Raw genomic sequence first — 144,179 nt, forward strand, 5'->3', positions numbered from 1 at the left:
GGCTAAGTCACTTTTAGCCTTGATCTTCACAAGAAGAATGCTCCTTTTGATTTGACACCTTAACCCAACAATAATTAAATTAGAATAATAAGTGTTTTCATTGGGTTCAAAGCCCACTCACTTTGGGTCCAAAACTCCAAACTTGGATGCAAATCCCATTAACCAAACCAAAAAGCCTCAAGGGCTTTTCCAACCAAAAATACCTTCCGAACTACCAATATTTCAACACTCCCTCTTAGTGAGGAAGGCATTTCCCCCTGCTTCTGAATCTAATCTGAAACCACGTCTTCCTTGAATGTGCCATGACTTTTCCTTGCATGATCATGACTTTCCTTGCATGGTCCATGACTTACTTGCATGTACCATGACTTTTCCTTGTGTGCACCATGCCTTTCTTGCATGGTCAACGACTTTCCTTACATGCACCATGAATTTCCTTGTGTGGCCTAGAAGACTCCACTCTCTCACTTTAACCTGTAAGGTTAGACTTCCACTAGGTTGCAAACTCTCCCCCTGAGCTCGCGGTCTCCTTGCTTTAGTCACACAACTCCCTCTCAGATCTAACACATGTGCTCATCTCACATCCAACTGCTCTTTGAAGTAGCTCTAACACCATGTTAGAAATCCATGAACCCTAGGTATAATCTATGCCTTAGATAGGAAACATAAACACACTCGTAGTTCCTAACTTTAAACAATTTTGCAGAGCGGAATATACCAGTAATTAGATCAATGATAGTACACAATATTTTATGCCCAAAACTTGTTTCTTACAATTCCATTAAGAGGAAAACTCATGGAGCTCTCATACTAGAGATAATGACCCTTTATATCCCACTACAATGCCAAATACAATGTCAAGTCCTTTTGACCAATACCCTAGGGTTGAGACTTTGTCCTCTAAGCCCATCTTGCCCTCATAAAGACACCTATAACACTCTAAATACTTAGTTGTAGCAAACTAGGGCTTTTACCAACCCACATTAGATTACTCAAACACAAATCAGCTTACCTGAGCATGATCCTTTAGCCCATGGTCCTCTTGTTGTAGCTTTTTTGGGCCCTCTGTCAGCTCCTTTAAGCCTTCGACCCCTTTACTAGCCCTATTGTTTGCTCCTTTACCATTCAACCAACCCTGCTTGTTGCTACAGCAACCTTAATCAGCTCTTGTCCACATATCTATCTTTCAACTCATAGTTTTAAAACTTGGACTCAGACTCAAAACCTGTCGAGGGTCAACTTCGACTCAAAGTAGTTGATTCCAATGACTCAGTGTTTGTAAAAATTACATTAAATATTTAATTTTAATGAAAATTCATATTTTTAAAGATTTCATTCATGTTTCCAAACTCAAAGCATTAGAATAATATAGAGAAGACAACACTTGATCAAAGTGCTCATGAATATAGCTATTATATCAAAACGGCACCGAGTGCATTGTCCAATACATGTAATATATAGAGATCAGAACAAAAACACATAACCAATGTTGCTCCAAAGATCGCCCAAGAACCTCCTTAATGTTGCTCCAAAAACCAACTCCAACTACTCACAAATGCTCACATAAATGCAATGAGATAGTTGTGAGGAAATATGAGGGAGATGGGCCACCTTTATAGGTGTGGGAGAAGGGTAGAGGGGCTAGGAAATAGTTTGAACAAAAAGAATGATTTCAAATCCACCTAGCCCACCTTTTTTCCCATCGTCGAGACTGACCGGTTTAAGTCGGGCTCAATCGATCTGGCCGATCCATCACCAAACCGGCTGAATCGGTGACCAACTCAACCGATTTGGTAACAGACCAGCCACCGAACCATCTAATTGACCTAGTCGGTCTCGGCAAGGGTATGGCTCGGTCAACTAGGTCGATTCTGAGTCAGTCCGACCTAGTTTTGAAACTATGCTTCAATTGTAGCTCCTTTTTCACTTTTAGCCTTGATCCTCACAAGAGGAATGCTCATTTTGTCTCCTTGCCTTTTATATTTATACTTTTCCAAGGGGTGTGTCTCTTAGCCTCACTGGCTGACATGAGCCGACTTGACACCTTAAGCTGACAATAATTAAATTAGAATTATAAATGCTTTCCTTGGGTCAAAGCCCACCCACTTTAGGTCCAAAACCCCAAACTTGGGTAAAAAGCCCATTAACCAATCCAGAAAGCCTCAAGGGATTTTACAACTGGAAATACCTTCCAAACTACCAATATTTCAACATGGCTAAAGACCAACCTAGTCAAAATTCATGATTGTATTTCTTGGTTTGGTTAAGGCTGATTTGAACAGCCCACTCTTGGGTAAAACACCATAATCTTGAGTTTTGTATATATGCATAGCTCTCATTTGTGATTTCACAAATCTTGTGATCATTCTTTATAAAAGTGATTTGACCAATGGGCACCATAAAATGTTGCACTCTCCTGTGATTAGGTTATTTCTCTTTCTAACATGTTGCTCTTGGGTTAGTTTTCTCTCTAGTTGGTGTTGCTTTTCTTTCTCTTTACTGTAGATTTAGCATTTACTGCTTGGTTCCATTCAATCCTTTCTCACTCCTATGAATTAACCAATGGGACACCACAATCATAGATTGAATTTAAAATAGATATGAATGGAACTTAACTACATTCACTTGCAGTCTGTTTCTAACCACAATAATGTATGGTCAATTTTTAACTGAAATTAACTGTGATCAAGAGCAGTGATGTATACAAGTACATATATCCATACCATTTTCAAATTTCTTGGTAACAAGGTGTGTATATATATATATATATACACACACACTTTAGTATGCACACAGGCATACATATAGGAATATGTGCCTATACAAACACATAATACTGAGGAAAGGAAACCACCAAATTACAAAAAAGATTGAAACTGTTCTGCTTATAAATTGCAGAACATTCTCAAATTTTAGATTGCATTTTCAAACAGGAAGGACTCGAATAAGTAGTCAATCTCCAGAAATTGGACAAGAGTTCTGCTTGGATGCATTGTTCTTGGGATTCATTCTACTCGTAAGTCTGGTTTCAGTGAGAAAAGACTTATTCTCGTGCAGATCCCTAAATTTATTTTCACCTAGATTCTATTTTTCAGGATCTTTTTGTCGTTCTAAGAGTTGTACCATCCGGATTGAATGGTTCGATGTTGCACAAGCCATGTCACAACTTGCCAGAATAAGCTGGGTTATACATTTAGGAATCCACGCGAATAAACCCTTAGTTGTCAAAGTGTCTTTAAGATCTCACTTATTCATTTAAACTAAGTTAATAACTTAACTATTATTATTATCACTATGAACAAAATTTATATAATTAAAGCTTACAAGGTCTTGCTTCAATCAGCGCCTAATATGAGCTGCACATGCTTTAAGAAGAAACAGCATTGCCCTCAGGTTGTCCATCTTCCAAAACCCATTTATTAGTTCACATCATTTATATGAAACAGTTATCTAAATTCCTATGATCAAGAGTAAGATCATTTATATTCTCAAGCGGCAAACAATTGAACTCTGAATAATCCTGTTATCAGCCTCCCTAAGTATCCTTTCATGCAGTATACTTTCAGGAACTTAAAGAGTTAGTTACATTCCACTCTTTTTCAGCAGGTCTCTAATGATTTTGACAGGGATAGGTGAGGTCGATGCCGTCAAGGAAGATTTGCAAGTTCAAGAAGAGAGGAAGGCAGAAATTCATGCCCAAAAGTGCATGCATGTTCCTCACGAGAAACATTTAAAAACGTGAGGAAAAGGAGGCCAACCCTTGTCAGCATGAGCATTCCCACTAAGATAACAAAGGCCATCTTCTTCCTGTATCATTACCTACTCCTTGTAATATATCTTCTACAAATGCATTCTAGAGAGTTCAGACTTCAGATACAGATCTTGTTGAGTCTGAAAAATAATTACCATGGCATAAGAGAGCCGATTTATCAACCTGGATGCCAAAATAATGTGTTAGATTTAATTTATGTGTGTGAAATTTAACTGCAGTTCATTATGATATTTTTCTAACAAAGGTTATATACAACTTTTAACGGCGATCAATTTCAATCAATCATGATCAACTTTGAACTATAGTTAAAGTCAACATGGTCAATATATTTAACGGCAGTTCATTATGATCCGTCTCTAAAAAAGGTTAAATACAACTTTTAACAGCAGTCAGTTACAATCAATCATGATCGTATTTCAACTATAGTTAATTTCAACATGGTCAATATATAACCATAGTTGATTGACATCAAGGTCAACAAAAGTAGAAGTGCATGTGTATGGATGCCTTTCTTTATGGCATGGTGTATATTCGATATATCTTTACGCATTTATACAAAGATATCTACACACACATACATATATGCCTACATGCGCAACAAATAAAATACATCAATATTTTACACTTAGTACTTATGTATTTACATAGAGTTGCCCAGGTTCATGGGCGCATCAAAACACAAACATGCACATCAAAGTTGCAACCCAGGGCACCAGAAATGTCTAGTACCCCAGGTTCATGGGTGCATCAAAACACACACAGGCACATCAAAGTCGCATGGAGTCTCTTGTATGGTAACATTTATAGTACCCGGGTACTAGACATTTCTAAAGATGGGGTACCCGGTACAAACCTCCAAAATAGACTATGCCAAGTGCAGGTATGTACATCAATATTTTACACTTGGGAGTACTAATGTATTACACTGAGTTGACCAAGCTCATGGATGCATCAAAACAAACACACACAAACACATCAAACTTGCAATGAATCTCAGGTATGGAGGTCATCTTTAGTACAGGAACTACCAAGTACAAACCGTGAAAAATAGAGCATACCAAGTGCAGGTGTTTTGTGTGCGTGTGTGCACATGTTAGTTTGTTTCAATTGATTTGACAACATCAGCCAAAGATGCATCCTGATATGAGATCACAGGAGCCATTCCCATCAAGTCCTTTGAGGTTACCATCCACTCATTTGAGCTGCTGGTTAATACCAACATCCATCTAGGACTCTGGGGAAGTGGGTGAAATTCTGCAAGCTTGAAATGAATGCCAACGACAAGACTTACATAAAATTATTGTCGGTTGCGAGAAGATGGTAGCTACAACAGAAAACTGCCCACAACTAAAATTTGAATCTCATGGCAGCAAAATGGTGCCCACATAGCAAAATGCAGATACCTACTGCATACAATCAATGTCCACAGCAAGAAGATGATGCCTGCATGGCTAAAAAGGGATGGGCACGGAAAGAAAATGTTGCTCACTGCTTACTGTCCAGAGCAACAAGGAGCCAAAACCGTAAAAGCCAAAAAAAAATAAAAACTTGCAACAACAAATAAGCACCCCAAGCTCCAAATTGGGGCCCAAACTACTCACCAAATGACAAACAATGCTGCTGCATTTTTCATCTCCATGGTTGGAAAAAATGATTGATGGGCTCTATTTTCAAATTATACATGTTCCAAACAAGGTTGAGAGTTAAGAAAATAAAGCATAGACCTTTTTTAACTCAGATCTGTTTACAGCCAGTCACGAGCAGCCTTAGTGGTTGGGATTCATGGTGCTAATGCCACCCACTTGGACTCTAGGGAAGTGGGTGAAATTCTGCAAGCTTGAAATGAATGCCAACAACAAGACAATGGTGTACGTTACATAAAATTATTGTCGGTTGCGAGAAGATGGTACCTACAACAGAAAACTGCCCACAACTAAAATTTGAATCCCATGGCAGCAAAATGGTGCCCACATAGCAAAATGCAGATACCTACTGCATACAATCAATGTCCACAGCAAGAAGATGATGCCTGCATGGCTAAAAAGGGATGGGCATGGAAAGAAAATGTTGCTCACTGCTTACTGTCCAGAGCAACAAGGAGCCAAAACAGTAAAAACCAAAAAAAAACTTGCAACAGCGAATAAGCACCCCAAGCTCCAAATTGGGGCCCAAACTACTCACCAAATGACAAACAATGCTGCTGCATTTTTCATCTCCATGGTTGGAAAAAATGAGTGTTGGGCTCTATTTTCAAATTATACATGTTCCAAACAAGGTTGGGAGTTAAGAAAATAAAGCATAGACCTTTTTTAACTCTGATCTGTTTACAGCCCGTCACGAGCAGCCTTAGTGGTTGGGATTCATGGGGATAATGCCACCCACTTGGACTCTGGGGAAGTGGGTGAAATTCTGAAAGCTTGAAATGAATGCCAACAACAAGACAATGGTGTACGTTACATAAAATTATTGTCGGTTGCGAGAAGATGGTAGCTACAACAGAAAACTGCCCACAACTAAAATTTGAATCCCATGGCAGCAAAATTCAGATACCTACTGCATACAATCAATGTCCACAGCAAGAAGATGATGCCTGCATGGCTAAAAAGGGATGGGCACGGAAAGAAAATGTTGCTCACTGCTTACTGTCCAGAGCAACAAGGAGCCAAAACAGTAAAAACCGAAAAAAAAAAAAAACAAAACAAAACAAAAAAACTTGCAACAGCAAATAAGCACCCCAAGCTCCAAATTGGGGCCCAAACTACTCACCAAATGACAAACAATGCTGCTGCATTTTTCATCTCCATGGTTGGAAAAAATAATTGTTGGGCTCTATTTTCAAATTATACATGTTCCAAACAAGGTTGAGAGTTAAGAAAATAAAGCATAGACCTTTTTTAACTCAGATCTGTTTACAGCCAGTCACGAGCAGCCTTAGTGGTTGGGATTCATGGTGCTAATGCCACCCACCTCAGTTAGAATCATAGGTAACCTTGCTCACTATGGTTTGTGTGCTATCATTAAAGGCCAGGGGGGCTTTCTAGGCAGCAGCGCTATGTGATTCTCGGTGGCAGCAATGGTTTTATGTTCTATTTACCGATTTCCCACTTGATAAATTAAATAAAAATAATAATTTAAAAAAATTAGATATGTATGCATTTGTTGGTTTCCTATTGGGTACGTGCCCAATGAAGGCTTTATTTTCAAGTTATGTATGCCCCAAAGAGTGTAAAGGGTTGAGCAAATAAACCATTGACTTTTTTGCCTTAGATTTTTTATGTAAGTTTTACTCTACAATTGAGGACACACATCGAGCGCTATAGTCCACAAGATATTATTTTAACTGGATATTAGAGAAATAATGCAGTTTTTTTCAAGTCTGTCCAACAAAATACAGCAGGATGTTAGCAGTTGTTGTGAAGACAACATTCTTTTCTTCCAAGGATGAGCACTGGGAATGTGACAGTCTACAGAAGTCAGAAAACCAATCATACCACAATTTTAATGGAATAAAATAGGAACATCCCTTGATTTGGGTTGGGGTCATTGGTTGCATCCCCGGGGAGCTTAGGAGATCCCTGTATTTTTCCCAGGTGAAGGATGGGTGTCTCTCGAGCAACACCGGGGACAAGGGGCACATCCCCTTTCCAAGTTCATGTAGCCTATTGCAAGGGATGTAAACCCCGCCTATTGAGGTATCATTTACTCATTTCCTTCTTACTTAATAAGGAACTGTCCCCAATTCTGTTAAAGATCAGTAAATCTTTGTTCAAACCTAAACTGGGAAATCCATTTAGCCTGATATGGTAGAGTCATTTTTTGACCAGCTAACTAAATTGTTGTGCTTGCTTCCTATGGTTCTAGTTCAGGTATCAGAAAAGGCATCTTCTCAAACTGAACAACAGAACTCTAGAATGGTACCTTTCCTTGTGAGACACGTGCACCTCATTGTCCAAGTGTGATGGCTCATTAAGTTTCATAATATTGATGCTAATATCATGAATACCAAGGTGCGCTTGGAGATCAACATAAAAATCCTTTGGGCCTTGTTAACCCTCAGATTTGAGCCAGCTCACATTGGGCTGGCATTCAGAGTAGACTTTCAGAGTTTGCTGCTTCCACACAGGTCAAAGCCAGCTTTCGTAGAGATCAGATGGAGTTTCCAATGATTTTCAGCCATTTTCGTAGTCAAAGATATTTGACAGCCACTTTCATCAGTTCTGGAAGACACTACTATTTTTAGCAGCTAGAGTTCAAAGGCTTTAATGTCAAAGGTACGAGCTCATGATTCTGATGAGCTATTTTGGTGCAACATGCGAGACATTGATATTTTTAGTAGTTGAGGTTCTAAGGCTCACATGGAGATTCTAAGTGTTAGAAAATCAGAAAGACAGAAAGATTTTCTTATATAGACAATTACTTGTGATTCTTTTATCTTTATGTTCTTCTTTTATCTTTTAGTTCATCAAGCAATTACCAAAACAATAACACAAGGACAACAGATGTAGGCGGACAGCCAGGGCAAAACCCCTATCTAGGGGAAAACCCAGTCAACAATTCTTCCTTCAATAGTTTCTCAAGATAATCCAAGACTCTTGACCTAGACAAAGACTTCCTCCACACCAAGTCAGCCCTCAATCCTTCTTGCAGATGATAACCCTTCAAAATCAGCTTCGACCCAGTAGCAGCTTCGACCCAATAGCAGCAGCAGCTTCGACCCAGTAGCAGTAGCAGCAGCAGCAGCTTCGACTAGACAAAGAAACCTTTGATCTCCCTAGATACTCCTTAGAAGTGAGAGAGAGATGGCCCAAAATTTCGATCTTGGTGTCTTCTATCTTCCTTCAAAATCTCGCACTCCTCTCCATACTCCTTCCATCTCTTTTCCAACTTCGCACTTCCCAGCTTCCAGCTTCAGGATATTGAACTATGCAAGAGAGAGTGAATCACTCCAAATGAATTCAAACTGCCTTGTATATATAGCCTTCCAGTGAGGTCGAATTACCCTTCTTGAGGCCGACTTGGTGTGGAGGAGACTAAATTCATTTTTTCCTCAAAAATAAATAAATGAATTAAATATAACCAAAAATAAAACATGATTCAAAAGCCCAAGAAGGGTCTTTTTTAATGGACAATGACTCTAATGACTCAGAATATATCCTAGAAGTCCTCAATGGGGACTTTGACCCAAGCATGAAAACCATGCTTCAATAAGTCATTATAATAATAATAAAAATATTTTCTTCATTCTTTTGATAAGTACATTTCATTGTGACTCAAATACATTTATGAAGACCAAACCTAGTTACATATTTCAACACTAAGCACATATCCAAATCATGGTATTCAAAACCGGCTAGTTTGAAGGTTGATTTGTGGGCTAACATTTCCCATTAACCAGCCATAAACCAGCCGGTTTATGACAAACCCAGCTGGTTTTCCCATAAACCAGCCAGTTCATTACCAGCTCGAGCGTGAACCCCACGTGAGTTGTTTTTTGGATTTTCTAAGCAGTTTTGAGGGAAGCTAGGGGCTATTTCCCTCCAAAATAGCCCCTCCAAGCCTTTAAAATGATGTCTCCCCTCTCATTTGCCTCTTACATCTCAACCCTAGCAATGTTGGCAATCAATAATAATGTTAAATTCTTAAAGAAAAGTGACATTTCATCATTTTAACTAACTTTTTAACATTACCATGAAATGACCCGGGATGTTTGAGAGTGGTTTCAACCTAACTGGATTTCATATGGAGAAACTAGATTTTTAGATATCACTCAAAATCTAGCAGACTTAATGGTTTTCAAGATTTCAAAATTTAGGGGATTGCAATGTTTCCAATTGAATCTGTCATGCGTGAGGGTATGAGATTGGCATTTGATCAAGAGCATGAAGCCCTTTAAGTACCTTGATGTTGGTGGCATTGATTGTTGAACTTCGTTGATGTTGGTGGTATTGCTTGTTGAACTCCTCTACCATGGCCTTAAGAAAAATGTACCCTTCAACCACAGGAAAATCATTGGTTAGGCATGCTAAGCTTTTTCCACCATATTATAAGGTTGAGAAGATGAACCCTTCACTCAAACCAAAATCATTGGTTAGGCATGTTAAACTTTTTCAAGTTCTACCATATTATAAGGTTGAGGCTTTGAGCAATCCAAGTTTGAAGACTTTGAGCTAAATGATGTTTATGCACCTCTTGTTGATGATCATATTTCTAGTAGTGTTGAATCAATGATGAGTTTCATGAGTTATCATATTCCATGGCCACAGATGATAGTTTCAACTTTCAGCCTTGTGAAGACTTCTCATGTTGAGATATACCAGTCTTGCAACTTGATTGTCCTTTACAAAGCCACCTATCACAACACATTATGATCTTCACACTTTAGTGTCAATCTATATTTCAGTGCAACTACTCAGGAGTTCTAACATGCTAAACAGGAGGAGAAATCTTGTGATCCCATCATCATCCTAGGATTTTTTGAACAAACCCTAGTTCAAATTCTGATGCTAACTAGGGTTCACAAACCCTAGATTCTTCAAATAGGAAATCCTTCATTCAAAATAACATTCAAATATTGAACCTTTTGAAATCAAAGGTCGTTGCTATTACAATTCATATGACTTTAAGAGCTTATGTCACAGACTTCATTCTTCATATATCTCAGATTTTCATATTTCAATCTTTACTTCAACAGAACAACTTTCACAGGAGCTCATAATTTAAATAATACACGCCAGTTAGACAGGTCAGCTCTGGCTTGTTGTAACTGTTCTTACACTTATATACATAATATGCATACTCCCTCTCCTCCTAGTCATGTTTTCCGTCCTCTTTGGTTTTTGTTTCCCTTATTTATTTATGTCATTGTCATTATTTTTATCGCCTTTCCTATGTTTATTTAGGGCCTCGGTATAACTTATTTCCTTTCTTCTTATATTGTTTTTCTTTAACATGCAATTTTTTTATTATTTAGCTGTATACATTACTCTATACACCTAAGTCTTTCTTATTTAGTTATTATTTTTTATTATTATTATTATTATTATTATTATTATTAATTTATTTAGTTATTTATTTTATTGTTATTTCATTCAATTATGTTTTATCCCCCCTTTTAGTTATTCATTTTTATTTCATTTTTTATCTTTCGTGTTTTGTTATTATAGTTATTATTTTTATTCACTTTTAACAATTATTATTATCATTATCAATTTTTAATTTTTAATTATTTTATTTATTATTATTATTACTATTAGTATTAATATTATTATTATTATTAATTTTTATTAATTTAGTTTAATTTATTTATTTTATTTTATTTTATTTATTATTTTATTCATTTATTTATTTTTACTATTATTTTTATTTTTATTCATTCAGTTAGATTTTATTCCTCTTTTAATTATTATAAGTCTTTCTTATTTAGTTATTTTATTTTTTATTATTATTATTATTATTATTAATTTATTTAGTTATTTATTTTATTGTTATTTCATTCAATTATGTTTTATCCCCCTTTTAGTTATTCATTTTTATTTCATTTTTTATCTTTCGTGTTTTGTTATTATAGTTATTATTTTTATTCACTTTTAACAATTATTATTATCATTATCAATTTTTAATTTTTAATTATTTTATTTATTATTATTATTACTATTAGTATTAATATTATTATTATTATTAATTTTTATTAATTTAGTTTAATTTATTTATTTTATTTTATTTTATTTATTATTTTATTCATTTATTTATTTTTACTATTATTTTTTTTTTTATTCATTCAGTTAGATTTTATTCCTCTTTTAATTATTCAATTTTATTTACTTATTATTTAATTATTTTATTTCATTTTCATTTTTATTAATTTTCGTGCTTTATTATTGTTTTATCTTTATTATTATTATTATTCATTTTTAATTTTTAGTAATTAATTAATTTATTTATTTATTATTACTTTCTTTTTTTTATTATTTTATTTTTACTATTGTTATTCTTTTTATTTTATTTATTTATTTTTAATTTTATTTATTCATGTTTTAACTCTTATTCCTCTTTTAATTATTCAATTTTATTTACTTATTATTTAATTATTTTATTTCATTTTCATTTTTATTAATTTTCGTGCTTTATTATTGTTTTATCTTTATTATTATTATTATTCATTTTTTATTTTTAGTAATTAATTAATTTATTTATTTATTATTACTTTCTTTTTTTTATTATTTTATTTTTACTATTGTTATTCTTTTTATTTTATTTATTTATTTTTAATTTTATTTATTCACGTTTTAACTCTTATTCATATCGAGTTATTTATTTTATTATTTTAATTATTATTATCTGATTTCATTTTTATTTTATTTTATTTGTTTGTGTATTTATTTCAGGGTTCTTTATATCTATTTATTTATTTATTTAATTTGTGATTTTTATTAAGCGGTCCGTTGCAACTAATTTTTCTTTTAATAATAATTGACCTTTATTTTTTGGTTATTTACTGATAAACTATTATTTTGATCCTGGTCCTTTGGTCAATATTAGCGGTTGGTCAAACTAGCCGTTGGAGGCTCTGCTCGGTCTATATAACATGCTAAGCTGGATCTGTTTCTTCAACTTGTCCTGACGATGAACCACAATGGTTGGTTCGAAACACGTTGACAAATGACATTCCATGTGATTTTCGCCGAAATCTTTCTCTAACTTAATATACATACTATTCAGGGCTTCCACTGGACCTTGTCAGGAATATGCCTTTGGTATTTACATTTCTCACCAATCCACTGTAATGGCTTAGACAAACTATTCCACAACAAACTCGAATCATATGAAGAGAAAAGGGAATCCAGAATAGGTTGCATGATCACTGAAACTCGACCTAATTAGGCTCATAATCTCAATTTTAAGGATTCAGGTTCCGTGTTTTGACCAAAAGATCAAACAAAGAAATTGAATTGGGTTTAGAATCAATATCACATACCTCGAATCATAACCACAAAGCTTCAGATCATTGCCACAGAACTCGGATAGGACTCGAATCAATGCCACAAAGTTCAAATCAGATCTCGGATCAGTGCCTTAGTGTTCGGATCAATGAAACAGGCCTCAGATACATATACGACAGACTTCATCCAACCACAGATGATCAGATTTCCCTTTAGATCTCAGTGCAAGGATTTTCATATCAAGGGGCAGTGAGAAATTTGGCCTATCATCCTAGAGAGATTCAGCCTTATCATGGGCTTCAACTACTCTTCAATGCCCCCCCTTCCCCTCCCAGCTTTGATACCATGTTGGCTTTTACAAGGGAAATGCTAGAACATTTTCTTATACAGATAATAGCTTCAAATAATCATAACAACATTAGATTTCATGTAACATTTTTACTTCATCAAGCAATATAAGAAAAATTCATTCATTAAGCATGATAGAACAATAGAGAAATAACCAAGAAACCATGAGACAAGAGATAGAAATTAGGCCTGAGGCCAGGGCAAAACCCACAAGGGGAAAACCCAGAAATTCTTCCTTGTGAGGGAGAGAGTTCAAGATTTAATAATACATCTAACGCCATCAAGATAATAACCAAAGTAATACCAAAGAAGAAGTTGAAATGCCAAGCCTTCTTCCTGAAATTTCGGCCCCCTTCTTTCCCCTTTTCTTTGTTGGAACAGAGATCATGTAAAGATAGATCGATGATATGTACAAATGAGGGGAGGTCTCCTGTATATAGACTTTTGAGAAGGTCAAATGGGTGCTTTTTGGGGCCTAGCCGACCTGAAATAGAATGAGGCCAACTTTGAAATATTTTGGAGGGAAATTATAAATTCAAATTATTAAATTCTTCACATGATGACAAAACCGACCATGGCTACAATTTTCAACATCAAATTCCCTTAGATCCGAGTGCAGTAGTTACATAAGGGTCAAGGCTGAGTACAGTGACCACAGGCTGAGATAGAAGGGTCCAAGTTGGACTTAGAAGACCACAGGAGTCTGTTTCAAGGGAAAGATGCCTCAGGAAGGAAGTAGCACAATACTGAAATTCCTCAAGCCTAAGCAGAGGTCAAGAAAGGGGTAATTGGCTATCGTTTTGCTATAGATGGTTGCAAAGAAGTTATGTTGAAGTTTTTCCATCAAGGAGGAGTGGACAGTGTTGGTTTGAGAGCTAATATATAATCAACTTGATGAGCTACATGACTGTGAGAAGTTGAGCTGATTAGGGTTGATATATGTAGTGTTTCTTGAACGACAAAGAGCATTTTGAGCAATTGATACGCAGAGGTTTTGGTGAAGCAAATTCTCTGAGTAAAGGAGGCAAAGGACCTACCAGGTGTCAAGGCAAAGTGGACTAAAAGGATTGTTGTACAAGGGCATCTTCAACAAGTTAAGTTTTATTCTTGGTCTTTTGGGCAGATTGGCAGTCAAAGGTTGTTGACTTCAAGCCCTAGTGTACACTGTGTATACTAGTGTCCTATATCAGGGCTTTGTAAAGGCCATGGGGCCATGATCCCTGGTATGGGATCCCTCCATTTGTTTTATTAAAGGAGTAATAAAAACAAGTTTTGGGTCTATAAAATTCTTGTGTACTTTGTTGATTCACTATTGTTAGATTTTTTTTGTGCAAAGTGCTTGAAGTTGTGTATTTCAATGTGTTTATGATCATGATTAGACATAAACCTGATCTGAAGTACTAGGAAAATCCAACACTCCATGTCCTACTATATTATTCAACTTATATAAGTTGATTAATTTGTTAATTATATAAAAATTAAAATATATTGAACATTATATTTATTTCATAAAACAATATTTAAATTTATATATAATACATAAATTGTATAATAGATATTCATATTATATACCATATATATTTAATTACTTAACCACTTCAATGATCATGTGGCTAAAAATTAATGTATTTTAAATTAATAATTTAAAGAAAGTGCATAATGAAACATTAAACTTGTCTATCATTCCGCAGGAGACCATACACCTCTAGACACTACTACTTGATATATGCAAACAAATAGTAGTCATGGACATGGGTGGATTATTCAATGACCCGATATATGCAAACAAACAATAGTCACAGACGTGGTTGGATTATTCAACAACAATATATGCAAACAGATGGCACCACATCAACCATACTACCCCTTACACATGTTCTACAATGTTTTATTAGATAGCCACTAAAACACAGACTGAAAGTCAATTATTAAATAGCAGTTAGGTCACTCCATGAATTTACCTGTTTAAAAGTTATGTGGCTCCTCTCTGAATGCGCGGTGTAGCTACTTAGAATACACAAACCTGAACGCACCTAATCGAATTTGAACACTTTTTTATGTTTGCCGAATTTCAAATCTTAAAGTTCAAATTCGGCGAACATTGTGACATAGTGTACATCTTCATTTTTTGCTTCATGTCAGTTCATTTTGGTTGAGCGTGATTTTGGTTGTGGATTCTCTTATATCATCATTGTGGTGCACAAGATGTTACACATTGGTTGAGTGCCTTTGTCTTCATACCTAGTTCTCTCTTCACGGTTATACTTGATACCCATATGAGTAGTTGTGACATACTCCTTTGATGTTATGATATTGGTGGATGGCCCATACTCTTATTTTCATATTGCATACCTTGCCTTGATGGATCAAGGCGTCTAATGATGGTACTTGCTTCACATAAGCTATCTTGGCATCATGGTATTGTTCCTTGCAGACTTGTATGGAGATCTAGTCACTAATATAATATGACGACATATGGAGCATCCTAGTACTTGAAGTGTTTATTATGTTCCTATAACAATATTTGATGCAATAGACAATTACTCCTATAGAGCACTCACCCTTTTTCCATGCAAATTGCATGCACACTACATGATGTTTGTAATGGAGCACCCTAAGGTTTTGAGGTTGATTTGGCAAGATTTTGGCACTTGATCATATGATCATTGGGGAGTCCTTCACTCCTCCCACAATGATTACATGACACATACATTGATGTTTTTTAGAAGCTATATCCTAGGGGATTGTGTCACCTGCTTTAGGAGTTGCAACAGGTGCCTTGGGCATTGTCACATGCACTGGGAACTATGAATCTACCTAGAGTGTTGTAGGAAAGTTGCCGCAAATTTCTTGCACAATGATCTCTCCTCATTCAGTATATACGTCCCAATTTTATTGGATATCAACATTTTGGCACATGGTTTAGGTGATTTTCATCTTATCGATGAGGATTGATTACATAGCACCTCTTGATGAGAGCTGCCCTAGCCTAGGGGGTTTGAGGTGTCTATAATAACCTTATGGTGACATTTGATGAGATAGATAGTGATTTTCATGGATCACTCCACCCTTTCATGATTTTTCAAGTTTCTATGCTATGATCGAAAGGGTCAACCAACTCCATGTTATACAATGAGATTTTATTGCTAGAGCGCTTGGCTTCCTTGTTATATTTTGATGATAAATATTGCACTTTACAATGGACATATACTTCATTCTCATAGAGCTATCCCTACACACACATATGGAGGCATTTCTTATGGATCGAGGTTACTTTATTAATGGAGAGAGGTCATTCAATGTATGTGAGGTTTGTGCTGATTTACGCCTTGGTTCATGGCATTATTCTATGGTAGTCAACCCCCTTCTTTGAGATCCCCCTGATTTATGGATGATCTTTACACTTAAGATCCACAAATGGCATTGAAGGGTTTTATTGTGCATCATTTGAGGTTGGTTACACCTTCGAGCTTAAGTTTGGCACACTTATCTTAAGCACTCCATCATTTGAGCCCTCTCTACACTTTTTTTCATGAAGATGAGGAGAACATCCACTTGAGGAGGTTGTTTGTACATGTATCCATGCTACTTTATTGAGGGAACCCTACTCTCTTGATACTATATTCACACGTCGAACACATCTCTTAAAGGGTGCGCATGTGGAGAGACACTCGTTTATTATTTTTGGACGCCACTCCCTCATCTAAAGGACACACCCTTCTCTCTAGCTCTATCCTTGAAGATGGTTGTACCTAAGTCCATTATTTTGCTATTGTTTGACTTGTTATTGGAGTTAGTTACTTTAGAGTCATATTGTATTGTTTTCCTTGGATATTTTATTTTAACATCTTGCAGGAAATTGTGAATCTCAACAACTCATTGCTACTTTTAGTAAGCAAGTTGATTGAGAGGATTAGTTCACTATTATTCCTTGGGGGACTAGTGGATCTAGGAAAGCAAATACTTGTTTCTTGGAAAAAGAGAGAGTTGAAACCTATGGGTTTACTCTCTCCATTTGTAAGGTATGAATGGAAAAGGTCCCAAGCTTTGGAATAAGACTAATTCATCTTTTGTCTAAGCTAATGTGGAATGGATGTACAACTTTGTTTGTGCGGCAAATATGCTTGGTGCATATTAGTAGCTTGTATTGCAGGTTTGGAATGTCAAAGACGATTTGGGAGCCACGGAGGAGTAGTCTTGTTACATTGGAAGAGGTATTCATATACTATCTTTATCATCTTATCTAAAAGAGAAGAAACTCATTCCTTCGAACATCCTTTGTGAGTGAATGTATAATTTTTATGTTTAGATAAGGAGATTCATGGTTCAATTTGGTTGTGGAGCTCATCATAGAGTCCCTTCCATTCCATCAACTTCTAATATCTTGTTTGCCAAATCGAGGGTTGCTAGAAGCTTGTAGTTTATAGCCAACCAACCCCTTGATCTCTTAAACAATTGCCCTTTAAAGTTGCACGCATGACCCCATAGCCCAAACAAAATGAGGCACCAATCTTCCCTTTCTTCCACCACATTTTAAATTTCTATTTTTGTTTCCTTAACACTTTTGCTTCCACTTCATAATACAACATCACGAGTTTGGTTAACCATTAGGATTCCCACCCGAGCTAGAGTTAATCTAGTCTTAAGAGAGAAAGGAAGGCTATTGTTTATTTTAGGCAACAATGGTATGTTCTATGCTTTAGATCAATTTTACTTCAATTTCTTTATTAGCCCAGTATCAATATTTAGTTTAACAATCACATCAACATGATAGTAAAATGCAGATAGAACATAAACATAAATAGTAGAAGACAAGCTAAGACAAGAGGATACAAAATGTGGCACCAGCCAGTGACAAAACCCAATGTGGGGAAACCCTTGATCAATTATTCTTATAGTCTTCAATAGTTCAGCAGAGAGAGATAGTACAATTTACAAATCTGATAATTTATAACAGCAGCAAAAGAGCCCTAACCAGAAAAGTCAACGGTGGTCAATAGGACAGATTTGACCCTCAGCAAATCGGTCAACTTTAGTCAATTTCGGCCTCCAAACAACAAGATAAAACAACCCTCAAACAATCAAATTCAGTCCAGTCAAAGTCTGGTCAAACAGCCCACCTGCGGTTAGCCCTAGCTGCAGTCAATGTTTAGCCTGGATGCATGTGCCTAGAAATGCAGCCTACCCAATCAAAGATAACCCTCATAAAAACACAGTCAAAGGAGGTCAATGCATGCTAGTCAACTCTTGGTCAAACTATCAAGAAATTCGATCTCCTGAAATTTCGACCTCCTAAAATTTCAGCCTCCTAAAATTTCGCACTCCTAAAATTTCGGACGTGTGGATAGAGAAAGGCCCAAAAATCCGTACCCAATCAATGAGAAGAGAGAGAGAAGTGTGAAGATGAGTGTGTCCACATGAGGCTAAGTCACCTTCTATTTATATGCAACATTGAGGATGAATAGACGTGACTGTTGGGCTTCTGAGCCTACATAAGTTTGTTGGCCGACCTTAACAATTTGACCATAATCAAAATAAATTCATAACTTCATTTGTACATGTCAAAATCGGATGATCTTTAGATCAATCCTAGACCTCTCGGAGAGAGGAATCCTAGAAAAATATCAGTTGTCATAAATAAGATGACCCCTGTGGAGTTTGGCCCTAAATGCCAATTTTAACAGTACCTCTCAACTAGGTAGAACTCCATCTGCTAATCCATCTGCCAATCTGTACTATCTTTGCCATCAATGCACTGCGCTGCACTGCTCTACTATGCTCTGCTAAACTATGAAGAATAAGAAGTGATAGAGAATGTATCATACCATTCTTTACTGACCCGAAGTCAGACCCAATCAAAGGAGAGTGTGTCATACCACTGTTACTGACCCAAAGTCAGTTCCAATCAAAAGAGATTGTCTCGTACCACTCTTACTGGCTCGAAATCAGTGCCAATTTATCCCAGATCAATATCGGTCATCCTAGCATAGGGAGTACGGTAGTACACGATGCGTCCATCGGTAGTCCTATGGTCCCTATCCTCATTTCCCTACTCATTGGCCAGATGAGAGGTACTTCCCATGAGTCCCAAACTGCATGGGTAGGATGTCTCAACAGGAGAAGGATGAACCACTCATCCTACCTACATGTCGCCAAGGGGTATTGCAGGGGAAGGCTGAACCACTCACCCTGTACACAGCAAACCACTAAGGGAAGGTTGAACCACTCACCCTATGGTTGCTCATCGCTCCAACAAGTACCCCAAGCCCCTCGGAGCTCCCATAGCTCAATGTCCATCTCATACAAGACCCTCATAAAAGGGTCTCTCCCCGACTCCAAGTCGTTCTCAGAAGGCCAAGAACTTGACCTTCCCCAAGGGGTTCATCAGAATATCAGCGACCTGCTCATCAGTCCCAATGTGATGGAGCCTTATTGCTCCTCATTATACCATATCCCAGATAAAGTGGTACCTGATATATATATGCTTGGAGCGATCATGAAACACAGGATTCTTTGATAATCAAATCCCACTCTGGTTGGTGCAGAGGATCACGGTGGTATCCAGCACATGTCCAAACAGCTCACTAAAGAGCTTCTTCAACTAGACAGCTTCACAAGAGGCCACACTAGCGATTATGTATTCGGCCTCGACGATGCTCAAGGCAACCGATTTCTGCTTCCTGCTCATCCAGGATATCAAAGCAAAACCCAAAGAAAAAAAAGCATCCAGAAGTGCTCTACGATCCACCACTCTGCCAACCCAATCAGCGTTAGAATAACCATGCAAACTCACATCTCCGGCAATGTATCTCAGTCCATGAGTGATTGTGCCCCGAAGATATCTCAGAAGATTCTTGGCACCAATCCAATGTATATGATGAGGCTCAACCATATATTGGCTCAATGTGTTAACTGCAAAACATATGTCCGGACGAGAGTTCACCAAGAACATCAGTGCTCCTATGAGTTGACAATACTTAGAAGCATTTCCCAATTCAAGTCCAGCAGCACTACCACATAACTTCTTAAAGTTAAGTTCCATCGGAGTAGTCACAGGCTTGCAATCCACCATCCCAAATCTTTCCAATATCTTCACAACATATTTTCCTTGAGAGAGGAAAATTTCACCTGGCTTTTGCCTAACCTCCAACCCTAGGAAATAATGCATCGGTCCTAGGTCCTTCGTCTCAAATTTAGAGCCAACTCCCTCTTGCATTTGTGAATGAGAGGGTCTGCACTTCCATCAGCTCCATGCTTGATTTTGTAGAGCCGCTTAGAGGTGACAACCGATTTGTCCTGGGGTCTAGGGACCACATCCCAAACATCATTCTTCATAATTGACTCGTATTCTTCATTCATAGCATCCTTCCATACTTGATGCTTCACGGCTTCTTCGAATAATGAAGGCTCATTTTGAATGATAATGCTCATGACAATCAAGTATCCTTGATGCCTATTCGACTTCATGTTTTCACAAAAAATCCCCATTGGTGCAATATGTCTCTCAGCATCTTTGGGAGTCTCCCTAAGCCATGAGGGTCTCCTTTTGGAGGAGGAGGGCTCATGAGGAGAAGGATCAATAAGATCCATAGGTTCATCAACATCAGGCATCGTTTCGTCTTCTTTTGCATCCTGATTTCCGGTGTCAGCTTCTTTGTCCTTCCTTAGGATAGGAAGGTTGTTGATCTTCCTTAAGGCCATATCTTCGTCAAAGGTGACATCATGACTTATCTCAACTTCCTTTTGACCACCCACATAAATTCTATATCCCTTAGAATTTTCACTATAGCCCACAAAGATTCCTTTCTTCCCAGATGCACCCAATTTGCTTCTTTTCTCTTTTGGCACATGAAAATATACGAGACTTCCAAAAATTCTAAAATGAGAAATATCGGGTTTCTTACCAGTGAACATTTCTTCGAGAGTCTTGGAGTCCAATGCTTGATGAAAGCATCGGTTTTGAACATACACGGCATTATTTGTAGCTTCAACCCATAAGAACTTCGAAAGGCCTTGATCATGAAGCATGGCACGAACAACTTCTACAACAGAGTGATTCTTCCTCTCAGCCACACCATTCTGCTCGAGGGTGTATGGTGCTGTAGTCTCTCTCTTAATGCCAACTTCTATGCAATAATCTTGGAATTCATTAGATTCGTACTCAATCCCATTATCAATCCTCAATATCTTGATTTTCTTCTCGAATTGGTTTTCGATCAAGGCTTTGAAATGTTAGAACCAGGTGAACACTTCATCCTTCTTCTTCAAGAAGTAGATCCAGGTCTTGCGAGAATAATCATCCATAAAGGTGAGATAATATAAGTATCCTCCCAAAGAGTTTACAGGCATCATACCAGATATTTCAGAGTGAATCAATTGCAATATGTTTGTGGTCTTGCTATTACTTGAGGGGAATGGTCCCCTTGCAAGTTTTCCTAAGGCACATCTCGAACATACACCTTCATGCTCTACATTGAACTCGGGCATACCTGTCACCATTTTTCTCACATCAGGTAGGGCCTTATAATGAAGTTGGGCAAAAATAGTTCAAATTGTAGAGATGTGTCGCAAGACATGGCTCCCAATGGACTTCCTCCAACTTGACATAAAGTGTCAACCCTAAACCCAAGAGTAAAAGCATCTTTAAAATTTCTTTTCCAAACACATACCTTTCCATCGATAAAAGCCACCTTGAATCCTTTATCTTCCATTGTCGAAATGGACACCAAGTCCTTCTTGAGATCGGGTACATATAGTACTTCTTGCAAATGAATAGTTTTACCTTGATTCAATTGAAGGGTAACATTCCCTACTCCCTTTACGGGATAGGTGGCATTGTCTCCAAGGATGATCTCCAAGCTTGTCTCCTTTTCTATCAAATTAGAAAGGGCTTCCTTGTATTAGGTGAAGTGCCTTGAAGCACCACTATCAATCAGCGAATTTCCCAAAGTGTCCGAAGGAGAGGCAGTGGAGACGGCCGATATAATATAGTACTCTTTGTGCTTATTGTTAACAACATTTGGTTCTTCATACCTGGAGTTCCTTGATTTCTTAGAGGGTCAACCATTTCCTTGATGTCCCGCATTCCTTTTTCCTTTACCGTTGGACTTGCCATTCCTTTGATCATTGTTGTTGAAGCTTCCCCTGGAATGATTGTGATCATCATCATGTGATGTGTCCCTTCTATTTGGACACTCCCTTGCATATTGACCAAACTTATTGCAAACAAAGCACCTGCCCTTCCTTCCTCCCTTAGATCTAGGCTTTCCATGGAAATGACCTAAAACCCTGCATTATTTCTCCTTTTGGCATGAGCAGAGAATGCAATGGGGTTGCTTCTATTAGAAGGCATTTCTTGCTCCACCATTCTTGTTTCTTCTTGAATGCATCTCGATATCAATTCTTCAAACCATGGAATTCAATCATTGTTGAGGAAGGTGGTTCTAAATACATACCACTCAGGTGGGGGTCCTCCAAGGGTGGTGAGAGTAAGTTCCCTGTCAGGAATGACTTCTCCGATCGAGAATAGATCATTCTTGATCTCAATAATCCTCAGGAAATAGGATTGAATATCCTCATCCTTGCCCTTCTTAATATCCTTCAACTTATTCTTGAGAAATAGAATTTGATTAGCATTACTAACCTTGGACATGTCGACCAACCTGTCATAGATCTCCTTGGAGGTCTTCAATTCGGAGATGTAGGCCACCAGATGCTTGTCAATGGAATCCCTAATAATCTTCTTTGCTTTGACTTCAGCCTTATTGTACTTGATCTTTGCAGTAGCCGGTGCATTTGAAGGAGGTTCAGGGATTTTACCCTGCACATAGTCTGTCACTTCTTTTTCTTCCAAGGTCAAATCAAGAGACATCTTCCATCCATGATAGTCAGATTTATCATGGAGCTTGTCTTCCACTGTGAAGTAGGATGAGGAACCCATTGAATCTTTTGTCCTTGTCCAACTATCTTTGGTGATTGTTCTTTCACTCTTGCTTGGGCTTTGTCTTCACCTCAGCTCTGATACCATGTTAATTTTAGGGAACAATGGTATGTTTTATGCTTTAGAGCAATTTTACTTCAATTTCTTTATTAGCCCAGTATCAATATTCAGATTGGCAGTCACATCAACATGATAGTAAAATGCAGATAGAACATAAACATAAATAGTAGAAGACAAGCCAAGACAAGAGGACACAAGATGTGGCACCAGCCAAGGACAAACCCCAATGTGGGGAAACCGTTGATCAATTATTCTTATGGTCTTCAATAGTTCAACGGAGAGAGATAGTACAATTTACAAATCTGATAATTTATAACAGCAACAAAAGAGCCCTAACCAGAAAAGTCAACATTGGTCAACAGGGCAGATTTGACCCTCAGCAAATCAGTCAACTTTAGTCAACTTCGGCCTCCAAAAAGCAAGATAAAATAGCACTCAAAATAGTCAAATTCAGCCCAGTCAAAGTCTAGTCAAACAACCCACCTACAGTCAGCCCTAGTTGCAACCAGTTTTGGTCAACAATCATCATTTAGCCTCGATTTATGTGCCCAGAAATGCGGCCTACCCAAACAGAGATAGCCCTCACAAAAATGCAATCAAAAGACGTCAATGCATGCTGGTCAACGCTTGGTCAAACTGTCCAGAAATTCGGTCTCCTGAAATTTCAGTCTCTTGAAATTTCGCTCTCCTGAAATTTCGAACGTGTGGAGAGAGAGAGGCCCAAAAATCCATACCCAATCAATGAGGAGAGAGAGAGAGAAGTGTGAAGATGAGCGTGTCCAAATGAGGCTAAGTCACCTTCTATTTATATGCAACATTGAGGATGAATAGACGTGACTGTTGGGCTTCTGAGCCTACATAAGTTTGTTGGCCGACCTTAACAATTTGACCATAATCAAAATAAATTCATAACTTCATTTGTACATGTCAGAATCGGATGATATTTAGATCAATCCTACACCTCTCGGAGAGAGTAATCCTAGAAAAATATCAGTTGTCATAAATAAGATGACCCATGTGGAGTTTGGCCCTAGTTGCCAATTTTAACAGCTATTGATGCAAAAGTGGGTGGCTCGTTTAACTTGCCCTTTGGGTTTCACAACTTGTGCACGAGGACTTTTGCACCAAGTGAGGACCTAGGAGGTAACAACTAGCACACAGAGAGGGAGGATGGGAAACAATGATTACTTAGGTTAGATAGATTTCAATAGATTCTCCAAATAGCACCATTTGATTCTACCAGTGTTTTAAAAACCGGTCGGTTTGAACCGTTAACTAGTCAAACCGGTCGGTTCACTAGCCGACAGGGTCAAATTTGCAGAAAAACCCGGCCAGGGTAGCTATAAACCCCACAGAATGCATTTTTGTGAGTTTTGAAGTTGTTTTGAGGGAAATTTGGGGTTTTTTTCCTCCAAAAATAGTCCCTCCAAGAAAAACATGCCTACCCTCTGATTTTCCTGACATATCTCAACCTTAGTAATGTTGGAAATTAATGGTAATGTTAAATTCTTAAATTTTTAACATTACCATGAAATGACTCGGGATGTTTGAAAGTGGTTTTAACCTCATTAGATTTCATATGGAGAAACTAGAATTTTAGATTTCACTCAAAAATTAAGTAGACTTAATGGTTTTCAGGATTTCATGGTTTGGGGGTTTGCAATGTTTCCATTTGATTCTATCATGCGTGAGGGCATGAGATTGGCATTTGATCAAGAGAATGAAGCCCTTTAAGAACCTTGATGTTGGTGGCATTGATTGTTGAACTTTGTTGATGTTGGTGGTATTGATTGTTGAACTCCTCTACCATGGCCTCAACAAGAATGCACCCTTCACTCAAAGGAAAACAATTGGTTAGGCATGCTAATCTTTTTCTACCACATTATAAGGTTGAGGAGATGAACCCTTCACTCAAACCAAAATCATTGGTTAGGCATGTTAAACCTTTTCAATTTCTATCATGTTACAAGGTTGAGCAATCCTGTTAAACACACATGGACAGCAAAGACAATATGAAAGATAAAACATGCAATACATTTTTATTAACATGAGATATACATTTATAGTACAATATGTGACTCTTGGGTTTCAGATCCCAAGGTCTCTTGGACTGCTTTGGTCTATTCGGCTTCCACACTAACCCATTTAGGATTAGGTGTCCAACATTCCCCCCCTTAATCTGAAGGGTTATGTATGAGTCCAAGAAGAGAGTTGTAATACAAAATATGCAAAAAATGCATGGCAGCACTAGGCTAAATGTGCTCTCTGAAATGTTGGTATAAAGGGCGATGGTTTAAGGATGACCACCAACACTGGAACGCTTAGTGCAGTTCCGGGAACTCTTCCAAAACTGGCAAGAAACTGAAGTTTTCTGCTAGAGGAAGTGATCCTATTGTTTTAAAGAGGGAAACCTTCAACCATAAAAGGGAGGTCTCACCCCGCATAAAAGGTAAAACTTCAACCTAAAAAGGGAAGTCTCAACCTGTGATGGTTTAAGGATGACCAACAACTCTGGAATGCTTAATGCAATTCCTGGAACTCTTCCAAAACTGGCAAGAAGCTGGAGTCTTCTGCTAGAGGAAGTGTTCTCAATTGTGTTCCTGGAATGCTTCCGAAACTGGCAAGAAGTTGAAGTCTTCTGCTAGAGGAAGTGTCCCAGATTGCCAACTGAAGGCATGTTCACGGGCATCTTTGTCTCTGGCTACAACTCTGAAATTGGTGTGGCAGGTTGTGGCTCAGGCTCGCTTGATGTGACTTTGAAGCTTGTAGATGACCATCATTTCCCCCCTGTCAGATACAAAGTGAGATGATGGAGGAAACTCGACTGCAACACTGTTCAATATTCTGGAACAAGTTCTGACATGTGTTTGGAATATCTTCTTGGTTGTTGATGCCCATTGCCAAGAAGCGATCCATCCAAGATGAATCTTTGTTCTTGCAGGACATTTGTTTTTGAAGCATCTGTGTGAAGAATGGCTGGTTTTATGACAGTGCTTACATGGATGAAGATCAAAACAGTGATCTTTCAAATGGCCAACTCGGTCACAGTGTTGGCATTTTACAATCTGTGGTTGTTGTTGTTGCTGTGGAAGAGGAGTAGAATTTGGAACAGCTGAAGCTGAACTGTCATGAGGAGCAGGTGGACTGTCATGAATGAATCCAGCACTCTGAAACTAAATGGGCTTTGAATAGTCTGGAATATGAAAGGACAAGTCCTTGTCATATCCAAGACCAGTTCTATGCTTGTTGTGGACAAGCTGTTCCCAAGGTCTGATGATGGGCTTGGGAAGTGCAGACTGAGTTTCTGCATCTGCATGTACACTTGCTGCTTTATTGGGTACTGGATCTGAATGAACTTGAACAATATTGACTTGCTGTTTATGGGAGTCTGCTTCATTGTTCTGAACAGAAACAGGTTCAGAATGACTCCTTCGTTTTAATTCTTCTTGCTGCAATTGTGATTCAAGCTGCAAAAACTCTATCTTTTCTTGTGCATATTGTAGACATGTTTGAATGTCTGAAAGAGAGGCTTTGTTAATTTTGACTGTGCTGTCAGCAGTGGACTTGATTAGAGTTTTTAGTAACTCTAATAAGCCATAACAATCTATATGGCAAACCATCATTGTTGCAAGCAAAATAGCAAAACAATTATAGCAGAGGTAGATTTCCAAACATTTGCATAACAATCTATTTCTGGTAGGAAAGGAACAATCCCAATTTATTTGGCAAAATACAGGGTTTACATAGAAACATTGATTACAGAAACCTGATACTAGATCCGCAAAGTTTGTCCTCGGGGTTATTGTAGAAATCGTTTCTCCAACTGCACTTGGCCCTATCCTGGTCCGACCCACTTTATCAACCTCAACAATTCGGCCTTGTATTATTCTCTACTATAGGTGTATCTGATACTCATTCGCTGCTACAGTTATCACTTCTAATTCGGTCTTGTATCTAATTTCAACCCTGCATACATATCAACTCCTCATCAAATGACCCTCAGCCCTAGTCGACTCAATGTTTCACTGATCCCTGTCAGCCTTTGCGAATGCGCCCAGATTTGCTCTCAGCTTAGCAGAGTCTGGACAAGAATGCTCGACCTGTCCTTTAGAAAAGAAATCCCAAATGCGAACCTGAGTATCTCGGCCCTCTGCATCACGGCCTCATGCCCTCATGAAACAATTCTTCGGCCATCTTAGATTTCTTTGCGATTTCCAGATAAGCGACTCTCTGTATGGGCTCGATCTTCTGCTACTCACGAATCTGTCTCTCGGCTTAAAAAATTATTCAATCTTGCACATAAACACAACTATTCTAGAGGGATTCGACCCAGCATATATTCGGCTCAAGCTCCATTTCCCCTTGATTGACCCGGCCACCAGCAATTAAACCGTTAGCACTAGGGTTTTATGAGATAAACTCGACCTACCAGGAATAATTCCACACTAGGTTTTCGATTTCTAAAATGAACTCGGCCTCTGGTGAATATTCTCTGGCCCCCACTTCATCAATCAGCGCCGCCCTGTAGAATGTATAATTCAACCCCTGTGGTACTCAGCCTCAACGAGAGTCTTGATGATAAACCTCTTCAATAACTCAGCCCAAGCGCGACCAATTTGACTTCCTTATCTAAGCTCCCCTCAGCTGTGGCTGCAATTATCCTTATTATACTACCTGTCACAACGGATGCTGCCACATATCTACAAATCCTTTAGTAAAACCGCTAAATGAAATGCATCAATTAAGGTTTTACAAACTACTTTTGTATCCATCCAAATCAGCGTTTGTCACAAATACAATTGAATCATCATAACTAAAAAGTCTCTCTCTGCCATCGGGTGTAACCAGCTTCTGAGATATGGCCAGTGACACAGGGCAATTAAATGTCCTTGATTAGCCAACCCTTACAATTCGTCCCAATTAGAAAGATACACCTGCTCCGCGGCTATAGTTCAATGCGTTAAGGGACTGTTTCTCCATTCTTTTCAGATGCTGGTATCATCCTATTGTTACAAGATTTCATAATTCTAGTCACAGAATAATCAGTTCGAGTGCCAAAAAACAGCGCTTCATTTCTACTAGGCATACGAAAGATCAACCAATTCTTGCTTCCCAACTCTATACAACAAGTCAAACTTAAATATCGGCTTTCGAATGCTCTAATGTTTCGAACGCTCCAATGTTTCAAGCGGGCTCCGAAGAGGAAATAGAATCATGGATCATTACCAGCGTTATATGAAACACTGCGTTTTGGAGAAATCCTTTATATACCAGCGTTATATATATGCCAAAGAAAACAATGGCGTTATATAAATAACAAAACAGTGTTATATATGAAACATTGTGGCACCACCATGTTTAACGCAAATACCTTTTCTTTGACTGTGTAGACTCAAGTATTTATGGTGCAAGGCCGTGAGCCTTCAGTATTCGCAAGACTTCATTGCCAGTGACACTCTTCACCTGTGCAATTCCTTGGGAGTCACGGAGAATCACACCAATTTGTGATGGCGTCAAACCTCTCTGGTTCGTATGCCCTCTGAGCCACGATCAATTCCACTTCTGCTATGCATCATCAAATTTTCCGCATATATAACCAAGCTCTCAAAATATCTTGTATAGAACTACTGAACGTCTTAAGAAATATTTTCCAATGCTAAAACTACCGTAGCAAAATTTCAAAAAAATCTCTGTAAATCTTTAAAATCTTTGAAGATCAGATATACGCATCGTAAAAAGAAATGAAAAAGATCTTAGAAAATGCTTCAGTAAACAGGGCCGATTAAAGGCTGGCCGATTTGCGCTTTCTTCTTTTTTCGATCTTCACCACAAAATTTTGAGTCTCCTCCATACTTCAAGAAGCGATCTCCCTGCTCCTTTGTGTCTGGATCGCTACTTACTATAAAACAGGTAGGTTATTTAATGTGAAAACATTAATCAATGCTTCCAACGCACAACCAGCAACGACACTATCAGAACCTTCAACAATCAATTCTTCAAAATCAAACTCAAAAGGCCATCATCCATGGCTGGCTATCCACTGCAAGTAACCACCATTCGGCAAGTCGGACCAGCGATATTCACTGAGCATAATGGTTGGAGGGCGGACTATTCAGAGAATAAAACGTATACTGACACCATCTGCATGGAGCAGGCTTCAGGCAACAACAACGTATTATATGGGAAATGAGCAGCGTATTATATGTGTACCAGCAGCGTACCAGCAGTGTATATATGTCAAAGAAGATACCACAGTGTACCAGCAACGTATTATATGTCAGAGCAGAGCAGAGGAGCAACGCTTTTATATGCAGGTGAATAATAGACAGAGAGCAGTGCTTTGTATGCAAGACAGAATATAGGTAGAATGGGGAGTTACAAAGCAGAGGGAAGCCAAAAATGGCACTGGAGAAATGATTAGAGTTTGCAGCTAGAATTTCGCTGAGAAAATATTCATAAAATGTATAACTGATGGCAGAAATGGCGTGCACAGAAAGGCCATAAAACTAATGGCTCACATAAGATTTTAGCAGGTCAGGAAGGTACCTGCTCTGATACCATGTTAAACACACATGGGCAGCAAAGACAATGTGAAAGATAAAACATGCAATACATTTTTATTAACATGAGATATACATTTATAGTACAATATGTGACTCTTGGGTTTCAGATCCCAAGGTCTCTTGGACTGCTTTGGTCTATTCGGCTTCCACACTAACCCATTTAGGATTAGGTGTCCAACAAATCCAAGTCTGAAGACTTTGAGCTAGACGATGTTTATGTGTTTCTTATTGATCATGTTTATGTATTTCTAGTAGCGTTGAATCAAAGTTGAGTTTCATGAGTGACCATGTTGATCAATGGTTTGTAGTTTTGATGTCTATTTTTGCTACTACTACTAAAGTTGTAGAGGAGTTTTAGGAGTCCTCAAACTCTAAGCCATATTATTTATGTAGCTCATGTTGATGATCTCTTGTCTAGTAGTGGTGATGAGTTTGATCATGATGAGGAGTGATCATGCTGTTGATCACTGATATGTAGATTTGTAGTAGGTCAGTGACCCCATAGCTTAGAGCATTGTTTTTAGACTCTAAAGGCCATTTAGATCCTCATTGATTATGTATTTTGCTGCGGATATGCATTACACTCGATGCCATTTTGATATATTCACCTTTACATGGTATATAGATGAGCAAACCTTGCATATTTTGTCTTTATTGGTGTGGAATCATGGTTTTAAATCTTAAAAATAGCTTTTTTTAATTAAAAACTAATTATTTCGTGTATTTTTATAAAGACCAGTTCATTTAGACCTGACCAGTCCCAGTTTGACCGGTTCTGGTTAGAAACCCGGTTTATTAGGTGGACCGGTCCGGTCACCGGTTCTGGTTTTTAAAACTATGGATTCTACACAAATTTCCCAGAAGAACAATGGAATCCTAGGTCTGATTTGGTTGATTTTTTCAAAGATCTATGCCCAAAAATACTTCCACTTACAAACTAACTTAGGTTAAATATATTCTTCACATACAAAATCTAGATAAAGTAGTAATTCAAGTTTCAATATATGAGTTTTTGCAAAAACCTTTGCTTTCTTTTGCCTTGGGTTTCATCTTTATTTCCACCAACATGCTAAAAGACTTGGACATTTCTTAGGCATATGGAGAACTTGTTGAAATATGTGGGAAGGTCAAATTTACTCTATGTCCAAAACTTTAATCTAGAGGGATTTCCCATCTGCACTGTAACCCCAAGGTTGTTATTGAAATGATAGAGTAGAAAAACCCAAATTTTGAAAACAAGCTCTTTTAACAAAACTCATAGCTGATGTAGCAAGGAATCCAACACCACATCTTTCCTTAGGAGTTGGGAGAAAAATGACCTCTAATACATCTACAAGTGACATTTCTTCTTTTAGTGCTACATCAACTTTCTTTGTTGCATGAATTAAACGTAGGGAAAATCCTTCCATTTGTTGAAATATGTAACTAGGTTCAATCTTCATAATGACATGTGTAATCATGATTTTATGTATTTAATGAGAAAAAAAAATTATTATTATTGAACTGGAGCCATGGATTTCATACTCAAGAAAAAAATATTTTTAGGTCAAGCTCCCATTGTGAGCTCTTAGGATTGGTCATTGAGTCATAAAGTCAATTGAGTCATTGTCATGTATTGAAGACCCATTTGGGCATGTTACATACTGTAAAAGTGAATTTATTTGAGTCATTGTAAGAGTCAAAAGACCCTCCAAGACCAAGTCCAAGTGCGACTAGTAAGTTGGCCTCCAAATGAAGCAATCAACCTACACCAAGGTCAAGTCGTCCTAGATTAAATGGTAAGTCGGCCTCAAATCATGGACAAGAAGCCTATATAAGGAGGCACTTGGCCTCTCTCAAAGACACACATCACACACTTGATACTCGATCACAAGAAAGAAAAAGAAGCGAAGAAGAGGACGGAGGAAGAAAATAAAGAACGAATTTTTGAATTGGTTTTGGCTTAGTTTCTCTCCACATGTGTGAGGAAGCTAGGGCACATTATACTGCAGCAAATCAGAGGCACAAGGAGGACAAAATAAGTGGAAGAGGAGTATCTTGCAGACCAAAATTACTAGAAGACTGGCACAAGCCAAGCGAAGGAGGAAAGGGTTAACATTACCCTATTTCGGTCACACGTGGGAAAATTGCAGTCATCTACAAGAGGCCGAGAATTGCAGGAAGAGAGGCCGAGAATCTTAGACTTGGGTTGCATGGCCAAGGGCTATGAATGAAGGGGGAATTGCAGCATTAGCAAGAAGAAGTTTTTGACTTGAGGCAAAAATCGACTTGGTCTTGGAGAAGTTTTGGTCAAGGGTCTAGGTCTTGGAATTCGTCAAATCAAAGATTCTATAAGAAGAATAATTTTGTGGGTTTTCCTCTCAATATTGGAGAGGTTTTGGCCCTGGTTGATCGCATATATCTTGTGTCCTTTGCCTCATTGTTCTTTATGTTTTTGTTAGTTGTTTGATGAAGAGAACACATAATAATAATCAAGAAAAGAAGATGTGAATAAAGTAAAATAAAACATATCACAAACAATTATCAAGCAAGAGAAATCATCTTATCTCACTGCCCTAGATTTCTCACCATGGAATCAAAGCTAAGGTGACAAGCCAAGGAAGGGCAACTCATCAAAGGACAATCAAGGACCAAAGTACTGATAAGATCATCAAAGGCATCAAGAAGATCTTGATGGATGTCATAATAGTAACCCTATACATATTAGTGACATTATTGTGATATGGCAGGAACCTTGTTGACAGTATGATGACAGCAACCTTGCTCTTATATGACAGCAGTGACTTTGCTCCTATATGATGACAGTGACCATGCTTATAGTACATGATGACAATAACCCTTGATGGCACTATATTTTTGATGATGACAATTGACAATGATGACACCTACTCTTATGACTCTTAATAGAGATGATTCTTGAAAACACTTGACGACATTTGACAGTATTGATCCGTGACAATGATCATGTCCCTTGTCAGTGTTGATCTCTGATGATGACAACACTTATTCCAATGACACGGATGTTACTTCTTGTGACAATGACATGGCAGCAGCTCTATAGAGATCAGATCGTTAAGTTCACAAACGTATTTGTGAACTGACTTAGGTTGGCCCTAGGAGGCTCGATGTGATTTATGTATCTCATTCATATTATAATTTATATCTCAGCTGAACATTTGATGAATATCTAACAGAACAAGAATTTGGTTGGGTTTTCCAGCCTTGAGGGGTTTTGCCCTGGTCTCTAACCTAAATCATGGTGTCTATTTGTCCATGCTTTTCTTCTATTGTTCTTTACCGTTCCGTTGCATTGTTGATGTTATTGTTCTCTCTACATAATTGCTAATGATGATATAACGTAATGGGGTGAATGTAATGTGTAAACGATGAAAAGTTTTGAAAATGCAATTATCTACAGCATAGAACAATCAAGCCCTAAAAATTAGCATGGTATCAGAGTTGGGCTAAAGAAAAGTCATTGAGATCACCCCCGTGAAGACTCCTATGACGAAGTTCATGATCAAAGCAAAGTGAACAGGATGAAGATGGTAGAGACCTAAAAAAATGCTAGGGTTTGAAGGAAATCCTAGGAAGCCTCTAGAAGCTAGGGTTTGAGAGAAAACCTAAGAATGACCTTGATATGGAAAGCCCTGGTATGATTCAGAATTGTTCATGATATGATCTGTAAGAACCCATTCAATTATTCAAGTACTTGTAACAAACTCAGAGAAACCCTAGGTGAGGGTATGATGCAAGATCCAGTGGTCATCGATCATTGAACTTGGTTGTTGATGAAGGAAATTAAGGATACAGGTGGTGTTCAAGATGGCACATTTGGTCTAAACACAACATTGTCATATGGTTGACGGACCATGATGAATCATAGAGACAGGATCAAGAGGAAGTTGATAGGTTCCTACAATCCTCATGAGAGATAAGTACTTCCAAGACTTTTGTTATTTTCTGCACTTGTTTAGATTTATCATTTTAGACTATTGTTTATTCTTCCTGCATACTTAAATGATTCTTTTACTAACTTTTTGGATGAGGATGTGTTCAAGGAACGTAGATCCTTCTCAAGGTTCATCATGATGTAAAGCATTGTAGGAAGAGTTAGCTCTCAGAGGGAGTTGGTCCAGGTAGAGTAAACTCCAATGGGAAGCTGGTGTAGGATAATGAAGAAGCCACCCTCCTATCTAGAAAAAGGATAACAGTCATGCCTCATCATCATGTACACTTTCATTATGTTTATTTATTTTGCTATTATTGTTCTTGCTCTTGTTTTGGGATTAATAGGTACATCAAAAGGATGGAAGGACCTAGTCCACGATACCGAAATTGAGGAGGATGCAAAAACATCCCTTGATTAGAGTAGGCACTTGGAAGTTGGATAAGAGCTAAGACCTTGAAGGAAGGATTGCAGTCTCCCAATTTGATATATATGACTATGACTGAAGCGGCTTCCTATTCAAAGGGAGTAGACTGTTAGAATGAATGCAATAGTTTGAAGAGATGGTGAGAGCTTTATGTCCTTCACACAAGGACCATTTTAGATGACAAGATGCGGTAGTGTTAGATGCTTTTGTGATATCAAGCTCAACAGTGATACGATACTCTCAGAGGGAGAAGACTGTGATAAGATCCTAGCACCTGTTGCCAGATGCACTATTATCAAATGTATGTGAAGCTGGCTTCCTTAAGGAAGAAGCGGACTTGAAGCTACGTCAAAACTTTGAGGCACATAAGAAGAGTTTCATGATTACAGATTGAAGTCCGTCCCATATGAACTCAAGCAAGTCCCCTGGACTTGGCATGCTTGGATTAATGGACACCTGATACAAACCCCGACTTCTCTTCAAGGTTGAAGGTATGTCCTTAATGTATGGTTTTATATATGCTAACAGTTTATTCCTGAAAAGATCGGATCATCTTAGAAATCAGTAGAGGGAGATGGCCTCAAAGCCTAGATGATCAACATCTTGAGATTAAAAAGTGTAACAAAGAGATGATGAGGACTTCCTTGTTAAAAAGTATGTTGTCGGAGACTTGACATGATGGATTGCACTAAAGCAGTTGAGAGAGACTCCTCTTCAGATTCAGATTTGATGGATCCTTGTCTTATAGCGTGATCCTTGAACTAGATAGAGACTAGAGATGTATATTGGGTTGTTGAGACAACTATTAATCATTAGGTTGAAATACACTACTGGACTTGATGGATACATCGATGTTGGTGGACTAGAAATGTTGTTGACAAGAAAAAGCACATCTAGGTGTTGCTATAGCTTGGGGTCTACCATGATTTCTTGGATGAGCCGAAAACAGAAGTCTGTTGATTTAACTATGACTAAGGTAGAGCAAATTGTTGCTAGCATGGCTAATTGCGAGGCAGTGTGATTGAGAAAGCTCCATGGAGAGTTATTTGAGAATGTGTTGGACATGACTATGACATACTTCGATAATATGAGTGGGATCTAACTCTTAGAGTATCTCATGTTTTATGACCGATCCAAGCATTTTGAGATTAGATATCATTATATCTGGCATATGGTGCAGAGGGAGCAGTGAGGCTCCAACAATGAATTGTTGTGAACTTAAAGCAATGAGACTTCAACAGATGAGCAGATTGTTCTTACCAAGCCTTTGTCAAAAGAGAAGTTCTTAGTCTTCAGAGAACAACTTGGACTAATGGATGTGACCCTCCTAGGAATGGGTCATGGCTAGTTGAGAACATCGAGCTATTCTCTTCCACCCTGTTTGAGCTCCTAGGGAGAGGAATTGAGTCGAAGAGCTCAAGGGGTTGAGGGAACTCTAGACAATAGGATAGGGTGCGATCCTTACCCCTACGATAAGTGTATCTCTCCTATTGTCATTGTAGGGTGTGTGTGTGATCCTTGTCACTTATGACACGGGTATCTCCCCCTGCCATCAAGTCTGGGTCGTGACAAAGTATACCCCAGTATGCATCCTACCCACAAGTTGGGCTTCTTGGGATTACCACCCATCTAGGCAATGGGTGAGGAGACTTGAGATAGGGTGTGATCCTTACCATTTATGGTAAGTGGTATCTCACTCAAGTGATGGGATGCAAGTGTTCTACCACTGGCTCTTGAGGGTCAAGAAGGGAAGATCAGCGGAAAATAGGATAGGTTGTGATCCTTACCTCTCATGGTAAGTCATATCCTACCTATTGTCGGACAATAGGATAGATTGTGATCCTTACCTCTAATGGAAAGTGGTATCCTTCTCATTGTCGATCGGATATATAGGGTGGAAGATTAATCTCCCCTATTGTCCGTGGATATAGGGTGGAAGTCGAAGCTCCCCTATGATGATTATTCTTCTTTACGTTGAGACATCATTGTTCAGTTGATGATAAAAGGAAACAAGTTGAGATGAGATGTGATAAAATGGATTTCTTGTTGATGCAATAGAGGTGAAGGTCGTGGAACTTGAATTGGAGACCAGTAGGATTTGGAGGATAAATCAATCTCCCCTACCATCAATTGTGGATTATTCTTCTATGAGACTAGATGAGATGAGATGAGACGAGCTAAGATAATGACATCTGAGTTGAGACTTATGATGCTAATGGAAATTCCTCCCTAGCTGAGAGGGAGTATTGAAATTTGGGTAGCTTCAGGACGAATTTCCCATGAGAAACCCAACTACCCCAAAGGAAAGCCCATTGTGCCCTAAAGAGGATTTATATTGGTCAAAAGGAAAAAAAACAATTGGATTAAAAGAGAAATATTATTATTATATCTATTTGGGCAAAGCAATTATTTGTTAATATATTTAAAAGCAAATTTTAAGTTTTGTGTTTTCTCCTAGTTACAAGGTTGGCCTCATATGTTTTCTCCACTATTGGAGGATTCATTTTTTGCCAAACGAATGTCAATATAATGAGATCATTGTTTGACTTATTCAACTCATGCTTTGTGGCTTACGTATCTATTTTTTGTGGCTCAAATTCTTCTCAGAGGCTCACTCTGGCATGTGTTGTATTTCCTAAGGCTCGTATGGCATTTATGTGTATCAGTTCTCTTCTTATATGGCTTGCATGGCATTTATGTTTACCAGTTCTCTTCTTATATGGCTCACGTGGCATTTCTGTGTATCAGTTCTTTTCTTATATGGCTCACATTCTTTGAAGGCACAACACAATGGCTTGCATTCTATTTATCTGACTCACATATTTGTGGCTCATATTATATTTGTAGCTCAGTCATTAAATCGCTATTCTTTGGAGTTCAAACTGCAGCTCACTTTCTGTGGATTGTATTTTCACCTATGGTTTGTATAACCAGTAGCAGTGGCATCGCTCCACCTGTGATAATGTATTAATTGTGACATCGCTCTAACTTGTAACTCGTATATTTTGTATTAACTATGGTTTTCTCTTACGTTATGTGGCTCGCACTCTATATTTTATGGTTCATTATATTGGCTCGCTATCACTGTGCTCGATATAAACGGCGGCTTGATATCTTGGCACACGCATTCTCTGAGGCTCGTTTTCTAAAGTGCCTCGCTTATGTTGTGACTTGCTTCTATTAAGATTCGCTTCCACTATGGCTCGCTTATTTATTACAGTAGTTTGAATTACTCTTATCTATGGCTCATGTTATGGTTCATATTAATTCTATGTGGGTTCACATTTATATTACATTTTTCTAGTGGCTCACATTTGGTATAAGTTTGCATTCACTATATGGTTCATATAAGTTACCTATCTATCTCTATGGCTCAGTAGTCTACATAACTATCTCAGAGGATCGTAAAAACATGATATAGCAGTGACCTTGTTATATGGCAAAGTATAACAGTAACCTTCGAATAACAGTGACCTTAGTGCACACACGTTGATACTCTCGATGAATGACATGTCAGTGACCTTCATGGATGTATAGCAGTAACCCTATACATATTAGTGACATTGTTGTGATATGACAGTAACCTTGTTGACAGTATGATGATAGCGACCTTGCTCTTATATGATGGCAGTGACTTTGCTCCTATATAATGACAATATGATGACAATGACCATGTTTTTAGTACATGAAGACAGTAACCCTTGATGACAATATATCTTTGATGATGACACTTGATAGTGATGGCACCTACTCTTATGACTCTTGACAGAGATGATTCTTGATAACATTTGAGGACATTTGATAGTATTGATTCATGACAATGATGATCTCTGATGGTGATGACACTTATTCCTATGACAAGAATGTTACTTCTTGTGGCAATGATGGCAACGTCTCTATAGAGATTAGATCGTTAAGTTCACAAGCGTAGTTGTGAACTAACTTGGGTTGGCCCTAGGAGGAAAACGTAGTTGTGAACTGACTTAGGTTGGCCCTAGGAGGCAAACGTAGTTGTGAACTGACTTAAGTTGGTCCTAGGAGGCCCGATGTGATTGATTTATCTCATTCGTACTATAGTTTGTATCTCAGTTGAACATTTGATGAATATCTAATAGAAGAAGAATATGGTTAGGCTTTCCCCACTTTTGGGGTTTTGCCCTGATCTCTGACCTAAATCATGGTGTATCTATTTGTGCATGTTTTTCTTCTGTTGTTCTTTATTGTTTCACTACATTATTGATGTTATTGTTCTCTCTACATAATTGCTAATAATGATATGATGTAATGGCTGAATGTAAAGTGAAAATGATGAAAAGTTTTGAAAGTGCAATTATCTAAGTAGAGAACAATCAAGTCATAAAAATTAACAAGAACTTAGCCTTATGAGGACATTCACAAATAATCAAAAGTTATGCCCTATAAGCTCCCATTTAGCTACTAGCTTCATTTCTCTTCAACCCATTATCAATTCTCAATTGGAGATGACAGGAATATTTATAGGAAATAATGTCCAAATCCATTCAACAAAAAATAGGTAGGATCAACTATTGCTCTATTTGTTATAGCAAATCCTTTTAGGATTCAATAAATGCAATTTGTGTCATGAGGGAACCTTGGTGAAAGTTCTTAGGTTTGTCGATGGCAACAAGCCCACCATGGCAGTATGTCGTGGGATCCGTGAGAGCAGTTTGTCGATGTGCTAGTGTTGCTGCAAATTTAGAGTTTCAAGTTTTTTATTGTTGAGCTTGTTTGGTTGATTTGCTTTGTGCCATTTTTTAGATCTAGTGGTGTTTGTTACGCAGATCCTAATTAAAACAAGCACATTGTTGAGTTCAATGTTGGTACAATGGGCAATCTTCCCAACCCCGGCATGGATGGTCATGGTTCTCTTCTCTATGGTAGATTTGCAAAAAGGGTGGATACAATTCATTCTCTTGGTTTGGGATTTGTCGCCTTTGCAAAGACAAAAGTTAATTCCCTGAAGGAAAGAGGATTGATTGGTAAAATCACCAAATTTTGACCCAATTATAGCTTTGTTTTAGAACGAGGGAGCCTATTAGTACTTTATATTGTGGAAACAATTATTTTTTCTTTTGTTTTGAAAGCAAGGAGCACATGGATCTAATTTACAAATTTGGGCCCTAATCATGGGCTCCACAGGAATGTTTCTAGTTCACTGGACTTTGGATTTTAATCCTTCCAGGGAAATCTCTTATGCACCTATCTGGAATAGATTGTCGTATCTTCCCTCATTTTGAAACAACAATGGTATTTTCAAAGCCATCGGTGACAAATTGGGCCACTACATTTCTAGTTCTAAGGGCAAGGACAAAACTTCTCTTGTGTCAAAATTTGTGTTGAAATGGATTTTGCAAAAGAACTCCTGAGGCAATTTAGTTTGACTTGGGGGGCTAGTCCCACGTTCAAGCTCTAGATTGTGAGCAAGTTCCTTTTAAATGCATTTTTCGCCATGAGTATGGGCACTTTGCAAAACATTGTCCAAAAGCTATAGCACCTTAGTCTCCTTCTATACCTCCAACTTCTCAAACCAGTTTCAAGGAAGCAAAAGAATCATTCATTTAAGAGGCCTCATTCCAGCAAGTATGAATCTAATCAACATCCTCCCTCCAATAATAGATATGAAGCTTAGAAGTCCTCAAATGCAAAATCACAAATGAAGAAGATCAACCAAATCAAGATCAAATGGCTTGGCTTCAGAGAACATTTGTTCTCATGTTGAGGAAGTGCCTAGTTCTAAGGCTATTGAAATAGCTCACCTTCAAATAAAATGGAAGAAGAGGCCAGTTCAAAGGAAGAGAATGAGGTCAATCTCTCATGTTCTTCTCCTTCATATTCAAAAGTTTTACAAAGCAATCAACAACCAACCCCTCCATTAACAAGAAATAGAAAGATCAAAGCAAGAAATCTCGAAAATCTAGTTCCCATCATTCTTTAGCCTCCTGTGATTCTAGTGGGGGGGTGAGTTTTGATTAAATATTAGAAATGTTTTATTTGTGTACCACTTGTGCAAACAATTTGTAAGAATCTACTCTTGTTCTCGAGAAGCAATAGGCTCAAGTTTAATAAAGTCTAGTTTTGGATCACCCAACTTCTTCTTTTGTCGAGAGGGATCGTTTTTTTGCCGACCTCCCCCCTCTTTCTAGAATAATGGAAAAGTTTATCCTTGAAGTATTCATCTCATTGTACTTTAGCTACGTGTTCTAGCTACAGATTTTACCTTAGTACAAATTTATTGTTCTAGTTAAAAAAGGTGAGGAGGGAAAGGCCAAGCACGTCATTATACGAGATTTGATTGATGATATATTGTTAATTTTAGGCAACAATGGTATGTTCTATGCTTTAGAGCAATTTTACTTCAATTTCTTTATTAGCCCAGTATCAATAGTCAGAGTAGCAATCGCATCAACATGATAGTAAAATGTAGATAAAACATAAACATAAACAGTAGAAGACAAGCCAAGACAAGAGGACACAAGATGTGGCACCAGCCAGGGACAAACCCCAATGTGGGGAAACCCTTGATCAAATCTTCTTTTAGTCTTCAATAGTTCAGCAAAAAGAGATAGTACAATTTACAAATCTGATAATTTATAACAACAGCAAAAGAGCCCTAACCAGAAAAGTCAACGCTGGTCAAAAGGGCAGATTTGACCCTCAGCAAATCGGTCAACTTCAATCAACTTCGGCGTCCAAACATCGAGATAAAACAACCCTCAAAATAGTCAAATTCAGCCCAATCAAAGTTTGGTCAAACAACCCACCTGCGGTTAGCCTTAGATGCAGTCAACGTTGGTCAACAGTCAACATTTAGCCTTGATTTTTGTGCCTAGAAATGTGGCTTGCCCAAACAAAGATAGCCCTCGCAAAAACACAATCAAAGGAGGTCAATGAATGCTGGTCAATGCTTGGTCAAACTGTCTAGAAATTCGGTCTCCTGAAAATTCGGCCTCCTAAAAGTTCGGCGTCCTGAAATTTCGCCTCCTAAAAGTTCAGACGTGTGGTGAGAGAGAGGCCCAGAAATTTGTACCCAATCAATGAGGAGAGAGAGAAGTGTGAAGATAGTGTATCCAAATGAGGCTAAGGCATCATGTATTTATACCAAACGTTGAGGATGAATAGACGTGATTGTTGGGCTTCTGAGCCTACATAAGTTTACTGGTCGACCTTGACAATTTGTCCACAATCAAAATAAATTCGTAACTTCATTTGTACATGTCAGAATCAGATGATCTTTAGATCAATCCTACACCTCTCGGAGAGAGGAATCCAAGAAAAATATCAGTTGTCATAAATAAGGTGACCCACATGGAGTTTGGCCCTAATTGCCAATTTTAACACTCCCTCTCAACTAGGGAGAACTCCATCTGCTAATACATCTGTTTTAATTTTAGGTATGTTCTATGCTTAGAGCAATTTATTTCAATTTTCACAGTTAGCTCAATATCTTTTCCAGATTAGCAATCACATCAGCATTAAAGTAAATTGCAAATAGAACATAAACATAGATCGAAGACGACAAGCCAAGAAAAGAGGACACAAGATGTGGCACTAGCCAGGGACAAACCCCAATGTGGGGAAACCCTTGATCAATTCTTCTTATATGTTCTTCAATAGTTCAGCGGAGAAAGAGAGAGATAGTACAATTACAACTGAAGTCAACACTTTGACTTATCTAAATAAGAGCATAGATCATCTCTAGTAAGATGATACATGTGATCATTGAACTCAGTTGAAGACATGTTGCTTCAACTGATTCTCCAAGGTGACTCCTTCACCTATCATTGTGTTGCACCTTGTCATCATGTTGCACCTCACCGTGTTGCACTTCGTCATCATGTTGCACCTCACCGTGCTGCACCATGTTGCACCCATCATCATTATGTTGGACCTCATGACCATGTTGCACACATCATACTGTTGCACCTTATGTTGCCACTATTGTCCCATGTGTCATTGTTGCACCATGCTGCCACAGCTGTCCCATGTGCCATAGTTGCACCATGCTAGCCACTGTTGTCCCATGTGGCATACAGCTGTCCCACTGTTAGTGACATTGCCATTCCATGTTTGGCATACTGTTGTACCTTGTTGTCACACATGTTGTCCCAATGTTCACACATGTTGTCCCAATGTTTAGCATTGTTGTACCTTGTTGTCACACATGTTGTCCCAATGTTTACACATGTTGCCCCAATGTTTAGCACTGTTGTACCTTGCTGTCACACATGATGTCCCAATGTTCACATGTTGTCCCAATGTTTAGCACTATTGTACCTTCTTGTCACACATGTTGTCCCAATGTTCACACATGCTATCCCAATGTTTAGCATGTTGTACCTATGATTTCTTGTTGTCCCATTAACCTACAACAACCCAACAATCATGCCTAAAACATACTTTGAACATGGCTACCTTTCTAGGAAGGGAGGAGACCCTACACTGCAATTTCTAGGCAGTCTAGCCCTCACCAACAACTTCGGCCTTCCTCCTTTTGCTGCGGCCAAACAGTCCCTGAATTCTTCATTGGTCTTGCCTCTCTTGCTGCGGCCCAAAACAAACTTCTTCTCCTTTCCAGCGAGCTGCTCTCCAAGGTATGTGTTGCACTTGATTGGATTGCGTCTAGGGCATCCTTAGGCCTGCAGCTAGGGCTTCCTTAGGTCAGCATTAGGGCAGCGTGGAGTTTCCTTCCATGGCTTCGTTGGGTTGTCTTCTTTGTTGTGGCTAGGGCAGCCTCCTTTCCTCCAACGTCTTAGGGCTACTTCCTCCTAGATTTCTCTCACACTAAAACCCAAGACAAGTGGAGAGAAATCAAGAGAGAAGTGTGTGTCAAATGACTCTCAAGTCATCTCCTTTTTTACTAAAACGTTGAGCACATGTGGGGTTTATTTGGTTGTTGGCCGACCTTGAAAAATTGTCTTACAACACAAATAAATTCGTAACTCCATGAATACTTATCGGAATCGGATGATCTTTAGATCAATCGTACATCACTCGATGAGAGGGATCCAAGAAAAATATCAACTGCCATAAATAAGATGACCCACATGGAGTTTGGCCCTAGTTGCCAATTTTAACAATCTGTCAATTTGTACTATCTTTGCCATCAGTGCACTGCTTTGCTGAACTATGAAGAAGAAGAAGTGAACGAGAATGTATCATACTAAGTTGCAGGAAATGTTGCCCAGGGGTCCGTTTCCGGCCGGAAACGAAACGGAAACGAGGAAACTCGTACCGTATGGCATGGAAACTCATTTTCGATCGTACTGGCCCATTTCACGCTTGGGAAATGTGGCTAGTACGACCGGAAACGAGTTTCTAGGCCATATGGTGGAGTTTCCAGTTAACACTTAACGTTTTCTTTTATTTTATTTTTTATTTTTTCGCTTCTAATTTTTTATTGGGTGACTAAAATATCTTCTGGATGCTTCTAGACGCCTCTCTCAAGTTATAAAAAAAAAGATGTTTTTTTGAGTGGGGTAGCCTAATGTTCAGGCCTATGGCCCTAGTGTTGATATGCAGTTCATGGTAATGTTAAATTCTTAAAGTAAAAGTGACATTCTCCTTTATCTTTAATTTTCATCCTTTTGCTTAAATTTTTAACATTACTTAATTTTTTTATTGGGTGACTAAAATATCTTTTGGATGCTTCTAGACGTCTCTCTCAAGTTATAAAAAAGATGTTTTTTTGAGTGGGGTAGCCTAATGTTCAAGCCTATGGCCCTAGTGTTGATATGCAGTTCATGGTACTGTTAAATTCTTAAAGTAAAAGTGACATTCTCCCTTATCTTTTATTTTCATCCTTTTACTTAAATTTTTAACATTATCATGAAATGACTCAGGATGTTTGAGAGTAGTTTCACCCTCATTGGATTTCATATGGAGAAAATAGAATTTTAGATCTCACTCAAAATACAGCAGACTTATCTGTTTTTCAGGGTTTCAAGATTGGGGGGATTGCAATGTTTCCATTGGATTTTGCAATGTACTAGGGTATGGAACTTGTATTTAATTAAGAGAACCAAGCCCTCTATGCAGGGGACACTCCCCAATAATTAAGAGCACCTAGGGTACTAGGGTCTGGAACTTGTATTTAATCAAGAGCACTAAGGTCGTTCAACTATGTAGGAGGAGAATCCCAATCAAGCACGAGACAAGAAATTAGAAATTTCTCATGGTTGATTTTGGATATTGCTATTTTCATTATGTGATCATTCATGAGTAAATGTGATGTAAAATTAGAGACTTGTAGTTTATGCATTGACAATTGACAATTTAATCATAATGTAATAAATTAGAATGTATCATGTATGCTTTATGATTACACATATTTCTTAAATGTCCTAATATTAGAATGTATCATGTATGCTTTATGATTGCACATATTCCTTAAATGTCATTATATATATATATATATTGCGTTTCCTCGTTTCCAAAATTTAGGGGGGCACGTTTGGTACCCGTTCCCGTTTCAGAAACTCGTACTTGTTTCCCCATATCGTGCAACTTAGGTATCATACCATTCTCTACTAACCCGAAGTCAGTCCCAAATAAAAGAGTGTGTCTCATACCACTCTTACTGACTCAAAATCAGTTCCAATCAAAAGAGTGTCTCATACCACTCTTATTGACCCGAAGTCAGTGCCCATTGATCCCAAGATCAATATTTGTCATCCTAGCATAAGGAGTATGGTAGTACATGATGCGTCCATTGGTAGTACTATGGTCCCTATCCTCATTTCCCTACTCATTGGCCAAATGAGAGGTACTTCCCATGAGTCCCTGACTACATGGGTAGGATGTCTCAGCAGGAGAAGGATGAACCACTCATCCTGCCTACATGTCGCCAAGGGGTATCACAGGGGAACGCTGAACCACTCACCCTGTACACAGCAAACCACTGGGGGAAGGCTGAACCACTCACCCTATGGTTGCTCATCGCTCCAAGAAGTACCCCAAGCCCCCCAGAGCTCCCAGAGCTCAATGTCCATCTCATACGGGACCCTCAACAGAGGGTCTCTCCACGACTCCAAGTCATTCTCGGAAGGCCAAGAACATGACCTTCTCCAAGGGCTTCATCAGAATATCGGCAACTTGCTCATCAGTCCTAATGTGATGGAGCCTTATTGCTCCTCGTTATACCATATCCCGGATAAAGTGGTACCTAATGTCTATATGCTTAGAGAAATCATGAAACGCAGGATTCTCTGATAATCGAATCCCACTCTGGTTGTCGCAAAGGATCACAGTGCTATCCAACACATGTCTTTGATATTCGGCCTCGGCGGTGCTCAAGGCAACCGATTTCTACTCACTGCTCATCCAGGATATCGAAGTAGAACCCAAAGAAAAACAACATCCATAAGTGCTCTTGCGATCCACCACACTGCCAGCCCAATCAACATCAGAATAACCATGCAGACTCACATCTCTGGCAGTGTATCTCAGTCCATGAGTGATTGTGCCCCGAAGATATCTCAGAAGATTCTTGGCACCAATCCAACGTATATGATGAGGCTCAACCATCTATTGGCTCAATGTGTTAAATGCAAAACACATGTCCAGGCGAGAGTTCACCAAGAACATCAATGCTCCTATGAGTTGACAATACTCAAAAGCATTTCCCAATTCAAGTCCAACAGCACTACCACATAACTTCTTAGAGTTAAGTTCCATCGAAGTAGTCACAAGGTTGCAGTTCACCATCCCAAATCTTTCCAATATCTTCACAACATATTTTCCTTGAGAGAGGAAAATTTCACTTGGCTTTTGCTAGACCTCCAACCCTAGGAAATAGTGCATCAATCCTAGGTCCTTCATCTCAAATTCAGAAGCCAACTCCCTCTTACATTTGTGAATGAGAGGGTCTGCACTTCCATCAGCTCCATGCTTGATTTTATAGATCCACTTAGAGGTGACAACCAATTTGTCCTGGGGTCTAGGGACCACATCCCAAACATCGTTCTTCATAATTGACTCGTATTCTTCATTCATAAAATTCTTCCATACTTGTTGCTTCACGGCTTCCTCGAATGATGAAGGCTCATTTTCAATGATAGTGCTCATGATGGTCAAGTATCCTTGATACCTGTTCGGCTTCTTGCTTTGACGGAAAGTCCCCCTTGGTGCAATATGTCTCTCCGCATCTTCGAGAGTCTCCCTAAGCCATGAGGGTCTCCTCTTGGAGGAAGAAGGCTCATGAGGAGGAGGATCTATAGGATCCATAGGTTCATCAACATCAGTCATTGTTTCGTCCTCTTTTTTACCCTGATTTCCGGTGTCATCGTCTTCGTCCTTAGGATAGGAAGGTTGTTGATCTTCCTGAGGGCCATATCTTCGTCGAAGGTGACATCATGACTTATCTCAACTTCCTTTTGACCAGCCACATAAATTCTATATCCCTTATAATTTTCACTATATCCCACAAAGATTCCTTTCTTTCGAGATGCACCCAATTTTCTTCTTTTCTCTTTTGGCACATGAAAGTATATGTGACTTCCAAAAATTCTAAAATGATAGGCATCGGGTTTCTTGCCATTGAACATTTCTTTGGGAGTCTTGGAATCCAATGCTTGATGAGGGCATCGGTTTTGAACATACATGGCGGTATTTGCAGCTTGAACCCATAGGAACTTCGGAAGGCCTTGATCATGAAGCATGGCACGAATTGCTTCTACAATAAAGCGATTCTTCCTTTCAGCCATACCATTCTGCTAAGGAGTGTATGGCATTGTAGTCCCCCTCTTAATGCCAGCTTCTTTGCAATAATCTTGGAATTCATTGCATTCGCACTTGATCCCATTATCAGTCCTCAATATCTTGATTTTCTTCTCGGATTAGTTTTTGATCAAGCCTTTGAAGTGTAGGAACCAGGGGAACACTTCATCCTCCTTCTTCAAGAAGTAGATCCAAGTCTTGCTAGAATAATCATCTGTAAAGGTGAGATAATACAAGGATCCTCCCAAAGAGTTTACGGGCATCATACCAGATATGTTGGAGTGAATCAATTGCAATATATTTGTGGTCTTGCATCAGGTAGGGCCTTATAATGAAGATGGACAAACCTCCAGTGCCATAGTTCAGATTGTAGAGATGTGTCGCAAGACATGACTCCCAATAGACTTCCTCCAACTTGATATAAAGTGTCAACCCTAAACCCAAGAGTAAAAGCATCTTTAAAATTTCTTTTTCAAACACGTACCTTTCCATCAATGAATGCCACCTTGAATCCTTTGTCCTCCATGGCTGAAATGGACACCAGGTTCTTCTTGAGAAGAAGTACATATAGTACTTCTTGCAAATGAATAGTTTTACCTTAATTCAATTGAAGGGTAACATTCCCTACTCCCTTCACGGGATAGGTGACATTGTCTCCAAGGATGATCTCCAAGTTTGTCTCCTTTTCTATCAGATTAGAGAGGGCTTCCTTGTATCCGATGAAGTGCCTTGAGGCACCACTATCAATCAACCAATTTCCCAAAGTGTCTGAAGGAGAGGTAGTGGAGAGGGCCGATATAATATAGTACTCTTTTTGCTTATTGTTAACAACATTTGATTCTTCATACCTGGAGTTCCTTGATTTCTTGGAGGGTCGAACATTTCCTTGATGTCCCACATTCCTTTTTCCTTTGCCATTGGACCTGCCATTCCTTTGATCGTTGTTGTTGAAGTTGCCCCTGGAATGATTGTGATCATCATCATGCGATGTGTCTCTTCTATTTGGACACTCCCTTGCATAGTGGCCAAACTTATTGCAAACAAAGCACCTGGCCTTCCTTCCTTCCTTAGATCCAGGCTTTCCATGGAAATGACCTTTAGACCCTGCATTATTTCTCCTTTTGGCATGAGCGGAGAATGCAGTGGGGTGGCTTCTATTAGAAGGCATTTCTTGCTCCACCATTCTTGTTTCTTCTTGAATGCATCTCGACATTACTTCTTCAAACCCTGGAATTCATTCATTGTTCAGTATAGAGGTTCTAAATACATACCACTCAGGTGGTAGTCCTCCAAGGGTGGTGAGAGCAAGTTCCCTATCAGGAATGACTTCTCCAATCGAGAGTAGATCATTCTTGATCTCAGTAATCCTCAAGAAATAGGATTGAATCCCTCGTCCTTCCGTTCTTAATATCCTTCGACTTATTCTTGAGAAATAGAATTTGATTAGCATTACTAACCTTGAACATACCAACCAACCTATCGTAGATCTCCTTGGAGGTCTTCAATTTGGAGATGTAGGCCACCAGATGCTTGTTAATGGAATCCCTGATAATCTTCTTTGTTTTGAATTCAGCCCTATTGTACTTGGTCTTCACCAGTGTTTTAAAAAACGGTAGGCTCGAAACCGACTCGGCCGAGTTGGTCCGAGCCAGGCCTCAAAATATCAACCCGGCCCGCTTGGCCAAGTCCGTATTAACCCAGTCGGGTACGCACATAAAAAACAAAGTTTTTTTAAATTTTTTTAATTAATTGCTTGAGTGCCGCAAGGAAAAGGAGGCCAAAACAGGCAACAGCAGGCCTTTCTCCCTCTGTCCAGCCTAATGCAATTCCTATTTATTCAAAAACTCTAATTTAATTCAAAAGAAAATAAGAATTCTGGGACTGTTTGACATATTTGGTATTTGGATATCTTAATGTTGTAATTTCAAATCTGAAAATTCATCAGTAGCATAATTTTCTCTTCATCTGCATTTCAAATTAATTTGGGCTTGTTTTAGGCATTTGGCATAGAGATAGCTCACTGTTGGCATTTTGGAATTAACTAGCTCACTTGGCATCTTAAGTAGTCTCTGTTGTCCTAATTATCATTCATAGTTAGCTTATTGCTGTTCTAAAGTTACTCATTTGTGTCATTTAAAAAACTGAATACATTGCTAGCTTTAAGTGCTCTCATTTGCTCATAAGGTTGTTGGCATTGGATAATAAATATCTTGTTGAATATTTGATACAATAAGCCTTGGTATAACTCTCTTGTCTCATTGCTAATACATCTTGTTGAAAGGTAACCTTACATGGGCACTTAGGCTCTAAGGGACTTGCTATTTGGGCATTGATTAAAAATCTCAATCGTTGGTAGTTTGTATTGAAGTAGACTAAGAGCATTTACAAATCTCACTGCTTCTTTGGATACTTGGCTTTAGCATCTCATACTGAAACATTGGCAAATTGTATTTTGTTGTTATCTCTAGTTGGCACTTTGTTGCTATTAGCTTATAGTGTTGCTATCTTGAGCATATTGATGAATCATTTTTGTTGTTGGGCATATCTTGATATCATATTAGCATTTGTTTTATGGTTAAGATTATCTCTTGAATATTATTGTCGAGTACTTGTTTTCTTAATTAAAAATTTGATCATAATTTAAAGTACTAAATCATTAAGAGAATCTTAGCCTAAAAATCACTCTCCATCCTTGCATCGCATTCTAAGTTAACTTGCATTAATAACTTACCTCCAAGCATAAGCTTGGTTGATACTAGATAGACCTCTAAGGCCGCCCTTTTCATCTAGCTTGAGGGGCTTAGTAACTCTTAGGTGGTTAACAGTGTGGCTCTGACTCTGATGATGATCAAGAGATTGATCCACATGATCTTGGCTCCTCTGGCAGTAGCTACTAGCCAGTAGTACTGGTCACAGTTTACTTTTGTTGTAGAGGCCATTTCTAGCCTCCTTGGTTATGTGTTTTTGTTTTGATCTCTATATCATGATTCATGATCATGTATGTATTGGATAGTGCACTGGGTGCCATTTTTTATATAGTGGATATATTCATGAGCCTACTTTGATCATATGTGGTCTTCCATCTATATTCTAATGTTGTGTTTGGAAACATGAATGAAAATCTTTAAAATTATGTTTTTTATTAAAAAAAATTAATGTATTTTTTACAACGACCGAGTCATTGAAATCGAGCCGGCCGAGTCGATACCGAGTCGGAGTCGGAGTCAGAGTCGACCCTCGGCTGAGTCGGTGTCAGAGTTTTAAAACATTGGTCTTCACAGCAGCGGGTGCATTTGAAGGAGGTTTAGGGATTTTACCCTGCACATAGTCCATCACTTCTTTTTCTTCCAAGGTCAAATCAAGAGACATCTTCCGTTCATGATAGTTAGATTTATCATGGAGCTTGTCTTCAGCAGGGAAGTAGGAGGAGGAACCCACTGAGCCTTTTGTCCTTGTCCAACTGTCTTTGGTGATTGCTATTTCACTCTTGCTTGGGCTTTGTCTTCACCTCAGCTCTGATACCATGTTAATTTAGGCAACAATGGTATGTTCTATGCTTTAGAGCAATTTTACTTTAATTTCTTTATTAGCCCAGTATCAATATTCAAATTAGCAATCACATCAACATGATAGTAAAATGCAAATAGAACATAAACATAAACATAAACAGTATAAGACAAGCCAAGACAAGAGGACACAAGATGTAGCACCAGCCAGGGACAAACCCCAATGTGGGGAAACCCTTGATCAAATCTTCTTTTAGTCTTCAATAGTTCAGCAGAGAGAGATAGTACAATTTCAAATCTGATAATTTATAACAACAGCAAAAGAGCCCTAACCAAAAGTCAACGTTGGTCAACAGGGCAGATTTGACCCTCAGCAAGTCGGTCAACTTCAGTCAACTTCGGCCCCTAAACAACAATAAAAAAACCCTCAAAACAGTGAAATTCAGCCCAGCCAAACTCTAGTCAAACAACCCACCTGCGGTCAGCCCTAGCTGCAGTCAACGTTGGTCAACAGTCAATGTTTAGCCTGGATTTTTGTGCCCAGAAATGCGGCCTGCCCAAACAAGGATAGCCCTCACAAAAACGCAATCAAAGGAGGTCAACGCTTGGTCTTACTGTCCAAAAATTCGGTCTCCTCACTCTTGAAATTTCGCTCTCTTGAAATTTCGAACGTGTGGAGAGAGAGAAGCTCAAAAATCCGTACCCAATCAATGAGGAGAGAGAGAAGTGTGAAGATGAGTGTATCCAAATGTGGCTAAGGCATCATGTATTTATAGCAAACATTGTGGATGAATAAACTTGATTGTTGGGCTTCTGAGCCTACATAAGTTTGTTGGCCAACCTTGACAATTTGTCCATGATCAAAATAAATTCATAACTTCATTTTTACATGTCGGAATCGGATGATCTTTAGATCAATCCTACACCTCTCGAAGAGAGGAATCCAAGAAAAATATCAACTGTCATAAATAAGATGACCCATGTGGAGTTTGGCCCTAGTTGCCAATTTTAACATATATGATACAACATGTAGCATTTCACACTTCACAGAGCAAGAAGTTCACATTGTTTTTCTCTAGTGAATTTCACTACAAGTTTCACCAATAACATAATTCACCAGGTTCTTTAGTTGTTTGTAGAAAATGGTACTAGACTTTTAGGCGCATGCAACCATATGATTTGAGTTAAAGAATTACAAGATAGCTCTAGTATTATTTAGCTATGATATAGAAATGCGAGTAAGAACATTTGCATGGCTAGATAAGCAATTTCACTTCTACTGTATGGTTGATTGTTTAGCTTTAAAGTTCACATTTTAAATTTTATTAATAACATTATATTGTTTGGAAATTTAATTTACTTGTTCTCTTTTTTGCAAAATCCATTTCAACACAAAACTTCTCGTGTCAAAATTTGTGTTGAAATGGATTTTGCAAAGGACTCCCTGAGGAGATTCAACATGACTTGGAGGGTTAGTCCTAGGTTCAGGCTCTAGATTATGAGCAAGTTCCTTTTAAATGCAATTTTTTCCATGAGTATGGGCACTTTGCAAGACATTGCCCAAAAGTTATAGCACCTCAGTGTCCTTCTATCCCTCCATCTTCTCAAAGTAATAATGAGCAAGAAGCATTCAAACCAATTTCAAGGAAGCACAAGAATCATTCATTTAAGAGGCCTAATTCCAACAATTATGAATCAAATCAGCATCCTACCTCCAATAATAGATATGAAGCTTTGAAGTCCTCAAATGCAGAAGTCACAGTTCAAGAAGATCAAGATCAAATGGCTTCAGAGAACATCAGTTGTCACATTGAGGAAGAGACTAGTTCTAAGGATATTGAAATGCCTCTCCTTCAAATAAAAAAGAAGAAGAGGCCAGTTCGAAGGAAGAGAATGAGGTCAATCTCTCTTGTTCTTCTCCTTGATATTCAGAAGTTTTAGAAAGCAATCAACGATCATCCCCTTCATTAACAAGAAATAGAAAGAATGAAGCAAGAAATCTCCAAAATATAGTGCCCACCATTCTTTAGCCTCACGCGATTCTAATGGGGTGTCAGTTTTGATTAAATATTAGAAATGTTTTATTTTTGTACCATTTTGTGCAAGCAATTTGTAAGAAACTACTCTTGTTCTCAAAAAGCAATAGGCTCAAGTCTTAGAAGGTCTAGTTTTGGATCTCCCCCCTTTCTTCTTTTGTCAAGAAGATGATGGTTTTTTGCCCCCCTCTTTCTAGAGTCATGGAAAAGTTTTTCCTTGTACCATTCATGTCGATGTACTTCAACTGCATGTTTCAGTCGCAGATTTTTGCTTAATACAAATTTCTTGTTCTAGTTTAAAAAGGTGACGGGGGAAAGGCCAAGCACATCATTATATGGGATTTGATTGATGATATATGGAACAACATGTAGCATTTTCCAGTTCACAGAGCAAGAAGTTCACATTGTTTTACTCTAGTGAATTTCACTACAAGTTTCACCACTAACATTATTGGCCAAGTTCTTTAGTGTGTGTAGAAAATGGTGCTAGACCTATAGGTGCATGCAGCAATATAGTCTGAGTTAAAGAATTACAAGAGAGCTCTAGGATTATTTGGCTATGATATAGAAATGTGGGTAAGAACATTTTTGTGGCTAGATAAGCAATTTCACTTCAACTTTCAAATTGTATGATTGATTGTTCAGCTTTAAGGTTCACATTTAGACTTTATTAATAAGAGTATATTGTTTGGAAATTTAATTTACTTGTTCTCTCTTTTCCTATTTTTTAAGATGTGTGGTGGGATAACTATGGTGGACAAACATCAAATCTTCAAAAAATTGTAATCAGTGTACTAAGTCAATTTTCTAGTGCTTTGGATTGCCAACACAATTGGAGTTTCTTTGAAAAAACACTCACAAAAGCATAATAAGATGGAGTATCAACACCTCAATGATATGATGTATGTTTACGACATCCTTTGATTATGGGTGGGGTAGTTGAAGAACCCACTTGATGTACAAGCCATTTACTTGGATGTGATTCATCCCACTTCTAACTCAATGTTGAGGAGGGTGAGAGACCTATTATGGAGGATTCATTTCCCTAGTTAGATAGGGAGGATGATCGAGCGCAAGACCAACTAGAGCAAGATTGGCCAACTCACGACCAACCAATGCACAACCAACAAAATCAAGTGTAGGAACCACCAATTTGTAGCTCCATTAGACATGCAATTCCAAGACTCTCCACCAATAGGCCCTAGAAAAGAGGAAAAGGTCATTAACGCATCCATATTATAGTTTAATTTTTTATTTTATTTTAAACTCTTGAATTTTAACTCAACCCTGTCAACTATTGATGGTTAATATATGATGTATGTGATTGGACAACCTATATATGATAATTGAATACCTTCTTTTAATATTTATGTCACAATGTAACTATCTAATGATTTAAGTTCATGTTTTCATTTAGTTGAAAAATATTACTTTATGAATCTTTTATTGGTCGACAATTTTTTGTTGAATTTTCCCAATTTTCATTTTTCAAACCCCTACCAAAGTTGATTATGAGTGAGATTTCTATAACAATACTCACAATCTTTAGGCACAAGTTGCAATCCATTGACTCCTAAATCCATTTCAAGAAAAAATTCACCACACAAACCTATCAGCTTTCAAGTGATTCCAAAAATCTTTACACCATGTTTAGGGGTGCTTAATGAGATTTGGGATGCATGGTGTATGTTTAGCCCTTGGTTGGTTCGAGGTGGATTTGCACATTGGATATTGCTTAATTAGTGATTGATCGACCTTAGTTATAGGTGATTGTCTGACATTCTTCCTTATGGATTTGGAGTTCCCTTAATAGCTTAAGTCACATCCTTCATGATGGCCACATGATGATGTTGCTCGCTTGGAGAAAGTTGTCCTTAAGAGAAGGAGCATATTACATCTTTGAGGATGGCATCAAGCGCTAGACAGCATGAGGTAGCTTGAATTCCTATATGGAAGCTTGAAGTTGGCTTGGGGAAACTTGGTTGTGATGATGTTCATGCAAGGAGAGTGGACCTAGTGGAGTATGATACGCCTTTGTTTGTGGCATAAGGGACCTACCTCCAAGCAACAATTTGATTGTGCTAAAGTTTACGGAGGTGCACATACTCTATCCCCCCTCTAGATTTGAACATGTGAACTCTTAGGATGAGACACATGTTTTTAACCATTAGACCCACTCAATATATATTATATATACATATATATATATAGACATGCACACACACACACATATATGCATGTGTGTGTGTGTAGTCTCATTTTATATATAGCACATTATATTGAAACTTGAAAAGAAAGCATTATGAATAAACAAGCAAGAACATTTAAATGACAAACATAAATGACAAGCAATGTTCCACCATTTCTTATATTGGGATCCTAATCAGTATCATCACCCTTTGCATCTATCTCAATCCTTGAAGCACATTAGTCAACAACATGCAGTTTTGATGAAACTACTTAATCCAGGCTTTAAAATATGGTAGAAAAAGTTTAACATACCTAATCAATGACTTTGGCTTGAGTGAAGAGTGCACTTTTGCTAAGGCCACAACAGGAGTCAAAAGATCAATATCACCAACATCAAGGTACATTAGGTCTTGGTGCTCTTAAATAAATGTCAATCCCATACCCTTATACATGATGGAATCTAATGAAAATGTTGCAATCCTACCAATCCTAAAATCTTGAAAGCTGTTAAGTCTATTGAATTTTCAATGAGATATGAAATTCTACTTTCTCCATATGAAGTCTGATGAGGTTTAAACCACTCTCAACTTTAAAGAGTTTAACATTACCATTAATTGGTAGTATTTTTGGTGCAAATTGAGAGTGAAACCATCTTTTAAAGAAAATTTGCTAGTCTTAGATGCTTCTAAATGTCTCATCAATTCATAATTAACCTTTAATGAAGCATTAAAACAAAAAATGTGGATCCCAACAATCAAATTGTGGTAAAGTCATGACAATCTTTTTTTGGATACCTATTTCAATATGCACGAAACACATTTCCACACATGAAATGCATTTGATATGGATTGAAAAATGTTTCAAACACACTTTAGTCATGTTTCAACGTTTCAATACAAAAACCTGACTAGTACGAGAGGGTGTGTTTCCTACAACTTAGGTTAGAGATGTGACTAAGATGAGCACACTACTCATTCTCTCTCTATTATATCTTCATTTATATCTGCTTTCTCTCTCTCATGGAGTTGCTAGGGTTTATTGATCATCTCACAACATCTTGAAGTCTATAATTAGGGTTTGATCCCTTGGAGTATTGAAATTAGAGTTTTGAGATTAAACCCTAGCGGTATATTTGGTGAAGAAGAAGAGGAAAAGATGTCTTGCCTTGGAGGATTTGTTTGAGTGCTTAATGGATATTGGAGCTCCTTGGTTGAGCTAAAGTTTTTTTTTGTTTCCCCAGCTAGGGTTTTAGAGAGCGATAAACCTATGGTATGTACCTATACAACTACTGTTTAATGAAGTTCTCAGTTATTCAATAGTTGTGTAAATCGCAAATTTGATTTTCTACCATCTATGTTCTTTATGGTTTGTAATTTCGAGCTATATAGACTTCTCGATTTGACGTAAGGGCAATTACCTTAAGTGATTTAACATCAATGTTATCCGAACTGAATCATTCACTGAACCAGCAGAGCCCAAAAATGTGAACTAGACCAAAACCTAAAAAAATCGAACCAAAAAACCAATCGACCATAAAATTCATAAATATACAAATTTTGAAAAAAATTACATATTCATGTGAATCCAAACAGTTATAAACAACTATGCAAACTCTCATATATATAGCTAGTAAGGGTGCATATAACCAAAATAGCACAAAGTGCAATCCATCTCTAAACCAAAAATACATCAACAAACTGGTTCTAGATGGCCTCTAGAGTCCAAAAAAAAAATCATGCTACAACAAATACTTACATATCATCAAAATAATTGCCTTTATTGGGATCCTCATTGTCGCTATCATCCTCTAAGCATTAAAATAAGATAAAAGAATCTTAACATGTCAAATCGAGATTTTGCTTGAGTGATGGGTACATTTTTACTAGGATCGTGACAAAGGAGTTCAACAATCAATGCCACCAAAATCGAGGTACATAGAGAGTTTGGTGCTCTTGATTAAATGTCGGTTCCATACCCTCATACATGACAAACTCCAATGGAAACGTTGCAATCTCCCCAATCATGATATCCTAAAAACTATTAAGTTTGTTGGATTTTGAGTGGGACCTAAAATTCTACTTTCTCCATACAAAATATAATGAGGTTGGAACTACTCTCAAACATTCTGAAATAATTAATGTTAATGTTAAAAATTTAAGTTAAAGTGATAGATTTAACATTACCATTAATTGCATTGCATTAGTAAGGCCCTAAAGGTCGAATATGTTGAAATATAACGTATCTATGGTTGACATTTCTCATTGCATACTCGAAGAAGAAATCAATTTTTGGTCACTTTCAAGTGAGCTCAATTAAGCCCTTCAACTCAGCTCCTTTAAGATCATCATGTTGACCCCATTAGGACTAACTAGCCCTCACATGACACCTACAAGTTCATTGGCATTCATTTCAATCATCATCCATCACAACAATTCAGTCTACAATTACAAAGATATCCACAAGTGCGAAGAGGATAAAGAGGGTTCTTTTGACTGCGGTTTGGATCTCCTTCAAAGGCTCGTTGACTACAATGACTTGGGTCTGGTTGGGATCATCTATACTTCTATTTTGTTGACTCTTTTCTGGCCAAAGATTGCAGAGAAACTCGCTCCTTTTGAGGTGACATAATTCTGAAGTTGATCTAGGGTTTTGGACAGCTCGTTAGCAACTTTTGTGGTTATTTCAATGGGACTTCGAACTCCTATCACAATGACTTCAAGCATATTTTTTGACCTCCTTGCGCAAACATTACTCATTAACAAAAGTGGAATTTCTCTCCTTCTATGAGCAAACTTTGATTGGGTATTTCATTGTTGACTATTTTGGATTTGTTGGAACATTTTGATGTACTATTGATGGATTGAATCTCTCTCTCATAAGGAAAGAATTTTTGGGTTTTGCCTTGTGGTTTTGCCCTAGCTATGAACCTAATCTTGGTGTCCTTTGGCTCTTGCTTATTGTCTTTTGTTCATTGTTTACTATGATCTCTATTTACTCCTCTTGTTGAAGAATTAATGGTTGAAGATTTTCATGTATAGCTACTTGTTGAATAAAGTATAAAGAAGAAACAATTTATATCAACAGTCGTTATCAACTATGAAAAACTACTCTAACCATTGCAACACTAGAATTTCAACAAAATATTAGGTTGCCCCACTCATAAATTATTGTTTTCTTTTAAAAAAATTGTGTTCCAAGGGTCCTTAGTCACATCGTACAAAACTAGCCAGCTCATTGGAAAAAGGTCAATTAGGTACTGAACTGGTCTTTTCCAACCCCTCGCAGTAGTTCAAACCAGTTTTTGCTCAAAACAATGAGACCAGCTAGTTCAGTCAAGCCTAAATCGGAGAAGATAAGCATTTTAATGCTTGAAATAAGAGTTTTCAGTTTTGGTTTATGTATGATAAAATTTTCCTAGAGGGTTGAAACTTATCAAGAACACTTCAGTATATTTTTCTCTTGGATTGCCTAGAAAATTGGGGCATTAAGAATTGAAATATTGTCCACTGCCACTGCTATTTTATTTTGTATTTCATAACAACCTTGAGGCAAAGAAATAACTGTGCAACTTCAGTCGAGTTTGGGAAATGAGAATGCAAGCTTCTAATGGGAGGAATTAAGCATTCAAGATAGGATCCATGATGAAATTGTCCCAATAAATTGAATCCACCAAAAATACATTTTCTATATTGACTCTCAAGATGTGTCTTGGGGATATGAGAGATTTTGTTCACTTCAATGTCAAGCATTGCGAATTTATGTGAACCAATTGAAAAATATTGGCGGACTAGTGCAGAACCTTTTGTTGATTTATTTTCTTGGATTTTAGAACAGATTTAAGTTTACATTTTTGTGAGACTGGGTTATATATTTTCTTTTAGATGAATGTTACAAGTGCAAATAGTCCAAAAAAACACAACTCATTTAACAGCTTGGAACCTCAAGGTTGAGAAGTTGAGTTTCTATTTTGGTGTTTGATATCATGAATGTTTTCTTTAATATAAATGCATAATGTTGTCCGCGTGTTCCCAAATACCATAAATCACCCATATTCTTAAAGGATTAGAACTGGTATTCTCTAGTTGTTGTTTTCAAATATTTCTGCTCTTATTGTCTTTCTTCTTTCAGAAATTCCCTAAGCCAAAACAAATGCAGCTTAGTGCTGATTTTTTGGTAGCTTGGGAGGTACTCCAAGCCCTAGAGTTCGGGGTTTAGACATTGGAGCACCACAAAAGTGCTTTGTGGGCTTGGAACCTAAGGTGTGGCTTTTGCACCCAAGCTTGTGGGTGTGAAACCATGAGGAGATTTTGACATGTGATTATTTGAGATGATAGAGGACCTCGAGAGGAGAAAGAGGCAACAATAATCACTCAAATCCGAGGTGTCTATGATGAGATATTCATTTTTCTTTGTAGCTGGTGGGTTTTGTGGATGACAAGTCATGTATGCTTGTGTTGTATGACAGTTGTACAAGCCCTCCATGATGGTTTAATGAAGCCCTTATATTAGATATAAATATAAGGTGATTGTGAGGTCATTTCCTCACATCCAATTGCATCACTTCATAGATAATACATCTCTAGAGAAGAAGGCTAGACGTGAAAGATGAGGCCTATTTTGTGTCTCTTGAGGTATCTTTCAAGGTTGAGAAGCTATAGGTAGGCAGTTGCAGTCCTTGAGGGAGTTTTGCATGGTGTCTTAGCCTTGTTTTGAATGGGAACTCTCTTCTACAAGTGGGTCGCAGCTCTGGAAGGCTAATTCAAGTAGGCCACAGACCTAGAACAGCTTGAACAGGGGGCCGAAAGGTTGAGGAGGTGACATAATTCTGAAGTTGATCTAGGGTTTTGGACAGCTCGTTGGCAACTTTTGTGGTTATTTCAATGGGACTTCGAACTCCTATCACAATGACTTCAGGCATTTTTTTGACCTCCTTGCGCAAACATTACTCATTAACAGAAGTGGAATTTCTTTCCTTCTATGAGCAAACTTTGATTGGGTATTTCATTGTTGACTATTTTGGATTTGTTGGAACATTTTGATGTACTATTGATGGATTGAATCTCTCTCTCATAAGGAAAGAATTTTCGGGTTTTCCCTTGTGGTTTTGCCCTGGCTATGAGCCTAATCTTGGTGTCCTTTGGCTCTTGCTTATTGTCATTTGTTCATTGTTTACTATGATCTCTATTTACTCCTCTTGTTGAAGAATTAATGGTTGAAGATTTTCATGTATAGCTACTTGTTGAATAAAGTCTAAAGAAGAAACAATTTATATCAACAATCGTTATCAACTATGAAAAACTACTCTGACCATTGCAACACTAGAATTTCAACAAAATATTAGGTTGCCCTACTCATAAATTATTGTTTTCTTTTAAAAAAATTGTGTTCCAAGGGTCCTTAGTCACATCGTACAAAACTAGCCAGCTCGTTGGAAAAAGGTCGATTAGGTACTGAACTGGTCTTTTCCAGCCCCTCGCAGTAGTTCAGACCAGTTTTTGCTCAAAAACAATCAAACCAGCTAGTTCAGTCAAGCCTAAATCGGAGAAGATAAGCGTTATTTGAAATAAGAGTTTTCAGTTTTGGTTTATGTACGATAAAATTTTCCTAGAGGGCTTTAACTTATCAAGAACACTTCAGTATATTTTTCTCTTGGATTGCCTAGAAAATTGGGGCATTAAGAACTGAAATATTGTCCACTGCCACTGCTATTTTATTTTGTATTTCATAACAACCTTGAGACAAAGAAATAACTGTGCAACTTCAGTCGAGTTTGGGAAATGAGAATGCAAGCTTCTAATGAGAGGAATTAAGCATTCAAGATAGGATCCATGATGAAATTGTCCCAATAAATTGAATCCACCAAAAATAAATTTTCTATATTGACTCTCAAGATGTGTCTTGGGGATATGAGAGATTTTGTTCACTTCAATGTCAAGCATTGTGAATTTATGTGAACCAATTGAAAAAGATTGGCGAACTAGTGCAGAATCTTTTGTTGATTTATTTTCTTGGATTTTAGAATAGATTTAAGTTTACATTTTTGTGAGACTGGGTTATATATTTTCTTTTAGATGAATGTTACAAGTGCAAATAGTCCAAAAAAACACAACTCATTTAACAGCTTGGAACCTCAAGGTTGAGAAGTTGAGTTTCTATTTTGGTGTTTGATATCATGAATGTTTTCTTTACTATAAATGCATAATGTTGTCCGCGTGTTTCCAAATACCATAAATCACCCATATTCTTAAAGGATTAGAACTGGTATTCTCTAGTTGTTGTTTTCAAATATTTCTGCTCTTATTGTCTTTCTTCTTTCAGAAATTCCCTAAGCCAAAACAAATGCAGCTTAGTGCTAATTTTTTGGTAGCTTAGGAGGTACTACAAGCCCTAGAGTTCGGTGTTTAGGCATTGGAGCACCACAAAAGTGCTTTGTGGGCTTGGAACCTAAGGTGTGGCTTTTGCACCCAAGCTTGTGGGTGTGAAACCATGAGGAGATTTTGACATGTGATTATTTGAGATGATAGAGGACCTCGAGAGGAGAAAGAGGCAACAAAAATCACTCAAATCCGAGGTGTCTATGATGAGATATTCATTTTTCTTTGTAGCTGGTGGGTTTTGTGGATGACAAGTCATGTATGCTTGTGTTGTATGACAGTTGTACAAGCCCTCCATGATGGTTTAATGAAGCCCTTATATTAGATATAAATATAAGGTGATTGTGAGGTCATTTCCTCACATCCAAGTGCATCACTCCATAGATAATACATCTCTTATGCAATCAAGCTAGAGAAGAAGGCTAGACGTGAAAGATGAGGCCTATTTTGTGTCTCTTGAGGTATCTTTCAAGGTTGAGAAGCTACAGGTAGGAAGTTGCAGTCCTTGAGGGAGTTTTGCATGGTGTCTTAGCCTTGTTTTGCATGGGAACTCTCTTCTACAAGTGGGTCACAGCTCTAGAAGGCTAATTCAAGTAGGCCATAGACCTAGAACAGCTTGGACAGGGCGCCGAAAGGTTGAGGAACAATCCAAGTATGCCACAGGCCTTGTCTTTTGGGAGCAAGTGGGTCGTGAGGCAGGTTTGAGGGCTGGAATTAGCCCAAATCAGCTAAGGAGAGTGCAAAGAACTATTTGAAAGGAGGTCGCAGCCTTTGGAGGAGGTAAGGAGGTAGAAAAGAGAGTTGTAGCAGCTTGCCAACAACCCTAACTAGGTGAACCAAACCTACAATTGTACTACACTAACCCTTGAGGAGTAAAGAGGTATATTATTGATGTACTTATGTTGAATTGATGCTAGGGATGAGGTCCTAGATTGGACATTGGTATTGGGAATTTGAGGTATGTTGGAGAGTAGTGTGAAAGTGCCCAAGTCTGAGTCCTAAGTGCAGCGCCTTGATGGACAAAGGTGGTTACTAGGAGTGGCAGTTTGGAGGAGCTCAAGGTTTGGCTAACCAGGAGCAAATTGGATAGCACGTGTTCATTGTTGGAGAAGCGACATTCGATGATGATATGTGGTAGCCCTCCTGCCCTATGTTAGTCTTCATTGAAACAACGCAAAAAGACTATAATGGGAAGAAAAGTCACAAAAGAGTTGAGGAGAAACTGTGGGTAGAAGTCTCAAAGTGTTATTGCCTTGAAGGACAAAGGAGCAGCTAGTGAGCATAAAGACCCTATGTGTTGGTTGTAGATGGACTTATGATCAGCTAGAGAGCAGATTGGATAGCTAAGGTTCAATGGCCTAAAGGACTTGCATTGATAGAGGCAAGTGTTGCAGAACATAAGCAAAGGACCCACAGTGTACAAGATACAACAAGTTGTGATTGTGCACTACATCAGCTAGATCGTCAGTGTATTTTGTATATTGTATTCTTGTACTAGTGGATGAGGGCCATTATCCCTGGTACAGGAGCCCTAGACTGTTGTATTATCAAATTGATTAAAATATCAAAGTTGGATTATTGTAAAATTGTGTAAAAAGTTGTGTATATTTTGTGCACTAGTATATTTATTGTTGTATAATATTTCGTTGTGCAAAGTAGACTTGTTGTGATACTTGGTTTGGTAGCGTCGGTGATTTAAGATTCTATCCTAGACACCAATATCATGGAAAAACAACATTTAGGACGTAATTGTTGAGATGTCAGTGTTGTCATTGATGGCCATATGGATCGAATATAGCATAAGCATTGAATATATATATATATACACAGACAGAATCCCAAGAAGCGTTGGACCCAAAGAGCAAGAGGAGCAGTACCAAAGAGCAAGAGGAGCAGTTCAAAGAGAAGCCATCGGGAGCCAAACGAAAGTCATTGGAAGCCAAGAGCAAGAGCCAAGACAATCCAAGGAGGAGCAGATCCAAGAGAAGACCGCATATGCCCAAGAGAAAGAGCCAAAAGGAAAAGCAGTGTTATGAGAGTAATAGAGTTTGGAAACCTTAATAATCCATTATTGGAACATATCACAATGCATATAATAAAACCAAACCAAGGAAATATCATATCGGCATTTTTATTGTGTCACCACTCAAAACTCCGATCTTCAACCTCTGATATGCGATGTGGACCTCCGATCTCCGATATGCGATATGGACCTCCGATCTCCGATGTGCAATATGGACCTCCGATGCGATATGGACCCTCGATCTCCGATATGGACCTCCGATCTCCGACTTCCGATATGCGGACCCGACATGATTTAAGTTAACGATTTAATTATCTAATCGCATCTGCCTTTATCGGAACTTTTGAATAGCACCTCCAATAAGATCCTTCGATTGTCGATCGTTGATATGGTTGCGAACCCTATTGGCTTTATCATAATGTGTCTAATATATTATCATGTCCGCCTCATCGAAACTTTTCTATTTCGTAAGTCTTACAAGCATGTCATGTTAAAGCTTTCAATACAAACCTTTGATATCCTTGTGGTGCCAACGTACGAAGACTAAAGTGATGATGTGGCATGTAGGACTTCACGGCATCCATTATAATATGGTTTCGCGTTATTCGCTATGACCCCTCCTATCTTGCTATTATAATATCGTTTCCGTAACAATAAAACTATGTTATATTTCGTCGATTATTAACAAAGACCCCTTCTGACAGTTATTTAATATATTTTCAATGTGCCACCTCATGCACAAGTTGGCCTCTCCTCTAATGAACGTGTCTTTTCATTTATTGGCGAAACTCGTATAAACACAAGTCAAATACTTCATTTCAAGTATCGATTCAGTGAAGATCTACTACAGAGATACATTACAATCACAACTCATGAACGAGGAACACCGAGAAGGAATTGAAGGATTAAATTGTTTGTGGATATCTGCTCTAGAGCTCGAAAATTGGATCTGTAGAAGACTTGTGGCTCGGATCGAGGAACATTTCAATTTCGGTGAAGCCCATATCTGTGGGACATTGCAGTTTCGGTGGAGCACAGAATCATGGGTAGTACAATCCTGGTGGAGTCCAGATCTTAATATAAAAGTGTGAAGTAATATTCAGACTATCAGTGGAGGGGAAATAGCTTAAAGGCTTGGAGTTATAGTTACCTGTGGAGCTCGAACTACGCATCGGATACGTGATTACTTTAAGGACAATCACCTATGTTTGTTGGGAGCTTGACCTACACTACAACGAATAGAGAGCTCAGACTTGTGCAAACCCCGAACCAGTAAACAGCTCAACCTACGCTATAGCAAATCGAGAGCTCAGACTTGTGCAAACCCTGAACCAGTAAACAGCTCAACCTACACTATAGCGAATCGAGAGCTCAAACTTGTGCAAACTCCAAACCAGTAAACAGTTTGAGAGACTCAAACTAACAGTGTCATTTGTGGAGAGCTCGAATGGACATCCTTTGGAGTTAACTCAAGACAGTCATCTTGAAAGAAGGCTCGTGAAGAAACTCATATTACAGTAGCAGCATTAAGAAATATTTTATTGTTGAAGCATTGTGAAGACTCTCTTGAAGAGTTCTTGAAGAAGCCCTTGAAGAGGCTTAGAGCGGGTGCAGAACTTGGGTTGCCTATAGAAGACACCTTGAAGGTCTTGGAGATATTATTGGAGACTATGAGGTGTTGAAGCAATCATGAGGTGACAAAAGGAGAGATTGTTTGGGTAACATGAAGAGTTGTGGTAACATATTCTAAGAAAACAAGGTTTTCATTGATAAAGTGATTTGGAGGAGGCATTGCTGAAGATAGATAGGGCTTGTTGCAGAAGATATTGGGAGCCATAAAGAATCATCAATCTTATCTTGACGAATTGCAGCTAAGGGTTGGAGCCCTAGAGGTAGGAGCCTCATAGAGACAAGGTTGGTGCCTTGGGAAAGATAGGGTTGGAGCCCTAGAGGTTGGAGCCTCGTGAAGTCCAAGTTGGTGCTTGGCAAAGTACAGATTGAAGCAGTGGATTGGAGCCCTAGAGGATAGGAGTCCTCAAGAAGACAAGGTTGGAGCCCTAGAGGTTGGTGCCTCAAAGTGACAAGGTTGGAGCCTTGGGAAGTCCAAGTCGATGCTTGGCAAACTACAAGTTGGAGCCTGTGAGATTGAGGATTGGTGTCTTCATCTGGGGTTGGAGCCCTACACATTATTGTACTTAATTTATTGTAAAGAAGAGGATTGGAGTCCTCATTATTTCTGATTAATAAAATTATTTATTCTATCATTGTTCTTTTTGTGTTCAAGTTATAAGTGATCTAACTAGTAAAAAATAACAATTGAAAAGAAATATCGATTCACCCCCTCTCAGTATTTCTAACAGTAACATGCTTCAACAAACTCAGAATTGATTTCATTTCTGCTTTGGGAAAGAGAGGCACGTGAGAGAATTTTGGTGCAGCAAAAACAACCATACAACCATACCTTTCTCATCACACATCTCAATTACTCTTCTTTTTCTTTGATTGATAAATGACCCCTTGATAACAAAGTGGCCTACCTTTGGCTTAGGTGTCACAACAAATGGGTATCTATTATGCCAAAGTCACCTAGGACTTGCACAACATCCGTGAGCCATCAAGGTCACTGAGACCTCCAACCGGTCACAGATGCAATAGTTACCTCTGCTGGCAGCATGAAAGTGGCAACATTTATAACCCCAATGTCTAAGCACTGAAAGTGCTTGAATTGACCAATATATGGCTGATGATTATTTTGTTTATGCTGATTGTGATGAAAAAATAGCATATGGCTAAGCTCTCTTCAAGAAGCTGAGCTCATAAATCAATTGGGTTTCCTTGAACTAAATGCCTCTTCTGAAGATAACATGCTTTTGGTTATCTAGACAACAACGATATTTGAATGCTAAATAATATGGTAATAAAAATGAAGTAGACAGATAGGAAAAAAGTATATTCCACGTGTTCCAGCTACTCAAATAAGATATTATGGAGTCTGTGTTGTGCATGAGTCTCAAAAGGATAAATTCAGGAACGTTATCATTTTCAATTTCCTTTATCACTGGTTAACAATATCAAATTTACATCAACAAATGACGTTTTGCAAGCACCTTGTTTATCAAATATAAAAATATTTGTCGTTATGTACACCTAATTTTTCAATTTTCAACAAAAGCCAAACAGGATAACCAATTACAAAAATAATTCATCAAAACAAAATAAAAGAACTCAGAAGATGTCCAGAGCATTGCCCACTTTAGAATATAATAAAAACTCAAATCGCCTCTAGGGCAATTTTATTACCTTGCGGTATGTTTAGGGCCAATGAGCTTTACGTTCAATCTTGCTTAAAATGAACCAAATTTGGTATACGTCGTGGCCTAAACTTACGGTTTAGGGTTATTGACAACCATGATGGCCCAAAATTATGGTTCTGGGTTATGACAACCATCATGCCCTAAAATTAGGGCTTTGGGTATATAGGCATAAATAAAGACCTGAGGTTAGGCTAAGGCTTAGGCTTAAATACTTCATGCAGAATCGTATTTAAGCCGGAACCCTGATCTGCCCCTCGGAACCCGCCATACCAATACAACTTTCTCTCTGAGAAACCCCAAATCCAAAACCCTGAAAACCCTAGACTAGCTGCAGTTTACAGCAAATCAAATGCAATCACCCAGAAAATATAAAACAAAAATCATCTGACCTCGATAACCAATAAACCTACAGTGGCGGTCTTCAAGAGCTCAAAATGCTTGTTGCCTCTGCGGAGAAAATACTCGATGTAGATGAAATCCTTTTTATCTACGGACTATGCATTTTTCTGAACTCTGCCTATACAATTTGCTATATTCTGCATCGCTCGGGGAACTCTTTGGTTCGGGCTGCTCGTAAGAATCCTCTGTATAAACTCAAAACCTACCTTCGCATTCCCGAGAGCATTTACGCAGGCGCCATCAATGACATATTCTATAGATTGTGGTGGCGTAGGCTAGAAGGTCTGTAAAACCAGCGAAGTACCAAGATTTCATTAAAACTGAGGGAGGCATTGAATACTACCCAGTTGAATACCTGCCCAGTTTTCATTAAATCTCATCGAGGCATTGAGATGAATGCAAGGTCATTTCTGAGGTTAATGGTTAAATACTCATAATGTCGGTTCCTATTTTGTAACGTACTTTTTAAATTATTTTTTAAGCTCATATATTAGTGAAAAAAATATTTATTAAAAAAATATCATTATATTTATTACTTAATAAAGGATAATTTTTTCCAATTTTTATATATTAATTAAATTTTTGATTTGAGTGTAGTTCCTCTCAACTCAGAGCTTATGGCCCATCAAGTTGTGGTACCTATGTCCACCTAATGACAATAATGGCTTGCCTAAGAAGAATGTTAAAAGCTTGGGCAACAGAAAGCAAGACGTTGGTTGTAAACAACTAAAGGCAATATATAACAAAGGGGTTAGTTACAGCGTCCTTTCATAGTCATTATGGTGAGGGAGTGTGGCAAACCTCACTGGGGAAGGCGAGGCAGAGGCAGACCATCTCTCCCTTCTCGACAAAGCCAAGACATTGAACAATATGATGAAAGCATCCCTCATCACTATCGGCACCTAGTTACATAACAATTTTATGATAGCATCCCTCATCACTACGGATGCAGACCGAGAGGCCTAGGAGATGGGCATCACTAGTGATAATGTGTGGTCTCTTTGCAATATGTTGGGTCGCTGCCTCATAGACCAGGAAGATGTTATTATTGTGTTGGAGGGATGTGTTTGGGACCTAGACTTCACATTTGTCGCGCCTGAGTTGTGTTGCGAGCCATCGATGGTGCTTTGGGGCTTCAATTCCAGCATATTTCCTCATCTACAAAGAGCTTCTCTTCACAAAACCCTATGGATTCTACCTCGCAAGATACCAAACCTTATAGGTAGCATACACGTCGCACTAAGGGCCAATCCTCATCCAGGCCTCTACAACTACACAGTACAATGGAGAACATTCTTATGGATCTTGGAACATCTAGCAGTAAGGAAACTCATACTAGTGGCCCAAATGGTGTCACCTCCGCATGTAATGCACCAACCACCAATTGGGCACTCTCTGCCAATAATGAACCATCTGCCAGCAATGCACCCTTCACCAATTGAGCACCCTCACATGAGGACTATTGTAATGACCCTGATTATCTTGCTAAGTAGGTTAACATTGTGCTAATGGTCCCAGTTTCAGTACATGCATGTATATAGTGTGAATGAGGTCTTGTTCGCTTTGCATTTGTATGGATATTATCAATACCTTTATTATCATATGGCTATTGTGAACACCTTATTAAGTTATCTTGGTATACATGACCTTGAAAAATATTCTTAACAACTAAACTAACCCAATTCAAAGACACCAATTATAAAAAAGGAACAATGGTAGAATGTGGCACTATTTATCAATAAACAATTCTTTGTATGAGGTGTGCATTAAGGTTACAAGCCTAATTTTGTTATTAGGATTGGATAGAGTACATATGATTCAACATAAACTTGATCTAGTGGATATAATTCAACAAGCGAGGGCGAACAAACGGGGATAGGCTCATAGGCATGAGGTTCATGGTGCAGTGAAGGAATCTCCAACCACTGGCATATATTATAGGATTCTTAGCACATGGTGGATGATATTTGCCAACACATTTTTCCGAACCGAGAACGAGCCTAGAGGAAAGGGCCAAATTACAGAAAAAATTACTACCCTGTAAACCCGTCAATAGTGACAGGGTTAAGCGGGGACAAGGGGACACCTCTAGCTGGTCCAATGGGGTTGGGCCATAACTACCATAAGTATGAGTTGAATAGTATAAAATGAGGGAGTCGTGAGAAGGGGGAGTGGGGGGGGGGAATGAAGAGTCAGAAGTAAAGGTGGGCAGTGAGAGAGATAAAAGGCAGTAATGAAGAAAGAGAAGGGACTCGCAGTAGGGGGAAATGTGCTACACCAGAAGGCATGCGATGGAGTGTACAGTTACAGCAAAAGGTTACACCCACTCATTTCACCTTTCTGTCCTATAGTTGCAGTCATGGTTGTACTTTAGATGGCACTCTGTCCTTACTCCAACCACAACATGCTCTCGATTCCTAGATTGTGGTTGCCTTGCTCCATCGTACTAATTATTTGTCCTCTTATTGAAATGATAAAAAGGGTATGATTTGTTTCTCTTAACTTGTTGTTTTTCATGATTAATGTGGAATGTTCAGTTCCTTCTACTAACAAGATAAGGATTTCTTCAAATGGTAGCTCGTAGGACTATAACATCTAAACATGTCAACACCTGGATTTATTATAACCATTTGGAATGCTTATGCCCTAATTGATATGATGTTCTGTGTACTTATTACAAACATATAAAATGGTTGAAGCCTTAAGATTATTCTAGAACGATTATGAAAGTTGCAAGAGACTTCAAACCAGGGATGAGACTTAAACCCCATGGAATATTTGGTCTCTGAACATAATAGGATGGATGCATCATTGTAAGAGCATTACTTAAACGACATTCGAAAGCAGAAGTTGGTCATTATTGCATAAAGTGGGTGGAGGCTTTTTCTCTTGAGATATCTTAATGACTAGTGGGTGGAGAGTGTAGACCTCTGGCTACCCTGGACTAGTCTCCTCGATGGGTACTCAAACTGCAGTAGACTTTGGATTCCCTACATTGGGTGGAGCTATTAAAAATGCAACCATAGAGTGGAGGTAAGCCTCTAGAATCCCATAACTGAGTGAGGGTGGAGGTTCTCACCTTTAGAGCCCCTCACTGGCTGGTGGGTGGAGGTGGATTACTTTTGGAGTCCCTGAACTGAGTGAGGGTGGAGATTCTCATCTCTGGAACCCCTCACAAACTGGTGGGTGGAGGTGGTTGCCTCTGGAGTCCCTGGACGATCTTGAAATGGAGTACCATTTTCCATAAGGGAGGAGGTCAAATTAGACCTCTGAAATTCTTGAAGGTCTAGACATGGGGACATGTTTCATATGCTAGGAATGATAGCTGCATTACAGGCATATTGTCAATGGTTGGGAGGAGAGTTATGAGTCTAGCACCATGCCCATTCCAGGTCACACATTGTTGAGTGTATTAATCACTAAGGTTGTTCAACACATATAAATGGTTCCAACTTACCTATTTGTACTAAGTTACATAACATCATGGTTGACAAGCAGAAGTGGCTTGCTTGTTATGTTGATATCTCAATCTGACAACACATAGTTTTCCTGACATATGAACCATGAAAGTCTTCCAAGACCAATTTACTTGTTGAGTGCTCAGATTTAGCACACTTTGGACTCCCAACATTAGGTGGAGTTGCTAAATAATTGCAGGGTGGAGATTAATCTTTGGAATCCTTGAAGCAATAAAGGGTGGAGACAAATCTCTAGAATCCTTAGCCTAGTCACTGGGACATAATCATATGCTAGATAGTTGCAGTTGTGGCAATCTGCCAATGGTTGGTAGAAGAACTATTGGCCTTATACCAGTGACCATATAGCAGACCCATTACCTTGATATCCCATTCATGACTGGACCATTCACTTGACTGTGCATGGTTACCAGATTGCAGCACTAGGTATGTTCTTCCTGTATGCCACATGCTTGAGTTGTTTAAGTGTTGTGTATAGTTATTAAATATGCAGGGTGTGGAATAGTGAGCATGATGCTAAAAACATGCAAGAGGATTCAAAACATAATATTGAACATTAAACATTGAGGTTAAACAACTACATGCCATGAGTCACATGCCTAGTACAAATCTCCTTGTCATTATGCCAACACATGCCTCTTTAAGTTTGGAGTAGCATTCTAATGGATTAGTTTCATGATGGAAGTTCCTTGTTGGTTGTGGTAACTAGTTCTAAGTATTATTTTGTTCATGGAATGTCATAGTGATCCCATCACTTTGTTAAATAATCCCATACAATTTTAAGTTCCAGCCTTACAATAGTTATATTTTTCTCTTGGGAAAAAAGCATTTAAATGGCTAGATACAACATTGAAATCTGAACAATGTACCTAAAATAGTTCTATGTTGATGCACTTGTGCACTGTGTAAAAAGGGCCCTTCAAATGTTCAAGGCTAGTGTCAATTTCCTTGATATTGTTGAATATAAATTAATGAAGTTTGTGGGTCTGCTCTTTCGCTCATTTGCATGAAGGTTGATAACCTTCAGAGTGCTCTTCTAAAACCATAGATAGTAGATTACAATAAGTTAACACCTTTAGATGCCAAATTATGAGCTTAATTTTGGAAACAATCTTGTTGCATTTTTAGGAAGGATTTGTGCTTTTTCTCTCATAATTACATAAGTTAATCACCAAAAATATCGAGGGTTGTTACTTTTTCTCACATGCACATAGTGAAAATATGTAGTTGACTTTGACTTATTGTACAGTAGAAATCCCTAGAATTTTCATGCTATTACGTAGAACCTTAAAGGTGTGCAATAGTTAATTGCCTTGATTGTCACTAGTATTCATTTTTCTTCCCTAAGGATGTGATCCTCTTAAGGAGTGTGCATCTACCGGAGGGTAGAAAATCTCATAATCATTTCACATGGATAGCCAAAAAACCTCAAAGACTATGTGTAAGTTTGGTAGCTATAAATTGCACTGCCATCTTGTACAATAATAGAATATTGACATAAACCATGTAGGAATTAACAAAATTAGAGTTACGTGTTGTCCACCATGATGTCTTGGGGTAAATACTTTACTGCAGGTAGTATGTAAAACAGAATTAGAGTTACGGGTTGTCCACCATGATATTTTGGGTAACTATTTAATGAGTTATTGTTGATGGCATGTAAAAACAATATGTTGTCATCTTACATTTACATTGGGTATGTTGTTATGTGAGCAATGGTTGTAGAAATCAGGCAAAGTATAATTTTAGGATTAACCATAACACTGGACTTAATAATTTGTCGCAAAAGAATTAACAAGAGAATTAATTGTGATTGGTGTTGTATGAAAAATCCACCCTCATTGGTTTCCTCACCCACAATTCTAATTGCACAATTTGACTACACTATTACAGAAAGTGATGAATACCTATCACGGGTTTCCATGGGAAATTGAAGAGTCATTACGAGTTAGGTAGTTAAGCATGGATTTCTTTGGTCACTTATAGATACACTCATTACTTATACATATAATGTCGTCTATCTACTCAACCCATGCGGTAGAGGATGATCATATGTGTATGAGGATGAAGGATTATAAGAGGAGGTGTCAAGAAGTTTTATATGCATAAATGAATTTTGGGCATGCTTAAAGTCCATAGATCAAGACCACACTTGCAAAATATGTTGGTACTCATAAAATGTTATTTAGAAGTGCTTTTGATCCTCACAAGTTAACTTGATGTATATCTGATTGATGATGATGCCTTGATACTTCTTGCTGATATATGCATAATTAGATCTGACAGTGATCAGATGGAACAGGTTCAGGGGGAGCATATGCTTCGAATAATGCATTGTTGGCATTATGGTTAGAATTCCTTGGTGATGATGCTTATGTGGCTAAATGATACATCTTGCTACTGATTGTTGGTTGGTCAAGAGAATGGTATTGCAGGTTACAGGTTTGGATGTTGTTGACAAATGCTGCTGATGATAGTTGTTGATGACTATCATGGTCTTGTTTAATACATTTGGTCTCTGTTATATATGTCATGTATATCTTTTAATGTAGCGGCCATGAAATGACCTAATTTGTAACCCAACTATGCATGGGATGAATGAGGTAATTGACTTGTATAAACAATTGATATATCCCCACTTGGTTGGGTGGATGAGTCAAATTTGGTATATCCCCACTTGGTTGGGAGATGGATGCATGTATGAATCATTGGTGATAGGAAGGTCATTTGTGATGTATGTATAGAGTCATGTTCTTCTTTTAGAACATCTTTTTGCAGACCTTGCTTATGCTCAGGGGGAGCATGGACTCGCTCATGGGAGCTCAATCAACACTTCAGCTTATCAGAGAATTCAGCATGCACTTAGGGGGAGAATGACCCTTTGCCCTTGATGTTAAAGGGGGAGAGTGACTTGGTGTGGTTCTTGTGGTTGTTGCCATCAAGTCCAAAGGGGGAGATTGTTGGCATTATGATGTATGTGTTGTACTTGATGGCAACCCACTTGTAGCAGAACAACTCTCTTATATATGGTAACTAGATGAATCTATAGAAGAGATATCAGATGTAACAAAATGCATGACAAGAGTATTTACAAGTGTGATGAAACGCAGGGTAGCTTCAAGGAATCAATTCAGAAAGCAACTCACTCAGATGACAGATCACAAGTTCTACAGGTTAACAGCACAGAGCTACAGATTAGACTACACATAATGAAGAAAGAAAGGTATACGCAGGTTCACCATTGACCAAGACACATATACACGCGGGTTCACTGTATACAAGTCACGTATACGTACACACACACTTTCACAAAAGGAAAAGCACGTATACCTTGGAAAACTAAAAGTTTTGGTTCAAAGTATTTGGTCCATGGTATTTTGATCCATGGTATTGGTCCATGGTATTTGATCCGAGGTATTGACCCTAGGTATTTGATCCAAGGTATTGGTCCTAAGTGGTTTTGGTCCATGGTATTGAGAAAGGCCTAAAACTATAAAAGGAGGAAAAGATCATTAGGCCAAGGTACTCAAGCATTGAATATCTTATGAAGAGTAAGATCTAGTATGCAGGTTATTGGGTTATGGGTGCATTGTTGGATCTGAACCAAGGAGGAACCTTAGCAGTTGATGGAGAATAAGATCTAACGATGAATCAGGTTCTTAAGGCGTAAAGTGACCTATCATTATGTGTTTTTGCTCATGAATATTCTAGATCTGAATATTGACGCATATATTATTCTGTAAATGATATGATCTGGGTATAATTGAAGTCTAGTATAGATGCAAAATTATGAATTAATATTTACAGATGTATACGCTAGTTGGATTTGAGGAAAGCGCATATACACGCAGGTTCAACACAAGAAAGTAGCGTATACCTTATAATCTATGTTTTAGTTGCTGTTGTTTGTTGTTGCAGTATTCTGGGTTTTGGCTTAGGTTCTGGTTACTGTATTCTGGTGACAACATTTTGAATGATCAGAGTGATTGATTGTTTCGCTTGTGGTTGGTTCAAAAGGAGAGTGTAGATATATTTGATGATTGAATGATGTTGTTGATGGATTCAGTCTGAAAATTTATGAAACGTGGCCCTTGGAAGAAAAGAGAAGGTTGTAGCCTTCTGCAGGTAGAAGCCTGTGTACTGGTATAAGACTACACCAGTACAAAAATTGTAAGCAGAATTATCTTATTATTAAAAAGAAGATAGAGACAATTGCCGCAGGTGTTTTTCACCCACATTGGGTTTCCACCTTATATTTTGGTGTTCATGTGTGTTTCTTGTGTGTGATGATCTGTTATGTTTTTACTGCACCTGGTTACTATTTATATGGTTTTGATGCACTGATTAAAAATCAATATATGATGAATTAACTGAATCATAAGTTTGTTGGATATACGCTAGTTTCTCTAAACACAGTTGCGTGTACACGCGAGTTCCCTTAACTAAAGTAGCGTATATGAATCTGATTATGGAAATGAAAAAGTTATTAATTTGTTAACACTGATTCACCCCCCCTCTCAATATTATTTCCAGCAATCTCCACCCCCAACCCTTGGGAATTCTCCTAAGACCACCTCACCTGGTTCTAAAACATTCCAACAATTCAGAGCTCAACCAAGAACAAACCCCCATCACACCATAGCTATCCAGGAAATGGTAAGGCAAAGTTGAAACCACTGTCAAACCTGGAAGAACACATGCCAATGACAAAAGATGAACCAAATAAGAAAATGCATGTACTATGCATTCACACTCAACTAGGAAATCATATACGCAACCTATTACCTGCGAAATATTCTTGTTGAACTTCTTGCTTTAACCTTCACCTCGCTTTCCTTGCTTGTACTTTGCTTTCCTTTTTCCTTCCTTTGCTTGCTTGTCCAAGTGCTTGTTCTCTTTCCTTTGATACACCTACTCCAAGGATGGGAAAAAGATGTGAATTGATTCTTAGGTGCCTTTTTATCATTGATGTCTCCTTTTTTCTTCATTTTCCTCCTTTTTCCTCTAATTTTCTTAGCATGCGAATTTGTTTCTCTTCACTTTCCTTTATTTCTCATAAATAATACCAATTAATGTCTATTTTCCTTCGCCGATGTCTTTGCCAATTTCCATAGCCATAAGTAAACCAAAAGTGACCCCCAATGTGATATTTTCCCCACCATTTAGCTTGGAATACATGTCCCATGACCTTGGTCTTATTTTTGTTTACATGGAAACTTAACCCAAGGCTATTACATTGAGTTGGTAGTCAACTACTACCAAAATATATCTTCAGTTATGGCTGCTACAATGGTGATCTTCTTGTCTCTGCCTTGTAAGAGTGTCTCCTCTTCACCTTAGCTTTGATACCATGTTAGAAAATCAAAGGCAATGTAGATGATGATTGATTTTCTTACTTGGTAATTACTTGTGAGAGTTAATCTTCTATCTTTTGTTATTTATTGTTCCTTCTTCATCAAGCAATTACACAATACTAGTCTTCCAAGATCACAAAGAAGAAAGAGACAAAAATTTAGGCTTTCAAGCCAGGGAAAAACCCCACAAGGGGGAAAACCCAACAATCCTCTTCTTATTGAATCAAGTCAAAATGAGATATCCAACCCAAGACCAAAGACTCCCTCAAAGGTTCCAAGTCATTCCTTCTCTCAAGTCAAAAACTAACGTATTAAACCTCCTGTCTACTCAAGATATATTGAAGCCTTCACAAACTTCGGTCAACCTGCAAAGGTCTCAGCGATGTTAGCAACTTCAGGAAAAACTCATATTCTCGACCTTGTTATAGATTGCAAGATGCTTCAGATATTTTGGCCTTGTCATAGACTATAGGATACTTCAGATTTTTCATCCCTGTCACATAATTTCAGAGAACTCGCACATGTGAAAGGTATGGAAGAGAATTTAGTTTCTTGACTTCTTCTTGTTGTTGAAATTTTGTCATATATGTCTTTAGATTATTCCAGAGATTGAAATTCTTCTTTCTCACTTATTTGTCCTCCAAAAGAGCTCGACTAGGTGTCTTTAAATAGTTATCCAAGAGGTGTCCAATAGCCATACAGGACGACTTGACTAAGAGACGGTTGATCTGAACCTTTTGACTGATTTTTATTGACCAAAATAAAAATCCTTTTTCTATCTTTTCAAATGTCAAATGACATGACTCAAATACATATTATTTTGACTCTTTTTGACTCCTAAAGCATGAAGAACATGCTTGACCAAGAATAGAATAAAAAATAAAGATATTCAATAATAATTTTTCTTTCATTATGAAGACCAACACTAGTTACATTTTCCAACACTACTTCCATTATCGGGACTTGATATAGTTGTTCCACAATGTAAAGACTTGGAGTATTCAGGTTCTGATCAGGTTTGACTGAAGCAACAATCTTCCCTTTGAGGGCATCTTTGAATCAAGTAGATCCATTGGATTTCTTTGGAATATTAGAAGACTCTCCCCTCATTCTCAGCGAGAAATTGTCGAGTCTTTTCCTACTCCATACTGTTCGAAATGGTACTAATTTTGAAGCACCTTTCCTTCGTATTCCAACATCTAACAATTTGCAGGTATACCCGTCAGGATTTGAATGGTATTCTTCGGATCTTCCAAGAAGTCTCATTCATTGATCCAAGAAACTAAGGATTTCCCGTTTAGGTTTTTAAAATAAAAGCCTGAAATGTTTCATTTCTCTATTGTATCACCAAGGGATCTACCAGATCTAAGGTATTTTTGAGTGGATCTATAATTGATTGATTCAAATCTGGGCTTGAATAGTTCCTCTTTACATGCTTAACCTTAGGATTTAGACCCACTTTGTAGACAAATAATCGATCAATAATGGAAACTTAAGATTTTTCAAAAACCTCCCGTTGCATCACTAGATATGGTTGAGATTTTTCAAAAACCTCCCGTTGCATCACTAGATATGGTTGAGCTCGGTCAAGCCACAAATCTAGCTGGGGAAAAATGGCCAATCTCCAGTAGAACCCGGTACATGAAACAAGTTTCCATGAGGGGGTGACCAATCATTGACCTCGTCATTGAGATCCAACTACTTCACTAAACCTTTGTGCCTTCCGAGAATTGCAAAGATTAATCCATATCTGCTACAGAAGGACAACCACTTTGTCATAGCCAAAACATGATTCAAACAGTTGTCGACTCTCATGTGGGATCTACAGGCTCTCATTCCATATCGTGGTGGCTCCTCGTAGCTGAATCTATGCCCTAGGCCCGCGGTGCAAAGAGGCCGAGAGCTATAATTCATGCCAAACCTCGACTCCATCAAGCTAAACCTCAATATTTGGAATTTTTTTATAATTATATTTATTTATTTAATTATATTACATAATATAAAATATAAACAAAAAAGTTACATGAAAAAAGTTGAAGGTTTTAGATTGATCGGTCATTGAGGAAACTCAACCATACTAAAAAATGTACTTTTGAACAGAGACAGAACACAAAAACTTACCCAGGAGTTCAAAATATGTCATACATATGCTAATATACAACCTTTAAGGCCATGAAAACAAACCAAGTAAACAAGAAACTGAGAAACCAAACACATAATGAGAGTAAAGAGACTAGGAAAAGGGCTCTGAATTTGTTTTTGCGTCTAGGATCAACTCCTTGTTGTTGCCCGTTGAGAAACCAATAGTGGGAGGAATTTTAAGGTGTTTCTCTATGCATTGTAGGTGTTGATCCATGTCCGTTATGTGCCAGTGTAGATGCTCCATGGAGAGGAGGTAATACAGGTCCATTGTGTGCATATGGTTGAAGTGCCCATATTTGTGTCTTGTATTGGGCACCCAATCAACCAACTCAGCCAATAGCTCAATATCTGAGAAGGTGCCTCTGAGTGTTTTCTTCTCGCTAAACACGAATGAGTTTAAATATAAATATTTATCTCCATACATTTTATTTTTATTTTTTAAATGAAAACAATAATATGATTAACAAAATAATACAAATAACAATATTACAAAAAAATTATATGATTTTTTAATTTAAATTAAAAAATATTGTATTATATAAAATAAAATATTTAAAATAAAATTAAAATATAAACATATCTTTCATATTTCAAATTTGTTTAAATATAAATACGTATCTCCATATATTATTATTTTTATTGTTAGATAAAAATATTAATATGATTAATAAAATAATACAAAAACCAATATTAAGATTATTATACGATTTTTTTTTTAAATTAACCACATCTTATTTATATAAAAATAAAATATGTGAAGTAAAATTAAAATATAAGCTTATGCTTATTTAAGAGCTCGTATTCCTCAGACATAAGGAAACAGGTTAACGACCCAAGACCCAAAGGCATCCGGCAGGAGTGAAACCCTGCCCCCTTACAGACCACTAGTGGGTTATTCAGGTGGCGTGGTTTTCCATTAATAACGGTGATGAGTCAGCCGGCATTCGCGAATAGCAGCCAGAGATGGTTGTCCTCATTCTTGGTTTGACAACTGAATTATGTTAGGTTTTCCAACCTTTGAAAAAAAGTTAAAATATAAGCATATCTTTCATATTTCAAATATTTTCTAATAAAAATCCCGATAAATAAAATCAAATAAATGTAAATACTAATAATAAAAAAAGTCCTAACAAATAAAACAAAACAAATGTAAATAAAAAAATAATTTGAAAATAAATTTTCCTTATTTAAAATCATTAATAAAATAAGAATACTTTATTTTAAATTAATCATATTATTAGTGGATTATGCGCAGGCTTGCTTCCCTTATCGTCTATTGGAAATTGAGGAGGGTTTAAAATATTTAGGATTTAGACTCAAGCCAAATGATTACACAATAGTAGACTGGATGTGGCTCTTGGTAAAAATTGAGAGTTAGATAAATGTATGATATTATCGATGGTTCTCACGGGTGTGAAGATTGGTACTTTTCTAATTTATCTTGAAGGCCATCCCTGTTTACTGGATGTCCTTATCTTGGACCTCAAAGGGCATCGTTATCAAAATATAATAAATATGCTACAGGTTACTTTAGCGAGGTAAGAAGGAAGGCAAATTTTTTACATGGGTAAAATGGGATTGAATTGCTCTCCCAAAGAAATGGGGAGGACAGAGGATGAAAAATCTATTTTGTTTTTGACAAACTCTAGCCACTAAATTAGGATGGCAATTGATAACCTCGAATAGCCTTTGGACTAAAGTAGTGAAAAGGAAGTATATGACCCTCTCTCTTTAGAGGAATGGATTAGGCTACCAAACAGGAACAAATCAATTGTCTTGACGATTTGGAGGGTGGTTCATAATTCATTTGGCTTTATTGGGACTGGCCCGGTGTGTGTGATCTAGAGTGAAGGTACAAACTGGAACTGATTCATGGGCTAGAACTGGCACTACTCATCTTCCTCCTCCAAAATTGATACAAATCGTAGTATAAATGGGGAAAAAGACATTAGACCAAGTTGTTGATAGGGAAAATTCTACCATTTTTGGGAAAAAATGGGTATCGACACAAGAGCTTCATCTTCCAGCTCATTGGCATCAGGTATAGATTCATTACACAAATGCTCTATCTGCATCTCATATTAGAATGCTTGATTGTTTTTAGTAAACCACTTATTTTTACACTGTTTCTTTCTTTGCACAAATATGAAACTTATTATATCAGTCAATGGCAATACGTATAATATGGAAGGGAGACTCTCTTAGTGAAGCTTGGAAAACAAGGTGGGACACGACTCAACCTCCAAAACTTAGAATTCTTCCTCTGTTGGTCTGCTGGGACATCTGGTTAGGTAGGAATTAGAAAAATTTCCAAGAATCATTTCAGCATTGGGATCTTATCAGTGCCCAAATAAATGTTATTTATAATTTGATTCTTAACGAGGACCAACATCAAAATACATGTAATGTAATTGCTGCAACTATTGATCATTCTTTTCCTTGGGCATATTTCAATGGATCATCCCGGCAAGGTCAATGTGGCGGTGGTGCAATACTTTACTTAAATGAAAACCATTATTTCAAAATGAAATTGGGACTAGGTAGGGGAACGAATAATTATGCAGAACTAAATAGTCTCAAAATTCTCCTCTTTGCCGTCGAAAAAGGGTGTTGGCATCTACAAATATTTGGTGATTCTAAAATTACCATAAAGTAGTTCAATCATCAGTCAGTATGTCACGTGCATGCACTCATAAATCTGTTGGATGAAGTTACATTATTAAAAACTCATTTTGACTATGTTTACTGTCATCACATTTATAGGAAAGGAACTAACTTTCTGACAGTTTATCCAAGGAAGCAACACAATAGGTATTTGGTACTTGGATGATCATAAAACAGAACGGTCTGAATCACTATCGGTATTATCCTAGACCTTTTTTTGAGAACCAAACATAGGATGCAACTCCCACATGATATCTCACATGCAAATTCATGTCAGTTACTTTTTTTGATATATCGACGTAATTCAGGTTACACTGATAACATATGTGCCTTTTTTATGATTTTCTCATGAACTTGGTACTTGTTTTATCCTATCATATTGGATATATTTTCTAGCAGCGTGATCAACCATGATCACCTTTTTTGAGATATGCTCACTGAAGCATCTACAACATGTAATTTTCAATATTTTATATAATGAAAGCTATGAATTTTCCTTGGGGAAAAATATATTATTAAATAACAAAAAAATTGCACATATACAATTCACTTTTATTTTATGGCCAGAACCATTTACATATACTAGTACAAAACTTGTTTTTGTGATATCAACAACTTCAGCATTCCAGTAAATCCAAAGTAGAGATTTTTTTGCCTCTGCGGACCCTCTGAACTAAAATCCTACATTGATACCTTCCATAAACCCTACAAGACTGACCCAAAAACAAAACATATTTGTAGTACATTCACAATTTAAACTTTTAAATAGGATTTGAAGGCCCAACCTCATCGATTCCTAGCCAAAGCACCTCTTTCCCTTGGCTCATTCCATCGCTTGATGAAGCACTGCCATCTTTTTCTTGCCACACCTTTGCATCAGCTTCTGCCTTACCTAACATAAAATCTTGAGCACCTGCAAAGAGATCAAAACTTGAGACCCCCACCTTGTTTGATAGTAGCTTAGCCTCCGAGCTTTTGAATTTCCTCTCAATTCTTGCTTGTAACCACTTGAACTTCTTATGTGCCAAATTGGATCTCATCTCCTGCTCGTTTTTTATGAGATCCAACCTTCTGGAGATAAGCTCCACCCTTCCTATCAACAACTTGAATAGAATATCCATATATTTCTTCCAGTGAACCAATTCAGGTTTCGCAACTTGACCCTCATCTGACACCATTACTAAACACTCTAGTTTTAAACAGAGACAATGAATACACCAAGAGACGAGAGAAGAACATGGCCATATACAAAGAGATCTCTGTATAAATAACCTATTTTCAACACCACTCCCGAGTCTGGACAATGATGGATCCATTAAAACAAGAACTCCACAAATCCAAGTAACTGATACAAACTTGAGATTTTCAATGCACATGACCAGCATGTCTCCTTGTGAATTTAAGAATGACATAATAAGGAAATATGATTGGATCTACAATATATTGAACGCATATGAACTCCATTAAAACTAAATTTCGAAGTCGTCCATCTGTCCAACCGCCTGGGATTGATGTGTTTGGAAGGAAGCGAAAGGTACATTAGACCAATTCTCATGATAGAATCCAGGTGGATAAAACTTGATAATCAAATCAATTCCAATGTTCATAAGAAGTTGGACTGATGCAGACTCACTATTTAAGAGATGACCAATAATAATGATTCTTTTTTTCATATTTATGGAGTTTTGTGTAAATCCTTCTCATCATTTATTTCAAGGATTTCTGGCTCTAGCTCCACCCCATGATTTGCCATTTTGTCAGTGTCTCCATTAAGCTACCAAAGAATGTGAAAAAATGAGATTTCTTCAAAATATTTCAACTGCAATACAATTCTTCTTACCAGAGATTGGAAAGAAGAGGCACAAAATGTTATCACCTTAGAAATCATTCTTAGTACAATAATAAAATCCCCTAGGATTTTAACTCTTATTATTCCTTTGTTTTTAGCGACCTCTAGGCCTTTCCATAATGCTAGAAATTCAACTTGATTGTTTGATGTTGTGCCTAAACCCCAAGCAAATATAGACTCTTCATGTTCTTTGGGGCAATAGACCACCCCTCTTTTTCCTTCCTCCCCTCTATAATATATTACTTTTTAAAATGCATATTGATTTTATTTATAGAATTATAATTATTTGTGATATATTTTTAAAATAGTATGATCGTGTTATATTTATTTATATTTTTAAAGTATAAATAGAAAGAAATTAAAATACAAATAATCAGTTATAATTGTACATTTTAAAAATAAATACAACACTAAACTTGCATAAACTAAAATACGTAAACTATCACCAAAATAGATCACTATCACCATAGGAAATTCAAGAAAGCCACTGAAAAATGAAAACACCCTAATAACCTCAATTGAAATGAAGGTTGGAAAATTAGTAAGAATTGGATCCCTACTTTCACCACCAACTCAATATCTAACTAGCCCCTTCCCTTTCCTCCTTTAAATTAACTCTTGATTAATTACTTTTAATATTTATAATAACATTATTACTTTACATTTAACCTTCTCTTATATCCCTTAAGGTTACCATTCTTTATATTAATAATTATTTTCCACCTATCATTAACAGTATATATTTATATTTTTTGTTGGATCAGACTTTCCCATATTTCATGCATGAAGAGCCACATATGATGGTTCAACATGCCGAATAAAACAAAACCCTATGTGATGGATCTGGAAACAATTTATCAACATAAATGTTTCCCACACTAAAAAAACCATATTTTTTATTAATGAAAATAAAAATTACATTCTGTAGACGCATGATGTGCATATGAAAATTTGTGCCAAGAAATGTGTGATACATATATCATTTAAAAGAGCATGCAAGCCCACTGAAAAAAAGAACCCCATGAAAAAGAACCCCAATAAGCCCATATTAGGTAGCCATTACATACAAAAATTTATCAATAAAACCAAACAAAATAGAGGCCCGATGAAAAACCCAACTGAAACCCCAAAGGTGGAAAGACATCAAGAAAAAATGACAACTTCCAAGGAGTATCGATGAACCCCGTCGCTGACATCAGAAGGAATATGTCTAAAAGAAACAAAAAAAATTCAAAAGAGTCACACAACTCGAGGGATGGCCATGGCAATTGGATTATAGCCCGCTAGGACAAAAGAGTGCAACCAAGAAGAGGAAACAATAACTCAAGCCCAACAAAACACCCCTGGTGGCAGAAAAAAAAGGCCACGAGGCCTCAAAAAGAGGAGTCATCTCCCCACTTCGATCACAACATCGAGAGTCAAGTGCAATGATGAAATTAAGAAGGTTGTGAGAAGAACCCACGTCCATCTGAACCATCTTCCACATCACTTGATGAATATCCTACAAAAAAAACACACCCATTGGAGAAAACCCAAAAAACTATCTCCAAATTTTTTGTGAAGAATGGAACAGGGGACAAGGCAGCTAAGGTTTCAACCTCCCCGCCCCCCATTCCATGCAAAAAAGCCACTGTGGAAATGGGAAAAGAAAATTGATGTCCTAATAACAAAGAAGGAGGAAGGAAAGCTTAAAGAAAACCAACAATAGAGGCGATGGACTACAAATTGGGGGTAGGGTTTCTTTGGACCTCTATCACCTCACCAGTCAACAAAGGAAATAACAATATTTATACTTGAAGTATCAATTTATCAACATAAATTATGTTGTAGAAGTCTCAAATTTGAAAACATTCAACCTTTTTTTTCTTATATATGATGTTATGTATATGTAAAATCACTATACATATGCAAATACACACAAACATGATAAAATCACAAGAAATAAACACAATAAAAGATAGAAATATAGATACTTAAAATTCTATCATCATAAAATATCAAATTGTAATTACTAATTTCTAAAATATATATTTATTTCAATTTTTGGTAAGGGTTTTGTAATAAATTTTTAAATATATTGAATAGCTATTTGTATTTTCGAAATATATATTGATTAAAAGTAATTATGAAAACTTGTGATTTTCAAATTTACATTGAGTAATGGCGCTTCCAAAAATTTTAGTCATTTATGATGTTATGGTCATTTATATTCTTGAAAGATATATTAATTCTATGTATTCATGAAAAAAATTATTTTATATAATTCTTTTTTTTAATAACTTATAAACTCCAACAATTCCATACCATAAAATATCATTTTTTCCGCAGTAAAAAAACACTGTAATTTTCATTCTTTCCATAAAAAAATCAAAATTACATTTTGTAAATGCACCCCTAATGCATTCTAAGAAGTGTGACTGAAAGTTGTCAGAATAATGGTCGATACATGTTCCAATTAATTCGTGCGATGTTCAAATATACATTTTTCTTTTTACATCGAAAATCAATGAGAAATAATTTTTTCACCCTTCATTAAAAAAGAAGAAGCTATCATATGGTTTGAAGGAAATAACATATTATTTTGTGTGAAGTATACAACAAAAAAGACAGAGATTAAATCCTATTTGCTTGCTCATCTTTCTCTATGAATGGTTGATGATAGAACTCATATGAAGAACCTTCACGTTGCTCATGTATGTGCTAGAGACCTTGTTCCATTGTCAAACCTATTTCGGAAAGCCTGTCTTCCAACCCATTCCGCTCCCTGTATATATGAGAACATTCAAATAAATTGAAGGAGACTTTGATTCATCATAAATATTATAGAATAGGGATTAAAAGTAAGTTTTTGCATGCTTGAGATCCATTTAGCTAGTTTATAACAAGCATTGAGTCTCTATAAACTTGAAGTTGGGTACATCCTTTTTCTTTTTCATAAACCAATAAATTCTTACATGCCAAAAATTCTTCCTGATTATGTTCCTGGACCAAATCCCATTTTTGCATGACAAGAATGTGTAGCAGACAGAAAGAGTACAAAACCGCCTCCACTCCTATTTGTTGTTTCACTAGATCCACCATCAAAATAAGCCCATGGCTTTCTAGGATATGGATTTCCATCTACTATCATTATGGGAGGACTGGTACCTTTATCTTGAGGAAAATGAGTATGAACTGCAATAGCTTCTGCTACAATATGATCAGGGATTGATCATTTGTCCTGAAAATTGGCTTTGGTGTGTGCCAGCTAGACACCCCAGCATATGATTAGTGGAAAATTTCTATATGTTGGAAATGTGTTCACTACTTGGCGGGGGGTGAATCAATAGTGACAAGGTCTATATGTATACCTTTAAAAAAAAATCGATTTACTAATCCACAATCACTCATTATTCCGTTAGTATATTAGCTCATATAATGCATTAACCAACAGAGTAAATAAAAAATACCATGATCATCACATGGAATCCATAATACAATCAAAACAATCACATGCACAATGGACACAAGGATCTCTGGTGGAAAACCCCCTTCGGGTCAAAGACCACCCTTTGTTGTTGTTGCTTCTTTGCTTCAAATTGTATTAATCAATAAATAATTTTACATCATCTAGCTAGCTATGTCCAACAAGGAAGTTTCTCATATGAAATCGACTTTATGAACACCCATCCATAGAAGGCATGTACCCCCAACAAGCCTCTCCCAACACCCACTGCATTATGAGAATGTTACATCCTCTACTGAAGCTACCGACCACCATTGATAAGGAACACCCATCCCTTCTTCACCAAGCTATCTCGATTTGATGATCATCTAGGGCCTCAGTTTAGAATATTTCAAATTGAATCCCTGCACAAAATAACAACAACTTTCTTCTAATGAACTCTCAATACATCAACATCATCTCAATAAGACAACCTCAATACATTAGCATATCCACTCTCAACGACATACAAAAATATGGCTATCTCACTCATCTACACAAATATATATATATATATATATATATATATAACAACACAATCAAGTAGATCTCAACAACAACCAACAACAATCAATCATCTCAACACACAAGTCCTCTCTCATGCAAATTTGTTCATAGTGTAATTGGAAGCACATACAAATCCTCCCACAACATCATCAACATCCACTCCAATACAACTCACACAGTAGCACAAAAAATCTGAAATCAAAACTCAAACATGTAGTACATAGATGAAATGCTACAACCATGCACATGAAAATATGCCTCTGCAATCACAAATATCAGTCACATATGAACCTCAGTAATACACCATTGATCCCTGCAATCATAACCATGTTAGCTAATACATAGAGGAGGCTACTACTTCTAACTATAGACTGAAAAATTTGTTGCATCAACACAATCAAATGCAGAATTTCCCTCTGAGTATCCTCTGTTGCAAGCTTATGTAAACTCCATCACAAATGGAAAAACAAATTCGGCTTCTCTGAAATCGTGGATGACCTCTCCATCAGTCTCCTCACTCTATGATCTTAGAATATTATATCTGTGTGTGCTCCTTTTAGAAATTCGACCTCTGTATCATTATCTTTTGTAGGAGGCCGCCCTTTGTTCTCTACACAAAGTTCTACTAACTTACAAATCACAATGGTCGATATGCTCCTCTTTTTAAATGATTTGTGCCACTCTCTCCACTACTTACTCCATTAAGGAATTCACACTTCAATATTAATTATAATATGTTGATTTAGTCAATTAGAATATTTTATGAAAATTCCCGAACAAGAAATATCATAAAAACAATTAAATCATCCGAGCAATGTGAGGAATGCAAGAAATACTGACTTACAGACACAGTCGCTGGAACAACACTATCAAAATTTCACTGTAAGGCTCTCAGTCACATGCATAGGCCTCTCTACCAACCACTGGAGAGTTTCAATCACTCCCATGACCCATCATCCATGTGACTGAGGCATACGATGGTAAAAACCCATGAATTTCAACTCAAAACTTCCTCCAACTCCTTGATCAACATATCTAGCATCTGTAAAGTTTTTCCAAGACATGACAAGCCTCAAAACCATATTTGCAACCTCCTGTTGATCTCATACATGATGTAGTTATCATAAGTGCAGAAGCTAACACATGAGTGAAGAAAATTGTATCATTGGCATCAATTATGAAGCTAAGTTATAGAAGGGAACTTGATACATCATAACAACCTCTACAACACCTTTAGACATCATCAGTAGCATCAAGGACATCTCAAGAGAAAAACCACAAGCTAACAACCTCTACAACACCTTTAGACATCATCGTGAACATCAAGGACATCTCAAGAGAAACACCACAAGCATCATATACATGGAGACCTAGTTGGCCAACCAACTATCAAAGCCATCAAAGGATCTGCAACATAGACATTTTCCATAGCAACCATAGAAACAAATACCATCAAGCAATCAAACATATGCATAACATTTTAACACAATCCGAGGTTGACATCAATGCCAACCATCAATCACTGCAACACTACACTACCATGTTGACATCAATGCCAACTATCACCTTATCACAACATTAATGCCAACAATCTCCCCCTTTGGCATTGACGGAAATCGCAGTTGAACCATCCAAACAATCCTCATGTAGAACTAAACTCCTGATTTTCTTCCCTTCGACATCAATGGAAAAGGGACAAACTCAATAAAGGAAACATGTGAAGGAAGGCAACATATCAATGAAGGAAGCACTTCCCTTGTCAATCTCAACATCATGTCAATACAAAGTTGATGCAAGCTAATAAAATGTTATTAAGCTGAACAATCTCCCTCTGAACATATAAAGGGGCTACAAAAATAGCTCTTGGACTGTTGAACATGCTACCTCTATTGTTTCTAGTGCCTCTTTGTCATATGCAAAAATGTTGCTCCTCATATATCAATGCTTTGACCAACTTATCCCAATGATGAACAATAAGATATAGGGCATAATACATGGTTGAATGAATGATAATAGAAGTCTTTACAAAGCTTCTAAATTGCTGAACTGTGACTCCTGTCTCAGGTATGAAGGATACACACATGACCCAACCATGACTCATAAGAAAGATGTGATAATACATGGCTACTCAAGGACTCCAAGAGCTCATAGAAGAATGAAATACATGACACCAAGTAGCCTAAACATGGCTATAACACTTCTCACCTCTTGTCACATGCACCTAAAAACACTTTTGACATGACACATGACTCTCCCTTTTGACTCTTGTTCCTAAGTCAAATATAACTTCATATGAATAGCAATAATTACATGGCTTTATAGGAACAATGCATGGCATTAGTTATTATGAGACATTGTGAACATAGACAACTCTCATCAACGCCTTCTAGGCACCAAGACCACATTGTACAATGTGAGACACGAGGTTCCAATTTCACATATATGGATGTTCATTTCAACCTTTCACCAAAACTTCTAATGGGGAGAAATCAAACCATACACATGTCATGAATAAATTAATGTCATCAATAAGCATGAAATTCTTCAACATTTCAGCCAAATCCCAAAGAATCAAAAACAAATGGGTAATATACCATGGAAGTTCTTTCTCCGTTTGTAAGAACTCTTGGCAGCAACAACAATATGTGAACTCATATGTAGATAAGATAATAATCAACAATATAAATTCACTTTAGCAACAATAATGATAATAATAGAAGCATATGCAACTCATGATATCTTTGACCAAAACATCAATAACAACTAGAAATAACAGTGACATAACATCATAGAGAAACAACATAACAACCACCATCGTTGAACTTATATCTAGCATCAGGAAGTACATGTCTCCATAATGCAATAAGAGATCAATCTCTAAAACCAACATAATATGGCTTCTATATGCTTAATCATCACCAAAATATAGATGGATGACTACAACAACAATCTCTTCAACAAAACTGAATTCCCAAGTCAATGCAATGATATATGGATCAATATGTTCTCAACAACAATTTTCAACTATCATGCATCATGGAAGAGCCAATAGAAAGTTGATGTAAACACTAGATAGCAGCAACATAATCTCTTGCAAACACATCAACAACTATTAATGAATGAAGGCAAGCATAAAGCAATAGTATAATATAGTTCCATATAGATCGTGTAAAGAAAATAGGTCATGCAAACATAATCTTGTGAAAATATTCTAATGCGCATCCTATTTTCTAACTGTCACCAAGACAATATTCATTGCATAATTGTGACATGTACCTTCTCATCATCACAATATTTTCATTAGTGAAAAATATGCAAGATAATACCATCTTGTATAAAATCTATCTCTTGAGCATGCATCTAGGCTTCCATGTCTTCATTAAGGTTTCAACAAAATGCTGCAATCAATCACATTCTACTAATTCAAACAATACCAAAAATAAGCAAATAAAATTCCAAACCTCAATGTACTCTTCTCTAGCTATGGCTGCATTATCAACGATCTCTTTCAAATTAAGAATGTTGCCATATCCTTTTTATTCTATATTTTTGATGGTTTGATCCTTGACATGCACTCCATTGTTTGATCTCTTGTCTGATCTTCTTTGAGTAGTCTTTGCCTTTTGAGTGAATCCCCTGTAACATGTAGGAAATTTGCAGTCTTTGGCCTTATGGCCAATGTTGTCACACAAGTAACACCTTATATGTCCAAGAAACAAAGGATAAGATTTGAAACTCCTCTTCTTCACATAATTCCTACAATCAAAATCCTTATGCCCAAAATTATTACACAAGAAACAATAGCCATAAAATGAATTGTTATACCTGGCCATGGATGAGATTTCTTGATATGTTATTTTGTTCAACTGCTTCTTCTATTGCATGTTTCTACAATTTGTAGCAATATTCCCATGCTTTTGACAGCTAAAGCATCTTACTGATCTTGAGGAAGTGGATGATCTATTTAGTACAACTTTTTCCTTCTTTGACTGTTGGTTTTGCTGATGTGCTTCTTCCTTGTTATTCTTACTGCTAGAATCATTTTTTGCTACTGGTTGTTTAAATTTTGTTGCTGAACTCATTTTTTCTTTGTGTAGGCTAGAATCTAGAGTCGTTTGTTTGGTCTCCAGCTGAATGGATTTCTCTTTTTAATTACTTCTCAATGCAACCACTTCTGCTTCCAGAATTTGACATTGATCTTCCTTTTCAGCATATTTCTTTCTCATTTCTACTTCAATTTTCCTTGCTTCATCCAATTGAGTTTTTAATTTAATGATTTCTTCTTTTTAAATGCACTCCTTCTCATCAAGTATTTGCAATTATTTCTGTTGGTTTTTATTTTCAGCCTTGAGCTTTCTAATTTCCACTTCTAGGGTTACAATAGTATGAGGCTCTTCATCTTCTAAATGTTATAAAATTATATATCACATAGCAATGGAACACATAAAATATTCCAGAAACACAAACAGATAAAACAAGAGAGACACAGATATACATGGTTCACCCAATTTGGGCTACGCCCACGGAGTAACAACCAGTCCTTCCTTTATATTATCCAACAAAATTAAGAGATACAACCTACAACAGATCCGTTGTAATTTCCTCTTCGTTCTCACACAGTCTCCTCTCTCTTTCTCGCTCAGAATACACATATACACAACCACAATACAATTCCCTCATATAAATCGAGGGGTTTCCTTCTAGGGCAAAAAACCCTAAATTAAACATAAATTCTAGCGTCAGATCATCCGCCTAATGAATGACTCTAATTGACTTCGAAATTACTATATTTTACAAGGCAAATTTTCATCTATTTTTAGCTTCGGGGGCGCTGCCCCCGAACCCTCGTCAGTGGGGGGCTCATAAAATCATCGCCACCCCCCCGACTACGATTAAACATGTGGCATTTTTGCTCCGTTTTGAACTGGGGCCCAACACCGCGATACCTATGAATAAAGAAGATAATCAGGCTCCACACCCAAAACCAAATCTGAATTATTTGTAAAAGGGTTATTACCACTTCTCTCCAAAACATCAAACTGAATTGAATGATCATTATCTTATAAACCATCAAGCTCAATTAAATCATCATCACTACAAGAAAATTCACTTCCAGATACAAAATGATCACAACATTTACCTTCATTATTTTTTACTAGCAAGAAGAGGGGCTACTTCTTCTTATTCTTCACCATGGCCCACGATCTGCTCTCAAGCGATCAAGATTCACCGAGAGAACCCCGCTTTGATACCAATTGTTAGAAATGTGTTCACTACTAAGAGGGGGGGTTGAATTAGTACTGACAAGGTCTATATGTATACCTTTAAAATTCTTTTTCGATTTACTGATTCACAATCACACATTATGCCATTAGTAGATTAGATCATGTAATGCATTAACCAACAGAGTAAATAAAAATACCATGATTATCACATATAAACAATAATACAATCAAAACAATCACATGCATAATGGACTCAAGGATCTTTGGTCGAAAACCCCCTACGAGTAAAAAACCACCTTTTGTTGTTGTTGCTTCTCTACTTCAGATTCCATTAATCAACAAATCATTTTACATCATCATAGCTTGCTATGTCCAGCAAGGAAGTTTCTCATATTAAATCGACTTTGTGAACACCCATCCACTGAAGGCCTCTATCCCCAACAAGCCTCGCCCAACACCCATTGGACTATGAGAATGTTACTTCTTCTTACCGAACACCACCGACAAGGAACACCCATCCCTTCTTCACCAAGCTATCTCGATCTCATGATCATCTAGGGCCTCCTTTTAGAATATTTCAAACTAGACCCCTACACAAAACAACAACAACTTTATTCTAATGAACTCTTAATACATCAACATCATCTCAAATAGACAAACCTCAATACATTAGCATATCCACTCTCAACAAAATACAAAAACTACGACTCTCTCACTCAACTATACAAAGATATATATCAATAACAACATGCTCAAATAGCTCTCAACAACAACCAACAACAGTCAATCATCTCAACGCACCAGTCCTCTCTCATGCAACTCTGTTCATAATGTAATGGAAGCACATAGAAATCCTCCTACAACATCATCGACATCCACTCTCAATACAAATCCAACAGTACCACAATAAATTTGAAATCAAAACTCAAACCTGTAGTGCATTGATGAAAATCTACAACCATGCACATGAAAATCTACCTCTACAATCATAAATATCAGTCGCATATGAACCTCTGCAATCATAAATATCAATCACATATGAACCTCAATAATACACCATTGATATGTGTAATTATAAGCATGTTAGCTACTACAGAGAGGAGGCTATCACTTCTAACTATAGACTGAAAATTTTGCTACATCAACACAATCAAATGAAGAATTTCCCTCTGAGTATCCTCTGTTGCAAGCTTCTGCAAACTCCATCACAATCAGAAAAACAAATTCAACTTCTCTGAAATCATGGCTAACCTCTCCATCAATCTCTTCACTATTTGATCTTAGAATATTATATCTGTGTGTTCTCCTTTTTAGAAATTTGGTCTCTGTATCATTATCTTCTATAGGAGGTCACCCTCTGTTCTCTACACAAAGTTCTACTAACTTACAAATCACAATGGTTGATCTGATCCTCTTTTGATCCAGGTGGATATTGGCGGCCACCCGCCAATTCCACTTGGACCACCCACCATTGTTTCTTTCTGTTTTTCAGTTTCCTTAATTATAGCACAATTTACTATTTTTAGCAGTTTTTCGGGTCTTAAACTTCCGGAGTCGTTTTGAGGCCCTAAACGACATTTTTTTGGCAATCTACCGCCAATGATTTTCTATTTGAAATTGTGTTTTCTGTCGCAGTCCTCGAAGAGATCTTTCCAAAAGGTTATCATGGCGTCAAACAGAGATAATATGACCAAGTCGCGACCCCGGGAAGTTGGTTGTCCAACTCACCCCAATGGGGCCCATAAACTCTTGGTGTTACATCTCCTCGAGTTAGGGTTTTGGTTGTTTAGGGTTTTCTCCTATTGTTTAATAATAAAAAGGCCCTTGAGCCTCATTGTAACGCAGTTTAGAGGCATGTAGCTGTCACATCTCTTCTCAGAGATAAGCTACCATTGCCCAAGCTAGTCTTATTTCCATTCTGTTTGTAAGCATATTTCAGTATTTGATATTAATGAAATTAAGTGTTATTTCTACTGCATCTTTGTATTTATGGTTATATCTGTAATGTGTTGCATTCCTGTTTAAACCTAGATCAGTGGTATCAGAGTCGTCTTCTCTTTCTTTATTTTTCTTTGCATGTCCCTAACGAGGTCGGGATATAAGGAGTTAGGGCTTGAACTGGTCGAACTTTTGCAAGACTAGCCTCGCAAATCCCAACGGCCTCCCATGGCAGATGAAAATAAAGACGAAGGGGCAGGAGATCCTATCAAAATCTTGCTCGAGGAAGCCCTTGAGTGACAAAGGAACACGATGATGGACAACTTTTCCCAGATCCTTCAGCGGCTAACCAGGGGCAACACATCTACTTCCGATAACTACTCTAGAAGCGCCACACCCTTTAAGGTACAAGTTAACTTTGAAATTTCCATATTTGGGGTCAAATAGATGCAGACGTTGTAGATAAATGGTTAAATCTGCTAGAAGGATATTTTTCCGTTCATGATTTTTCCAGCCGGGAAAAGATCACCTTTGCACTTCTCAAAGCAACCCCCCACATCAAGGACTGGTGGGAAACCTACTGTGAGCAGAAGGATGAAAGTACGAACTCATTGTTTTCAGCCGCACCCACTTGGAACTCATTCCGGGATGCCATCAAGGAGCAGTACTACCCTGTCGGGAGTTATGAGGATAAATACATAAAGTGGAAAACGCTGCGACAAGGAAGGGACCAAGATGTGTCGGAGTTTACCAATGTTTTTCATACCCTTCGCACGAAGTTGGGTATCAAGGATTCTGAGAAGCATTTGGTTCTCAAGTACCTCGGCTGCTTGCATAGGTACATCCAGGATGAGATGGAATTCCTGGACATCTCCTTGCTCGGCACGACATACCGATATGTGGTCAAGATCGAGAAAAAGTTTAAACAGAAGAAGTGAGACTTTGGATCTGCGAATTCGAAGCAAGGGAAAGGTGCCCCCAAACCGCAGAACAAAGGACAAAGCCAAGGCGGGGCAGCCCAGGACAACCTGCCAAAGCCACAAGAAAAGAACAACGCTGTGAAGCCGAAGAAGGACATAGGAAAGTGGTGTGAGTTCCATAAGAGCTCCACCCACAACACAAGTGAGTGTTGGGCCAAGCAGTCACTAGTGGCCGAGCTAAAGGCTTAGGAATCAAATGCATGTTACGACTCTGAGTCAAAGCCCGACAAGGGGAATGACAAAGGGAAGCAGATTATTGATGCGGAGCCCAACGCCACCATTTCCACCATGAAGATCCAAAAGGAGGAACCTGAAGATCCAGAGGGGGAGTGCCTCTTCCACTCCCAGATGTGGGTAAAGGGTTCCCCGCTACAGTTCATTGTCGACAGTGGGAGCCAAAAGATCCTCATTTTGGCATAGGTCGTGAAGTGTCTGGGCTTAATGACCATAGCACATCCATAACCGTACACCATCAGGTGGCTTCACCAAGGAAGAGATCTTTGCGTGAGTCAGCAGTGTCGCCTTCCATACAACATCAAGCCCTTTACGGATGAGGTATTATGTGACGTTGCTCCCCTTGATGTTTTTGATGTATTATTAGGCTAACCATACTTATGGAAGCGACATGTTGTGTATGAGTCAAGGCCTCATGTTGTTATTGTTACTTTGGGAAATAATTTGTACAAGATACTGGAGGTAGCACCACCTACCTCCATCTCTTTGGTTACTGCAAAACAATGCAATAAGCTCATTTCCAAAACCAGGAAATTTGTTTTCCTGATGATACGCCCTCAGGAAAAGAGGAAGATGATGGCCACAACCTCCAGACAAGGCCCCTCCGCACAGCAACAACAAATGGACAAGGTCATGGAGGAGTATGAGGACATCTTCACCTCCCCCACAGGGGTGCCTCTGCACTGTCAGGTCAAGCACTCCATCGATCTGACCCCAAGTGCGCTGCTGCCCAATGGACCAATCTATCGATGCTCCGTTGTCAAGAACGATGAAATTAAGAGGCAGATTCAGGAGCTGCTGCAGAAAGGTCACATTTGTCTGAGTTCATCGCCCTATGGGAGCCCGATCATGTTGGTACAAAAGAAGGATGAGACTTGGAGACTCTATATTGACTACCGGGTGCTGAACGATATCACTGTCTGGAATAGGTACTCGATCCCACAGATTGATGACCTTCTGGACCAACTGAAGGGGGCAAAATATTTCAGCAAGATCGACTTGAAGTCCGGCTATCACTAGGTACCAATCGAACCCTGCGATGTGTGGAAGACTGCTTTCAAAGCCAAGGAGGGCCTTTCCGAATGGTTGGTTATGCCTTTTGGGTTGATGAATGCTCCTGCAACCTTCATGAGGCTGATGGATGTCATCTTGTGACCATTCACCAACTCATTTGTAGTGGTATGCTTGGATTAAATCCTGATCTTCAGCCAGAGTTGGGAAGAGCACCTCCACCACATCCGACAGGTTCTCCAAACATTGCGGCAACACAAGCAGTGTGCCAATTTGGAGAAATGCACTTTTGGCATGACCCAAGTTCAGTATCTGGGATACATTATTGATGAACGAGGTGTGCATGTGGATCCAACCAAGATTCAAGTCATTCGGGATTGGCAAGCCCCAACCACTTTGACAGAGCTCTGTAGCTTTTTGGGTCTTGCCAATTTCTACCACAGGTTCATGTTGGGATTCTCTCATATGACTTGGCCCTTGAGTCAAGTCACCAAGGGAGGAGCAGAAGAAAAATTATTTTGGTCTGAATCTCAACAGATGACATTCGAAGAGTTGAAACATCGCCTCTGCTCTGCACCAGTGCTCACTTTACTAGACTTGCAACAACCATTTGAGATTGAGACAAATGCCTCTGAATATGCTATTGGGGCAGTCCTTACTCAACATGGGCATCTAGTGGCATATCACAGTGAGACACTTTCAAACACAGTGCAGAAGTATCCCACTTATGACAAAGAGATGTATTCCATTGTGTAGGCTTTCCGAAAATGGAAGCATTACATTTTGGGGAAGGAAATGGTCATCCACACAGACCACCGACCCCTTCAGTTCATATAGATGCAAGGGAATTTGCAGAATGATTGCCATCAAAAGTGGTCCACATACTTGCAGTAGTTCCATTTGAATATCAAGTATAAGAAGGGTAGCACCAATAATGTTGTAGATTGCCTCAGCCGACCACCGATCATGATATTAACCACTGTGCTCAACTCTTGTGGGCACGAGACTTCTGATTGGCCACTTCTCTACAAAAGCGACCCAAAGTTCGGCCACACATACAATAGGCTCGTGGAGGGTCAGCAAGTTCCAAATTTTCACCTCTAGGATGTGTTGGGTGATTTAATTCTCTGTTAAATCCCTGTCATTTAATTTTTCAACTAGGGGGTTTCGTAAACTTAGAAGCAAACCAAAATATATGGGACCTCAGAGGTAACTATAATCAGCTTTAGAAGATAAGTTATGGAAATTGAAGGGGATGCAATTATAAACTAATTAGAAGTGCATATTACAAATATAAAATTTAACTAAGTAATTTCTAATTCATTATGTAATAAGCAGGAGAAGTGGCTCCTAACTTAGGAGAACCAGATTTGTCCTTCTTCTAGAATACTACTTCATGAACAGAAATCAAAAACCACTAATGGACAATAGCTTAAGATGCATAAACAAATAATAGAAGAGGCTCCTAACTAAGGAGGTCCTTGTTGTTCTTCATTACAAATTCATTCATCATTAATGCCATTGTTGGAAAACTGGAAATTCAGAAAATCACTTGAAACTAGAAAAAGAGAATGAATTTCAATTATTACTCATATCAAATGGAAGAGAGCCTAACTTAGACCCTTGTTTGTCCTTTCATATGCTGATAAGATTTAAACTAAAATTCATTCATTAATAATGAAAAATCTTCAAACATCTAAGTAATTAAATGAAATAAAATGTATAATGAAATAGAATGTTTCTTTGGTCCTTTTATAGTGAGCTCAATTCACTTAAGAACAAAGTGACAAACTATTCCATAAATTCATATACTACATTAAGACAATTTATATCTAAAACTATAGAGAGAAAACTTTATTCTATTCCATCATAAGTTAGGGTACATACTCCAAGAGTCCTCCCTTTGGAATGGAGGAGGTACTCCTATTTATGCAAAAACATAAGCAACTAACTCATTAATGGAGATCCACAAATCCTTCATATGGTTACAACCAATATGAGACACATATTCCTTTATCCATGATTTTTCTCCATGAGATATACTTGACCTCTGTCCCAAATCTCCTTCAAATCTTCAAGAGAATTCGAATTTGAGTCTTGGAGGCCACATAAGAGTGTCTTGGAACCTTCCAAATCACCTACACATGTCACAAAACTCATTCCACCTTTAGGTATAAGAAAATACATGTTATTTTTCTAACTTTTAATCATAAATTCACTTTAAATACATAAAATAAATAACTTTCGAAAATGAAAATATGAACCCATATGGTAATGGAAATATAGGGGTATGTAATGATAATGTGATGAAATGAGGTGAAAAAATGAGGATAAAGGTGAAAATGGAGTGAAAGTGTATGTTAATTTGGCGGCCCAACAGGATGCCCTGCTATACCACTAGGACACCTTTGTGTTCCTTCAAGCAAGCGAGCCAAGATGGTTTGGGAAGCGCACTACAGTCGAGCCATTGGACATTTCGGGGTCGAGAAAATAGTGGCAGTATTGTTAAAGTATTTCTATTGGTCGAATCTTTAACAAGATGTCAGGAAGTACATCAGATCCTACATTGCCTACGCCATCGCCAAACCGACCATCAAGAAGCAAGGCCTCTATACTTTGTTGTCTACCCCTAGTCGACCTTGGGAATCCATCTCCATGGATTATATGTCAGGCCTTCCTTCTACTAAGCATGGCAACGATTGTGTTTTTGTGGTCGTCGACAGATTCTCCAAGATGGCCATTCCGGCGGCCTGCAAGAAGAATATCATAGCATAAGCCACTACTAAACTCTTCTTTGAACGAGTGTGGGTACACTTTGGGATCCTATAGTCTATCATCTCAAATCGGGACAGCAGGTTCCTTAGTACATTTTGGTCCAATATCTGGTCGATGTTGGACACCAAGCTCACTAAGTCCACAGCTTTCCATCCCCAAACTAATGGCCAGAAAGAGGTCGTCAACAGGATGATCGTACACATTCTATGCATGTACAACTCAAAGCATCCATGCACATGGGATGAGAGCCTTCCCTATGTCTAGCACAACTATAACCGAGCTCCCCAAAACTCGACTGGCGACATCCCTTTTTAGGTGGGCTTGGGATTCCAGCCACTATGTCCCATTGATGTGGCCATACCATTTGTAGCTACTCAGGCAGATTCAACTCATGTCCAGTCAGAATCCGATAAGGCAAACAACTTCATTGAGCACATCCAACATAACCGCCAGCAGGTCCATGACATTTTGGAGAAATAAAATGCCAAGTACAAGCAACGACATGATCAACATCGGGTTCCACACAAGTTTTGGGTGGGCGATAAAGTTTGATTGAATTTGCAAAAGGAACACCTTACAAGAGCCTATCGTAAACTCATACCACTCTGATATGGTCCTTACACCATTACAAAGGCTGTGGGCAACAATGAATTTGAGCTCAGCATGCCCCCATAACTTGGCCTGCACCTAATGTTCAATGTGGACCGCCTTCGACCATTCTTCCCACCATTGCTAGACACATCAGACATTGCAAAACAACTCACACCTACAGAGTTAAATCCATATTGCATGGAGCAAGCCACAATTGATTGGATCATAGACACGCAGATCAAGAATACTCACTAGTAGAAGATCCAACTGTATCGAGTTGTCAAAGCATGTCAACTCCTTCACCAAGGCAAGTGGCTCACCAGGGACCAAGTTCAACAAAAGTTTCCTCATCTCATGGAGGAACTCAACACAATGGGGACCTGTTATCACCCCAAGAAACTCACCTAGGTTGTATATCAGTGATGCTCGGGAACATTACAAATTCAACAAAATGTTGGATAAATGATGGATGAATGAAGCAAATGCTGCATATTCAAGCTAGATAACCACTTCTACTATGATTGACCCCAGACATGGGTGAACACCCCCAGACTACAAGGCTTTTAACCACCAATTACTCACAGTTTGAGGATAAGGTGATAATGGAGAAGACTGACCACACCAGCAGATGCACAGGACCCTGTGATGGCCGGCTGCAACCAGTTAAAAGGTCTGTAATTCTATTATCTAACACACAGACAGGATGACAGCTCTCTATGCATTAAAACAACAGAAACCTGCGTACATGTTCAATGATACAACTAAATTCTAACACAGAGGTGGGATGACAGCCCCTCTGATGCTAAACATTCACAGCACATGAACAAATGCAAAACAGGCACAGCCTGGAACAAGAAGAAGAAGTGGAAAGTGAGCAATTGACAGCAAAATAAGCTTGTATTAATTGGAAATGAAGACCAGACGCTGCAGGTTACAAAGTAGTTACAGTCTCCAGAAGTTGAACCTTACAACACACTAGCATTCATCTAACACTCATCAAACTGATTACATCGTTCTTCTTGGTATATAAAGGATCTTTTTTACAAAATATCTCTGCTAGGTTATGCATGGAGGTGTCTTAATTAATCACCAACCACATTTACAATTAGGCATGGCTCATCTGATTCATTCTGACTATTTTAATTAACAAATTTGACATTCTTTGGTACTTTGATGTACTCCTCGAACAGGTGGAATGCTGACTGAATAAACTTTCATAACTGCTACATAGTTGAACTGCTCGAGGGTGTCCTTCCTGTCCTTAACGGTGTTGTTCCTTAACTGTGGTAGCTGATGATTAAATGCAGGTAGCTGGTTCATAACTCGCTTCTTTGTGCGCACGGGCAGGCCAAAAACACAACAAAACTCATCAGTTATGGACGAAGAGCCAAGGAGGAATGCTGGCCATTAGATGATAAAATGGACGACGGAGATTACATGGGAGGAGTTATCGGAACATGACAGAGGAGATGACATGAGGGCCGTCGGATCATACTAAGAGAGATCCGACGGTGATCGCACGTTAAAGGTGCGTGAGAGATAACAGCAGGGGAATGGTACGGGAAGCGGAAAGCAGTGTTATCACACCGCTTTACGGGAACAGTGGTTTTTGTATATAACGATGCGACGCAATCGGGGTGAGACACGTGGTCAGCAGTAAACCGCTTCCCCGCGGGTTATATGACGTGTAGATTCGCGGAGCAGGAAAAGCGTATGGCGTCGGATCAACAGTTGGGATGATCGGGCGGTGGAGAATTAGTATGTGTTTAGGTTGATATGATAGGCGAGGAGTGGGCATGGGCTCATTAAAACTTAGGGTTATGGGTTTTAAGCAAAAAGTAACTCGGGGGTCTTTATAAACGAAATTATAACAGGTTTATAAGGATAATAGGGTAAAATGGCGATCAACGGGGTTAAGGGAGGAAAGGGAAAAGTACAAAGGGGAATGGGGGAAATACACTGCCATGAGCTCTTTAGAAACTAGAACCAGCACTTTCCAACCTGAATTTAACCTTGAAACACTGAATCTGTAGCAGAGCTAACAGGACCATTGCTTCCTAAGGGGGTAGGAATGATCTAGGTGGATATTTGTGTCTACCTGCCAATTCCACTTGGACCCCCACCATTGTTTCTTTCAGTTTTTCAGTTTCCTTAATTGTAGCACAGTTTACTATTTTTAGCACTTTTTCGGGTCCTAAACTTCCGGAGCCATTTTGAGGCCCTAAACAGTGTTTTTTTAGCAATCTATCGCCAACAATTAGTTGTCTAAAGTCGTCCTTTCCGTCATAGTCCTCGAAGATATATTTCCAATGGGTTATCATGCGCCTCAAACAGAGATAATATGACCAAGTTGCGACCCCGGGAAGTTGGTTGTCCAACTCACCCCAACGGGGCCCATAAACTCTTGGTGTTACATCTCCTCGGGTTAGGGTTTTGGTTGTTTAGGGTTTGATCTTATTGTTCAATGATAAAAAGGCCGTTGAGCCTCATTGTAATGTAGTTCAGAGGCATGTAGCCACCACATCTCTTCTCAGAGATAAGATACCATCGTCTGAGCTAGTCTTATTTCCATTCTATTTGTAAGCATATTTCAGTATTTGATATTAATGAAATGAAGTGTTATTTCTACTGCATCTTTGTATTTATGGTTATATCTGTAATGTGTTTCGTTCCTATTTAAATCCGGATCATCTTTTTAAACACTTTGTGCCACTCTCTCCACTACTTACTCCATTAAGGAATTCATACTTAAATCTTCATTCTAACATGTTGATTTAGTCAATTAGAATCTTTTATGAAAATTCCCAAACAAGAAATATCATAAAAATAATTAAATCATTTGAGCATTGTGAGGAATGTGGGAAATATTGGCTTACAAACATAGCCCCTAGCACAACACTATCAAAATTTGATTGTAAGGCTCTCAGTCGCATGCATAGTCCTGTCTACCAGCGACTGGAGAGTTTCAGTCGCTCCCATGACCCATCATCCATGCGAATGAGGCAGAGGATGGTCAAAACCAAAGAATTTCAACTCATAACTTCCTCTAACTCCTTGATCAACATATCTAGCATCTGTAAAGTTTGTCCAAGTCATGACAAGCCTCAAAACCATGTTTTCAAGCTCCTGTTGAGCTGATACATGATGTAGTTATCATAAGTGCAGAAACTAACGCATGAGTGAAGAAAATTGTATCAAGTAGCATCAATTGTGAAGCTCAGTTATAGAAGGGAACTTGATACATCATAACAACCTCTACAACACCTTTAGACATCATCAGGAGCATCAATGACATCTCAAGAGAAACACCACAAGCTAACAACCTCTACAACACCTTTAAACATCATCAGGAGCATCAAGGACATGTCAAGAGCAACACCACAAGCATCATATACATGGAGTCCTAGTTGGCCAACCAACTATCAAAGCCATCAAAGAACCTACAACATAAACATTTTCCATAACAACCATAGAAACAAATACCATCAAGCAATCAAGCATATGCATATGATTTTAACGCAATCCTAAGTTGACATCAATTCCAACCATCAATCACTGTAACTCTACACTACCATGTTGACATCAATGCCAACTATCACCTCATCAAAACATCAATGCCAACACTATATGCACGAGTAATCAAATTGGAGTGCTATTATTTCCATGCTACTTCCAGACTCTGCCCTACCATATTTTGTTGCGACATGTTTCCAACCTACAGGTGTCCCACACCTGCTTGAAGAAAGGACATTGTTTGAACACATGTTCATTAGTTTCTTCGCCACCCTTATAGAGGGAGCACCATCCCAACCCAATAGCATAACATAGTTGAAGGACATCCCATGTGGGGACCTTCTTCTCCGTTAGGTACCACATAAATATTTTGGCTTTTGTTGGATATTTTGCTTTCCATGCCACCCTACACCACCATTTTGGCTCTTATGGAGCTTTGTTTGCATATAGAACTAAATAACCAACCTTTGGGGTGTAAAAGATAGAGGGGGGGTTACTCCAAACGAGTTCGTCCTCTCTTTAAGTGGTCCTAATGTGTCTAATATCGAAGAATTCAGATATCCATTCCAAGCCTCATGGAATTCAACCTCTAACCCTAACTCCTCTATTGATTTCCATCCTTGCCTCCATATTGTAGTGTTATCCTGGCTGGAAAAGTGGGAAAAAATTTAAATTCCTTTGTCCCATAAAGAAATAATGAGTGGTTGAGGGAGGATGTGTCTTGCACCACTCAGTGGCCATGGATCGAATCCAATCCACACTCTGTCACCATTTCCTATTTCCAGACCAATCGATTTTCTATAAGGTCAAATGAGTTTAGGACCACCCACCAAATGGATGAGATGTTTGCTGGGGGTTTGTTCTCTTTATTTATCTATTCCTCTTGAGGACTTGGGGATATATATTTCTATGTGGCTAACGATGTCTAGAGACTATGAGTTATGAGTAGTCTCTAACTGCATTTTTCCGCTAGTGCTCTGAAAAGTTGAAGATTTTTTTATGCCCCCATCCTCCCAAGAGTTTTGGAGCCGCTAGTTTTTTCCATTTTACCCAAGGAAGGCCCCACTTCTCCTGATTCCCAGACCACATGGATTTGAACATAATATTCTATTTTTTTCCAAAATGCTCTTGGGGGCCCATGCAAGACATCAATAGATTTGGATTTCTTCCCAAAAACAAATTATCAACACAAGGCGACCTGCTCTAGATAGCTAGTTTAGGCTCCAACTTTTCATTCTTTTCTCTACCTTAGTAATAAGCCAAGACTAGTCTGCCTCACTGTAACTATTTGGTTTAAGTTTGAACCCTAGATACTTAATACCTTCTTCCAGACGCTTTTCCTCATAAGGACTTTTTTTATTGATGAGCCTCATATCATCCTCTGCTAGATTGTTCTTAGAGAGATGACTTTATGTCATTAATAGACATTCCCATGGAGCTTCCAAAGAGGGACATGATCTCTACAAGCTTACCCACCTCTCTTAAATATTCATTACAAAAAATAAGGATATTTTCAACAAACAAGAGGCGTGTCAATAAAAATCCCTCATAATAAGGGTTCCCTCAAATTCCCCTCTTCATTTAGCTTATGTCATGAGGCAACTCAGTCCCTCTGTTACAGGAAAAAAAAAAAGGAGATAAAGGACACCCTGTCTAGGCCCTCATTGAGCATGAAAATAGGGATACGTTGAGCCATTTATCAATACTACAAAGGGGACTGCTTGAATGCAACTCATTACCGCAGAGATGAAATCCAAATTGAAACCAACATGAGTTAGAAGAAGTCGAATGTATATCTAGTTTACCCTATCATAGGAGCTTGAGAGATCAATCTTGAGTACAAACACTTCAAGGTCCCGAACCTTTATACTATGAAGGTCTTCTTGAGCCACTCTAATTGCTTCATGAATTTTCCTCCTTCTAGAAAAGTAAATTGTCCTAGAAACCAAGACAATACTGAGAAGGGGCTTGAATCAAGATTGTTAGAATATAACAATTTCTTTCAAAAAGTAAAAAATAGTTGGCACCAACAATAATGACTTATAAATTAGAACACAATAATATGATGTGGTACCCAACTCGAAAAACCATAAAAACTTTTATTATGATGCAATTTCTAGGCTACAATTTGTATTACATCAAACTGGTAGGCTTCAACCTACTTGAGAGCTACAACCCTCAAATTGTTACAAGTTCCAACTTGCTGGTTTTTTAGGCTCCAACCTGAAGGAAGCTACTACTCCCTAATTTATCAGCTGCTACTGAAAGGAGCTACAACCCCTGGAATGCAAGCTCCAACTTGCTAGACCTTCTTGATTCATCTTTCATTCCATTTTCAAACTCAAACCATGAAGTCCTCACTTTCACAAAAATAAATCATTCTCTGCTCATAAAATCACCATAAAACACCCTAAACATTGATATAATATCATTTTCTAATCTCTAATTCAACTGATTGATTCACCAATTTCTATCCCTTATTGCTAATTCAATTATGATTATAAAGATTGTTGAGCTGATAATTTTGGTTTTTGCTTTTAAGTTTAGCTCTTAACATGCATGAATTCTTATTTTTCACTTAAATTCCACTTTTTTCAAGTCATCTTGATGTGTTCATGTATTCTTCAATCTCTGATCTACTATTATGAGGAGAAATTCTGAGTTAAACTGCTAGTTTTCACCATTTTGGTAAGTGACAGTTTTTAGTAGTGACTTTAACTATAGTTCTAACTTTAGCATGTTGTCAAATTTAGGAAAAAATACTAAATATACCAACAAACTGGTCTAGACTGACTGATTAGAATTTTCGTCTAAATGGATGAATTAGAATTCTAGTTTAGACAAACGGATTAGACTTCTGGTCTAAATGGATGAATTAGACTTCTGGTCTAAACAGAGATATTAGACTTCTAGTTTAAACAGACAAATTAAACTTCTAGTCTAAATGGACAGATTAGGCTTCTAGTCTAAATGGATGAATTAGACTTTTGGTCTAGATGGATGGATTAGACTTAGACTGGTCTAGTCCGGTAGATTAGACTTAGACTAGTTTAGTTGGGCAGATTAGACTTAAACTGGTCTAGTCAGGAAGATTAGACTTAGATTGGTCTAGCCGAGCATATTAGACTTAAACTAGGCTAGTCGGGTAGATTAGACTTGGACTGGTCTAGCCGGGAAGATTAGACTTAGATTGGTATAGCCGGGAAGATTAGAAATAGACTGGTCTAGATGACTTCAAGTCTAATAGACAAAATAAATTGACTTATTCTGTTGTTGGCCTGTGAACTTTTATTTGCTCATAACTTTTGATCCTGGGGTTCTTTTTCAGACTTCCATATACCCTTGGAAATAATTTTTCGATATCTATCCATCTGAGTAGTTTCCAGGAGAATTTAAGTTGAATATATAAGGAAAAAAATGATTTTAAAGATAATTCCCCTTTAGACACTAATTTCACTTGTTCACCAAACCGTCTGCAACCATCTGACCATTGTCACTTCATGACACTTCCTTTGAAATCAATGCCAACATATTTCTAACATTCTCCCACTTTGGACTTGATGGAAACACCAAAGCATTGTTATTAATGATTAAGGAAAATCAACAACAAGATAAAGCAATGGCACATAAGATCAACTTTATCATGACAACTGAGTAAACTCCGCCCCATTCCATAGTTTCCTTTATCTATCCCAATTATTCTAGAAAGTTGCATTTGTTGGAAATACCAAGAGGGGGTTGAATAAATATTTCTCTTCAATTAGTTACTTTAAACTTCATAGAGAATTAATTATCATTAGAATTAGTTCAAAACATAAATTAGAAACACCATTCAACAATGCACAAAATCCAAGACAATGCACAATAAATTTTAGGTGGAACCCCTTCTGGAATTCTTCTTAATATAGGTCTTTTAAAGATTACATCAATGGGAAGATCCAACTTCCAAATTTATCAGCCCCAATTGAAAGAATTCTCCAACACCCTAATTTACCAGCTCCAATTGGAAGGACACTCTAACGCCCTAATTTACAGACTCCAACCTAAAGGAAGATCCAAATCCCTAATTTACCAACTCCAACTAGAAGGATGCTCCAACACCTTATTTTACTACTCCAACTCGAAGGACGCCCCAACGCCCTGGTTTTATTAGCTCTGACTGAAAGGATGTTCCAACACCCTACACATGATCCAACCTACCCTAGCACAACCCTGTCACCCTAAAGTGTTCACAGGATTCGACCTGAAGGAGACTCCAATATCCAACCTTGCACCACCTTGCTACCCTATTCAGCAAGTGGACCACGTTTCACAAATTTCAGTCTGGATCCACATATGCTCAATATCAATATAAACAATATAAGAAATTCTTTGTTGACTCTGTTAATCTAGAATACAAGGTCATCAACAACAATACCAACCTTTCTTACTCAAGGGATCAAACCCTAGCTCAGTAACATACTCTCTCTAACAATCCCTACATAGATAATTATGCCAAAAACCTTGTCTTAACATATACATGTCTCTGTCAAAAATAGCAACACAACTTACAAACCCTCAGGAGCTGAATACAACCATCAAATTCGTACAAATAATGACATCAAATAATACAATCTCTACTTAGCATAAATAACCCTGCATATACAACCTTGTCCCAACAAATTGCTTTTCAAACCCTAGTATCTTTTGTTTAGGCAGAAACCCTAACATAACATACATGAGAATAATTGTAGCAATATAGGAGTAGTTCAATACCATAAATGCACTGCAACATTTATAACCCTAGGCAAAAACTATGATTATGTTTCAACAAATACTTCTCCTAAAATTCATCTGTAAACAATTTAGTAAACCAAAATCTCCATCAGTGATGATTATACAAGTTAGTTCTCAGTCTTGTAGAATTATTAAAACTCCATTGGACCTGTAGAAATATAGGAGTAGTTCAATACCATAAATGCACTGCAACATTTATAACCCTAGGCAAAAACTATGATTATGTTTCAACAAATACTTCTCCTAAAATTCATCTGTAAACAATTTAGTAAACCAAAATCTCCATCAGTGATGATTATACAAGTTAGTTCTCAATCTTGTAGAATTATTAAAACTCCATTGGACCTAGTAAAGGCATAATGGTAATGGCAACAATACTATTCCATACTCTCAGCAATTTAGTAAACTGGAAATGCATATCCAAGATAAAAACTCACATTATAACAAAACAGGAAATAACACCTAAAATTGCGTTGGAATTTAGTATTTTTCAGTTCACGAATTGGACACCTTTCCCAGCGCAAAAATGGGTGTGACTAGGTATGTTTGTACTAGCGCTAGATTTTGCGTTGTAAGTTGCTCCAAAATCAACGTCAAAAATAGCAACATAAATAGCGCCGAAAAAAAGCACCATAAATAATGCCCAAAATAACACTTGAAATATCGCCCCACAATTTGCCTGGAGTTGCACCGAAAATAACGTCGTAAGTAGTAATAGGAATAACACCGTAAATAACACCTGGAATAACACCATTTTAGCACCAGAAGTAGCTTCAGGACTTGCTTCCAATTTCGCTCCTGGTTTGGCTTCCAGTTTAACGTCCAATTTTGGCTCACGTTTTTCTTCTAGTATCGCTTCCAATTTCGCTTCCCATTTTGCTTCCCATTTTGCTTCTAATGTGGCTTCCAATTTTGCTTCTAGTTTTTCTTCTAGTATGGCTTCCAATTTTCCTTCCAGTTTTTCTTCCAGTGTGGTTTCCAATTTTGCTTCTAGTGCGGCTTCTATTTTTTCTTCTAATGTAGCTTCCAATTTTGCTTCTAGTTTTTCTTCTTGTGTGGCTCCCAATTTTGTGTCCAGATTCGCTTCTAGTGTGGCTGCCATATTTTATTCCAATTTGGCTTCCAGTTTTGCTTCTAGTGTAGCTTCCAATTTTTCTTCTAGTGTGGCTTCTAATTTGTCGTCCATTTTTTCTTCTAGTGTGGCTTCCAATTTTGGCTTCCATTGTTGCTTCCTTTTTTGCTTCCAATCATAGAAAATAATGCCAGGTTTAGCGCCAAGTTTAGCTCCAGGTGTAGCGGTAGGATATGCATCCAGTTTGGTTTCTGATCTGGCTTCTAGTTTTGCTTCTAGTGTGGCTTCAAATTTTGCTTCCATTGTTGCTTCTTTGTTTGCTTCCAAAAAATGATTATTTTTTTGCATACAATTAAATTAATATGTTTTATTTCAATTTAAGTAGTTAAATATATCATGTATTTTAAATAAGTTATATGATTATACATCATACAAATGCTTTTGAAATATTTTATAAGATAATGTTTATAAAGAATTTTTATGGAAACAAAAACCATAAATATTAACAACATCATTATACTTTTAAATCTCCATCAAAATAGAATTTACAACATCCAGTATATATAAACTAACAAGATAATTATTGTAACATGATCATCGTCTATAATTAAAACAAGTGAATCAAATATCAACAATTTAAGTGAATTTGACAACATCCATCATGAGTAGTAAATCAAAATCATTATATGTCATAAATACGCATCTAAATCATCAACCACTTTCAACATATAAAAATTGACGAGCCAATATTGACGAGTCACGACCTCCCATTTGAAATGATACATGTCAAAAAGATACAACTCAATAATATGGTACAAGATGCTATGAAAATGATACATATGATAGTAACCATGAAAATCGACATCATAAAAAAAAAGAAAAAAATGATCCATGATGTAGTCTATATGATCATGAATGTCACTAGCTGCTACCAACAACTGCCTCATGATCATCATCACCATTTTTATCATCATAATCTTCTGTATCGACATTGACCTCGTTGTCATCTGTATATGTGTCATCATGAGCATCATTTGTAATCTCAACATCAAAGCCAATGTGATCTGGATCTATGTGATGAGGATCATTCAGATCTTTTAGAAAATCCTTGTTCTACAAAAAAAACATTTAGAATGAAAAGTTATTTTTTCATGCAATAATTAATTTCTCTATTATATATCTAATATTACAACATATGAAATGAAACAAAAATCATATTACGTCATATCAAAGTGCACATATGATAATAAAAATTCAAATAATTTACAACTAAGATGTTGTAACAGGAAGCCATTTCATCTTGCTTGTCAGATCTTGAAAGTGGGCAGCCAAAGAGGTGGTTTTGCCACTCAACACTACACCAACACTAGGGGGATCAAGAAAACAAATTGAGAAGCACAAACATAGGTAACAACGGATTGAAAAGCAGATTTTGTAACAATGGATGTTGTAACAACAAATGCCATACTAGAATGTCAATGTTAAATCTATTGAAAATATTGTAACACCCATCACTCTTGAAAAAGTTGAAATTATTGTAAAAGTTGATGTTATAACAACTGTTATTATTGAAACTACTGAAACAGTGACCATTAGAGCGGATGTTGTAACAACAAATGTTATAATAACATATGTAACAACAATTTTTGTAACGATTGAGGGGGTAGAAAGTCATTTCATCTTGCTTGTCAAATCTTGAAAGCGGACAACCAAAGAGGTGTTTCTTCCACCCAACACTACACCAACACTTGGGGGATCAAGAAAACAAATTGAGAAGCACAAACATTGGTAATAGCGGATTGAGAAAAAAATGATGTAACAACAAATGCCATAATAGATGTTGTAACAGCAAGCCATTTCATATTGCTTGTCAAAGCTTAAAAGTGGGTAGCCAAGAGGTGTTTCCACCACCCAACACTTTACCAACACTAATTGGGGGACCAAGAAAACAAATTGAGAAGCACAAACATAGGTAACAACGAATTGAAAAGCAGATGTTGTAACGACAAATGTTGTAACAATAGTTGTTGTAAGAACAGATGCCATAACAACATGTAAATGTTAAATATGTTGAAAATGTTGTAGCAATTGCTGTTGTAACACCCATTACTATTGAAAATGTTGAAACTACTGTAAAAGGTGATGCTATAACAAATTCTACTATTGAAACTACTAAAACAGTAACCATTATAGTGGATGTTGTAACAATAGATGTTGTAACAATTGAGGGGGTAGAATTCCATTTCATTTTGCTTCGAAAATCTTGAAAGTGGGAACCAAAGAGGTGTTTCTGCCACCCAACACTACACCAACACTTGGGGGATAAAGAAGACAAATTTAGAAGCAAAAATGTAGGTAACATTGGATTGAGAAGTAGATGTTGTAACAACGGATGTGTAACATCACTCGACCCATCATATTGTTATAGGAATGGGGTAAAACATATTTATTTAATTTTTTCCTCCAAACACTACTTGATTTCCACTCATCATAAGGGCCTCACAACTAAAGTTGTTATATATATATATATATATATATATATATCAGGCCTTAATGAATACAACAACCTCAGCTCACTGCATCATCCCATCGCCGACCTGTCAAGAGGGTCCACCTCTGACCAATTGTAGAACTTCCAGGTGGGCATGTCAGCCAACTCATCTCAGCTAAGATCATATCGGTTGATCCCATAATTGTGCCACACCATCCTCCAGGGTAATCTTTTGGGTTGTACCTTTGGGCCACGTTGTCACTTCCTCATCCAATTGTGTTAAAGGAAAAATCATACTGTGCCAATGAAGAGTCTCCACGACTAGGGTTTGGAGAAATGCAAGGTTTTGCTAAATTTTCATTATAAGTTTAAGGCTTGCCCTCCTGCGCTGCATCGAGCTTGTCTTCAATCTCTTCCATGGCTTGACTAAGGGATATTGAACCTATATTAAGAAATGCATCAGACAGGGATCTTTATGACCGTTGTAAGAGAAAGTCTCAACCTGGCCATAATTTCCATGAGCTCGTTATTTCAATCATGGCTCTGTCTTCGAGGTCTTGCAGACCTCTGGATTAACTCCAGTGCTCGGTGCTAAATTCGATGGCTTATTAAGGTGCCCTATGGTGCTAGCCCTCGTGATATTGAGCCAATCCAACTCTAAGGAGTTCCTAGCCCTTATGCATTCCATGTTCTTAAAGAGGGAATTTCAGGCATGTAGTCATAAGTGTTCTTGCAACCCCTACCTACCACCAGTTGCATGTGAGCTCCTGAAAGGTCTCCACCTCACCTGCCACACGCCAAAGGTTTTAGGCTTCAAATCAGGCCTGTAAGTAGCTCCATGGAAATATGCAGATAATTTCATAGTCGAGCTAGCTACACCTTGATGCAAGAAAAAGGTATCTAGGTTGTTTATAATACAAGGTTGGTGAAGCCTGCTTGCATGGGTTTTGGATATTCCTACACCTAAAGGGAGGATAATCGTTCACCTTTTGCACAGGTTCAAAGGATTATAGCCTGGTGAAAGAACACCCATGTATATGTACAAACCCTGCCAAGAAGGAGGTATCTTATGTACTTATTTTATGTTAATAAAAAGGGTCTTTGTGAACAATGTTCCAATTTTTTTATTCTAGATCCTTATGGATCCTTCCACTCTGTGTGGTGTTTCATGACATCTTTGTATTACTTACATGTACAATGTTAATCCGTATGAATGATAATTTAACCCAAGACAAGATTTTGGTTCAGGAACATGACTCAAATTAGCTTATTGTATACAACATTACACATTATGTTGTAGAGTATATGTTATTAACTGTAGTAATGATCATTTAACACAACATTTCATTCCATTGCAGATGTGTACACTAGTTCAACTTGTTTATCAACACTGTTCATTTCAGAGGTGTGAAATATGTGTTTATGTATGCATTTATTTATCATAGCTATAAATATATCTCTTCATAGAGAGGCATCCACATGCTCATCACATTAACAATGTTGTTACAATCCAAAAAGAATCCAAACCATTTCAACCAGAAATGCATCATAAGTTCATTAATATTTAAGCAACACAAATAAATACTTATCTTTAAAGTTGCATGGCAACTGAGTCTAGGACAAGGACTCTCCACCCAACCATATATATTTGCAGCCACACTTGCAGCTATCACCCTCAATCCAGATTCTAGATTATGAGGGGCGTGCTTACTTAAGGGATTAGAACACCAACTTCCAACAGAAACAGGGAATCCAGAGGGCCTCTTCCTCAATCCCACTAGTTGACGCTTCCATATTCTCAACACAAGGAGTCTAGAGGTTCTTGCCTCACCCCAAGTGCATACACAGTGATTCACTCCCTTCTAGGTAGTCTAGGATCCACTGTAACAGTAATGTAGTAACCAAAGTCTTTAATCAAGTCTTCTTTTGATTTTGTTGCAGGATTAGCCTCTTCCCTGGTAAATTGACGGTTGCATGCATGTGCAAGGCATCCTTTAATTCATGGAAAAAAGGGCCTCATTACTCCACTCATCGCGTCTCCTTAGAATGTGCAAACCACCCTATCGATTGAGGCTCTTTATCCCGTAGCGGCCTTGCCTCCCTGTTATTCTTCCTCTAGTTTCTTTCCCCCGTGATCCTTGTCGCTCCCTCTGACCTCATCCCTGCGCCTCACTTCCCCTGCATCACACTCATGAGCGGTGACAGAGGGAGAGGTCGTCGCCCAGTTTGGGGCAGAGGTCATGGATGACCCCAACCACCCTGGACAACACCTCCATATCCACTCTCTTTGACCACAACTTAACTAATCGCATTCGTAGAAAGGTGGTAGCCATGGAAGAAGAGGATACCCATCGTGGACATTCATCCCTCTGGGCCCTCTGCAATCTCCTGGCTAGGAATGTGAAGGAAAAGAAAGAAGCTAAATCCAAGGCCACTAATTGAATTGTTGAGATCTTCATGCTCTTCAACCACTCATCCTCTTCCTTGAAGTGTTTTGTTAGAGGCCTAGATATCGACTACCCTCCCAATGCCCTTTCCCCTATTGTGTCTCCTACACACTACCCTCCAGCCAGTTCATCCCCTCCTCCCTCTCACAAAGCTTCTCCACCTCCCTTTGTGCTCCTCGATCCCCTGCCTTCTCTCCCTCGGCCCATCCCATACGAGCGTTTCATTGTGGAGGAGCTTCCGGAGGCTACCAGTTTGGTGTCAACTCGTGGCAACTCTCACGCACATGGTGGATCCAGTTCATCATCAATTTGGCTTCATGGTGGCATGTGTTATCCATTGACCACTTGATCAACACAATGTTGGTTCTCTCTCCTTATTTTTGTTTGATGGCTTGCAGAACAATGTTGGGTCCATATAATACTAGTGATTACCCCATTACTATTGTAGTTATACCCCTTATTAATATTGTTGTGCCCCTATTTCCCCCATATTGTTATTACTGTGCCCCATAGAATCCCTCTATTGTTATTTTTTTGGCTTTATATTATTATTGTTAGGTCGGTTGGATTATATTGTGACTCCTTAGACTCCTATATATAGAAAGGAGGTTTTGTCATTTGAATCATCCAAGAATTGTTCATTTACGTAATGTAAAGGAGGTTTCCCCCTCGAAGAGGCTGCATTCTAAGGTGTTGATCTATCTTTTCTTGAGCTGGTTTCATAACATTTGGTATCAGAGCTTTGGATTCTAGGGTTTCGCTGCTCCAAACAGGTCATCATGGCATTTTCGCTATAACTTTTTTTTTTTTTTTAGAAGTCGCAAAAAAAACCCATTTGAGAAGAAATCGCGCTGAACCTTGGGTCCAAATTTCAGAGCATTTCGCACGATATTTGCGGAGATATGATCTGAGGAAGTTGGTCTTTTTGTAGACTCCTGAATTACATTCAAAACAGGTGACCTAGGGAAAATCATCATAACTTTCTCTCTGGGGATCGGATTGAAATTTTGTAACAAGGTATAAAAAGAGGACGGATTGTAGTTTCTTGCATGCATGTTTCAGACCCAAAGGTCGAAACAGTGACTTGTGGCACATCGTACAATTTCGCTCTACTGAACTAGTCTATAAGCAAGTCACTGTGGGATATTTCACATAACTCTTCCTTGGAGAATCCAATTTGGGTCAGACTTGTGGCATTGGAAAGAGGACACAGAGGGCTACTACAGCTCACAAATTCAAAACTATATGATTGGAAAGTACAGAGATACATCAGAGGCAATATCAAGCTCCTACAAAGTGAAAAAAAGTGTGTAGATTTTCTTAAATTTTTGCTTAAGCTTGGTTTGAAAATTTATTTTGAAGGAATTCAAAGGGCATAGTAGAGCATTATTATCGGTAACTGATGCCCCGAGGAAAGAAAATGCAAACACCTAGTAAGGAACCTGAAAGCTCTAGCATGACTCATGAAGAAGAGGAAGAAATGCAACATGATATATCAAAATTACAAGACCAAGTGCAACAACTGTCCCTTCCACAAAAATGAACATAATCTAAGATGGATGGTTTAAAGAAAGATGTAGAAGCTAAGATGGATGGTTTAAAGAAAGGTGTAGAAGCTAAGATGGACTGTTTAAAGAAAGGCGTAGAAGCTAAGATGATTGACGCGGAAGCTAAGATGGATGATTTGAAGATAGATTTGAAGACAGACATGGATGAATTGAAGATAAATATGAATAAGTTGCTACAAAAAATGGTCCCTAAGGGTGAAAGGGCACTAAAGGAAACTCATGATGAGAACAAAAGAAATGTTAGTAATGATTCCATAGACGCTAATGTTGGATCGAAGACTCACCATATCCCAAAAATCGATGTGAGGAAGTTTGATGGCAAGGATCCTGCCACATGGATATTACAGATGGAGCAATTCTTCGATCTCAATAATGTGCAAAACACACAAAAGGTACGTATGACAACTTTATATTTGGAACCAAATCAGTTTGTATGGTATCAATGGCTTTGCTCTCGTAAACCATTTATCACTTTGGCAATTTTTAGGGAAGAATTCATAGTACATTATGAGGATACAAAAAGCAACACTTTTTTTAGCCAATTGATAAGTCTCAAACAAAAGGGTTCAATAATGGAGCACATTGAGGAGTTCCAAAAATTGAACATAAGGGTAAAAGATATTCCAAAGGAGCATAGGATTGATGTGTTCATAGGGTCTTTAAAAGATAATATCCAACATGATGTTCGCCTTTGGGAACCTGATTCATTAGAGAAGGCATTCAGGTTAGCAAGAAAAATGGAAAGCAAAATTATGGCAACCAGGAAGCATACCACTCACAACTATAAAGACGGAAGTGTTGTTGCCCCTAGTCTTCCACAACCTATAAGGTTGACACCACAACAATTGGAAGAAAAAAGAGAAAAAGGGCTTTGTTACAGTTGTGATAGCAAATACACTAAAGGTCATAAGTGTGCTGAGAAGAAATTATTCTACATAGATTGTGAAGAGGAAGAAGAAAAGGAGCAAGAAAGGTCAAAAGAAGAGGATATACTTCAGGAACAAAGCCTAGATGAAGAACAAATAAATCCGACCATATCTTGTAATGCATTGGCGGGAATTACCACTCCTCAAACCATCAAGATAGAAGGACAAATCAAGAAGAAAAAGGTAATAGTGTTGATTGATTCAGGAAGCACCCACAATTTTATTCATTGTAAGGTAGCAAAAGAATTGAATTGCTTCCTATATCCAGCACCAGAGTGTCAAGTGATGATTGCAAATGGAGGAACAATAAATTGCTCTGGAAAGTGCCATAATATCAAGCTATCCATGGGAGAATATGTATTGACTAGCCCAATGCTTTCCATTCCAATGGGAGGTGTTGATGTTGTACTAGGAGTCCAATGGCTACAATCCCTGGGTACAATAGCTTTTAATTTTCAAGAACTTTTCATCAAATTTTCTACGGAAGGAAAGGAAGTTGAATTAAGGGGTATTGCAGGGAAACCAGGAAAGATAATCAGCTCTAATAGTATGACAAAGCTTCTAAAAAAGGAGCAAAGAGGTGTAATTGCACAATTATGCTCGCTAGATGTTTCCACATCGGAATCATCTATTTCTCCAGATCTCCAAAAAGTCCTAGACAATCATTCCAAGGTATTTGAGACTCCCAAAGGTCTCCCACCTATGCGTGATCATGATCATGCTATTCATCTGATTCCAGGAAGTGTTCCTCCAAACATCAGGCCGTACATATATCCCTATGTCCAAAAGAGTGAAATTGAACGTATGGTTGCAGAAATGCTAGAGGCTGGTATAATTCAACCGAGTCAAAGTTCTTTCTCTGCTCCAGTAGTATTGGTGCACAAGAAGGATGGATCATGGCGCATGTGTCCGGATTATAGGGAGCTCAACAAGCTCACTATTAAAGATAAGTTCCCCATTCCTGTCATTGATGAATTACTGGATGAATTGCATGGATCAATTTACTTCACCAAGTTGGATCTTTGTTTAGGATATCATCAAATCAGAATGAAGACTGAAGACATTCTGAAAACAACATTTAGAACTCATGAGGGTCATTATGAATTTTTGGTCATGCCTTTTGGCCTTACCAATGCACCTTCAACATTTCAAGGTTTGATGAATTCAATTTTCAAACCATTCCTTAGAAAATTTGTGTTAGTATTTTTGATGATATACTAATCTACAACAAGTCTTGGAAGGATCATTTTGAACATGTTGACAAGGTGCTACAACTATTGAAGGAGAAACAATTATATGCAAAAAGATCCAAATGTTTCTTTGGAGTCCAGGAGGTGGAATATTTGGGTCATATTGTATCTCATGAAGGAGTTAAGGTAGACCCTAGCAAAATTAAAGCCATTAAGGAATGGAAAATCCCCACATCCATAAAGCATTTGCGAGGATTTCTTGGGTTGACAGGGTATTATCGCAAGTTTGTTAAGAATTATGGGAGAATATCAGCACCTCTAACAACATTATTGAAGAAAGATGCATTTTCATGGACTCCGGAAGCAACAAAGGCCTTTGAACATCTTAAAGAGGCAATGTGCCAAGCACCGGTCTTAGCTACACCGGACTTCACAAAAACCTTTATTGTGGAATGTGATGCTTCGGGAAATGGAATTGGTGTTGTTCTAATGCAAGATGAAAGACCCATTGCTTTTGAAAGTCGTGCAATCAAGGGAAAGTTTTTAAGCAAAGCTATTTATGAGAAGGAAATGTTGGCAATACTCCATGCACTTAAGAAATGGCGACCCTACCTAATGGGTAGACACTTCAAGGTAAAAACGGATCATGATAGCCTTAAATACTTTTTACAACAAAGATTATCCTCTGAAGAGCAACAAAAGTGGGTCACAAAGATGTTGGGTTATGACTTTGAAATCATCTACAAAAAAGGGAAGAAAAATGTGGTGGCAGATGCACTCTCAAGAAAGGATGAGGATGTGGAAGCATCGTTGTGCGCCATTTCTATTATCCAACCAGATTGGATAAACGAAGCAAGGGAGGAATGGAAGAATGACGAAGAAGTGTGGGCACTTATTCGAAAGTTACAACAAGATTCCAGTATGTCTGGTACATTTAGCTGGCAAAATGATTCGTTATGGTACAAAGATCGCTTATACCTCTGTAATAATTCCCAGCTAAAACAAAAGATTCTTATGGAATTGCGCACTTCTCCCTTAGGAGGGCACTCAAGATTTTTAAAAACTTACCACAAGGTTAAGAAGGAATTTTTTTGGGATGGCCTTAAATCAGATATTCAAAAGTTTGTGGCTGAATGTTTGGTTTGCCAAAAAAATAAAGTTGAAACAATTAAGACACTGGGTCTATTACAACCTTTATCCATTCCAAGCCAACTTTTGGAGGAGGTTTCAATGGATTTTATCACAGGTTTACCCAAGTCTGAGGGAAAGAGTGTCATCATGGTGGTAGTTGACAGACTTACCAAGTATGCACACTTTTGTGCATTATCACATCCATTTAAATCCAGTACAGTTTCTACTGCATTTATGGAAACAATTCAAAAGCTACATGGAAACCCAAAGATTATTGTAAGTGAATCAGATCCCATTTTCACTGGAATTTTTTGGACAGAATTATTTTCTTGTCTTGGTACTCAGTTAGCTCATAGCTCATCTTATCATCCTCAATCTGATGGGCAAACTGAGATAGTAAACAAATGTTTGGAAGGATATCTTCGTTGCTTTGTATCTGATAAACAGACACAATGGGTCAAATGGTTGCCTCTGGTTGAATGGTGGTATAACACTTCCTTCCATACAACAACAAAAATGACCCCATTTATGGTACTTTATGGGTATCAGCCACCATCCATCACATCATATTTAAGAGAAAATTCTAAGGTTCAAGCTGTGGAACATCACATCGAACATCAAAAACAAGTCCTCCAACTCTTAAAGGATAACCTCGTGTTGGCACATAATAGAATGAAACAACAGGCAGATCAACATCGCAGTGAAAGAAGTTTTAATGTAGGTGATTGGGTATTCCTACGACTACAACCATATAAGCAAATGTCCCTCAAGCAAGCTAAGAAGGATAATAAATTATCACCAAAGTATTATGTTCCGTACAAGGTGTTGCAAAAGATTGGTATTATGGCATACAAATTGGAGCTTCCTGCAGCTTCTCGATTGAACCCAGTTTTCCATGTTTCATGTTTAAAGAAGGTTATAGGCGACAAGCTTCCAGTTCAAACAATATTGCCAAAACTTGACGAGGAAGGCAAAATTATATTGGAACCGGAAGCAGTCACAGAAACAAGAACTCGACAACTACAAAATCGTTCAATTTCAGAGTATCTTATCAAGTGGAGGAACTTATCCGCTGAAGATTCCACATGGGAGGATGATAATTTTATGCAGAAGTATCCAGAACTACTCAAGCGTTGAGGACAACACTTTTTTGAAGGAGAGGGGCATGTTGGGTCCCTATAATACTAGTGATTACCCCATTACTATTGTAGTTATACCCCTTACTAATATTGTTGTGCCCCTATTGCCCCCATATTGTTATTACTGTGCCCCATAGAATCCCTCTATTGTTATTTTTCTGGCTTTATATTATTATTGTTAGGTCGGCTGGATTATATTGTGACTCCTTAGACTCCTATATATAGAAAGGAGGTTTTGTCATTTGAATCATCCAAGAATTGTTTATTTACGTAATGTAAAGGAGGTTGCCCCCTTGAAGAGGCTGAATTCTAAGGCGTTGATCTATCTTTTCTATCTATTCTTGAGCTGGTTTCATAACAAACAATCTCGTTTTAGCTCAGTGGTGATCAATGAGACAACACCCCTCATGATCGGCCCATAAGTGCAAAGTTTGCGGCTGAGGCAACCCCAGTTTTGTTGCAATTCACATTTGTTACCACCCCTCAAGCTACTATCTAGATGTCGTGAAGCTCGACCCTCCTGTGTCATTTGTATGCCCACATATTTTTGAGAACAAATTTGGAAGTTGTAAGCTTTGGTTTCCCCCTTCAAGGACAGAGAAATTTTCATTTTTCTCTCTGGTTTCTTCGTTCTAAGGCAGAGACGAACCCCGTGGTTGTAAATACTGTATATTTTTTCCAATTAATATAATGTTCAAGATATGGTATGAATTGTTGGTAGAAAAAATTAGGATTACTTGAATGCTTCTTCCATTCATTTTTTATCAACATATGTTCATGAATACATAAAATTTAATAAAATATTAATGCCTATATCTCACAATGATTTGAATAAGAAACTTTGTTAACTTCATTATTTTTATATTGTTTGCATTTTAATGTTGGTCGACCCGCTCTTACATTTAATTATTGATCCAGGTAGGATTTAATTTTTACAAGTTTTTCATGCAAAGTCTATGCTAAGGAAGATGATGACTAGTATAAAATAATCTCAATCCAAATTCGTTGCACACACACTCTCAACAATCAACAAAGTTGTTACACACTCCACACAGATTCAATGCGAAGAAATAATGCATAATAAGTTACTCTGTCATTCAACCACTCTCACAACACTCCTGAAAACCATCACTCATTCAATTTGCACACATAAAAGGAAGTGCAATCCCAACTGTACAAACAAAACAAATAATTCATTGCCACACTAAACTGAGGGACTGGTCCAAGAATTAAGATTTCGCACCATCCAAATCTTATTGTAATTAATTAAATTACACACAATTAACTGTTGAGTCAAATTATAGACTTATAATTTGTCAACATAAATCATCAACCCAAGGCAGGTAAGCTTGTGAGATGCTGTGCAAAATATATGCAGGCTTAATACCTCGAGTGCTTACTAATCAAACCTGTCAATCATACACAAAACTAATGCCTCTTTTTTGCATCAACATTTGGCAGCAAAAGGCTATGGAGTGGATTTAAACATCCCTCTACAGCTCTTAGTATTGCTATGTTGATTAGAAAAAAATAAGAAATCAAACTTACAGCAATAAAGAAATAAATTTTGACAATGTAAATCAAATATTTGATTAAATGAAATCAACACATTAACACATAAATGTAATCATTCAATCAATGGAAAATTGCTGCTGAAATTTCAGAAAGAGTACATCAATTGTGTAAACAAATTATTACTGCATAAAGGAATTTAAAATGCACACACACTACAAGTAAGGGAGTTGTGAGCAAAGGGGGCCTTCCCTCACTCACAACCCCTTCAAGATTAAAAGGATTTGCTCAATAGAATGGCCAAAACATAAAGTATTATATTAATATGAAGATATTACAGCCGAGTACAATTTGATATGTGCTATTAGTGAAACCCAACCCAACCCCCTACAATATGAAACATAATCAAGTTTATACAAGTTTGAAAGCCCATATTTGGCCCGAATGAGGAAAAATACTAAACTGAGCTATTAGCTATCAATACTGGTACAGACTGTCAAAATTAGCTCTGTTGAGTCTAATCCATGACTGGAAGTATAGATTAGACAAAATTCATTACATAGTTGGAGTTTCTCTTCATGCGGCCAACTAGAAGAGGTTTGCAAATCTAGGTAGTTTTGATGGTGGATTTTAAATAACTAATAGAACAACATCCATGTATGACCGATTCCCCACAAAACCCATGTTCTCATTTGATTTGGAAGTGAGTTGAACATAGCTAACCGCCGATTTTGTTACAGGAAATTTGGGCGGTTGCAGGAAATCCGCATCTGCAGGAATTTCGGAGCATCTGCAGGAAATGTGGCCGCACAAGCTGTCTATAGGAAATTTCGGGACTGATTCAAACCAAAGCAAATTTGCATAAGATTTCTATATTAGTTGGCACGATAATTCAATAAGGAAGCAACTAGCTTAAGGAATGCTTAAGATTAAGGTAAAATGACACTTTTTATGTTAATTTGCATACCTCAAGCATATAGCACCATTTTGGCCTAAACCTAGATGACATAACCGAAATAAGCACAATTAGGGGTCAAGGAGAGTTCAAAATGGGAGAGGTAAGGTCTAGGAAAGCTGTCAAAATTAGGAAAAATTGGATTTCAACATCTCCCCCACACCTAGCTTCTTGCATGTCCCTTATGCAAGAAAAAATGTTGCACCCTCCAAAAAAAAAGGAAATCAGTCCTCACCCTGGGCTGCAACTACTGCAGCCAACTGATCCAATTGGGTCCCACTGGATTCTGCCTGAATCTGACCCCTGTATATCTCATTTTTCTTCTTCAGATGATCAATCTGAGCTTGCTTCTTCTTCATGATTCGGGCCGCCTTCTGATGCCATTCCTCATGTTCTTTCTGCATGCATAGGTTGTTTTCTTTCAGAGTTTCATTCTCCTTCCTCAAAGCCCGTTCTGAAACAGTGAGCTCAGTGATAATCTCCTCTAATTCCTGTAGAGACCGTTTTTTCTAAGGATTTACTTCCCCTTCATGTTGTCCTTGGAAATATTGGGGAATTCTTCTGTTGTTTCATTTCCACTTTCATCCAGCAGGGGATCCTAGAAGGAAATGAATTCAACTATCTCTACCTTCTCTTTTCCTTTAGGTGTGTCGTGAAGCTTTTCTTTATTTTTATCAGATTTCTTGGGCAGTAACCACCTTCTACAGTGTCCTTTATATCCATCTTGATAGCTTGGCTCCTTGTGAATCTCTTAGCAGGGGTGGAAGTGCCCTTCAACTTAGGGTTTTTATCTGTAGTCTCCCCAGTCACCACCACTTCTTCATCCTTTTCGTCCTCCTTTGTTTGTGAACCACAGGTCTATGGATTCTTCCTTGGTTTTTCTGCTGGCGTTTCCTCCTTGGGCTTTGATGTTGAAAAGTGTGCAACAAGAAATGCTTGTTGAGAATGCAACAAGATGATGGAGCTTAGTGAAAAGAGTCGCCTTCACTAAGTGGGCCCGCAGGCTATTTTTGGCGCAAGTCTATTTTTAGACTATGTCTATTTTTAGACATATGGATCATGTCTATGTTTATGGATGATTGATCAAGTTGGGAAAAATAGATGGACTTCTATTTTTGATGAAAGTGTGAGTGATCACAGTGTGAGTGATCAAAGTCTATTTTTAGACTGGCTGTCAAAAATAGAAAAGTCAAATATTATTATCTCACAATAATATTTGGACTATAAACTTGATCTTATTCTCTTGGAGCACTTCAGTTTGAGCTACAGAGGTGGCACATGCAACTGTCAGAAGGAAATACGCTTTTCTTATGAGTCAGTTGAGTTGTTGCATGCATGACTTCAGTTAGAACTCAAGTGAGTTGAGTTTAGTGGACTGGAGGTACAGTTGATGGAGTTGTGTTCAGTTTGACTTAGTTAAACTAGTTGTAGTTAGTCTAACTGCAGATAGACTAATGATGAGTTGTTAAACTAATTATTAACTCATAATACAACTAAAGAATACATCAGTTAACTCAGTTGCATGTCAGTGCATGTTCAGTTCAACAGGACAAGTGGTAGAGAATCAGATTGCTATCAGTTGTGACTATAGTTGTGCATCAGATCTTGCACAATCAAGGGATTGAGTATGCCAATGAGTTTTCTCACGTATTTGGCCCACATTTTAGCCTTTGCTCACGTCCACAAAGAGTGAGTGACTATTTTGCAGGTGAAAATCGAGTTTGGTGAGCCATTCTCATCAGTTCTTGAGCAGGTATTGAGCAGTGGAGGTAGGCAAGCAGTGGGATAGATTTGGAGATCAAATCTGAGCTGTATTGTGTGGAACAGAAGGGCATGGTACTGGATTGCTTGTGATAAGCATTGTACTTTGTAATGTTACATGATTCAATCAATATAATATACAGATAGTGTGGGGTTTTTAGCGAGATGCTTTCCCCGGGATACATACTGTGTTTATGAGTTTGATTGATGCTTCTATGTGTGCCTGTGGATGTTTCTGCTTTTGTAAATTGATGATCAACGTAGAGGAGATTATGTATTATACATGTTCCGCTTAAATTGTATGATCAGGATAATCTCTGTTGAATATGTGTTAAATTATTCAAAATTTTTACATGGTATCAGAGCTAGATGATTTGTAGAAAATTTTTCTACATGGTATCGGAGCTAGATGATTTGTAGAAAAAGTTTCTACATGGTATCAGAGCTGCTTGATTTGTAGAAGAGATTTTTACAGGATATCAAGCGAGGATTGATCATCAGATCTACTATTCAGGAAGTGTTTACATTCTATTTCTCTAGGCAGAGCCTGTAATCGGGCCAGGTAGCCTCTGGATTCATCCTTCCTTTGGAAGGTGAAATATCCGGTGAAAGCCCATACAGTCAATCTTTGTATGAGAAATATTTTGTACTCACGAATTCTAGATCGGAAGCGGTTGAGTTTTGAGCTGGTGGAATTCGAATTTAATTCCAAAGCAAGAGATAAAACTCAGAAACATTCAGTTCAAGAATGGAGATAGTATGCCCCAGTATCTCACGAGGTTCACTCAGTGTCGAGATGAGCTGGGAAGTGTGGGGGTTACTGTTGATGATGAGAATGGTGAGTCTAGCACTCCTTGACCTTCCTAAGAGTTGGCATAGCTACCAGGACTTGGTGAATGGAAGGGAGAAACTGCCAAATTGTGAACGACTATGGTCGGATTTGATGCAGGAGGAGATTAAACAGAGCACCAGAGACGGTTCTTCATCCATGCAGGATGAGGAGAACTGTGCCTTAGCGAGTAAGGCGAAGAAGGGGAAGGAGAAGGGTTCTCTTTTCGAATCTTGTTCTTCCAGTGATGGGAAGAAGGTTGACAAGTCGAAGGTGAGATGCTTTCGTTGTCATGAGGAGGGTTCACATGTCAGGAACCTATATGCTCTTGAGGTTCAAGATGCATGCAAAGCCTTGAGCAGCAAGGCAACTGATGGAGACTTGGTGGTTGAGAGGGAGCGTATATTATCTCTCAACATGCAGAGCCAGAAGAAGTCTCAGACGATTGTGGAGGAGCCACGATTGGTGCAACAGCTTCAGGAGATTGTGGAGGAGCCACAACAGGGGAAGCTGAGAGGAGATCGAGTAGAGACATCTACTCATCCAGAGACCTCCAGTAGGGGGAAACTTCAAGCCAGGTGGGCTGAGGGATCGCATGCATCCATACCTCCAGGTAGGAGGTGGGGTGATGTGGATTGATCATCCCAAGGAGGAGGGGCAAGATCCTTGAGGTACCCAACCTCTTGGATGAGACCTTGCTATGGGAGCCCCGATGTGTAGTAGCAGGAACTGACTGATTGGGTAGAGACAGATGCGGATGGAGCGGCAGAGAGAGCGACAGTGCAGGGAATCCCAGGACAGCGCATAGCTAGCAGGTTGTAGCAATGCGAGAGGCACAAGGGTTTTGCATAGTGCTAGGTGGCACAGAGAGGTGTGCAATGGTGCGAGATGCATGGAGATGTTGCAGTAGCGCAGATGTCAGAGAGGGAGCACTTGTCAGCAGCAGGTAGAGCTTCAACATCAGAGGATGTTTCTATCCCAACAGGGAGGTCAGTTGGGAGGTGCAGTGCGGATGCAATGCTGGGAGATAGAACTAGCAGCAGCACGGATGCAGTCAGAGATCAAAGTGACAGAGGCTAGGGCAGTCAGATACTGAAGAGCACAGAGATGCAGAGTTTCAGTCGACAGAGGCAATAGTAGTCAGAGACTTTGATGACAGAGCAAGTGGACCGGCCAGATGTGTTGCATGGAGAACATTCCAGAGTTACAGGATCGGGTTTGAGAGGAAGCCTTTCTTGTTGAGAGGGAGTGTTGAAAAGTGTGCAACAAGAAATGCTTGTTGAGAATGCAATAAGATGATGGAGCTTAGTGAAAAGAGTCGCCTTCACTAAGTGGGCCCGCAGGCTATTTTTGGCGCAAGTCTATTTTTAGACATATGGATCATGTCTATGTTTATGGATGATTGATCAAGTTGGGAAAAATAGATGGACTTCCATTTTTGATGAAAGTGTGAGTGATCACAGTGTGAGTGATCAAAGTCTATTTTTAGACTGGCTGTCAAAAATAGAAAAGTAAAATATTATTATCTCACAATAATATTTGGACTATAAACTTGATCTTATTCTCTTGGAGCACTTCAGTTTGAGCTACAGAGGTGGCACATGTAGCTGTCAGAAGGAAATACACTTTTCTTATGAGTCAGTTGAGTTGTTGCATGCATGACTTCAGTTAGAACTCAAGTGAGTTGAGTTTAGCGGACTGGAGGTACAGTTGATGGAGTTGTGTTCAGTTTGACTTAGTTAAACTAGTTGTAGTTAGTCTAACTGCAGATAGACTAATGATGAGTTTTTAAACTAATTATTAACTCATAATACAACTAAAGAATACATCAGTTAACTCAGTTGCATGTCAGTGCATGTTCAGTTCAACAGGGACAAGTGGTAGAGAATCAGATTGCTATCAGTTGTGACTATAGTTGTGCATCAGATCTTGCACAATCAAGGGATTGAGTATGCCAATGAGTTTGCTCACGTATTTGGACCACATTTTAGCCTTTGCTCACGTCCACAAAGAGTGAGTGACTATTTTGCAGGTGAAAATCGAGTTTGGTGAGCCATTCTCATCAGTTCTTGAGCAGGTATTGAGCAGTGGAGGCAAGCAAGCAGTGGGATAGATTTGGAGATCAAATCTGAGCTGTATTGTGTGTAACAGAAGGGCATGGTACTGGATTTCTTGTGATAAGCATTGTACTTTGTAATGTTACATGATTCAATCAATATAATATACAGATAGTGTGGGGTTTTTAGCGAGATGCTTTCTCCGGGATACATACTGTGTTTATGAGTTTGATTGATGCTTCTATGTGTGCCTGTGGATGTTTCTGCTTCTGTAAATTGATGATCAATGTAGAGGAGATTATGTATTATACATGTTCCGCTTAAATTGTATGATCAGGATAATCTCTGTTGAATATGTGTTAAATTATTCAAAATTTTTACATGGTATCAGAGCTAGATGATTTGTAGAAAAAATTTCTACATTTGAAGGGTCAGAGTCTTCATCCTCCACGAAAAAATTCTTGGCCAGAAAATCCTCCCACACCTTCTTATCCTTTAGAACCTCCGTTAGGATGACTTTTACCAGCCAATAGTGATAGAGGTTTTCCTCCAAATGGGTTGCCCTTTCCTTAGCAGTCGTAGACATTTTCATTAGGGACATCTTCAAATAATATGGAAAATTCAAAGGCTTATCTTGAAAATGTCTGAGAAGTCGAATGTGAAATAAAAATGCGAGCCCAAAGTGACCTTCGCATGTTATATACTTCTGTAGGAAAAATAACAAGTTTAGATACTTACTTCTCAGGAATTCCTGCGGAATCCCTTTGCTCCAGTCAAGGTTTGAATGTTCCTTCCAGAGAAAGGATGCGTAAATTCCCTTATTGAAACGTTGATTCTTAAACCAACGTTCCCCCTCCTGTGGAATTTTGCATGCCCAAGCCACCAAATCCTTTGTTAATCTGAACTGGACATTCCCGACTTGTGCTTTGTCACCATTCAAATTCAGGGCGAAGGACTTTGTAACCTCTGAATTATGGCCGATTTTTTTTTGAAACAATGGTAACCACCCTACTTTCTCTAGTCTTGCTTTACTGTGAGGGTTGGCTTCCAACAGTGCAGGGCCTTGCGGCTCGAATCGAACAGGGGCACGTAGTTTTGACATAATGAAGGATGGGAGAGACAGGATGAATGCAACTCACAGAAATTTTGTGCTAAGACTTGCAATGGATCGCTCGACAAGGGAGGGTTAAATTGGAAATATCGGAGAGCACAGAGATTTTGAGAAACAGGTCATGATCATGATTATCATCATGATCCGACCTGTGGAATGATATCGAGAGTACAACCACTGGTCATGTCAGAGTCATGATAATCGGGCATGGAGCTTAATTTATGATGCAATGGTTTATGGCTGCGTTTTTCTGCAAGGGTTACCATAGCTTAAATCACACAAATTTTTAAAATTAAAGCATCAATTACCTCTTACCTTAAGTGTCCTATCACTAGCTGTACCTTACCAAGCTTACCTTCCAACGGTCCAGTCCTTGGATGACGTTTGCTTGATTCTTGAAATGATAACCCACTTAAAAATTACATCAGATGTATAATCTCACAATTCATGACCTCGACCAATAATAAAATTGTTAGTACTTTATCAAATAATTTAAACTAATGTTCTGTCTATGACTTTTGTTCTTCAGGAAACCCAGGGCGTTGCTGCAGGAAATGGAACTGTGACTGTTGAACATTCTGTAGGAAATTCTTCTACAGGAAAAACCATTTCTCCCCCGTTTATGTACAGTTCATTGCACATGAGTGAAGGTGTTGATGTTGAATGTGCAATGATCTCATTGGGTTACCATCCATTAAGGTCAATTGTTAACCAATGCGAGGCCCATCACCATTAATGAGAGTGATGACCAAGGTACACTGATGCATCCTATCGGGTGTGAATTTATGAGCTGTTGTTGAACCCCCTATAGGATCCAGCGGTCAAGGAACCATAGTGATTCCCCGTTGTTGCTGGTGATATAGCCTGTCATTAGGGCATACAAGCTTCAAGTCATCATAAGAATCTGATCTTACACCCAGATAATTTGCTGATGTCGATGGGCCAAGATTGTTGGAAGGAGGGCCTTAAGAAATCCCACATCAGTCCAACACGAGCAATCCAAAAATTAACTGAAAAACAAAATTTATTGAGAGGATCCCAGAGGATCTACTGAATTGTAGTTTTAACGATCCCAGGGCAGTCCATACTCGCCAGATTTCAATTTTAGAGAGTTTGAAATACTTGGAAAATAAGACTCCAAGGGGGCTCCTTTTCCGTAACTAGTCCATTGGGCCGGAAAAAGGAATAAAATTGTACCCAATAGAAATTCCTCTCATGGTTTACTGAGCACGAGGAGGAACAAAGTGAGCTCATTGTATTAGCAAGAAATCAGGAAGAGATAGTGGAAGGAATGACTCCTTCTCCCACCATTTCCAGCTCTTTTTTCTTCACAATTTCTTCCACAAATTCCTCCTTAGATTGGGGTTTTTGATATAGCTTGAGTCTGTGCCCATTCACCAAGAAGGTAATATTCCCATCATCAATGGTTTTAACCCGAACAAATCCATTATCAAAAACTTTCTCAATTTCTTAGGGCCCTAGCCAATGTGTGTTGAATTTCCCTTTAAAGTTCTCAAATTTTGAATCATACAACAAAGCCCAGTATCCCTCTTTGAATTGCTTCTTTTTAATGTATCTGTCATTCCAATTAGCTCATTGTTTTTTTATCAAGTCAGTGTTGAAAATCATCCTGCCTAATCTCATCCAACTCATTGAGCTGCAAGATTATCTACTGTTGAGCTTCATCAAGGTCTATACCCAAATCTGTTGCCATCTTGAAAGTTCTGATCTGAAATTCAATGGGCAATAAAACTTGCTTTCCGTACACCAATTCATGTAGAGAGAAGCCAGTGGTATTTCTCCATGTGATCCTGTAAGACCACAATGCTTCAGGAAGTCGGTCAGACCAATCCTTCTTATGTAATTGCACTGTCTTGGTAAGGATTGTCTCCAACACCTTATTTGTTGATTCCACCTGCCCATTGGCCTGTGGATGGTAAGGGGTGGACTTCTAATGAGTAATATGATATTTATGCACAATTCCCTGCATAAGATTTGACACAAACTGAGTACCTTGATTAGTAACTATCTCCCTAGGCACCCCAAATCTTACAAAATATCAGAGAAAAGAAAATCTACCACTGCTTTCTTCGTTGCTCTAGGTAGTGCTCTTGCCTCCACCCACTTCATAACATAATTAATACAAACTAAAATATACTTCTTACCTTTGGACATAGGATTGACGGGACCTACAAAATCAAGAGCCCACCTCTAAAAAGGTTATATGAGAACCTGTGGGTGCAAAGGCATCTCGTCTGATTGTACAGGCCGCCCCATTCTCTGACAGTTGTCACACTTCCGAACATACTCTTTTGCATCTTTAAAAAGACTCGGTCAATAGTAACCTGAGCGGAGGATCTTATAGGTTGTCCGCTTCTCTGCAAAGTATCCTCCACAAGGTTCATCATCACAAGCTCTCAATATGTCGTATATCTCATCTTCCCTGACACACTTGCGAATAATCAAATCAGGTCCAGTGAAAAAGAGATCTCCCCTAATCCAAGAGTAATCATCACTTTTCCTAATAATTCTCTTTTTCTGATTAGATGAAAAGTAAGGTGGCAATTTTCTTGTAGCAAGGTAGTTGGCCATGTCTGCAAACCAAGGTGTTTTGATAGAAATAGCAAACAAATTTTCATCAAGAAAGCTATCATTAACAGGAATGTCCTCACCTGCATGGTTGAGCCTATATAAGAAATCGGCTACCTGATTTTCTTTTCCTGGTCTATCCAATACTTTGATGTCAAATCCCTGCAGCAACAAAAGCCACCTAGTAATCCTGTCATTAGTCACTGGTTTGTTCATGAGATATTGAATGGCAGAATTATCAGTGTGTACAAAAACTTCATATATCGTGATGTAATGTCTAAACTTATTAATAGCATAAATTACAGCAAGGAATTCTTTTTTAGTTATCGTGTAATTCAGTTCTGCAGCAGTTAAATTTTTACTAACAAAATAAATAGCATGGGTTACAAGATCCTCCTTTTGACCCAATACTGCTCCTATGGCTAAATCAGAGGCATCAATGGAAATATGAAAGGGCAATTTCCAATTTGGGCCTCTCAAGACAGGTGCTGAAGAAAGCTTTTCCTTGAGTGTATCAAATGCAGCTTGACACTCATCATTCCAATGAAATTCAGATTCTTTAGTCAATAATTTGAACAATGGAGAGGCTACCTTTGTAAAATTTTCAACAAACCTTCTATAGCAGCCTGCATGTCCAAGGAAACTTTGAATTCCCTTTTGATTGGTTGGTGGGGGAAGCTTTACAATAACTTCAATCTTTGTCGAATCAACTTTAATTCCAACAATAGAAACATGATGACCCAAAACAATACCTTCAGTCATAATCATAAAACATTTTTCATTACTTAATGAAAGATTAGTTTCTCTACATCTCTGCAAAACTTTCTCAAGATTATGTAAAGCCTCTTCAAAATTATCACCCATTACTATAAAATCATCCATATAGACCTCTATGTAATCATGCAAAAGGTTAGAGAAAATACCAAGGACCGCCCGCTGGAATGTGGTTGGTGCGTTGCATAGACCAAATGGTAATACCCTATATGCATAGGTACCCCAGGGACATGTGAATGTTGTCTTCTCCTAGTCCTCTAGAGCTATCCTAATTTGATTGTATCCATTGAACCCATCTAGGAAGGAAAAATATGTTTTCCCTGCTAAAGTGTCTGGCAATTGATCTATAAAAGGCAAGGGAAAGTGATATTTTAAGGTAGCTTTGTTTAGTTCCCTATAATCTACACACACTCACCATTTACCATTCTTTTTGGGGACAATAACCAGTGGAGATACCCACTGGCTATCTGAGATAGGATAAATGAACCCTACATTTAACAATTTCTGTAATTCATCTTTCACAATTTCCCTTAAAGCGGGGTTCATCCTCCTTTGTGGCTGTCTCACAGGCCTAGCATTTTCTTCTATATAGATATGATGAATGCATGTATCTGGGTGAATGCCTCTCATATCTGTATATTCCCAAGAAAATGTGTCTGAAAAAAATTTCAATGCTTGAATTAACTATTTTTCTTATTCATGGGTTAAGGCATAATTAATGTTTAAAGATTTTTAAAGAAAAATTTCAACTACCTTACCCCCCATTCAGTCAAGGAATATGTAGGAAATGCAGATAAGAGGGTTGAATGTAGTTCAACTACTATACTATGCTCATGAAAATCCTACAGATCAGTGATGATATCCAAATTATGACTAGATTGCCCTTCTAATTACTGCAGAAAATCAGGATTAGAAATACAATAATTTATCAAATTTTCTTCTGAATTTTCTTTAAGGTTCATGGTTTGGGCTATTGTCAAATTGGTCGGGTACATTATGAATCATGCTCCTCTTCTTCAACCCAATGTTTATTTTCTAATCTCAAGAGGGGTTGAGCAGGACGATACAAATTAATGTGCTTTGTTTCAAGTCCATGAGTGATGGTCATGCTTCCAGAGCTAAACCCTATGTAGGCATCTGTCGTGGCTAACCACAGCCTCCCCAAGATCAAAGGATGTCCTCCCAAGTTGGTTTTGGTTTGTGTTGTGCTGTACAACAACCCCCCATTTCAGAAAATTTTACTTTCAAAACTAAAATATGAAATGGGTCCCTTTTAGATTAAATTGGTATCAACTTATCATTCCTTAAAAGGTCCGAAAAAAAACAAAACATTATAAACCTTTTGAGACATATATAATCGGTCTTATAATTAAAAAATGAATAATTCTTTATTATTGCGATAAAGCGATCGCATATCGCAATAACAAAGGATGCATAACAAAAGACCCATTGGTTTTCCCCGATGCGACAAGCGCGAATAACTATCGGATATCGGGAAGGTAAGCAATCGTAGCAAAAGGCCCCTCTCTTTGCTCCGATGTGATATCGCTGTTGGTGATCAGGAATGAAACATGCGTGCAACTAAAAGGCCCTCTTCTAAAAGCTCCCGATACGAATTAACGATATCGCTATTGGCGATCGAGGATTCCAAAATGAGACCAATATAACAACTTAAGCATTCCTCCGATCCCCGATTGCGATAAAGCTAAGCGCGACTTTCAAAAAGGATTGATAAGGCTTGAATATATTATGTTTAATTATTATTAAAAGCCTTTCTCTTCCCGATAGTGATTCATTTACGCTCAGCCGCCAAAACATCAAAGCCACGCTTAAATGAATTATTCGGCCAATAAACGATATGATGAGCATTTAAATGATTGACGGGTTTAAACGGCCAATTAATGGAGCAGTAATGCCAAAATCTCTTCAGGGATTGTATCCGCGACCACCTTATGTTAATCCTCCATTATTCATTGATTGATATAACTCTTTCATATTTGGTTTGCGCCATGTATTCTCCGCATTACGTTCATTTTATTTTCTGTGCAGAGCTCCTCCGAAGCAGCAAATTTAGGCCAAATGGGGAATAAGTCTAAGAAATTGGGAACAGCTTTAGCTTCCGCAGTAACAGGACAACCCACTGCCAATCCGGGACCAAGTAAAAAAGGATTAATCTCACACACCACATCTCTTGGTCTCGGTAATACTACTTGGCAGAGCATCTATAATCTGGTTGAGGCTGAAGAGCCTCAGGAAACATCAGTACAAGCTACAGCAGGCACGAACCGGAAGTCCGACGCCACCCTAAAAGATTTGGCCGATTCTTACCTACATCGGATAGCGGCTCGAGAGCAAATTCTTCCATACACAGATGTGGTGATATGGGCAGTTGAGGAAATTCCAATTACAAACAGAACATTTTGCACTATCGACGGGAGAGTATTCGGTTCATTTCAGCCCAATGATTTGAGACAAATGTACCATTTGCCCGAACCAGAGAAGAGGTATAATAAAGCATTTCTGGAGAAGTTCAGAGATGAAAATGAAACTGAATCAGAACCTATATGGGAATGGAGACAAAACCCAGCGAAACACAAGCATGAGTCCTCGGGTAAGTACTCTGTCGATTCCTTGTGTTCTCCTTATTGTTATGCTGGAGCGATGATGTGGGGATTGCATGATTCTGCAAAATTCACCATAGAGATGGTACCTTTAATGGAAGCAGCATGCAATAGAGAAATAATGGATTGGGGGAATATATTATCTGATAAGTTAGCAACAACTATTCTTGAGTTCAGAAACAAAACCCGCGTTACTGATAGGTTCATTCCTCCATTTTACTTTAGTGCCTACATCTTAGATACTCTTTATTTTAACTCCGAATTTCCTATGCTGGGGTGGAGATGGACTCCACAGGACCCTATGCCCATTCATATCTATCACCAGAAGTTGTGGAAAGCCCATTATAAACACCACCTATATCAAATTTGCCATGGATTTATGTTACCCATTTACTATGCAATTTTTGACAAACCTGCTCCTAAGATTTCCTCACAAGCAGAGATTGAATTGACAACCTTAGGAAAATGGTTCAGAGAAGAAAAATTTACATATGTAAGAGTTTTCGGCAGTCATGCTAGGCCTCATGTCCTCCCCTTGTATATACCTGACAAACTATTGGCTCGAGAGATAGCATATCAGCTTACATCCAAAGGAGTTACAAAGACTCTAAGGGATAAAAAGAAGCAAGTTTGGCCTCCTTTTCCTCTAAGATGTGGCGTTTACACTCTGCATGACTACAAGCATGCAGAGAAAGAAGCAGAAAAGATAAATACATTGAATCTCGCCACTGTTCCTAACAGACGATTTGATCCAAACAAAGTCGTCTATAATGCACTAGAACAGGCAAAACTCACTAAATTTGAACATAAAACAGATGAGTTTGATGACCTATTTTCCTTGACCGAGTCATTATTTCAGGTTCAAGTGCTAGCTAAAATGAGATATCACAACGACGGGTTAGTCGAATTTAAAAAACTTAGAGAGCAAAGGTTGCAAACTCTGCCTCTAGATTTGTTATCCACTGCCCCAATGACACAGTCAAGCGAGCCTGAACAACGACTTACCAACGAACTTCCTGCTACATTAGAAATTCTTGAAGAAGTCCAGAGGAAAGAGCAGGAGGAACTCCAGAGGAAAGAACAAGAAGAAGCACAGAGGAAAGAACAAGAGAGAATATGTGAAGAGGAACAGAAAAGGCAGCAGGAGCAAAGCAGCAAGGATGTGAATGTTGATACCCAGATTGACCCAAGGTTGCTCTAGGAATGGCAGCAATTTGATTCAATCATAAGCAATCTAGAAAGCTCCAGAGAAGCCGATACATCCAAAGTGGCTGATACACATGATACAACATCAAAAGAGGTTCCAAGCAAAGGAACCAGCGGCCTACCCCATACTACAAACTTAGAAATAATTCCCAAAGATCCTTTGGATCAAATCATTTTGCAAGTGGAGGATATACCTCCATTGGATGTCTTTTACAGCCCAAAGCACAGGGCCATAGTAAAACGACAACGGAAAATGAGGAGGATTGATCAACCTTCCCTATTCCCTGAACAAACAGTGACAGCCAACGTAGTTTTGAAGGAGGAGTTCGATCCTTCTGATGACCTAACAAAATTGTCCCAATATGCTGGAGCCTATTCGGCGGCCACCATGGACAAGGCATCAGAAGTGAGTAATTTGTTAAAAGAAAAAGACCAGGCAATCGCTTCGTTACAAGCATAGCTATCGAAGGCACAACAGAAAGCAGAACAATTAGAACAACAATTGTCCACGCAACAACAGTTAAATTACCAATTGAATAAGTAGTTGCATGAAGAGAAATAGAGGGTAGATTCGAGTGTGATTCAAAAGCAGAAAGAACTATCAGAGGCATTAGCAAAATTGAAGACAATGAATGAACAGATGGTAAAGACAAAAGATGAGAAAATTTCTCAATTATCAGGTCAAATAGAGAAGTTCAAGAGTCTTCCGCAGCCTGCCGATTTCAGAGCAGAAGCACTATAGATTAATAAGGCACTGGTAACACAAATAAGATTATTGTGTCATAAAAGTGCTCAAGTTGAACCCCTGTGTGACATAACAGCATCGATAATCGATAAATCAGTCGATGCTAGATAAGACTTCGAGCAGGCCGATGAGACCTTAACAAATTTTCTTGATTGGAAAGACACTACTTGAGGGACAGGCAGCAAATTTGCCTAAAATCCTAGAATCCCATAAAGAAATTTTATTTATGGAGTGGCAGTCCCAATTGATGAAGGCATAGAGAGCAGTTTCTAGATACAAATTATCCACAAGTAATTTGATTGAATTAATTAACGATACTCTCTATTTATCTAATATGATCTCTCAGTGTACACCAGGTAAATTACTATCAGCCAAAACATTGGAGCAATCATGTTATCAAGAGCTGGAAAAGAATGAGAGATTGATCACAGGTATTAAAAGTTTAACTTGGGACACCTATTGGTTGTTCCTAGTAAAACCATACAGCCAGAGAGCCGCTCTCAAGTGCCTAACAGATGCAATTGGGTGTATCATTCCCGATATACATGATGCCACCTATGCTTCTCAACTCAATTCTCGTCTCAGCCGCCCTCAAGAAGTGGAACCGATGCTAGCAATATGCCAACTCAGGTCGAAAGGCAAACAGTCAGAGTGATGAATCATGCTGCCGACTACCAGATTGCTTTGGAGGAGATATTCAAGATCAAGTTGTACCAATTTAGTAGCATTTTAATTTTGTAATTAGTTAGTTTATTTAGTATTTATAGGCCCTTTCAATGCATTGGAAAGGGTCGTAAGTTTTTGTATATGACGTAAACCTGAAGTAGCACTACTGTACTTCAGGCATATTTTTTTATAAAGACTGGGCCAATTATTCCAATTTTGATAACGAAGCTTTTATGTGGATGTGCACTACTACCTTTATTTAAAAGTTTTTCCAAGTCGGAAGAAGGAATTCGAATTGCGATTGATGTTGGGAATGATTTGCAGCTCATATGGTACTACTATCTATGTCTGAATTCATTCTTTTTATGTGAATTGTTATTTGATCATTCTTGCTATTATTGAATATATGCATGTGTTTTAACAACATTCTTTATACTTTCCACTATTGGATGTTTACAACGTGCTTTTCTTATAATCATACATGTATCAGTAATATAAAAAGATAAGTGTAACAATGTTATTAATTACTTTGTTCAACTATTTGAACAAAACAATTATTATATGAATGAATGTCTATGTTTATTGAATAGAGTCATCTATATGCCTATTGATGAACAAAGATCATCAAACGTTGCACTTAAGAATAGAAGCTTCCTGGGATAGAATAGTCATTTGTATTTTCGCTTTTTAGATTAAGTCACTCATTCATTATCACTTATTAGAAAACCAGTCACTCATCCATCCCTTTTTTATTCAATACTGGGAAACTGGTCCCATTATATCCAGTCGGAGCCACCATCCCAAACGGAAAAGGAGCTGTATTAAGGTCCGGACCGGGTGGTTATCCCCCGACGTTGATGCAACGATTTTCGAGGCATCCACATTTTTGGCGCTAGAAGGAGGGCCTGAACCTCCGTGAATGGCGAGCAAACTTGTTTGGTCAATTTAGTGTGTTCTAAATTGATGATTAAAATGTCAATCCGGGATTCGTAAACTGACGAAGTGAAGTGTACTATATGTACAAGATAACCATTTTCTTAGTTTTTTGTCGTTTTTGAGTTTTTTAGTTTGTTTTTGGATTTATCTTTTATGGATTCCCTAGTGTGTGATGGGGAAAATGAAAGTTAAGTATGGATGGTAATGGTGATTTCTACAGTGATTTTTCAAACTTAAAAGTGTTCAAAAAGAAAGCTCTAAAATAACTGTAATGAAATCAATTCTTAAGAGGAAGTAAATGTATCAAACAGTGAACTAATGACAATGGCTTAGTATCCTTACTGCTGTATGAAAAGAAAGTAAAAAAAACTGAACTTAAAGCAACTCAAAGACTGAAAGCAAAGCAACTAATTCACACTACTTTAACTCTTCTGATCCTTTACCCTTCAAATCAATCTGCCTTATGGGAAGCAATCATGAACAAGTTAATCAATATGATATCTAAATTGCAGGAAATTAAATTGCATAAAGGAAACTAATCACACTACTTCAACTCTTCTGATCCTTTACCCTCAACTCAATCTGCCTTATGGGAAGCAATCATGAACAAGTTAAGCAATATGATATCTAAATTGCAAGAAAGCAAACTAAATCACACTACAATAAGTAATATTCCGATTCCTTACTAATAAAGTCATTTGACTATTGAAAGAAACCATAAACAAATGATTAATATGATGTCTAAGTAGCAAAAAAATAAATAAGCAAAACACAATTTGAAAAATGACAGTGCTGGAATTAAACTTCAGAAAATGAAAATTAGCAGGAAGGACAAGATGATCTCATATGTCAGTAGTTATCAAAAAGATGAAAATTTGCCCGGGTTGCCTAAGAAAACATGTAGAAAAGCATTGATCAACTGACATCTATAAGAAAACATAAATGAAAATGTAAACAACAGTGAATTAAAAACATCAAAACAACATGTTATATACAAGCTAATAATTATGAAAGCAGAAACATAATAAAATCAAATGAGAACTATACAAAGCTTTAGTGTGCAGGGGCCCTCTGCCACCTCAGCCAGTCAACGAACAATCACAAAAACGAGCTCAGGAAAGTAGTCTTCTCATGTATTAAAGCAACATCAAAACACGTAAAACAGAGTACAATGGAGTGATAACAACAGTTCAAAAATTACATTTCAAAAGATTAACCACATAGCATTTATCAACGTGTTATTTATAATGAAAAGTGATGTAACTAACTCCTAAATCGTATGCTGTTAACTGCGTTGCCAGAGACACGTAGATCTCCTCAGCCCGGGATCTAGCGTAATGGTCATCATGTCCATTAAATCCTCGAAGTGGTAGCTGCTGGATTCAGGTTACGGGGTTGATCTCCAGGTGTGCCGATATCTCCGTGAGCTGAGGAATGTGCCACGTAAACCTTCACGTGCTCAAAACAGAGACGTGCCACCGCTAAATTCCTTGGTTGGCTTTGCCTTTGATCCTTGTTGACCGTGACCGTTTATGGATGATTTGGCTGATCTGAAGGGACACGTTCCATGTACACGTCACCTGTAGCTTGCCCATGTGGCTCGTTTCTTCATAGGACACCTGTAGCAAAGCCTTTAACAAAATGGCTGCGGAAACCTGTGCTGGCTGCGGAAACTAACAAGTTTCCGCAGCTGTCTGAACAAAAATCTAAACCAAACAACCGTCATAAGCATAGTTAGAAAACCATGTCAGAAGCTCTTTTTAGACTATAATGTAATGATTTAACAGCTTGGTGGATGAAGTAAGTGGAAAAAGAAGGCTGAGAGGGTGTATAGGAAGGTGCAGGTTTGAGGCTCAACAAAACCCAAACCTACAATCCATTCTGAGAGTAAATCTCCCTCCACATCACCTTGTACTTCCAAATTGCATGCTGGTTCTCCAACATCCAAGCGAGAAAAAGAGGAATCAACTACCACTACTCAAGCCCACAATACACCAAAACGATTAAGTCTTGAGTCTCCTGAAGTTCAGTCTCTCATCCATAAACTTCAGAGCTTCTCGATATCACCACAGAAATCTGAGGTATCTCAAGGCAGTGAGACTTCGCAATTCAATCTACCTCATCCTCTCACCAGACTTCAGAGCGGAAAGCTCGGTATCAAACCTACTTAATTGCCCTTGCCCAAAAGGAAAAGGGCAAAGAAGAACATTGAAGGATCTGACAGTGAATCATTTTCATCCACATCCTCCATCTCATCTTCCCCAGTGCGAAGTCAGCCATCCACTCCCTCATTACATATTGTTGTTCATCAGGGATTAGGAACTTCAACATCCCAACCTGCTCAATCCTCAATATCAATTCCTTCCCAAACATCTGGAATTTCATCAGCAATCTCATTCACTACTGGTGTTTCAATGGCAGATCCATGGAATAGTCCTGGTGCAGTCAATATGCATGCACCATTACATGCGTTGCCTGATTTTCCTGAAAAATGGTTACCCAAGTTTAATTCAGATGCTGGAACACAAGCCGAAGAACATATTAATAACTTCATGTTATCAGTTAATCTGAAAGGAGTAACAGAGGAAGACGTTGTCGTTAGGATTTTCCCTTATACTTTGCAAGGATCAACGGGATCTTGGTATTTTTCCCTGCCCTCTGGATCCATTACCAGTTGGAACATTTGCCAAGAACAGTTTCTTACTAAGTATGGCGATGATAGATCTTTAGCCACATTAATCAATGATCTCTCCAATCTTAGGATAGAGCATAAGGAACCGATTAAAGAATTCAACTCGCGATTCAATAAACTCTTGAATAAGATCCCAACGACCTCCAAACCAAGTGAGAAAATAAAAAACGAATGGTATATAACTGCCCTACCTACCAATATAGCTATCTTCATAGACAGGGCCGCAAAACCAACTTTAGCTGAAAACATGAAAGAAGCACTTGCTGTGGAGAAACGTATTAATGCTCTAGAAAAGAAAGCTGCTCTTGAAGATAGAAAATCCAAAAAAGTTTCTTTTAAAGATGATTCAAAGAAGAAAACCCCTAAAGATCCTGTTAAGATTAGGTATGTTCTATGCTAGAGCAATTTATTAAAATTTTCACAGTTAGCAATCACATCAGCATTACGATAAACTGCAGATAGAACATAAATATAAAACGCAGAAGACAAGCCAAGGCAAGAGGACACAAGATATGGCGCGAGCCAGGGACAAACCCCACAATGTGTGGGGAAACCCTTTGATCAAATCTTCTTTTATCTTCAAAGTTCAGCAGAGAAAGAGAGAGAGAGTACATTTACAACAGAAGTCAACACTTTGACTTATCTAGATCTGAGCATAGATCATCTCCTATAATGATGAGATCAGTTGAAGACAATGCTGGTCGTACAGGACAAAATTTTCCCCTGAAGATCATACATCTGGTATCAACAGGATGTTCAGCAAACTAAGCCAATCATGATCAACCTTTGACCCAAAACATCTCCCATAACTCTGATGTCTTTCGCTGCACTAGCTGTCACTGCTTCAGCAGTTAGGGCACCAAACATTACAGCACCAGTCCTCCAACAATCATCAAAACAACCTTTAACCTTAGTAGTATTAACTCACAAGACAACTCCTAGATTATGCTGATGATCTCGGCATATATGAGCCCTTAAACACTCATGAACAAACCTTGACTGTGGTGTTATGGCCTGTGGCCTAACACACAGTCTTCCTATAGCTTCCAAGCAGCAGAACGTTATCCTTGATCCTTCAAAGATACCCCAACAGATCTGATCTAGAGCTCCTCTAACTCGGCCCTCCTACAAGAAGAAAACACAGTCACAAAATGATGCCTAAATAGTCCCTTACCTCGTGCTGTCAACAAAATTGTTCTTGCTGCGTTTAGGCCTCCTTTTGCTGCGGCTTAGGGTCAGTTGATGACAGTGTATTATGGCTCCTCAGATCTGCTGCTTATACTGCTTCCTTAGCTGCGAATGAGGCCTTCATAGATTCCGGCTTTAGGCTTCTTTATCACTGCGGATTTAGCGCTCTCTTGACAGTGAATTAGGGCTCCTTTATGACTGTGTATAAGGGCCTCTTGGACGGTAGATTAGGGCCTCCCTTTGAGTGTAGATTAGAGCTCTTCTTAACAACATATAGAGCCTACCATGACTGCGTATGGAGCCTTCCCTTTGATGCGGATTAGAGCTTCTCTTCACAGCGGCTAGATCTCCTTTAGGACAGGGTATAGGGCTCTTCTTAGGACTGCGTATTAGATCTTCCCTAGTGCTGTGTATGATGCCTCCTTGACTGCATATTAGTTCTCCTCTTAATTGCGGCCAGATCCTTCATTTAGGACTGTGGCTAGGTCTCCTTCATTTAGGACTGCCTCTCATATCTTGACTGCAACTTCAAGCTTTGACTGCGGCTCCATGTCTAGACTGCGGCCTCATGACAGCGACTTCTCTTCCATGTGAGATCACAGAACCATCCGAATATGTGTGAGTTATGTGCTTCTATGGCTGCATGAACAGGGCTCTGCGTATAGGGCATCATCTGCGTGAACAGGTCTCTACGTGAACAAATCTCTGCGTTTAGGAGTCTTCATTACAGCGTGATAATTCCTTCCCTTACTGCGTTGTGCATAAATATATTGTTGTAGCGTATATACTCCAACGTTTATATTATAGCAGTATGACTACGTGACATTCATTCCCGTATGTATATTATAACTGCATGGTAATTGCGTTCCCATATGTATGGTATTATATGACTGCGAGATATGCCTTCTTTGACTGCAGCTAGGGTAAGGCTAGATCAGCCTTTAGAGAAACGTATTCTCCTTTAGATCTCTCTATCCACAAAAACCAAACATGTGGAGAGAGATCACAAGAGATGAGTGCAAATGATATTAAATCCTCATCTATTTATACTAAAAACATAGAGGTTGAATAGACACGTTGGCTGGGCTTCTAGAGCCTACATATGTGCTGGTCGGCTTGATAATAATTACATAAACAAAATAAATTCATATCTCCATAAATACTTATCGGAATCGGATGATCTTTGGATCAATCCTACACCTCTCGACGAGAGGGATTCAATAAAAATATCAGCTGCCATAAATAAGTTGACCCACATGGAGTTTTGCCCTAGTTGCCAATTTAACACTCCCTCTCAACTAGGGGGAACTCCATCTGCTGATCCATATGTCCGACTGTACTATCTCTGCCATTAGTGCCTTGCACTACTCTGCCTAGCTCTGCTGGCTCTACTCAGCTCTGCTGGCTTTGCTCTGCTCTGCTCAGTGCTGCTGGCTCTGCTAGCTCTGCTCTGCTCAGCTCTACTGGCTCTGCTCTGCTCAGCTCAGCTCTGCTAGCTTTGCTCTACTAGCTCTGCTATGCTCTACTCATCTCCGCTGAACTATGAAGAAGAAGAATTGATCGAGAATGAGTCATATCATTCTCCACTGACCTGAAGTCAGTCTCAGAGTGCATACCACTAGTTCCAAACCAATCTCAACTGACCCGAAGTCAGCTTCATAGTAAGTACCACTGGTCCCAGACCAGTATCGCAGTCTCAGAGAGTGTACCACTGGTCCCAGACCAGTCTCAACCGACCCGAAGTTAGCGTCATAGTATGTACCCCTCTTACTGGTCCCAGACCAGTACTGCACTGACATGAAGTCAGTCTCGGAGTATGTACCACTGGTCCCAGACCAGTCTCAGCCGACCCGAAGTCAGCGTCATAGCATGTACAATTCCTACCACTGGTCCCAGACCAGTATCACTGATGTAGTGCCCACTCTAGTCTCCTGACCCTGATACGACATTATCTTAGACACTCTATTCTTCGAGGACCTCAGATTGAGGATCTGGACCCATGACACTATTATTAGCGATTGAGATATTCATGGTTGTGATGTTTATGAATGCTTTCCATTGATATTATGGTAGCATGAATGGTTATGTATCTTATCTATCAATATTCTAATGATTGCAATATTAAGTAATTAAGTTGGTCTCTATTTGAAATTACGATGAGGGTAGTAAAGAATATGTATGCGCTCTACTAAAAGCATGATGAGGACAAATTTTATGGATAGGTATATTTCTACGATGTTACGATGTTGATAGCTTAATGAATATGTATGTTTCCATTGATGATTATTGATGATAGCCATGAGGGATGTGCCCCCTATGTTACCTACTTCCTTTAGTTCAGACTTACAATGGACAATGATGTGAATGACCAGGAATTGTTAATGATGCTAGTATGATAATTGACTAACATTGAGAAACCTTATTACTGATGATGATTGAGTATGGCAGGACACCATCAGAGGCACTCGCATATGACATGTCGATGACACCTGGTTTGATGAAAATTTATATTACTTTATCTTTGAAAGTCTAAGTCGATCTTGGAATCTGCCATATATGTTTAACTATATTCTGATGATATATTAATGGTTGCAGGCACAGATTAGTTGCTTGACTGAATGACTCACATATGGGTGATGGGGTTGTACAAGTGGATGGAACTACATGGGAGGGGTGGGACAGAGTCCCTGATCCCACCCACTAGCACTCCCGCCGTGACTTGGGCTGGAAGGGTTGAAGCACCTTCGCCTTGAAGATCACGATGCCATGAGGGTAGGTTCCAAAGTTGGGCCGCTCATGAGGACTTTACCGGGGGGCGCGCATCAAGGCGGATTCCTTGATCCCTGACACCATTAGTCTCACTATAGAAGGCAACATAAGAGATGATAGTGGTCTATGATGTTGCACTATATTTTCCCCTCGTAATCACTAGATGCTTGAAGGGCAAGTGGTGTGGCACCCTTGGAACTTCAGGGGAATTTCTTGAAGGGCACGACCAACTTGGCACCCTTGGCATCACAAATAAACTATTAGGTGTGGCACCCTTGGAACTTCTAGGGAAGTTCTTGAAGGGCACAACCAAACTGGCCCCCTTGACATCACAAATAAGCTATTAGGTGTGGCACCCTTGGAACTTCTAGGGAAGTTCTTGAAGGGCACAACCAAACTTGGCATCCTTGGAATCATTAAAAATAAATAATAATAAATAAATATAAGCAAGGTATGAAAACTAGGTAAATTTACATCAAGGGTAAATGATGATTAGAAGCCAATGTAATCAAATCAAAAATAAAACTTGGAATAAGGAGAATCATAGGAAGAATTAAAATAGAGTACCTTAAAAACTCTACCCTTCCCATTTTGGAAAATACTAGGAAGATTATGTGGTTTAATTAGGAAAAAGGGGAAAGACAAGCATAATGGTAAGGATAAATATTAATCCTAAACTAATTTAAACCTAATTAAGAAAAGGGGAAGGT

General features: G+C 38.1%; 1 long non-coding RNA gene across 1 annotated transcript; it reads right to left on the reverse strand.

Annotated features, from left to right (window-relative positions):
* Window positions 1-3,782: 3,782 nt before the first annotated feature.
* LOC149261110 (uncharacterized) lies at window positions 3,783-67,012 on the reverse strand. Its single transcript, XR_016258370.1, has 2 exons — window positions 66,566-67,012; window positions 3,783-3,934 (listed from the first exon to the last, which is right to left on the reverse strand). It is a non-coding gene; the product is annotated as an uncharacterized LOC149261110 (long non-coding RNA).
* Window positions 67,013-144,179: the final 77,167 nt, after the last annotated feature.

The sequence above is a fragment of the Pinus tabuliformis genome, chromosome 6, assembly GCF_031772625.1.
Source record: "Pinus tabuliformis cultivar Carrire ecotype Pingquan chromosome 6, CPIR1, whole genome shotgun sequence".
NCBI lineage: Eukaryota > Viridiplantae > Streptophyta > Pinopsida > Pinales > Pinaceae > Pinus > Pinus tabuliformis.